Genomic DNA, 144179 nt, shown 5'->3' with positions numbered 1-144179 from the left:
TCTTACAAAAGAAATGTGTAGGATTCACTCAAACTTTGAAAACTTTTTCCGAGACCCAGAGGGCCGAGTTTCATATACCAATCGACTCAGCTCGACAAATTGAGACAATGTCTGTATGTGTGTGTATGTGTGTATGTATGTATGTACAAAATGTCGTGTAATTATCTCAGCTATGGCTGAACCGATCTTAATGAAACTAGTTTCAAATGAAAGGCCCAACATGACCATTTGACACTATTATTTTTGTTTTTCGATATGTTGTTTACTTTCCGAGATATAGGTGATTTTGTCAAAACAAAACGTGTTTTAGGCGAATAACTTTTGAACAAGGTAACCTCATCGCGTAAGATAGAAGTAGAAAGCCTAAGAAAATACCTTTCTAACAAGCTATAGATTGTCAAAATCCGTTCACGAGCGGCGAAGATATTAAACATTTTGTATATTTATTCCTCGCTTACCAATTTTCACTACCGTAAACCGGGGTGACATTGATCACTTTTCGAAGTAATCATTACATATTTTTAGACTCAACGAATTTTTTTCAAGTTTAATATTTTTAAACCATGTACTGATGTATAGAGAACAAGATTGGATGGTTTTACCTAAAATTGTCAGCTTACAGCTATTTTTCCAAAAACTATTTCAAGTTAAAGTCCGTTTTCGTGTTCCGGGGTGACTTTGATAACCTGCATGTTCACCCACATTAAGTTATTGATGTCAATGTTTTTCATTCAAATGTTTGCTTAAACTAATTCTGGAAAGATCATCCATTTTAACACGTTGGATTGTTGCACAATAAAAAACCTCTTTTAATCCACCTAGCGGTGCAATTGTGCCTTTCTCATTTCTCTAAACTATGGCACGGAGGCTTTTTATGTTCAACATAATTGTGGAAATGCACTTTGCACTTATACACAATGGCATGCCAGCCACGAACTTGATGAGCTACGTGTCGACGGTGAAACACTTGAAACAAAAAAATATCATACTCCATTAGCCTAATCAGCATTAGATCAATGTTATCTGCTTGCTAACTCATTTTGTCATGCGGGGGTGGGTATGTGAGGAGGACGAAAGTCCCATGAACGAACGACTCCCCAGCTTAAATTGGTATGCTTTGTGATATAGTGGTGGTTTAAAGATGATGGGGTTGAAAGGGAGGGGTATGAGGGCTGGATGGGGTGGTGGTCTGAGGGGTGATTTAAGGAGATTTTTAAAGGAGGGGAGTGAACAGAAGAGAGGGGGGGGGTGTAACCCCTCTCCGTAAACCATCAACTACGCCCCTGTTAAAATCCAGAAACCTTATGCGAGTCGAAAAAAAAATTAAGTTGACGTTTTTCAGAGTGATTGCATAACCTTTCTATATGAGAAAGGCAAAAATGTGCCAAAATCCAAAAAAGTGAATCGTCGTCAAATTTTTTTTCGAGTTTGCATCAAATCTCGACGTTTTATGCACCTTGAACACATTTACATTCAAAAATAAAAATTCTATTTTTAATTTTTCCTATAGTTTATATGAGAAATTTCTGTGTGGCCGCACTCTGAAACCCGTAATTCCGGAACCAGAATTCCGATCGATCCAAAATTCAATAGCAGCCGATGGGAAAGTTGCACCTTTCATTTGAGACTAAGTTTGGGCAAATCGGTCCAGCCATCTCTGAGAAAAATGAGTGACATTATTTGACACATACGCACATACATACACGCATACATACACACACATACACACACATACACACACATACATACATACACACACATACATACACACATACACACATACACACACACATACAGACTTTTTCCGAATGGGATATATATATATATATATATATATATATATATATGTATATATATATATATATGTATATATATATATGTATATATATATATATATATATATATATATATATATATATATATATATATATATATATATATATATATATATATATATATATATATATATATATATATATATATATATATATATATATATATATATATATATGTATATATATATATATATATATATATATATATATATATATATATATATATATATATATATATATATATATATATATATATATATATATATATATATATATATATATATATATATATATATATATATATATATATATATATATATATATATATATATATATTCATTGAACTATATTGAAAAATAATGGATCACAGTCTAAAAATATCCACGAATTAGCTCCGGGAAAAGAAGTCTCCCAAAGACTCCATTATCGATGGGGGATCCAGGTACAAAATTTCTTCAAATTTATTGTTGTCCATTTTTGCTCTATACTAAGTACAATTCAATTGATGTTTCAATGACAGTCACAGAGTAGCGTTGGATGTACTGTGTACGGAAACGTTTAATCTGACTACATTTTTGTCATACACATTACTGTGTAACAACAAATGAACCCGAAGGTACCCTTTTCATGACCAATGTAACTAGAAACATATTTATTCGCAGAAAATTAAGATTTGTAATGTCAAGTATGTCTATCCATCAAGAGCAGTGTTATGTTTTCATGACCAATGTAACTAGAAACATATTTATTCGCAGAAAATTAAGATTTGTAATGTATGTATCCATCAAGAGCAGTATTATGTCTAGTGACACTTTCATTGGCCTCTTGCATTTTCAAAAAATTAAATACTTAAATCCTGCAAATTAGAACCATTTCTTTTTCATAGTATTGGTTTGTTTAGCACCCACATATCCATATTTCCTGAACGAAAATTCCAAACGAAATAATATACAAGCTATAAGGATAACTGGAAAGAGACTGCATTATAATCAACTGAATGGCTTTTGTGCTATCGACATAGCATAGCTTCACACTATTTACGTCAATGCAAATGAAAACATTGAAATGTCTACCTTTCCCATTCACAAATTCATTTTATCAATTCTATTCGTTTTGTTTATTTGATTCGTTTGTTCTATTTATTCATTTTTTCCATTTCATTCATTTGATTTATTGTATTCACTGGATTCATTAAATTCATTCTATCCAATTGATTCGTTTGATTCATTTGTTTCAATTGGTTCGTTTGATTAATTTGATTCATTCGGAGCATTTGATTCATTTGATTCAATTGATTCATTTGATTAATTTGTTTCATTTTGTTCATTTCTTTAATTTTATTCATTTCATAATCAGTCATTCCACTTATTTATTTCAATCAATTTGTTAGTTCGAGTTAATTTAATTTGTTCAATTAATTTTATAACTATTTTTAAATGTTGCCTAATTTGTCGTTTAATGAGCAAATGTAATTTGATTTATGTATTTTATTAATATGATTTATATTATTCATTGTACTCATTTAATGAATTTGAAAACATTTAGTTTTTTTATTTTTTGCTTTATTTTTTATTTTGTTTGTTTTATTGATTTTCTATATTTTTTCAGTTTATTCGAGGTTTTATGCAGGGCTAGAAACTGCGAACTAATGAACGAGTTCTGCAAACTAATGAATGATCCAACAGTGACAAGTGTAAGAAATGTCTCATCTCACTGGATTAAGTTGGTTTTTGATAACACATACTACATGGGATAGTGGCAGGACTCAGAGAATCGCTCAAATCAGCATAGAACAACATCAGTGCTAGAAATCTCAAACCAAATCAATGGGAAAGCGAAAAAAATGGCCCATAAAATAGACATACAAACGAATTATTGCTCATGCTCTGTTAATAAAATATCTGAATTCCTCAATCAATGCATTGTGGTGCGAAAACTGAATTTTCCTAAAGGGGTTATATATTGTACTGAGCCAAAAAACCGAAATGTTTTTTAATCGATTTGAAGTTTATACTTTACTCAAATTTCCAACGCGACTGAGAACTAAGAAATCAACGCTTTTTCTTGAAAAAAAGCGATACAAGCAGTGACACTATTAAAAGAAAATCAACAGTGAATATTTCCAGACTTGGTTTTATTTCCTATTTAAGAACTATTGTGTTTTTACATTTCTTATAGAAGAAATGTATAGAATTCGCTCAAACTTTCAAGGTTCTTTCCGAGGCCCGGAGGGCCGAGACTTATATACCAATCGACTCAGCTCGACGATTTGGGACAATGTCTGTGTGTGTAACGGACCAACTCTCATTCGTGTTTCTCAGCAATGGCTGAACCGATCTTATCCAAACCAATTTTAAATGAACGACCTATCAAACGGTAAGTATAAGTATAACGCTATTAATTTGTTTTGACATTAAAAATGTCTTACTCCACTATCTGGGGCTAGGTGCCATTCTAAAATCTAAACTATCTCCCATGTAACGAAACTATGTAAGGTTTGCACGCTTATAACTCCGATATTACTAGATGGATTTTAATCATTCATACACCAACCGATTCAGAAACACCTAACTTAAATATTGGTAATAATTTAATATCTCCCCAATAAAAGTAGACTTTTGGAAATTGGTAAAATTAAAAAGTTCACGAAAAACGGGAAAATTACCATTCGTGAGGCAGATTTCTCAGACACAGCCGTCAAGAGAGGGCAGCTTAGTTGCTCAATGAAACACGAAAAGTCATAAATAGAAGCAACGCATGTCCGTTTAAATCAGTTGTTGCTCTTATCTCATACGAGCAACATCGTCTCCGGGCGATGCAATAAGCGCTATTGATTTTCGGTAACGTTGGCATTTGCACACACTCGCACCTAAGTGACTAAACCATATAGGGTGATGAGCCCATTATCGCTATGTTTCTATTATCACGCTACCCATTTGAAGCCGTTGGTTAGAGCAGTGTCTGCCATCTTTGTTTAACGCATTGAGTCAAATGGTAGCGCAACAATAGGGGCACTCGATTCGTGTTTTCATTGCGCTCAAACACGAGAATTTCGCTGTTTTCAGCGCATGTATGTTATTATCTTGGTACTTAACAACGAAGCAAAGCTATTGATGCCAATTTTTACGCATTCCATTGTTTGTAGGCCGAGTAATTAATGAATCAGTGAGGCGCCCTGCTTAGTATGGTGAAAATAGGCACTTTACCCTACGGTTAGTTTATAAATAGAGGTGACGCGTACCCGTTCGAATCAGTTTTTGTTCTTATGTCGAACGGGTAAGATCATGGCTGCAGCGTCTGGGCTCTACAATAAGCGGTAGACGCTATGCATTTTCGGCAGCGGTGGCCGTGTGCGGATTTTTCGGGTACCAGCACGGTGTCACAGAATGATTTGCAAAGTGGGTGGGCGGGGTGGTTTGGATTTAATTCAATACGGTGTGTGCTGCTTAAGAGTGTTGCGTTTGAAAAAAATATATTTATTTTTATGCATGCGTGTGCGTTGTAACAAGTTACGTCCATGTTTACGGCGCTTTGTAGCTACGTAGGGTAAAGAGCCTATTGGTTTTCATGTTTCATATTTCGGTTATATGTTTTTTATCAGTAAGGTATCTGATAACGTGCTTCAGTAGTTATTGCACTGTTCAGCAGCGTAGTATTTTATATATGAGAGTACACTCAGGTTTTTTTACGCGGATTTTGAAATTTACGCGGTTTTCATTAAGGCGTTTTTTTAAATTTACACGGTTTTCATTTACACGGCCTGTGTCCCCTGCGTGAAAAATCTGAGTGTAATTGCATCGGAAACAATCACATTCCCAGCAGAACTTTTTGTTTTCTAATTTCAAACACTTTTGTTTCGTACTGCACACAACGGAAAATTTTAAAACAGAACTAGAGGGTAACAATGAAACACATTTTTTCTACAATTTAATTTTGATGATAATACATGTTATTTGTGTAATCAAAAGTGATACATAGTGCCACTATGTTGTTAACTAATACATATATTTTTTCCAGCTGGTAAAATTCACGGGAAATAACATTTTTTGGATAATAAACAGTTGGTGGTAAAATGTATCAGTGTGCCCCATGGGTAGGAACTATGAAACACGATGTCATCTATAGTGAAATATTCTACTTATAAATTTTATTCTTTTGTTTTGACGAAGAATGATCCTAACGCTTTGAATTAAAGTTATATTGAGGCGAAAATCGTTTGTTTACGAAAGAATCCACTATATCATCGCGTAACATCGAACCACCATATATGCATATTAGCTGCAATCCTGAAATAAGAGACAATTTCTACAAAATTTGGCCAAATTTACTAATTTTGCACTATATGAGTAGTATTTAGTGTGGAAAATCGGAACCCATTGACATTTTGAGATAGACCACAAAAACAAACAAAAATCACTGTTCCCCATACGCCATCGTTTCACAGTTACCCAATGGGTCTATTCATGAAAATTGTGAAATCACACAGAACCATGAGTAGTTACCAAAAAACTTTGTTCGCGGCAAATGTTGAGCATAAAATTTGCTATAAATAGCAATAGACTAAACATTTATTCAATGAATGGTAATTCATAAAAATGGAATAATGTTTATCATTGCAAATTTACTCTGGCTATCACAAAACAAACAAATATCCATTAAAAGAGATAGAGTTAGCAGATCTCTTCCAAAATATAGCAACACGTGTAAAGAATTAGAAATTGTGAAATATGAGGGAATTAGACGATTGCGATCATGCATTGTGATTTTATTGCGAATGTTTCATAGTTCCTGCTGATCCACTGTTACCCTCTCTCCCCTACCGTTCCAGCAGCAGTTTCAGCGGGTGTTCTTTTTCGATTCAAATTCAAGCCATGTCTTAAGCGTTACTGGACTTAAAATTGTTTTCCCAGTTGATCCAGTCAGAATATCTGTCCTACCCTATGTATTTAAAACACAGTTCTAATTGCGTTTTAAAGTATACAACAAATAGAACGGTTGGGTATACCAATTTAAATTTTAAAACGAATCTGTTTTAAATTATGAAACAAACCGCTGTACTGAAGATATAATTATGTCAGTCCTATTACCACATAAAACCCCTATATAACATAAAACGCTGCAGAATTGGTTTAATAATACAATGTTTACACTACAGAGTTATAACACGTTTTAGTAATTTGCAACAAGAAAAATGTCACCAAGATAGCATAAAAACCCGTTTTAACTGGTAGTGCGAACGTTGCATAACAATGTAATTTATCAAATAATTTCATTTTTTCCACCACTAATCGATCAAGAAATACTCAAATTTAAGATTGTTTACTTAAGTTCATTAGTACATTATTGAAAATTTAAATGAAAAATGAAATTTCATATTTCATGGAGAATCTGTATATTTCCGTTGGCGGGCGTGGGCTTCCTCATCACAGCTCTCAATATGGAACTTTTCTTTTGAATATATTTTCTGGACAGACCAGCCTATTTTTACTAGATGGATCAGCCAAATAATGCCAATCACCTAGTGAGATTCTTGATTAATTAATAGATTACCGTTAAAAGACCTTCAATAAATTATGTTTTGATGGGGAGGGTATATAGCAAATTGTAACATATGAAAACAGGCGAGTGAACAAGAACGTGAGTCGATATGTGTGATAGATAAAATTCATTTGCACGCTCTTGAAAAAAGCTACATTTTTAATGTCACCGTGGTCGTGTCCTGTACACAACCCTTTAATTTTTTGATTCTGATGTGTAGTTTCCAAGATATGAATGTTTGAATGTGTAAAAATGGCGTTTTTTGCAGTTTTTTTTAAATTATCTGCCGAAATTGGCAACATATATTAACAATTTATATATCTTTAGGCAGCTTATACGAATACCTTTCGAACAAGCTACAGTTGCAATCGGACTATTATCAAAAGAGATATTTAACATTAAATGCCGAAGAAAGATTTTTATCATTTCCCATAGCCAGAAATATGACCATGTAATCTATTATTAACGCCAAAACGGCTTATTTTAGGTCAATAGTATCTTCGGATAATTTAATGGAGGAAATATGCCCTTTCTTTTGGTATTGTGCTTTTGCTGATTAATCCCCCTATGAGAGAGATATTTTCACAAATTTTCTTGGAAGTGATTATATCGAAATGATGTCTTCAGAAAATTTGTACCTCTTACTTTTGCAAATAACTTTACTGAATACTCCAAATATCTATTTTCAATACTTTAAAAGTTATGGCTTGTTGTTTGTGGATTACTCTTTGTCGCCTATTTATTGTTTGATATAGTAATAATCCATTGAAATAAGCCAAACATTATTTCGATAAAACGAATTTTGAATTTCATTTTTCTATCTACAACCGCCAGAAATACTCACCGAACACTTCCAAGTTGTCTGGAAGGAACTTGATAACTTATCAGTGCAAAAATGTTCATTTGTGCGAACCGTCTGACTGCAATTTTTCTAACTTATAACCATCGGATCGATCTGACACATATCGGAAAATGAAAAGCGAAATAAATAACTTCAAGCAACGGCGTAGCCAAGGGAAGGTTTTGGGGTTTAACACCATACACCATGCCCCCCCCCCCCCACCCAAAAAAAATGTTGGATTCAATTTGAAATTTTATTGATGCAGACTGATTTGATTCAATATTACAATAACAATTATCTGATCCGTAGATTGATCACCTGTTGTTGTAAACATCATGAGGACTTTTGATAAATTGTCTGAATGGGGTCCTGATATGTCACTGATTTATTGGTCCTGATTTCACAGTTGTCTAATAGCATCAATATATAATTCATGTAAGAATCGGCAACACAGGCGAAGAGGTTTAGTGCTTACGAAGACGCCAGAACGATCGGTCAGTGTTCTGTGTGGCCGCGATTAAATACATACTTGCATTGTATCCTACTATTTTGAATAATAAAACCTAATTGAATTTCACATGGGGGCTCAACCGAAATCCCCGCAAGTATTGACGTCGAGAATTAAGTGGTTGAAGTGACAAACAATGCCATTTGGTGTTGGAAATAAAATTAAACAGACGCGTCGCCATTTTATTTCGCGTGATTTTCGAGAGAAGGTTCCACAATCCTGTGAGCGGAGTAAATTCTCCACAACGTGTGTGATCTGAGAGTTGTGATCAGAGAGCGAGACCGGACATGACATGAGAAAAGTCTCCACAATCTTATGAGTTGAGAGCGGAGTAAATTCTCCATAATGTGTGTGATATAAGAGTTGTGTGACCCTAGAGCAAAACTTGAGACAGACATGTGTACACCTACGAGAACCCAATTGGAAAAGTTGTCGATAGACGAGATCCGTAGACTGTGTGCGGCAAAAAACTTGCCAACAAGTGGAAAGAAGCATAACCTGATCGGGCTGCTTCTACGTGAGATATACGAGAGTATTGAAGAAAATTCGTCTGATAATGAAACCATAATCACATCGACGCCGAAAAATAATAAGAAGAAAATGACTTCAAGTGAAGAAGAAAATACGCGAGGTCCGCAGTTCACATTCCGCGTATCGGTGATTCCCTTGACAATTTTTCCGGAGAAAAATAGGATCGTGACGTGTATGAGTGGTTAACCGAATTTGAGATAAACTGTGCGAATTTTGGGTGGAATGATTTGCAAAAGTTCATTTACGAAGAAGATTGCTACGAGGCACAGCTATGCTGTTTGTGTATAGTTCATCTGGCCTTAACGATTGGTCTACATTGAAAGAGGCGCTGAAAAATGAGTTCGAAGATAAACTGACAAGTGCTGAGATACACGAGCAACTGCGCGATCGCAATAAGACGAAAGAAGAATCTTTTTTGCAGTACATCTATCACATGCAAAATATTGCAATGCGTGGCAACATTGAAGAGGAAGCGCTATGTGAGTACGTTGTTCGTGGTGTGAGTGATGAGCCGGTGAACAAAGTTTGCATGTATGGAGCAAAAACCTTACCTGAGCTAAAAGAGCGAGTTAAACAATATGAGAAAATGAAAAGCCAAATGCGCGATAGAGCGGTGAAATACACTAAAGTTGAGAAAGACAAGGACAAAGCGAAAAAGAGCTTTAAATATGAAAGCAAACCAGAAGTTGGAGATACTACCACCGGTGAAGTTCGGTGCTACAACTGTGGTAAACGTGGACATTACGCAAACGATTGTGACATGAAATCGCACGGCCCGAAGTGTTTTGTATGTAGCGAGTTCGGCCACCGAGCCAAAGACTGTAAAAAAGAGAAAGAACCCGAGGTAAACACAATCGAGGAAGAAAAGATGCCTGTAATCGAGGTTGAAGCAAATGGTGTTGTGCTTCGTACATTATTCGACACGGGAAGCCGATACAACTTGATTTGTGAGAGTGTGCTTAGCAAAATTAGAGAGCCACGAGTCAGCAGTGCGCGGATGATTTTTACCGGATTCGAAGCGACGAAAACGCGAGCGCGCGGTACAATCGAGATCGATGTTTGTGTTGGTGACGACGATTATGCGAATGTGTCGTTTTATGTTGTGCCTGTGGGGTGTATGAAATACGATGCGATTTTGGGCATGGACGCGATGAATTATATGGATGCGGAAATAAGCAAATGTGGCGTACGAATAAAGAAGAAGAGTAGTGAAACTAAATCGGATGAAGAAAATGAAATGATGATGATTTTAAGCGAAAGTGCCAATGACGGCGATGTGTTTGATGTTGCACTGGCGTATGCTGCCGAAATCAAAGCGATTGTTTTAAACTATGTACCGAAAAGCAATGTGAAAAGTCGCGTGGAAACGCGTATTATTTTAAATGATGATACTCCAGTGCATATCAATCCACAACAATTCGCACCAAAAGAGAAGGAAATAGTAGAGAAAACCATCGACGAATGGCTAAAAGCTGGGATCATCAAGGAAAGTGCGAGCGAATACACGAGTCCCGTTACTTTAGCGCCGAAGAAAGATGGGTCAATGAGGGTGTGTATGGATTACCGACAACTGAATCGGAAAGTAGTGTGTGATTGTTATCCCATGAAGAATATAGAAGATGAGGTGGACAAGTTGAAAGGAGCGAAAGTATGCACTACATTGGATTTGAAAAATTCATTCTTTCACGTGCCGGTAGAAACAACGAGTCAACGATACACTAGTTTTATAACCCACGCGTTACAGCACGAATTTCTGAAGACCCCATTCGGATTATGCCTCAGTCCGGCGAGTTTCAATCGATTTGTTGCTGATGTGTTTCGCGAGTTGATAAAGAGTGGACGCCTTGTGATCTATGTGGACGATTTGATTATCCCATCGGAAACCGAAGAGGAAAACATTGAAACCCTGAAGGAAGTGTTAAAAGTGGCTGCTGAACATGGAGTGCAATTTAACTGGCAGAAATCTCAATTTCTGAAAAGAGAAGTCGAATATGTCGGATATATGATCAGTGAAGGATGTTATAAGATATCCCCCGCGAAAATCCAGGCTGTGAAAAGTTTCCGTGAGCCGCGTAATGAAAAAGAAGTTCAGCGCTTTATAGGTCTTACGAGCTATTTTCGGAAGTTCATACCAGCTTATGCATTAATTGCAAAACCGTTAACATCACTGCTGAAAAAGGATGTTAAATTCGAGTTTGGAGAGATTCAGAAGCGTAGTTTCGAGCAGCTGAAAGTGTTTGGTGTCGGACCCAGTGTTAAAGATTTATTGTCCTGGTGCCGAAACAGAGTTGCACACTGATGCATCCAAAGAAGGTTACGGCGCTATGCTTCTACAGAAAAATGATGATGAGAAGTTTCATCCTATTTCGTACATGAGTCAACAAACGAGTAGTGCGGAAAAGAACTATAGTGCGTACCATCTGGAAGTATTGGCAATTGCGCGCGTTGTTGTGAAATTTAGAGTTATTTACTTGGCGTGCCATTCAAAATTGTAACGGACTGTGCCTCACTTCAACACACGTTAAAAGGGAAGCAGTTGTGTCCACGAGTATCGAGATGGGCTCTTCTACTGGAAGAATACACTTATACAGTCGAGCACCGCCCAGGCAGCCGGATGCAGCATGTTGACGCGTTGAGTCGAGCGCCTGTAATGTTGGCTGCAAGTGACCCACTTGTGGAAATGATAAAGAATGCGAAAAACCGTGACGAGAAGATACAAGTTCTTTCCGAACTGCTGAAGACGCAATCTTTTGAGGATTATATTGTGAGTGGCGAGGTATTAATGAAGGTGGTTGATGGACGCGAAGTGATTGTCGTGCCAGCAGAGCTGCAGAGCGAAGTTATTAGACGAGCACATGATAATGGATATTTCGGTGTGCGAAAGCTGGAAGAAATGATAAAACATGACTACTACGTACCTCAGTTAACTGCGAAGATTAAAAGACAAATTGAATGCTGTGTGAAGTGTATCTTGGCGGAACGGAAGAGAGGAAAGATCGACGGGTTGCTAACGCCGATTCCGAAAGGTGAAGTTCCGTTTGACACGTATCACGTTGACCATGTTGGGCCAATGGATGCTACCGAGAAGCTATATAAGTATCTGTTCATGGTGGTAAATGCTTTTACAAAATATGTGTGGATTTACCCAACTAAGACGACAAATACTCAGGAGGTTGTTCAGAGGCTGATGCAACAAAGTGAAGTCTACGGGAACCCGAAGCGGATCGTTAGTGACAAAGGAGCTGCATTTATATCGAACGATTTTAAAGAATACTGTACGGAACTGCACATTGAGCACGTGGATATTACGACTGGAGTTCCGAGAGGCAACGGCCAGGTCGAGCGGATAAACCAGGTTATAGTTACAATTTTAACAAAGCTGAGTGTAAACGATACGACAAAATTGTACAAACACGTCGGAAACATCCAACGTTGGATTAACGGAGGCGTGCATCAGAGTACAAGTGTGAGTCCGTTCGTGGCAATGTTTGGGGTGCAAATGCGTCACGAAGGCGATATCCGTCTATGTGAGATGCTAGAAGAAATCAGGCTTGCGCAGTTCGACGAGCAACGGAATGATACACGAAGAAAAGCAAAAGCAGCGATCGAGCAGGCGCAAAAGGAGCAGCAACACTCGTACAATCTACGTGCGAAAGTCACTCTGAGCTGCCGTGAAGGTGATGTAGTTATCAAACAAACGCAGTTTGGTCCTGGAAAAAAGTATGCGGCCGAGTATCTGGGACCGTACAAGGTTAACACCGTGAAGCTGAATAACAGGTATGCAGTTGAGAAGATAAGTGGAGAGGGATCTAAAAAGACGACCAGTGCAGCATCTCACATGAAGCGTTACGGGGTTTGGAGTCCAGAACCCTTGCAGGATTCCCGAGATGTAAGAATCGGCAACACGGGTGAAGAGGTTTAGTGCTTACGAAGACGCCAGAACGTTAGTTTCAAATGAAAGGTACAACCTTCCCATCGGCTGCTATTGAATTTTTTATTGATTGGACTTCCAGTTCCGTAGTTGCGATTTGAAGAGTGCAATCACACAGCAAATTCCCATATAAACTGAAATGAAAATCTTTCAAAATCAAATTTGTATTTTTGATGCCAAATGACTTTAAAATGCATGAAACATTGAGATTTGATGTAAACTCGAAAGAAATAATGTTTGACAAAAATTGACTTGCTTGGACTTTGGTACTTGTTTGCCTTTCTCATATAGAAAGGTTATGCAATCACTCTAAAAATCGTCAATCATACCGGCCCGGAGGGAACATGCAGTGAGGGGTTGCTTCTTTAAAATTAAAGCTAGTTTAAAATTTCTCAACAATTTGAAAATTTTCGGTAGGACCCGGACCTCCCGGATATTTCTCCATGATCCGCCGCTGGTTTAAAGCGATGTTTCAGTATCGACACATAGTATCTCAAGATCGTGGCTGTCGATCCATTGTATGTATGTGTAAATCGTACTGAACATGTAATATTCATTTCCACCATTGTATTGAACATAACCAGCCATGGAATCGTAGTCTGGACAAATGAGAAAAGCACAATTGCACCACTAGGTGGATTAAAACAAGTTTTTATTTTGGGAATGCGTCGAGTTGATACGAAAACGTAATATGATTAATAACGAGGATAACACTTTCCGAATGTAGAGAGAAATTTATGAAAAATGACGATTTCCATCCGACCCTAGAAGGTCCTGATCGATTTTGATAAGCATTTGATTTTGTTGTATGACCAATTATATGTATAGGTCAAATGTTCAAAAACAGTAATTTAAGGTCAAGATAGCATCATTTTGAAACCGCCGATTTCGGAGGTTTAGTATCTTCGATGAGTTTTGCAAACTTTAAACAGCGCATGATTTGAAAAAATAATTTTGACGGTATATCGTCGAACAAGTATTTATGATGAATTTTCTTAGGTTAATATTCATGACTACAATAAAGTCTCAACAAATTCGCTAAAGACATGAACTATGTTACTATTTTCTGAAAAATTAATTCTGCATAATTTTAAACTTCAATAATTACGGTTTCGGAAATATGCCGTTTGGACAGTAAGATCGATTTTCACCAAACCCCCACCGAACCGATTTTCTGGCTACGCCGCTGACATCAAGTAAGTAGAAACAAAGTCGTTCTACACTTGTGCACAAGAAACTTCTTCGAATGCTGAATATCTATTATAATACATTGAAACCCCGATTTAATCAGCCAAATATGAACATATGTTTGATGGGCTCTAGCAGACGAACAAGACTGAATTCGAGTAAATCCTTTCTTGAGCATGTTTTCCTTATCATGAAGATTGAAATATGCAAAAATAAAAAGTTCATCATAATCAGAAATAGTTATCAGACTACATCAAGGGACGGGAAGAGTATTTTAACAGCTTCAGTTTATTATAAAGAAAAACAAAATTACCCGATTTAGTCAACGTTTGTCAGCCTAAAATACACCATGAGACTGATAAAAATGGGTCTTTATTGTATGTATTATTCACTGTGATTCACATTAATAGGTACATTTCATTTTTAGGGATTTTTTGTTGCACCGAACTACAACAATTTATAGGTAGTTTTCAAGGGGTTATTTTATAGACCTCTTCCAAAATTTGGCGAACCTATTCCAATTCGTATACCAATTAATTGGTATACTTAAGGGTTTATATGTTGCAGATAGAGAAAATACTGAAATTTTCAGCTTTTTTCCTACACAATATTACGAAAGCTTATTAAACATTTTTTCCTAATAAGTTTGTGAAAATTATAAACTATTTGAATTTTTTAATAGTTTTATTTTTTATTTAACCGTGATTTTAAAATACCATCACTTCACAACGTAGTCTATTTTTCATGGCGTGCGGTGAGTACGATCTCTCGAATTGCTTAACTGAAAATTATGGAATAGAAATTAATTTTTAGTATTCTTTACAGATTTAACTCGCCGCGCAGATAGCTCTCTTAAACTACAGCAAAAAATACAACGGGCGAAACTGTATTTTTGTTTGTTTATTTGAAGTTTCGCCCTCCATGCTCCATGCAAACAAACAGGGCGATACTTTTTTGCTAACAGTATAGAGGCGAAATTGTTTTTTCGTATTTTTTAGGATTATCAAGCTGATACCATCTGTAAATAGTAACAATGATCGCTATTGAAAAAAACCCGGACGAAATCGGTGGTGTAAAACGGTAGTTATTGTAAAAAAATGTAAGGGCGATACTTCAATGCTGACATGTGGGACCGAAAAAGTAAACAATCGCCAAAGGGGCGATACTATCATTTTGTCAATTTCAATAGCGAAAACAAATTTTTATTTAATAATTTCAAATACTTTATGAAGTTTTGGGTTTCGATCACTGAATCATGCAATCTAGGATGTAAAAACACAATAGTTCTTAAATAGGAAATAAAACCAAGTCTGGAAATATTCACTGTTGTTGTTCTTTGAATGGTATCACTGCTAGTATCGCCCTTTTCAAGAAAAAGTGTTGATTTCTTAGTTCGCAGTCGCGTTGGAAATTTGAGTAAAGTATAAACTTCAAATCGATTAAAAAAATTCAATTTTTTTGGCTCAGTACAATATATAATTTTGGAAAATTCAGTTTTCCCACCACAATGCATTGATTGAGGAATTTAGATATTATATTATTATATTATTATTAACAGAGCATTAGCAATAATTCGTTTGAATGTCTATTTTAAGGGCAATTTTTTCGCTTTCCCATTGATTTGGTTAGAGACTTCTAGCACTGATGTTGTCCTATGCTGATTTGAGCGATTCTCTGAGTCCTGCCACTATCCCATGTAGTATGTGTTATCAAAAGCATCGCGAAGCATCAGATTCTAAATGTTCTCAAACGATATATTATCCGAAGAGAGTGATAAGAGTTATAAGAAATGTCTCATCACACTGTTAGGTGGATTAAAAGCGTTTTTACATCCTAGATTACATGATTCAGTGATCGAAACCCAAAACTTCATAAAGTATTTGAAATTATTAAATTAAAATTTGTTTTTGCTATTGAAATTGACGAAATGATAGTATCGCCCCTTTGGCGATTGTTTACTTTTTCGGTCCCACCTATCAGCATTGCTGTATCGCCCTTACGTTTTTTAAAATAACTACCGTTTTACACCACGGATTTCGTCCAGGTTTTTTTTCAATAGCGATCGTTGTTACTATTTACAGCTGGTATCAGCTTGATAATCCTAAAAAATACGAAAAAAACAGTTTCGCCTCTGCTAGCAAAAAAAGTATCGCCCTGTTTGTTTGCATGGAGCGTGGAGGGCGAAACTTTAAATAAACAAACAAAAATACAGTTTCGCCCGTTGTGTTTTTACTGTAGTTTAAGAAAGCAATATCGTAGAATCTTAATTTTTAGGTTAATTTATTGCGTTTCAAAGCCCTCATTCGCATATATGAAAAAACCTTAACTTTACATTTGTAAGTATCGCCCTTTTCACAAAAAACGCTTAAATGAAATCGCAGCTCCTGATATCACGCTATCTCTGAAGTGCATGCGTGCATGGTTCCAAATTTTACTTTGACATCGACTTTTTCTAAAGGTGACTTCCCAGTAGTATCCTTGATTTGAATTATTATCGCTAATCCTAATGTCAAAGAACAAATAAAAACCTCTCGAAAACGAATCGTTTGGGAAAATCATCATCATTACTGGAATTTTCATTTTCACGAAACTTTTCGATAACCTTCCGTCACTTGCGTTAGTGCACTGGGTGCACAGTGCTCTGAAAATCTAGCGAAATTGTCTTAGGGCACCAGCGGGTCTAATTCAGAGCTATCTGCGCGGCGAGTTAAATCTGTAAAGAATACTAAAAATTAATTTCTATTCCATAATTTTCAGTTCAGCAAATCGAGAGATCGTGTTCACTGCAAGCCATGAAAAATAGACTACGTTGTGAAGTGATGGTATTATAAAATCACGGTTAAATAAAAAATAAAACTATTAAAAATTTCAAAAAGTTTATAATTTTCACAAACTTATTAGGAAAAATTGTTTAATAAGCTTTCGTAATATTGTGTAGGAAAAAGCTGAAAATTTCAGTATTTTCTCTATCTGCAACATATAAACCCTTAATTATACCAATTAATTGGTATACGAATTGGAATAGGTTCGCCAAATTTTGGAAGAAGTCTATAAAATAACCCCTTGAAAACTACCTAAAATTGTTGTAGTTCGATGCAATAAAAAATACCCAAAAATGTACCTATTAATGTGAAACACAGTGAATAATACATACAATAAAGACCCATTTTTATCAGTCTCATGGTGTATTTTAGGCTGACAAAATGGGGACATTGACTAAATCGGGAATTTTTTTTCTTTATAATAAACTGAAGCTGTTAAAATATTCTTCGCGTCCATTGATGTAGTCTGATAACTATTTCTGATTATTTGTTTATTTATTTGTTTATTTGTTGTACCGTCACCAACAGACCCCTTGGCCCCAATGGTGGTTAGTTAAACTAATTACATTTCAGAATACGAATTATTTTAGTTTTTTCGAATTCCTTGTCAGGTTGAAGTCAAACGCCGTCGCCACACTGTTAAACACACGCTGGAGTCCGGTAACAGCGCTCTGGCGCCCATAGTTAGTTCTCCTGAACGGGACTCGCAGAAGAGAGTTATTGCGCAGAGCTCGAACGCGAGCTTGAAGATCGAGGCGTCCGAGGATTGTAGGGCAATCCTCCCTGGCAGACAGTAAGTCCGAGACGAACAGGGCTCGAGAGCAATCCCTCCGGATGCTTAGAGTATCGAGCTGTATTAACTGACAACGGTTTTCGTAGCTCGGCAGCTGAAATCCAAGGAAGATGTCGGAAGATGTCGGAGTGCAAAGCGTATGAACCGGCGTTGGACGGCCTCGATTCTGTCGACACCGTTCTGGTAGTAAGGGTTCCAAACAGCAGAACAATATTCCAGTGTTGAGCGAACCAGCGCACAATAGAGAGATTTTAATCAGTATACGTCCTTAAAGTTTTTCGCTATTCGGAAGATGAACCCAAGCTGTCTTGAAGCCTTATCCACAATGGATGATGTATGTGGTTTGAACGTTAGTGCCGAATCCATGATGATTCCGAGATCCTTACGTTAGAGTGTCTTGGAATACTCGAGTCGAAGAGATGGTAGTTAAACTGAATCAGATGGCGTTTCCGCGTGAACGTAACGATTGAGCATTTGCTCGGGTTGAAAACCATTCTGTTTAGATCACACCACGTACTAAAGCTGTCCAGTTCCCTCTGAAGAAGCTCGGCATCGGTTTTATCCCGTATTTGTTGAAAATTTTTCATATCGTCGGCAAAAGAAAGGCGGGGTCCTTGTAATTTTATGTTGACGTCATTAAAGTAGAGGAGGAATATCACTGGACCGAGATGGTTTCCTTGTGGGATGCCGGATGTAGCGAAGAATGGTGTAGATAGACAGTCCTTAATGCTGATTTGGAGTTGCCGTCCGTCGAGGTAGGAATGAAACCAGCGCAGAAGTTGTCCATGAATACCGACTTTGTCCAGCTTTGCTATTGCGATATCATGATTGATTTTGTTGAAGGCCGCAGATAAATCCATGTAAATAGCATCGGTTTGCAATCCGTCAGCGAATCCATCAAGTACATATGTCGTGAACGAGATGATGAACTTTTTATTTTTGCATATTTCCATCTTCATGATAAGGAAAACATGCTCAAGAAAGGATTTACTCGAATTTAGTCTTGTTCGTCAGCTAGAGCCCATCAAACATATGTTCATATTTGGCTGATTAAATCGGGGTTTCAATGTATTATAATAGATATTCAGCATTCGAAGAAGTTTCTTGTGAACGAGTGTAGAACGACTTTGTTTCTACTTACTTCAAGTCAGCGGCGTAGCCAGCAATTTTGTTTGGTGGGGCTTTGGTGAAAATCGATCTTACTGTCAAAACGGCATAATTCCGAAACCGTAATTTTTGAAGTTTCAAAATTATGCAGAATTTATTTTTCAGAAAATAGTAACAGAGTTCGTGTCTTTAGCGAATTTGTTGAGACTTTATTGTAGTCATGAATATTAACCTGAGAAAATTCATCATAAATACTTCTTGGACGATATACCGTCAAAATTATTTTATCAAATGATGCGCAGATTAACGTTTGTAAACTCATCGATGATACTAAACCTCCGAAATTGGCGGTTTCAAAATGATGTTATCTTGACCTTAAATTACTGTTTTTGAACATTTGACCTATACATATAATTGGTCATACAACAAAAACAAATGCTCATCAAAATCGATCAGGAACTGCTAGAGTCGAATGGAAATCGTCATTTTTCATAAATTTCTCTCTACATTCGGAAAGTGTTATCCTCGTTATTAATCATATTACGTTTTCGTGTCAACACTATGATTCCATGGTTGGTTATGTTCAATACAACGGTGGAAATGAATATTACATGTTCAGTACGATTTGCACATACATACAATAGATCGACAGTCACGATCTTGAGATACTATGTGTCGACACTGAAACATCGTTTGGAACCAGCGGCGGATCAAGGAAGAGGATCCGGGGGTCCGGGTCCTGCCGAAAATTTTCAACTTGTTGAGAAATTTTAAACTAGCTTTAATTTTAAAGAAGCAACCCCTCACTGCATACTCCCTCCGGGCCGGTATGATTGGCGATTTTTAGAGTGATTGCATAAACTTTCTATATGAGAAAGGCAAAAAAATACCAAAGTCCAAAAAAGTCAATTTTTGTCAAACATTACTTTTTTCGAGTTTACATCAAATCTCAATGTTTCATGCATTTTAAAGTCATTTGGCATCAAAAATACAAATTTGATTTTGAAAATTTTTCATTTTAGTTTATATGGGAATTTGCTGTGTGATTGCACTCTTCAACTCGTAACTCCGGAACCGGATGTCCAATCAATAAAAAATTCAATAGCAGCCGATGGGAAGGTTGTACCTTTCATTTGAGACTAACATTGTGCAAATCGGTCCAGCCATCTCTGAGAAACATTTTTTTTCACATGCACACATACATACAAACACAGACATTTTCCGATCTCGACGAACTCAGTAGATTGGCATATGACACTCGGCCTTCCGGGTCAGGATTAGATTGATGAATTTTAGAGTGAATGAGAAAGGCAAAAACGTTTTTAGCAAATGTTGAAAGTTATGCATTTTTTGGTGAGCAGTTCTATATTTCATAGACATTAAATCAATTTTAACTTCGCTTCCTATTAAATAAAGACCCTTATTACAGTACATCTCTACAAAAGCGAGCTCAATTTGAAAAGAAATCTGAGGATTATGATTGATTACAGAACTCTGGAATTTTCTATTGGAATGTTTTCAGGCAGGAATTTGATATTGATGCTATTAGACAACTGTGAAATCAAGATCAATAGATCAGTTACATATCAGGACCCCATTCCGACAATTTATCAAAAGTCCTCATGATGTTTACAACAACAGGTTATCAATGTACGGATCAGATAGTTGTTACTGTAATATTGAATTAAATCAAATGAACATTTATGCACTGATAAGTTATAAAGTTCCTTCCAGACAACTTGGAAGTGTTCGGTGATTATTTCTAGCGGTTTAAGATAGAAAAATGAAATACAAAATTCGTTTTATCGAAATAATGTTTAGCTTATTTCAATGGATTATTACTATATCAAACAATAAATAGGCGACAAAGAGTAATCAGCAAACAACAGGCCATAACTTTTAAAGTATTCAAAATAGATATTTGAAGTCTTCAGTAAAGTTATTCGCAAAAGTAAGAGGTACAAATTTGCTGAAGGCATCATTTCGATATAATCACTTCCAAGAAAATTTGTGAAAATATCTCACTCATAATCAGCAACAGCACAATACCAAAAGAGAGGGCATGTTGCCACCATTAAATTCTCCGAAGATACTATTGACCTAAAATAAGCCGTTTTGGCGTTAATAATAGATTACATGTTTTTGGTCATATTTCTGGCAATGGGAAATGATAAAAACCATTTTTACACATTCAAACATTCATATCTTGAAAACTAAACATCAGAATCAAAAACAAATTAATAGCGTTCTTACTGTTTTATAGTTCTTTCATTTAAAATTGGTTTGGATAAGATCGGTCAAGCCATTGCTGAGAAACACGAATGAGAGTTGGTCCGTTACATACACACACAGACACACACACATATACACACACACACACATTGTCAGAAATCCTCGAGCTGAGTCGATTGGTATATAAGACTCGGCCCTCCGGGCCTCGGAAAAAATCTTGAAATTTTGAGCGAATTCTATACATTTCTTTTATAAGAAATGTAAAAATGTAACCGAAATCTCTCGATACTGGAACTACTCTTCCATTGTGTCCCAGTTGTTATTCTTGAAAAATACGTCGATATGAGCCTTCGAAAATTTTCCCGATCGCGCGATCTTATAGGATGCCGCTAAAATACATCTAGCTCTGGCGAATGTTGTTTCGTGCCTTCTTGAAACTATATTTGTAACAATTTTGTGCTTATAATTTGGATTGGTCAACCTATCGAAGAAACAAGACAAAATTAGTGATCTTATTGTCCAATAGCTTAAACCATTTTACCAAAAGATGATCTAACTGCTTCATAATGCTATGAACCAGCTTGACAGGCACAGGCACCACCTTTGGTAATCGATAACCGTTTATCGGTGGACTGTGTATTGGCGGCTGTTTCTGGGCGGAGTAGTAGTATATTATTCATTGGTGTGGAGGGCGATTTACGTTCAACATAGGAATTTCGGATGCCGAAGGCTTCCTTTATTTTTAAACAAAGTCATCAGCCGACCAACTTCGAAGATATAGGTAAACCATTGTCAGCGGTCTGTAATGGTTTGGTCTGTAATGGACGAAACACTACGCACGTATTCTGTTCTACCAAAACCCGACTGGGAGCCCAACTGGATAAGAAACATTGGTTCCTTTCACTCAATTCTATCGGGTTGTTCGACATTCTTTTAATTTTAATCCCGAAGAGAAATGGCACGGTTCATATGATAGTTTTAAATTTCTAGAAGCATTTAAAAATGATTCAGACACAATCTCCATTTATTGATGAACTTGGCACTTACTTTCTTGGAATCAGTCGCAATAAAATTATAATAATTGTAATTATTACAATTACGCATTTCACAAAATTTTACAAATTTTTTGCTGTTAGCAATGAAAATTGACAGAACGTACGTAAATAGTAGCAACACGAAATCTGCACGAAAGCATTTTATCAATAAAGGTAAAGTCTGAAGAAAATTCCGCTTTTAGTTTACATGCTTGCATCGCAAATGCATGCCATCACATAGCTACGCAAACGCAGCCTAAGTCCGGTCTGACTTTACACCGATCATATAGCAAAATGGTGAAACAGGTAAGAAATCACAAATGTCGGTTGGCCGCATGCTACCGCATGGTTGTTTAAGCAGGGCCACATGTTTCCCCATTGATGATTTCTATAGTCTGACTGTTGATTTGTATATTTCAATTAGAAACTTCTTGCGCTAACTGTTATATATATATATATATATATATATATATATATATATATATATATATATATATATATATATATATATATATATATATATATATATATATATATATATATATATATATATATATATATATATATATATATATATATATATATATATATATATATATATATATATATATATATATATATATATATATATACCTGTAGATGTTACGGACAAGAGAAAAAATAAATAAGTTTATTAATTGAAATACTCCAAAAGAAATTGTTATTAATTAACTAGACAAAGATTACGCCATTGAAATTAATCATTAAATGTACTTTTCTATTGCAATTGGTACTTATTTTGGCTATTTCACATACGTAATAGCAACTTTCTATCGCCTAATTTCATTAAGCTTTCAAGGGGTGGAGACTTCTCCATCCTTGCATCATGCATAAAACAAGCGGTATCGCCACAGGAGAGCTCATTCGTGCATCGGACGGCGTGGCGAACGGATCGCCTAGTAGCAGCAACAGCAGCAGCAGTGGGTCGAGTATTTCTCCCCCTCCCTTGAGCGTGCATTTAAGACGCGGTGTCGTCGCACAGAGGCTCATTCGTGCATCGGACGGCGTGGCGAACGGATCGCCTAGTAGCAGCAACAGCAGCAGCAGTGGGTCGAGTATTTCTCCCCCTCCCTTGAGCGTGCATTTAAGACGCGGTGTCGTCGCACAGAGGCTCATTCGTGCATCGGACGGCGTGGCGAACGGATCGCCTAGTAGCAGCAGCAGCAGTGGGTCGAGTACTTCTCCCCCTCCCTGGAGCGTGGAAGTGTCGTCGCACAGAGGCTCATTCTTCCATCGGACAGTGTGGGAAACGGATCGCCTGGTAGCAGCGGCAGCAGTGGGTCGAGTGTCCCTCCCCAAATTCAAATAATAGAGCATCGCACCACCATGGAGGGCCATCCTAAAACGACGCAATCTACAGCATCGACGACCTCAAATCACGACAATGGCGCAATTGGTAGCAAAACTTCGCTTCCCAAACGGTAAGTATCGGCAAAATACTTCAACTGACATGGAAGGTACTGTAGTCGAGACAGTATTCTTGTAGACATTAAGGAGCTCTAGTAGTCGAGATAGAGTATCCGCAAAAAAAAAAATAAAGTAGAAAGAATTCTACTACATAGTACTCTGATGGTCAAGACAGAGTAACTAAGAATTTCCTTTTCTCGTTTACACAGGAAATCCAAAAACAAGGTTACAAAGAAAATGCTACTAGAAGAGTTAGCAGCCTTGAAAACCGAAATGGCTAGCATGAGATCGGAGAGAGAAACTGGTTCAGAGATCTCTCTCGCGAACAGTTCGGGTATCCTTACACCCAGTGAAGTTTTGGAGTCCGAACAGCCTGCATCTACCGAAAACAAATCCTTATGGACCACGATGAGCAATATGTCCCTTGGCTCACTAAACATTCCAGAATGTAAGCCTTCGGAGGGCGAGAGCGACGTCGACAAAAGGGCTTATGAGCACTGGAAGGAAATTCTCACCGCTTCATTTAATTTGGTACACGCGACTGACGAGCGAGCGAAGATGGACATATTCCGAATCAAAGCAGGTTCGAATTTATTGGAAATAATGCAAGGGACATCCTCCACAGCAGACATGCCAAATGAACAAACGAACCCATTTTCCAATGCTATTGCCCGGCTAGATCTTTACTTCGGATCAAGAACATATATCATCGGACAACGTGGGAAGCTAATAAACACGGTACAGCATGGAGGAGAATCTAACATCTCATTTGTAAGACGTGTGGCAGCAGCAGCCAAGCTTTGCGGCTATAAGTTGGAAGAGGAGATGGAGGCTGTGGTGCGTACCATAATCAAAGGTACAACTGATAGTCGTGTTCGTGTGCTAGCCCACAGGAACTGGGTTAATCAAGGTGATATGAACAGCTTGGTCGCAATGGTGCGTGACCGTGAAATGGAAATGTTTAATGAGGAGGAATACCTAAAATTGAATCGCCAGAATAGCGCGACCATTGCCGCAATAGCACAACCTGCAGACGCACGACCGCAATATCGTCGTGGTACTGGATCAAGATTCAGGAACATTCAACGAGGAAGAGGGTCGTTTCGGCGAGGATTGGCTGGTCACGAAACATCGTTCCAACGAGCTTGCTGGCGATGTGCTAGCATTTATCACGATGCTTCTCTCTGCCCAAATCTGGATAAAGTGTGCCACAATTGCAAACGGCGTGGGCACTTGGCCCGAACCTGTTCGGCTCAGTCTCATATAGGAGTGGGACAGAAACGACCATTAAACGAACTAGGAGATGAGGAGCCGAGACCGAAAATGGCAGCAATTAAACAGAGCGGGGAAGAAGATAACGACAAGGTAGTTGAAAACGTGGAAGTAGAATAAGCTAAGCTTCTTTAATTTTTAAGGTATTTTATCTAACATTGAAGATGTATTTTGGGTTTTGTTAATTGATGGAAATGAAATAAATGAAATATTAAACAAACTACATGATCATTAATGGAAAATATTAGAGAATCATCCATATTGGCGTTCACTCCTATCGTTCGCATTTCGAGTTATTCTTATTAAAAAAGATAGTACTGCTGAAGAGCAGAAAACAATATATTGGAACTATATCGCTACAACCAACCTACTACAATTTGCACTAGTGCACTCAGAACGACAAAACCGCTTTAGGCAGCGTCGGATGATCATATGGTGTCTTCTGCTGGTTAATAGGAAAACATTCCTCAATTACACCACCCAAAATAGTATCGAAGATTCAAAGTTAAAATAGCTGACGACAGGAACGTATGATGATTATTTCCGTAAAACTGTCCAATTTGTTGCAGGTGCTGGAAAAATCACTACCTGAAAACCGTTTCACAAACAATGACTGTGAAAAGATGGTGTGCGCTGTTCCTGCTGTAGATCTTCCAACGGAAGAAGACGCTTATGTTGTCGGGCGTATAGAGGGGACAAAAGTCATATTTTTTATCGACTCGGGTGCGCAAGCAAATACCATAACAAGAAAAACCTTGGATAAAATACTGTCAGAAAAATCCAAAATGAATAAGCTATACGATCTATGCTACAAATCAGACAAAACATTACGTGCATATGCTTCACAAGGAAACATCAACGTGATTGCTACTTTTTCGGCAAAGTTGTATGTATCTAAAGACAGGCCGGTTTGCTTAGAAAAGTTTTACGTGGTGGAAGAGATGATGTCATTACTGGGTTTCAATACGGCAGCTCGGTACAGCCTACTGGATGTAGGATTGAGAGTGCCCGTTGGCGGATACGACAGTATCTGGAAAAGCGAACTGGCTATGGTAAACAAAATTTCAGCCACCGAAGAATTTCCCAAATTCAACATTCCACCAGTATTGCTGCATTACAATAAAGAAATGCCGCCTGCAAGAAATGTTTATACGCATGTACCACCAGGATTCAAGAGATTAGTACAGCAGAAGCTCAGTGAGCTTTTGTCGTCTGGAATCATAGAACCAGTGCTAGAAAGTATGGATCGCACATTCTGTTCCTCATTGTTAGTAGTGCCGAAAGGGAAGGATGACATCCGTTTGGTTGTTGATTTAAGAGGCCCTAACAAATGTATTTACCGCACACCCTTTAAGATGCCCACCTTTGAAGCAATACTATTGGAACTACATGGAGCCAAATGGTTCTCAACCATCGATCTCAAGAATGCATTTTTCCACATCGAACTTGACGAGCGCTGTCGACATTTGACTAATTTCTTTTCTGGAGAAGGACTATATAGATGTAAGCGACTCCCGTTTGGTCTGTGTAACGCACCAGACATATTCCAAGAAATTATGCAGTCTGTTATCCTTTCGGGCTGTAAGGGCACGATCAATTATTTAGATGACATATTAGTTTTTGGAACTACTAAGGAGGAGCATGATGTGTACCTTAAAGAGGTCTTGGAGCGACTAGAAGATCATAACGTCAAAATCAACGGGAGTAAATGTTTGCTAAATCAACAGGAAGTTCCATTCCTAGGCTTTCATTTATCAGCTTCTGGGTGGAGTGTAGAAGATGAGAAAATTCGGGCGATTAAGAACTTTAGAAAGCCTCAAAGTCAAGACGAAGTCAAAAGTTTTCTAGGCTTGATCAATTACATTGATCGATTTATTCCTCATCGAGCTGACAAAACTTGGCAATTAAGAGAGTTAGTACGAGCAGATCATTTTTACTGGTCGGAAGACTTAGATCGTGAATTCGAATACCTTACATCTACAGCCTGGACAAAAATTAAGACTTTAGGCTACTACAACCACACTGATAATACGGAACTCTATGTTGACGCTTCACCGCACGGCCTTGGAGCGGTTCTAGTTCAATTTGACAACGATCAAAAGCCAAGAGTTATTGCATGCGCCTCTAAAGCTTTATCTCCAGCAGAACAGAAATACCCGCACACCCAAAAAGAAGCTCTGGCTCTAGTTTGGGGAGTGGAAAGATTTTCAAGCTATCTGTTAAAAAAAACTTTCAAGATCCGATCGGATGCAAAATCAAATGAGTTCATTTTCGGAGGTAAGCATCGAATCGGCAAAAGAGCCATATCGCGAGCGGAAGCATGGGCACTCAGATTACAGCCCTATGATTTCTCAGTTGAAAGTATCCCAGGAGATTTGAATATAGCAGATGCACTTTCAAGATTAGTGGTCGATACTAAGTCAACCGAATCTTTCGACGACTCATCGGATGGTCACCTATTATTCATATTGGATTCAGGAAACGTTGAGCTGAACTGGAATGAAATTGAAACGGAGGCAGAAACCAACAAGGAACAGATCGAGATTCGAAAATCTTTGATATCAGGGTTATGGAATACAGAACTGCGGGCATACGAATGTCAGTCCAAGTATTTGCGAGTGTTTGGAGATTTAATATTCAAAGAGGATCACGTAATACTCCCCGATAGTTTGCGAGCAAAGGCAATCGGATTAGCACATCAAGGCCACATGGGGGCAGCGTCAATGAAGCGTATCCTGCGAAACCACTTTTGGTGGCCCGGAATGAGTAGTGACGTGCAGAAGCATGTTAATGGTTGCGAGACATGTCTAAGGTTGTCAAAAAAGAATGCACCACTTCCACTCACAAGTAGAGAGCTCCCACAGGGACCGTGGGAAATCCTGCAGATTGATTTTTTTACAGACAATGACTTCGGCTTTGGTGAATTCTTGGTGTTAGTCGATACTTACTCTAGGTATCTACAAGTGATCGAAATGAAAAACATGGACGCAGATACGACCAATGCAGCTCTGGCCAAAATATTTGAAGTATGGGGCTACCCTTTGGCAATCCAGAGTGATAACGGGCCACCATTCCAGAGTAATAAATTCATAAAGACATGGGAAGATAGAGGTGTTAAGATCCGTAAGTCCATCCCGCTAAGCGCTCAATCGAACGGCGCTGTTGAGAGACAGAACAGTGGTATCAAAAAGACCTTGGCAGCGGCTCGATTGGACAATGTAAATTGGAGAAAAGCTCTAGAACAGTACGTCCATACACACAACAAAATTAGACCTCTATCCCGTCTAGGAGTAACCCCCTTTGAATTATTAGTGGGCTGGAAATTCCGTGGTACCTTTCCTGGTCTCTGGAACACCAACTCTCAAGAGACACTAGATCGCACTGACATTCAACAAAAAGACGCAGAATCAAAGCTCCAAAGCAAGAAATATGCCGACGCCCGCCGAGGAGCAAAAGTTTCTGATATTAAAGTGGGAGATACTGTATTGTTGGCACAGCAAAAAAAACAAAAATCAGATCCAACGTTTTCTGCGGAACGTTTCACTATAATCGCAAGGGATGGAGCAAAAGTTATCCTTCAAAGTGAGCGAGGAGTTCAGTATTCTCGCAATGTCCAAGATGTGAAGAAAGTACCGGAATTCCTCGAGGAACCCACAGAGAGAAGTACGCCAGAGAAACATGCAGAGGAGACGTATAACTTAAATCTGGATAACCATGGAAGTTTGTCTGACATCAATCTAAGCAATACTGAAAACATCGACGAAGACACCCATCAACGGCCAAAGAGATTAACAAAAAAACCAAACAGATTTGATGATATGGTACTATACCATATTTTTGAATAGATATAGGTAAGCATTACATATGAGCGAAAAAATCTATTACATAACGAATATTACTGAGTTAAAATTTTCTTAGGCGAAACAATTCAATACGAACGACGACTGCGATATCTATCCTGGGAATTGGCGAGAATGGAAGAAACTAAGAACAAAAACACATATTATACTTTAGGAAAGCTAAACGTTTCGAACTTTCGAGTTAACAAAATAATTCTACGTCGACAGACAAAACTAACTTACAAAATGAAATGATTACACTTAGATTAAAATGCAACATGTGATTAAATAATAGTTATGGATGAAGAGTAGAGGACAAGAGTATTGTAGATGTTACGGACAAGAGAAAAAATAAATAAGTTTATTAATTGAAATACTCCAAAAGAAATTGTTATTAATTAACTAGACAAAGATTACGCCATTGAAATTAATCATTAAATGTACTTTTCTATTGCAATTGGTACTTATTTTGGCTATTTCACATACGTAATAGCAACTTTCTATCGCCTAATTTCATTAAGCTTTCAAGGGGTGGAGACTTCTCCATCCTTGCATCATGCATAAAACAAGCGGTATCGCCACAGGAGAGCTCATTCGTGCATCGGACGGCGTGGCGAACGGATCGCCTAGTAGCAGCAACAGCAGCAGCAGTGGGTCGAGTATTTCTCCCCCTCCCTTGAGCGTGCATTTAAGACGCGGTGTCGTCGCACAGAGGCTCATTCGTGCATCGGACGGCGTGGCGAACGGATCGCCTAGTAGCAGCAACAGCAGCAGCAGTGGGTCGAGTATTTCTCCCCCTCCCTTGAGCGTGCATTTAAGACGCGGTGTCGTCGCACAGAGGCTCATTCGTGCATCGGACGGCGTGGCGAACGGATCGCCTAGTAGCAGCAACAGCAGCAGCAGTGGGTCGAGTATTTCTCCCCCTCCCTTGAGCGTGCATTTAAGACGCGGTGTCGTCGCACAGAGGCTCATTCGTGCATCGGACGGCGTGGCGAACGGATCGCCTAGTAGCAGCAGCAGCAGTGGGTCGAGTACTTCTCCCCCTCCCTGGAGCGTGGAAGTGTCGTCGCACAGAGGCTCATTCTTCCATCGGACAGTGTGGGAAACGGATCGCCTGGTAGCAGCGGCAGCAGTGGGTCGAGTGTCCCTCCCCAAATTCAAATAATAGAGCATCGCACCACCATGGAGGGCCATCCTAAAACGACGCAATCTACAGCATCGACGACCTCAAATCACGACAATACCTTCAGGGATTCCTTAGATAATCTCTAATGTCCTTAATCTTTCTATCTATAAGCTTGATCTCTTCATCGACCGTTGAATCAAGTCGATTGAAATCAATATCGCGGGTAGCATTATTCTTCTCCTTTTAATTTGTTCTCTCAAACGCCGTGCGAGGGTTGCTCGCGTTTCTGCTTCCGTAAACTCTATACCGCGGTTTGCGAGCTCGTGTGCGATTTCATCCCTTTCCAGGTGATGAACGAGCAAACTTTTATACAGCGTATCATTCAAAATCCATTTCCGAAAAACTGTATACTTTCGTGCAGAAGACGAAAATAAACTAGTAAAACAGCGTGCTGTTTTGTACTCCCTCCGTAGGGATTTTGAAAAAAAAACCTAACTGTGGGTTGTTATGTTGGGCGCCAATTTGTAGCCCCTCGACTGGCTCAGTGGGTGGTTGGAGGGGGATTATGCTCACTACTACAAATACACATCCAGGGCTTCACCTATACTCACCCTGGTACTCATTCATTTCAGGAACTATTCAAAAGTGGACCATCGAAAACTGTTAGAATAGGTGAACAACTGCAAGGTGGAGAAATTATTTAAAATGCTCAAAAGCGGGGCCTTGAAATTCCCTTTGTCTGAAACACCCGAAGACGAGGGCTGACGACTCATTTCGAGTCCGGAAGTCGAAAGAAAATCGTGGAATCACTGTACGGACAACTTCTACCTTGTGCAAAGCTACTGTACTACTCTATTTGAACACATACTTATAATTTATTTTCTCCCACCTTCACATTTATCTTAACCTAGGTGACGTCACTTATTCAGATCTACTTGCGCTTTGTACTCTTTGTTGGTGCAGGTCGGTCGATAGCATTACTGAGGAAGATGGCAGCTGGTTCTAAAAACGGTGGCTGCTGCTTTAGATGAAGCTTCCGTGTCCGGTTCTGTGACGGTCGAATGGCAACCGATTCGGGACTGCTTGGGTTTCGTTGCTGGGGTTACGAAAGCGTTATCGTCGTTTTGACTAGACGACACCGTTGATTTCCTACCAATATTCGAACCGTCGGGGCTGATGGACATATTCGCCATCGACTGATTTATTTGGTTGACTATTTCTTGCTGGCCTATCGCCTAGAAAAAAGGAGAATTGCACGACACTAGCGAATCTACATCGGTTAAATCTTCCTCCTCATCAGTATTTTCCGCTACTCGTTTAGCGCGCGCGAAGCAATGTACCAGCCTAGTTTTAACGCTTCGCGTGACCCTTTGTACCTTCTGGGATTCCTTAGATAATCTCTAATGTCCTTATTCTTTCTATCTATACGCTAGATCTATTCATCGACCGTTGAATCAAGTCGATTGAAATCAATATCGCGGATATTACTGTTCCCCTCCGCTTTAATTTGTTCTCTCAAACGCCGTGCGAGGGCTGCTCGCGTTTCTGCTTCCGTAAACTCTATACCGCGGATCGCGAGCTCGTGTGCGATTTCATCCCTTTCCAGGTGATGAACGAGCAAACTTTTATACAGCATATCATTCACCATTCATTTTCCGAAAAACTGTATACTTTCGTTCAGAGAACGAAAATAAACTAGTAAAACAGCGTGCTGTTTTGTACTCCCTCCGTAGGGATTTTGAAAAAAAAACCTAACTGTGGGTTGTTATGTTGGGCGCCAATTTGTAGCCCCTCGACTGGTTCAGTGGGTGGTTGGAGGGGGATTATGCTCACTATTACAAATACACATCCAGGGCTTCACCTATACTCACCCTGGTACTCATTCATTTCAGGAACTATTCAAAAGTGGACCATCGAAAACTGTTAGAACCAAGGTGAACAACTGCAAGGTGGAGAAATTATTTAAAATGCTCAAAAATGCTTCGTCTGAAACACCCGAAGATGATGACTGACGACTCCTTTCGAGTCCGGGAGTCGAATCAAAATCGTGGAATAACTGTACGGACAATGTCTACCTTGTGCAAAGCTACTGTACTACTCTATTTGAAGACATACTTACAGTTTATTTTCTCCCACCCTCACAATTATCTTAACCTAGGTGACGTCACTTATTCAGATCTTCTTGCGCTTTGTACTCTTTGTTGGTGCAGGTCGATCGATAGCATTCCCGACGAAGATGGCAGCTGGTTCTAATAACGGTGGCTGCTGCTATAGATGAAGCTTCCATGTCCGGTTATGTGACGTTCGAATGGCAACCGATTCGAGACTGCTTGGGTTTCGTTGCTGTACCTATACCAAAAATGATGCTGCGTCTGCCTACTGGGCTTGCTGATCGTAGCGAACTGGGACCGCTCTAGGTCAGAACCCGGTTGCAATATAATGGCGGCGAACTGGGGCGGCTCTAAGTAGAGAAACGGTCGAAAACGTAATGGCAACAAACCTTCCGTTGCGTCGAATCCCATATCTCACTAGCTGGATTGTCCTTCGTTCACAGCGTGACTCGTGTTGCGCTTATCACTGCCCTTCCTGCAGCAAAGATTGCATTCGGACGAAGACCGAGGCCAGAAACAAAAAGGCCCGCTGGGGACCTACCCAGCAGAAATTAGTATATACACGTGTTTTAGACCCTGACCTACACCAACTTTTGACCCAATGTTTAATAATTTTACCTTTTTGACTCGTTTTAATCTGTTTTGTTCGTGCTTCTTCGTGGTAAACTTTCTTGTTTGTAACACTGTTTTAAAAATGAATAATTATTTTTTATAACTAGCAAATTTGCAATAGATTTCAAGTTTTAATTCTACTAACCGTACTATTAACATTTTTCATCTACTTGACACACTTTTTACTTTTTATCCTATACAATTTTTACTAATAACCTATGACAAAAACATCATCAATACAATTCTCCACTTGAATAATTTACACAAATTTTGCTACCTTTAAGAGAAAACCGCGCGCACTTCTAGCTTCTTCGAGTGTTGGAGGATGAAAGAAACATCCCGGCGGTCACTGAGCCTAACTTAGCTCGGATGATACCAAAAAACCTCAATTTTTGCGATATCATCCGAACTGACATTTTAACTGTCAAAATCTTGGCAGCCCTTCCGATCGCTGCAACAGCGATGGATGGTATGTTGCGCGACTTAATGCTCACATCGTTGTGAAGAGATACCTTGGGTGAGCGCCGGCAACCCTTCTGCGTGAGTGACCTACACGTCTCAGATGACAACCTGGATTTGGAAGTCCACCACTCACACAGTTTGATGTTGTAAGCAGACTAGGATTTAGGGATTGGGAACGGGAAAGAGAAAGTCTAGTGGCACTTATCATTTTGGCAAAGCCAACTAACAACTGTCGTAACCGGTGGTTACAAAAATCTCTCTCGATTTAGCAAAAGCTTTTACTAGATCGAAAAAACAACTTATGATACATATGCATACTACGCTGAAATATGCTTTCCAAAATATGATCTTGTGTAAAGGTTTTGGAGAAACATTCTTCATTCAAACATAGAATGCAGAGTTTTGCTCCCAAACATTTACGCAAAATCACATTTTAGAAAGAATATTTCAGCAGGTAGTCTTGGAAGAACATATAATGGAGAATCACTAATTTATGTACCTATAATTCTCACAAGCTGACATCGGAAGCCTTATAAATACAAAAATTTGAATTGCGCGTTTATTTCCCCGGCAAGTAGTTTATCGTCCATTTTTTCTTCATTAGTAGAGTTTTGTATTTTGTGATGATGTGTGACGACAGGGGGGTAGGGGGTCTTGTCATGCTACGTATCTTTTTTAAAGGGGAATAACTATCATAGTTTTTTTTATTTTTTTTATTTTGCGGTAACAAGGAGGGGTAGAGTTACAATCAAGCTACGTAATTACCAGGGGGGTATTTAAAAGTTTATGACGAAATGCTACGATGGGGGAGGGGGGTGTTAAAAATCGCTCAAAAAATGCTACGTCCTTTATGGATGGTCCCCAACAAAATTTTCACCTCTCAAGAACTTGCGAGAAGCTACTGACAATGCAGTATCGAAGCTCCACCTCAAAGGCATCCCTTATTTTTGAACGCCCAGGCAGTTTAGTGACGTATAACGTATAAGAAAGAATTTATATAATTCTATCAGTATTTATTTGCATACTCTCCTATATGACTGTGTACAATTTACGACTGGTTATGTTTTTTGCCATATCATAACTGTAACTATATATATATATATATATATATATATATATATATATATATATATATATATATATATATATATATATATATATATATATATATATATATATATATATATATATATATATATATATATATATATATATATATATATATATATATATATATATTTATATATATATATTTATATATATATATATATATATATATATATATATATATATATATATATATATATATATATATATATATATATATATATATATATATATATATATATATATATATATATATATATATATATATATATATATATATATATATATATATATATATATATATATATATATATATATATATATATCATTACAAAAACATCCAATATTCACATTTTACACAAATTACTTACAATGGTAACAGTATTATCTTAGTCAAGTTATTTTGGACATTTAAACAGGAAACACAGAACGAAAATCTACACTGCAAGATCAGAAATTTGATTTGATTTGAATTTCAATTTTAAACGGTAATTCTACGATTTGTTGAAAACTTGACACGGATTGGACGAATAAAATACAGACAAAGAACAATCAATTGGTGAATGCACTATATGATCAAAAAATGATCGATCAAAAAACCAGGTCTCGATTGATAACACATCACGCGACTTGCCCAAAAATTTACGGTCTTCCAAAAATCCATAAACCAGATGTTCCACTAAGAGTCATTTTGTCCTGCATTAATTGCCCAACATATGACCTCTCAAAACTTCTAGTAGGAATTCTCCGACAATCGATTGATTAAAAGAAATATAATGTGCAAAACTCTTACGAGGTTTGTTCATTCATTAACAACACAACGCTGCCTCCTAATTATGTGTTGGTCTCTTTCGACGTCATGAGTTTGTTCACTTGTATTCCCAGAGACTTGTTAATCCAAGCGGTGCGCAATAATTGGGGTGTGATCGAGAAGAACACAACTATAAAAGATGAAAATACCTTCATAAATCTCATCGATTTTAATCTCTCTTCCAGTTATTTCGCATTTCGCGGAGCAGTTTACAGGCAGAAATCGGGAACGGCGATGGGTAATCCATTGTCCCCTGCCCTGGCAGAGCATCTCTTCATAGGCAGCCATCTCTTCATATTAAAAACAAAGTGGTCGTCCTTCCTACCATCGAATAACAACAATGGCCCCAAGAGTAGTTTCCCGAACCGCAACTTTCTACAATAGTCTACAGCCGCAACATCGCAGATTGTACAAGAAATATGCGCAAAGCGTCGAAAAGCTTTGCGCTCAACTTAGCCGGAAAGATTTCCTACGAAGATGCAGAAAATTCGGATTGAATCCAACATAGTTTCCGCTGCATCAATGCGCTTCTCGAAGATGCTAGCCCGTACAGAGGAAGCTTACAAAAAGCCATGGATCGCTTCAAGCGGACGATCCTGAACATTGAGATCAAAGACAGTTTCCACAAGATTAAGCAGTTAGAAGAAACCAGAGTGTCGCTCATTGGTCAGATAAGGGACCATTCATAAATTACGTAACGCTTTTAGGGGGGGGGGGAGGGGGTACGACAAGTTGTGACAAGTTGTGACATAGGGGGGAGGGGGTGTTAACTAGATCGTTACGTAACATGTTTTCATCGAAGAAAAAAATTTTTTTCTTGGAATTTGTTACGTAACAGGGGAGGGGGGGATGTAAAAATTTGTGACACTTTGTTACATAGGGGGAGGGGGGGGGGTCAATTTTGGGCAATTTTTGCGTTACGTAATTTATGAATGGTCCCTAACGCAAGTAACCCCGCCACATACATATAATTCGTTCTTTACCTCGCAAGAATCAGATTTATACAAACAGGGCCGTGTACTTAAAGCCAAATCTGAGAATAAGTTTCAACGCCTACTGGCAAAAGTGGAAGTTGAGTCGCCGCTCAATTTCACCGTAAATGAATCTTGAATACGGAGCACCACGGATGTTACAGTCCCCAAAGAAACGTTGATACTTTTATAGCCGTAAGCACAAAGCCGTACCAACAGTTTTTAAACCGGAATAACTTTTAAACCGGCCTAAAATATTTGGTAAGCTTTAATCGAACGATGCCGTCATTAATATGGCTGCGTTCCGATCTGCTTTACACGTCAATGTTAAAAAACAACAAATTCAAGTTAAAGAGAATGAGTAAATTAGACAATATGGTGAATTGTTTTTCATTCCGATATTTTCTTGCAATAAAATAGCTTTTCTTTGTCAAATGTCTAGTTCCATAACGTTTGAGAACAATTTTGTCAACTTGTAGCCGATATGTTTCCGAACTTAGAATGTTGGATAGTTGAAAGTTGACCGATGATGTACAGCACTTTGTAGTGACATAATATTAATGGCACAAAAGAAAATAAATTGGTGTACATGTTTTTATTCAGTTTGAATAGGCGCTCGTCGAGTTAGAGGTGGCTGAACCATCGGTTTTTGAAAGGAGATTCCGGACAAACCGTTACTGGCTAAACACAGTTCATAGCAGTTAATGGAAGAGAAAACTTTTCTCTTTTGTTTACTGCCAACATCTGTGATTGGCGAGTAACGGTATGTCCGGTATTTCCTTTGGAAGAGAACTTTGACAGTAGGCTTTTAAGCCGTAATCATATGATTGTCAAGATTTCAAACATTGATTAAAAAATTGGTTAAAAGATTTCAATTTGAATTCAAAATGAACTGTGAATGTCAGTCTAATTGAACATGATACCTATCGACGTGGGAGAGAACAGTTATATTCGTTTCAAATGAATTTTTACAAGTTTGGAATAAATATTAGCAGATAGCGAATTAAAATGCGAGGTTTAAATTGAAAGTAAACAAAGATCAAACAGAAAATTGAACTTTGACAGAATGATTATTTTATATTCACAAGTGTTATATTTCATATTTTTGTTCGCACTGTGGAAGACAGAGAATATAGATATATTTCTGTAATGCATCAATGCAAATTGGAACGATTTCATTTGCTAACACAATTTATATGATTTTAGGAATAAAATAATAAGTACATTAAAACAGAAATCAAAGTTTTAAGCATCCTAGCAATATATTTTTGCGAATACCCTGTAACTATTTGTGCCATTTATATGCAATTTTCCTTCAAACAAACGACAACTGACAGAATCTTATACCTGTTTAATTATTTCTAGAGTTAATTAATACTTTAATCTGACGTATTCCAAATTTATGTCGTATTATTTCCTGATTCGCGGCTCAAGCCATATTTTGGAAAAGTAGATAAGGTAGATATATATATGTACCGGTGGTTCAGAACTATTGATGCATATGTCAAAAATCGAAATAAATATATTGATCACCGTTGTGTAGGGTTACCAACCGTCCTTATTTTAAAGGACATGTCCTTAATTTCGATGATTTGGGAAAGTGTCCTTAATTTTTCTTCAAATGTCCTTAGTTTTAATCTCAATCCATGTTATATTTGAAATCAATTAGATTAAATTCACTCAAGCGAATGAAACATTTTACTCGCCATTTTAGTTGTAGGGTTGTGGTACCGGTAATACCGGTACCGAAAATCCCGGGAATACCGACCCATTTTTGGTACCGTAATACCGGTACTGAACAAAAGCCAGTACCGGTATTTTCGGTACTAAACAATTTTTTATGACAAATATGTTAACTCTGTAGGGGGATCTGTTTCAAAATATCGGTCTGCAAGATAACGTTTAATTATATTATGGCGATTTCGCTTGAACCTGAAACTGAGTCAGGTTCTAACCCCAACTGCTGTCAGTTCATACATTTTGACAGCAGTTGGGGTTAGGAACTGACTCAGTTTCGCTTCAAACGAAAACCACATTAGTTTGCCTTCTAGATAAACCGTTGAGATAACACCTTTGTGTGGGAACGAGGTGGGGCCATCATCATAATAATTCTAGGAGTTAAAGTTTTATTAGCGACATTCTGATTGGTTTCCATTATTCACTGGGTGGCGCGTAATAAGAATATGGTCTAAGTCATGTCTGTATTTGGTTTGCTCTTAAACCTTTATCTACACTCAAAAAATAAATCACGTTACTTTCACGTGAAAACATATATGAATCTCATCCACCGCACTTTTCACGTACATTTAATAGGATGGGCCGATAAATCAGTATCTGGGGCAACACATAATAGTTATCTAACACACCAGGTCAAAGTTACGTGTTTTTCACATGCTTGGGAACTGAAATTCACATAAATGTTACCTGGCGTCAAATATGTAAAGCATGATTGTGTTCATGTAGTCATTACGTCAGATAATTTTTACCTGATGAAGCAGATACTTAAATTCGTATAGTAATAAGTAATAACAAGTTTTAATTTTTAACATTTAAAAAATAAACTGCTTGTTTTTATTTCTTCGATTCATTTACAATAGAACTTATACTTTCAACATGTTGCAGAGCACATAACTGGTTGAAAAGTATTTCATAAGCACCATCCCCTACTTGCAAATTTTATCCAGGAGCTTGTTGAACGAAAATTTGGCCATACATCCTTCGATCCCTGAAATTATAGAAAAGGAAAATGAAATTTATCTATCCTCAGAATAAATAAATGGAAAACTTGTGTTGAGAAAACCGAATTATGAAAATAGAACACCAACCAGTAAGTTGTCGGCCATATTCACGGTTGATTTTTTTCGCGCATGAAATTCATGTAAGCTGAATTATAAACTATTGTCGTCATTTAAAGATTATGTGCTATTCACATAACTTCTAGATGACTGCCAAATGTAATTTATAGGAATCACATAATGTATGTTGACAAATGAAAAATATGTGTTTAAATGAATAATCACGTAAAATTAAAGTGAATTATTTTTTGAGTGTATAATAGAACGAACAGCGATTTAGAGCATGTTCAGGAGAGTTTCAGTTTTAGATTTATAATTTTGACAGTTCTATAATATAAAACTGGAAATTTTAAAACTGGAACTTTCTGTCCCCAGCAGCAGTTTTAGCGGGTGTTCTATTCAGTTTAAAATTCATGTCTCGCCATGCTTTCAGCGTTACTGCATTCAAATGTATTTTTCCCCAGTCTATCTGTTTTAAGTGTCTCTGCTGAAAACTTTGCATGTATTAAAAACACAGTTCTAAACCAGAGTGTATGTAAGGAGAGTGAAGACATCTGTCATGATTATCTGTCAGTAATATTCCAAACGAACAAACGACCTCTCAAAATACATGAATTTGATTCGTTTGGAATGACACTGACAAGTAATCATTGTTCCAATTTTGACAGTGTCGTCACTCTTCTTATATGCACTCAGTTCTAAACGTGTTTTAAAATCAGCAACAAATAGAACGGCGTCGTATAACAGTTTTAAATTTTGAAACAAAACTGTTCGAAATAATAAAACAAAACGCTCTGCTGGGGATGTGAAAGTTTCAGTTCCAGTTCTACTTTGAAACTCCTATATAAAATAAAACACTCCTGAACATGCCCTTAGTAGCTAACAGTTTTAGACTTGGTGAACTGCTTCAAATGGGGCGATTTGTAATTATTGGTGATCAGAAAATTCAGCAAAACTCCATAGTTTACAGGAAAGCAAAGAGCCTGGATATGCGTTAGAGAATAGTAGGCAAACGACATAAAGCTCGAAACCAATTTTCAGAAAAGCAAGAGAGGAAATGCGATTAACCTGCCCGGATTTACTGCCATTCTCGCTTTGATTTACTGTTGTTAATAGGGTTTCATACATTTACCATCTGTTCAAGTCGACGAAAGTCGCACCACTTAGCAGTTATTGATTTCAAAGTGGCCTAGATTTCGAAATAAAAGAAGGTGCCCTATACGAAAAATATCTTCTGTAAAATGAGTCTTGCCATTCCGAAGCAATTAAAAACAATAAACATGTTTTTTGATCAGCAAAAATCAATCATCTGAGAATAAGATCATCAGTTTGAGCATTCAATTTCAGTTTGAAGCTTTTTTCGAATTTTTTAAAAAAAATATTCGAGTACCGGTACTTTACCGGTACTACCGGTACTGAGGGCTTCAGTACCGTAGTACCGGTTCTCGCCAAAAAGGGTCGGTACTGCGAACCCTATTTAGTTGTTCACTTCCTTATAGTCTTTTGATTTGTTATGTTCCGATTAATGATCCAAAAACATTGATTAATTTTATTGCTTGAAGAAAAGTTACAAACCAATACTTTTCATGTTTCTCATGTTGTTGAGCGCTGACAGAAAAGGCACGATTTGACCTTTATTTCAAACCATCGAATTTTAAACACTATCACTTTCTAACACAGTCGTGAAATTTCTTAGTTACTTCATGGACGTTAATCAATAAGTTCTATACTTAAGGAAAAACTTTGATTTTTGGAAATGAAAATGCAAAAAACAGGATTTCTCGTACTAATATCCATACAAATTTCAAATGCAACACGGGATGCCACGACCTAATATTCTGCATAGTTTCTTTGGACCCCAGAGAAACAAAAAAGCGCTGTTCTAAAAAAATATTGGAAATCTTTTCTTAACACCACTCAACCAAAAACATTTTAGGCAAAGATAAGTAAAATTTGTTATTCTCGGTCAAAATTCAAGATGTCCTTATTTCGCTTTCAGCCCATTTGGTAACCCTACTTTTGGTCTTAAATCAGATTACACTAGTTTACAAGAAAAATGAAGTTACGAGAAAAAGTGTTATCTAGAATAGTTTTGGGTCGCTGAATACGAAAATAATACTCTATTTCTCTTTCAAAGAAGTTCGAGTTTAAAAAAAACGCTTTTTTGTTTTTGCTCTATTTTTTATTACAGAAAAATATTTTTTTATATTTTCAGAATCTAATGCGACAGATTTTAACAATTTTAAGGTAATCGCGATAAGCTAAGAAGAAAGGTGTTTCCTCAGTCAATTTTGGATCGCTGAATACGAAAACCAAGTCCATTTTTTTCAAAGAAGCATTTTCAAGATTTCTTTGAAAAAGGTGTTTTTGGGCACTATTTTAGTTATTTGTCAATATCTTGTTCAAATAGAATCCGATCGAAACAGTTCGAAAGGTATTGATGTGCCCTTTCCGAAAATGTATAATATGCGTAGATCAAATCTCGACAAACATATGATTACGGCTCAAAAGCCAACTGTCAAAATTCTCTTTGAAATGAAATTTCAGACAAACTGTTACCCGGCAATCACAAATGTTTATAGTAAACAAGAGAAAAAGTTTTCTCTTGCATTACCTGCTATGAACTAACAGTAACGGTTTGTCCGGAATTCCCTTTCAAAGAGAATTTTGACAGTTGGCTTTTAAGCCGTAATCGTATGTTTGTCGAGAGATGTACATTTATTATGATTACAATCAACCAAAGTAACAAAAAGGTCTAATATTCGACATTTTTTTAAAAAAATGCATATTTCTAGTATTTTTTATAATAAATCAAGGACAGAAGAAAATTATTTTAGAATCTAATGAGATAAATAATCTTTTTGCATAAATTTTAATCCAATGGTCACAAAAGTCGGATGAAAAATGTAGATGGTATGAAGCACTGAGTGAAAATTGAAACTTTTTATTTTTCGCACAATCATACTTTCGGCTGAAATAATTTTCTATACTTGATAGTTATTGTTTGTGTTGGGTACTGTCTTCTCGAGCTTGCATCCATCTATCCTGCGGCATTTTAATGGTTTTGGACATTCCATTGTACAACTAAGTTCTCTTTTTAAAATGCGGAAATATCGCTGGAAAAGTTTTGTTTTGTCTGTTGTGAGTACATATTTTACGAATTAAAGGAATTATCGCCTTCTGCTTCAACAGGGTTCACAGTAGATTCTCAGTTCACAGAATATTACGTGGCTAGTGCTACGATCCCACTGAGACTCCTTCTCGATAGGGACTCGAATATTTTACGACTGGTTTATGAGACCCTCTAAACCGCCGCACCAGGGCAGGTCCGCTAAAATCATAAAATTTCCATTTCGCTCAACGTGCCATAGCATCAACATTTTCCATCCGATGTTAGCGATATTAGTCTTAAAATTAACGTAAACATAATATCTTTCATCTCAGATTCTAAAAGGTCCGAAAAAAATTGTTTTTCGGAAAAAAAAAAAAGTCATTTAAAAATGAATAACTTTTAAAAATGTTCAAAAATGCACTTTTTTAAAATTTGGTCGCTTGCAGCACTAAAAATTTTACATATGATCGACACATATTATATGTTTTTGGAAAGGGAATCTCGGCACCTGCATATTGGCTATAATAATTGAATGATTTTGACACGAAATATGGACTAAAAACTACAAAAAGTGCTCAAAAACGAGTTTTTTGAAAAAATCACAAAATCGCTTCTTTGAACAAAAAATGAATATTGTTTTTGTGTTCAGCGACCCAAAATTAGTCTAAAAAATACATTTTCTTGAAGCTTCATTTTTCTTGTAAACTAGTGTTAGTTAAGGAAAGTTTCTTTTATGTTTTTTTTTAGTTCAGAAATAATTCTATTGACAGTATTTTTCATTCTGGCGCGATTTTTATGAATGGGTATTTTTTTCGCATTTTGTTGTAACTGTTCTGCGAAAAATAATTGGTTAAACATACACAGGTTGACGTACAAGATCTGTATTCATTTATGGGTATGAACTCAGTTAATGGGTTATTCCACTTTTATTGAAAATGCGTAGTTTTCTATGCATTAATGGGTACTTAATTTTATCAGTGTAGTTCGACAGTCTTTCGCTTGTCTTTCCTACCTGATAAACTGGCTTATTTATTGCTATCTTTATTGCGAGCAAAGATACCCATATTTATCCAGAAGAAAGCCGAAGAGAGGGTTGAAAATAACGAAATGTATGCAAGAGAAGCATGACAAATTTTTGCATATTTTTGTCTTCTTCCGGTAACATGATGTTGCCATTTGCATTGCTGCGTTCTGATCAGCAATACACGGCAATGTTAAAAAACTGTACAATAAAGTTAATTTAAACTTCACTGTTTATGCCATTTAATCAGCCCCGTGAAAACTGTTTGTTGCCTGAAGCTGCCACCAAGTGCCAGTAGCGCTAGCTACGCTTCAAATGTTCAAGGTCTGTTCACATGAACTGTACGACACTGTTTAAAAGTTGGATTCAAATCAAGTAATTAATAACAATATATGAGAAATCACGCTTTCTCTTTCATCGTTGTTCCTCCACAAAATCCGAATGCTTTTATCACCTCAGTACCAGTTAAGCACATTAAAATGACGTTTGTTTGTATTCGATAAGTGTCATTTCGAGTTAACAACATTGGCTCCTAGTGATGTGAACTTTGCTTAAAGCGCGTTCGCTGTCATTTTTGGCAACTATCCGAGCCAGGAAGCCAGCTTATGTTGGCTTCACTCATTTTTCAAAGAAACGTCAAAACATTCACCCTCTTGCATTTAATAGTCTGATGTATTCATGTTTTTAAAACGATTTTGAAATTCTCGATTTAGCTTAAGCGGTTACACCACTGTAACGCACGAAAAAATAGACTTATTTCGAGAATTTTTTATTTGTCAATAAAAAGATGAATCGACATCTTGTTGAATGGGATTTATAAGTATTGAATCAAACAAAATAATTTTTTCGAGCAATTTCATTACAAGATGGCGGCTTTGTAGCATCTTCACTTCATGCGCGTTTTTACAGCCAAACCTGACTGCTACAAATTAATTCAAATGCTTATAGAAAAAGAATGGAAGCTTACATCTTTTGAAATGTTTGTATCAGCTGCTGTTCTGCAACATATGAAAAATGCCATATAAAATTCTTTTATGTGCTTCAAATAATTATGTGGTGTTTGGAATAGAAATCTGACATTTTACTTTTTTTATTATACCATCCTACCCAACTACTCCATTAACCATGCATACAGAATTTGGCAGACCTAATTTGCTAATTCAAATTATCAGCATGATTACCTAATCAAGCCTGAAATACCAAAAGTTCAGTAATTGAACTGAGAATTTGACAATTTTAAAAGCTGATTTTCAGCGAAGTAAATCTGTCAAATGGGTTAAATCCAAATTGCAGAGCTTTCAACATCCAAATTGCCAAATCGTCCATTTCAACGAAATTTTGCTGGTGTCATGCGAAAATTGAGAAAGCGTCAAATCCCGGTTACAAAATAATAAATTACAATTAATTACTTCCTATAGTCTGCGATCTGTCTGATAATGAATTGACAATTATAACTTTATAAATTGAACCTGACACTGGATGCCAGGGATGCCAAAGGTACCAGTAAACTACATTTTTTTCGGTATATTTACATTTGCACAAGCCGTACAGCCCGCTACAGCGACACATCACTACAGTTCTTGCCAGAACGGTAGCCAAACCGAGTACATTTTCCCGAAGAGCAGTAGAATACATTTTTGTTTTGCTGCTGTACTCCGACTGCTCGGTGAGAGTGTGGCGTATTAATGTTTGTTCTCTCGCTTTGTACATTTTTCTCTGCGTAGTCAAAGGGAGAGGCCCGCACACGAAAGCCTTGATGTCGGTCGTGGCGTAAACGAACAGCATTCATTGACGTCGTTTTTGATTGAAAATATTGATTAGATTAGGAATATTAAAAAGTGTAAAATAAGGAAAGAGAAGCTGTACCGCTCGCGTCTGATGGCTGTACTGGAGGCAGTATTTTTTGTCATGTTACTGCTTTGCTTACAGACTGCCGCACAGCGCTAGGCGTCCTGCAATAGCGAAAGACAGCAGCGTCGAAAGAGAAATGAGAATGTAGGCAGAAAAATTACAGCCGCGGAAAAGGTAGGCATTTTGCATCCTTGCTGGATGCAGACCGTTAATCTTCTTTTTGCCTATAATACCTGTAACCTCCAAGTTCGGTTACCCTGACTGTTTTCATATGTACATGCACAATTTGTATAAAAACTACCTGCAAATAAACTTATTCTAAATATTCCTTATCCTCTATTTATAAGCTAAAAATAAAATCATTTAAATAACATTATTATAATATTAAACTAGCTTAAACTTTAAATACAAATTCCCTATTCCTAAAGGTGACAGAATTTATCCCATTAAATAAAGGCGAATGAATTAAAACAGATGAATTATATTTATCTTTGAGTAATTAAAACTACAGCAATACCCTATTATTAGATTTCGATTTGAATTTGAATTTGCTATAAAATGTTCCCATACCCTTTGACACCATAATCCCTATAATCTCGCACTATCTTGATGGTCTTCCGTCAACTGCCGGTGACAGTTTCCCAGGCAAGACATCAACGGCAATAAAAACAACTGGGAGCAGACGATCGGTCTCTTATTTGGTACTAAAAAGTCATTAATATAAAGTGCTACTATTAATTTCTTTTTCGCACAGTGTTCGGCGTGTGTCGGCTGTCAGTCAGCCATTGTGTTCAGTGAACTAAGCAACCCTGTGGTGAAAATTCATTGCACCGTAATAAGGGTCGCCGACAAAAGTTGGCCCAACTCGATTGTGCGGACTGCGGAACCAATCCACCCGCCATCTCTCCGAGGTTCGTCGTCGTCAAGATATTTGAACGAACCGACTCTGCGCTACCCTGCGTCGGAACCGAACGCGCGCTGCTGTTGTTGTTGGACTGGTTGCTGCTGCCACCAAGCGTCGAAACGGCCGGCCTCGAAATCTTCAAGACAAAGTGATAAAACATAACCCCCTTAAGTTCCGACACGATTTTGGCGATTTTTCCGTATTCAACTTTTTGCGTCACTTTGCCAAGTCATCTGTCCAGTCTCAACTTTCTCAACTCATACCCTGTGCACATTTGTTCTATCACTAAGAATTAAACGACAATTTGTTCTACAGTGGAAATGCCAATCGTCCAAGATTTGATGGGAAATTATAAATAGTAAAACAATATAAGCAAGCTTCTATATCATTTAAATAACTATCAAAATGAGAATATTATTAGCAGAAGTCAAGGCTTTATTTACCAGCTTTTATTTAATCTTAGTTTGGATTCTTTCGAAAGCAGTAAAAATATAAGAAAACTTCCACTTGCTTATTGTGTTCTTTGTGAGAAGATATAACTAGAAAAGGGTACAAATTGTGATTATATATTCTTTTCTTTTCCTCTTATTAAATTAACTAAAAATGGTGGGTAAATTAAACAGCTTTACTCATTTTGATAGCCATAAGTAAACTAACAAACAAAAACAATTTTTATTTACTGCAGCTCTGTATCCAATTATAAAACTTCGTTCTACGGTTTGTTTCAAAATTATTCGACTTCTGCTAACCTGCAATATAACTCTTCGAAATGGCATTTTCAAATGAGCGTACAGCACCTTATGGATAGGTCGATAAAGAATATCAAAAAAATGACATTTAAAACTCGATCATACCTGTTTTTCGTACGGGATAAAACTTGCTTACTTGCCCTCATATTTGTGTGCAACATGGTCCATAATATTGTACATAAAGGTCGAAAAGTTGATTCAAATTATTGAGATGTATGCAAGAGGAACATGGCGCCTCTTTACACTGTTTTCATTTGGCTTCAGGATGCAGCCATTTCTGCGATGACAGGTACTAACGTCTTAGACCGGACTAGACTCAGACCTAAAATCAAAGATAGTACCGTGCGGCGGTACCAACTAGCTTCAAGCTTACCGCTATTAGGGTATGGTCCGAAGTTTGCTTTTCCCTTCGAGGATAATCAAGAAATTCCCTATTTCAAGATTATAGCAGACCTAGAATCTATCCTTAAACTTGAGACAGACGATACTGTACAAGCGGCAAGTCGCAACCAGTTCACTAATATAATTCAAAACTATGTGAACAAAAGAAAAAACGGTTGCTTCAAAGCTTCTGCCGATCCCGTGAATCGTTTTTTGACCGAAGCATATCACTCAAGTAAAAAGTTCATCCGTGACAATCCTGAATTATGTATTGTAGTCGCCGATAAGGGAAACAAAACTGTAATTATGAAAAAAGAATAATACGAATCAAAAATGAAAGCCCTTATTGGCGATATTACATATGAACGCATTGACACGAATTGGACGAATAAAATACAGACAAAGAACAATCAATTGGTGAATGCACTATATGATCAAAAAATGATCGATCAAAAAACCAGGTCTCGATTGATAACACATCACGCGACTTGCCCAAAAATTTACGGTCTTCCAAAAATCCATAAACCAGATGTTCCACTGAGAGTCATTTTGTCCTGCATTAATTGCCCAACATATGACCTCTCAAAACTTCTAGTAGGAATTCTCCGACAATCGATTGATCAAAAGAAATATAATGTGCAAAACTCTTACGAGTTTTGTTCATTCATTAACAACACAACGCTGCCTCCTAATTATGTGTTGGTCTCTTTCGACGTCGTGAGTTTGTTCACTTGTATTCCCAGAGACTTGGTAATCCAAGGGGTGCGCAATAATTGGGGTGTGATCGAGAAGAACACAACTATAAAAGATGAAGATACCTTCATAAATCTCATCGATTTTAATCTCTCTTCCAGTTATTTCGCATTTCGCGGAGCAGTTTACAGGCAGAAATCGGGAACGGCGATGGGTAATCCATTGTCCCCTGCCCTGGCAGATCTAGTAATGGAAACGCTACTAGATAATGTGTTAGAGACAATCGATATCCCCATCCCCTTTCTAAAGAAGTATGTCGACGATTTGGTTACCGCTCTCCCAGCTGATGAAATTAAAAACGTGAACAATGCGCTGAACGCCTACAATCCACACATTCAGTTTACATGTGAGATTAAGAACAACAACCGCCTGCCTTATTTGGACATGGTACTAATAAGAACAGACGAGTAGAAAATTCTGACCGACTGGTACAAAAAACCGGTGGCCTCGGGACAAATTTTAAACTTTCTCTCTCTCCATCCGCTCACGCAAAAACTAAATACCGCTATGGGATTCGGATTCATCACGAGAGTGTTCCGACTGTCAACATTCAAAACGAAAAACGAAAAGAAGCGAACTGTCCGAGAATATTTACTGAATAACAATTATCCTGATACTTTGATAAACCGATTGATAAACCGTGTCGTCAACCAGGCATAGAGCGACGAAAATGATGCCTCTCCCGAATGCGAGAAATAGACATACCAATTCCTGCACCATGTAGATGCTCTCACACCCGCTCTTGCCAGAATCATTCGAAGGAATCAGAAGAATGTAAGTTTGAGTTTCAAATGTATGAAAACTAATGCATCCCTGTTTTCCAATTTGAAAGATCCGACTCCACCGCTTCAAAAACGTAATGTGATTTATCGCATCCCCTGTGCTATGTGCGATAGTTCATATATAGGCTTAACAACACAACAACTTAAACAACGGTTGTCTGGACATCGATCGCTCATAAAACGGTATAACGATTTCAAATCGGCAAGCAGCGAGCCAGAGGCGAGTTCCGTTGATGAGTTTAAAAAGACAGCGCTAATGGTTCATTTGATAGAAAATGATCATAGTTTCGATATATCAAAAACCAAAATACTCGAGCATGATAACAGAATCCAAGCACTTCAGATTCTGGAAATGTGCCACATTTTTTGCGACGGCTCAACAATTAATTTCAGAACCGACACAAATAACTTGAATGCAGCATATTCTGGTGTACTGCACTCGCTCTCACATCAAACATAGCCATCACTCAATGTCTCACTGTTGGTGGTTTCGCATCTGCCAAAGCTTATTCGTTTCTACTTCCATCTGTTCCGTATTGAGATAATGTATACAACACACACTTTTGGCCTTTTGAGACGGCGCCGGTGGTTGAGTGGTAAATGTGACCGCCACTCATTCCAATTGGCCTGGGTTCAATTCCAGCCGAGGTCGTTGAGATTTTTCTGAGGTGAAAAAATCTGTGGTCACGTCTTCCTTCGGAAGGGAAGTAAAGCCGTTGGTCCCCGGTCTATGAAATTGGTGGATCGATATCTAGTCCAGATAGTGGAATCACCTCTCTGCCGTCGGTAAAGAAGAAGTATATCCAACAAAAATATCCTCCTCCCGTGATACTTGTGGAGTGCGCAGTAGTATATACGGCCTCTAGCAAAAGCAAGTATCGGACTAACAATTCCTTCCCTTTCCTTCCGCGATCTACGTTCGGGCCTGGCCGGCACCGGTATTGATCAGAAACACTTTAGGATTACCAGGAAGTTGCACATTGAAAGATGTTTCGCTAATCCCAAGCATAATTATCTACTGATTCCCTGTGTAACTTCAGCTAGTCCCGATCGATAACGGAGTAGCAGCCAGGGGTGGTCGCACAAGCTCAAGCTCAACACACACTTTTGGCCTTTGGAAAATTTCATTACTCAGTCTGCTTGGGATGTGCGCGGGGTTCTTCTGTATAAGTTTTCAGCAAATCGTAGAAAATTACCGTTTAAAATTGAAATTCAAATCAAATCATAATTTCTGATCTTGCAGTGTAGATTTGCGTTCTGTGTTTCCTGTTTAAATGTCCAAAATAACTTGACTAAGATAATACTGTTACCGTTGTAAGAAATTTGTGTAAAATGTGAATATTGGATGTTTTTGTAATGATTGTCAAATATTGTAGTTTTACCCTGAAGATGAAGACGTAGACCATCGAAACGTTGGTATTAGACGAAATATAGATATTGTCGTATGAAAACCGTGACCCCGTGACCAAAAAGCCATCTATCCATATTATATATATATATATATATATATATATATATATATATATATATATATATATATATATATATATATATATATATATATATATATATATATATATATATATATATATATATATATATATATATATATATATATATATATATATATAAATAGTTACAGTTATGATATGGCAAAAGCATAACCAGTCGTAAATTGTACACAGTCATATAGGAGAGTATGTAAATAAATACTGATAGAATTATATAAATTCTTTTTTTTACGTTATTATAGTCACTAAACTGCCTGGGCGTTCAATAATAAGGGATGCCTTTGAGGTGGAGCTTCGATACTGCATTGTCAGTAGCTTCTCGCAAGTTCTTGAGAGGTGAAAATTTTGTTAGGGACCATCCATGAAGGACGTAGCATTTTTTGAGCGATTTTAACACCCCCTCCCCCATCGTAGCATTTCGTCATAAACTTTTAAATACCCCCCTGGTAATTACGTAGCTTGATTGTAACTCTACCCCTCCTTGTCACCGCAAATTAAAAAAAAATAAAAAGCGATGATAGTTATTCCCCTTTAAAAAAGCTACGTAGCATGACAAGACCCCCTACCCCCCTGTCGTCACACATCATCACAAAATACAAAACTCTACTAATAATGAAAAAATGTACGATAAACTACTTGCCGGGGAAATAAACGCGCAATTCAAATTTTTGTATTTATAAGGCTTCCGATGTCAGCTTGTGAGAATTATAGGTAGGGTGTTGAGCCCATTTTCGCCATGTTTCTATTATCACCCTACCCATTTGAAGCCGTTGGTTAGAGCAGTGTCTGCTATCTTTGTTCAACGCATTGAGTCAAATGGTAGCGCAACAATAGGGGCACTCGATTCGAGTTTTCATTGCGCTCAAACACGAGAATTTCACTGTTTTCAGCGCATTTGTGTTATTATATTGGTTCTTAACAACGAAGCAAAGCTGTTGATGTCAATTTTTTCGCATTCCATTGATTCTAGGCCGAAAAGTTAAAGAATTAGTGAGGCACCCTGCTTAGTATGGTGAAAATAGGTACTTTACCCTACATAAATTAGTGATTCTCCATTATATGTTCTTCCAAGAATACCTGCTGAAATATGCTTTCTAAAATGTGATTTTGCGTAAATGTTTGGGAGCAAAACTCTGCATTCTATGTTTGAATGAAAAAAGTTTCTCCAAAACCTTTACACAAGATCATATTTTGGAAAGCATATTTCAGCATATGTATCATAAGTTGTTTTTTCGATCTAGTAAAAGCTTTTGCTAAATCGAGAGAGATTTTTGTAACCACCGGTTACGACAGTTGTTAGTTGGCTTTGCCAAAACGATAAGTGCCACTAGACTTTCTCGTTCCCGTTCCCAATCCCTAAATCCTAGTCTGCTTACAACATCAAACTGTGTGAGTGGTGGACTTTCAAATCCAGGTTGTCATCTGAGACGTGTGGGTCACTCACGCAGAAGGGTTGCCGGCGCTCACCCAAGTTCACAACGATGTGAGCATTAAGTCGCGCAACATACCATCCATCGCTGTTGCATTGATCGGAATGGCTGCCAAGATTTTGACAGTTAAAATGTCAGTTCGGATGATATCGCAAAAATTGAGGTTTTTTGGTATCATCCGAGCTAAGTTAGGCTCAGTGACCGCCGGGATCTTTCTTTCATCCTTCAACACTCGAAGAAGTTAGAAGTGCGCGCGGTTTTCTCTTAAAGGTAGCAAAATTTGTGTAAATTATTCAAGGGGAGAATTGTATTGATGATGTTTTTGTCATAGGTTATTAGTAAAAATTGTATAGGATAAAAAGTAAAAAGTGTGTCAAGTAGATAAAAAATGTTAATAGTACGGTTAGTAGAATTAAAACTTGAAATCTATTGCATTAGGGCTAGTTATAGAAAATAATTATTCATTTTTAAAACAGTGTTACAAACAAGAAAGTTTACCACGAAGAAGCACGAACAAAGCAGATTAAAACGAGTCAAAAACGTAAAATTATTAAACATTGGGTCAAAAGTTGGTGTAGGTCAGGGTCTCAAACACATGTATATAATAATTTCTGCTGGGTAGGTCCCCAGCGGGCCTTTTTGTTTCTGGCCTCGGTCTTCGTCCGAATCCAATCTTTGCTGCAGGAAGGGCAGTGATAAGCGCAACACGAGTCACGCTGTGAACGAAGGACAATCCAGCTAGTGAGATACGGGATTCGACGCAACGGAAGGTTCGTTGCCATTACGTTTTCGATCGTTTCTCTACTTAGGGCCGCCCCAGTTCGCCGCCATTATATTGCAACCGGGTTCTGACCTAGAGCGGTCCCAGTTCGCTACGATCAGCAAGCCCAGTAGGCAGACGCAGCATCATTTTTGGTACAGGTACATCAGCGAAACCCAAGCAGTCCCGAATCGGTTGCCATTCGACCGTCACATAACCGGACACAGAAGCTTCATCTAAAGCAGCAGCCACCGTTATTAGAACCAGCTGCCATCTTCGTCAGGAATGCTATCGACCGACCTGCACCAACAAAGAGTACAAAGGGCAAGTAGATCTGAATAAGTGACGTCACCTAGGTTAAGATAATTGTGAGGGTGGGAGAAAATAAATTATAAGTATGTGTTCAAATGGAGTAGTACAGTAGCTTTTCACAAGGTAGACATTATCCGTACAGTTATTCCACGATTTTGATTCGACTTCCGGACTCGAAAGGAGTCGTCAGCCCTCGTCTTCGGGTGTTTCAGACAAAGGAAATTTCAAGGCCCCGCTTTTGAGCATTTTAAATAATTTCTCCATCTTGCAGTTGTACAGCTTGATTCTAACAGTTTTCGATGGTCCACTTTTGAATAATTCCTGAAATGAATGAGTACCAGGGTGAGTATAGGTGAAGCCCTGGATGTGTATTTGTAATAGTGAGCATAATCCCCCTCCAACCACCCACTGAACCAGTCGAGGGGCTACAAATTGGCGCCCAACATAACAACCCACAGCTAGGTTTTTTCCAAAATCCCTACGGAAGAAGTACAAAACAGCACGCTGTTTTACTAGTTTATTTTCGTCCTCTGAACGAAAGTATACAGTTTTTCGGAAAATGAATGGTGAATGATATGCTGTATAAAAGTTTGCTCGTTCATCACCTGGAAAGGGATGAAATCGCACACGAGCTCGCGATCCGCGGTATAGAGTTTACGGAAGCAGAAACGCGAGCAACCCTCGCACGGCGTTTGAGAGAACAAATTAAAAGGAGAAGAATAATGCTATCCGCGATATTGATTTCAATCGACTTGATTCAACGGTCGATGAATAGATCAAGCTTATAGATAGAAAGATTAAGGACATTAGAGATTATCTAAGGAATCCCAGAAGGTACGAAGGGTTACGCGAAGCGTTAAAAACTAGGCTGGTACATTGCTTCGCGCGCGCTAAACGAGTAGCGGAAAATACGGATGAAGAGGATGATTTAACCGATGTAGATTCGCTAGTATCGTACATTCGCGGTGCGTTTAATATGCATTTCTCCTTTTTTCTCGGCGATAGGTCAGCAAGAAATAGCCAACCAAATAAATCAGTCGATGGCGAATATGTCCATCAACCCCGACGGTTCGAATATTAGTAGGAAATCAACGGCGTCGTCTAGTCAAAACGACTATAACGCTTTCGTAACCCCGGTAGAACATTTGAAACGAAACCTTAAATCAGTAGACAATTTTTCGACTATTTGGAATATTCCAATGAACAATTGATGATGCAAACTGGTGCATACCAATGGATGTTTGGACCCCCACAAATGCAAACGCGGCCTGCTCAGAAAGTGCTTCAATTTAGTGCAGCAGATATTGCGTCCAAACAAGTAGACCCGGTGATTGATTCTAAGGACAAGAATAGGAAAAATTTTCATCAAAAGTAAAAATAGGAGTTCGTCGCCCAAGTCGTCGCGAAAAAGTAAACCGGTTTCAGAGACGTCGTCTGAAACCGAATCCGATTGTTCGACGGATAGAACGCAATATAACTCGCGGATATCGAATCGAAATGTCAGGGTTAATAATAATCGTTGGGAGTATAGATCAGGACCGAGATCAGAGAAGTGTAGGTCAGTGTCAGACTGGAGAATAAAATACGACGGGTCCGATGACGGTCAGTTGTTGATGAATTTTTACGGGAAGTTGAGTACTACTCGAAGTCGGAAAATATGTCCATATGTTGTTCTGTTCAGCAATTCATCTGTTTAGTGGATCGGCGAATTCGTGGTATATGACGGGTTTCGAGAATGATGATTTCTCATTTTGGGAAGGGCTTATGGAAGAACTCAAGAGGGAATTTTTGAGTCCGGATAACGACCACACGAGTGAAATACGCGCGATCGCAAGAAAGCAGGGTCCCGCGAAAATTTTCAGGATTATTTTCTGGACATACAGCAAATTTTCAACTCTTTAACCAAGCCTATGACGGAACGAAAGAAGTTTGAAATCGTGTTTCGGAATATGCGCGCGGAATACAAGGCCATGCGGTGTCATCGGAAATCGACAACTTGGCCGATCTCAAAAAATTTGGCAGACGGTTAGATGTCACCTATTGGTATAAATACCAACCCCTAGCGAACGAGAACAATCCCCAGTGGAAGCAGGTTAACGAAATCGAAACCGGCGCGAAACGGAAACAGAAAGATAAGCTCGACAAAGAACAGTACAAATCGCGAGTCTTTAAAGCCCCTTTTACCGTAAAGCCTTTTAACGCAAGATTGCACCAAACAATTGCAAGACCTTGGTTTCGACCAAGTTTGTTCCTCCAATTATGTGCATTCTTACAGTTACGAGATTGATGAGTCGATTAAACACACTAAAAATGACAAGAGACCGTTTATTAAGATATTCGTCCTAGGTATACTTATGGTAGGACTACTGGACAGCGGCGCTCATTTAAGTATCCTTGGTGTTGGTTCCAAAAAGATTATTAAAAAGTATAATTCGAAATTACTCCCTTCAGATGTAAACCTTCAAACTGCAAATGGGGAGCAGCTGGAAGTTAGTGGAGTGGCCTTCCTGTTACTTTGAATAATGCAACGAAAATTGTAGAAACCCTAGTAGTTCCCTCCCAAAAGAGACGAATTCTGCTTGGGATGAATTTTTGGAAATCGTTCGATATTCGACCAACCATAGGTCAAGCAAAGGTGGAAGAATTAGAACGTGACGATGAATCAAAATTATGGGCGAACGAGTCCGGTACAGATACGGACTACGATGAATTAGAATTAACGAAGGATCAGAAACATAGATTAGAATATGTAAAAACGTTATTCAAAGTAGCAGGAGAAGGAACCCTTGACACTACACACTTAATTAACCATCGAATCGAGCTAACAGAAGAAGCGAAAAAACTTCCGCCCGCTCGAATTAACCCGCTCCCAACTTCGCCGAAGAAGCAGGAACAAATCAATGAAGAATTAAACAAAATGCTTCAAAGCAAAGTGATTGAGAGAAGTCTTAAAGTGATTGGGCCTTACGTCTTGTCCCGGTAGACAAAACAGATGGCTCTATACGTTTATGCCTTGACGCCCATAAACTCAACGACCGCACTCTCAGGGATTGCTATCCTCTCCCACATGCGGACCGTATATTAAGCAGACTTGGGGCAGTGGAATATATTACACCCTATTAGACCTTTCTAAAGCCTTTATACAAGTTCCGTTGCACCCTTGTTTGTGAAAATATACGGCATTCTCCGTACTGGGACGAGGGTTGTTCCAGTTCACCCGAATGCCTTTCGGTATTGTCAATAGCCCGGCAACGCTGTCGAGACTGATGGATTGAGTCTTAGGTGGAGGTGAACTGGAATCAAACGTATTTGTATACCTGGACGACATAATTGTGGTTTCAAATACGTTTGAGCAACACCTGACCCTGCTATAAGAGGTTGCGAAGCGCTTGAACACGGCCATTCTCTCAATTAATTTAAGCAAATCTCGTTTTTGTGTGGCAGAAGTTCCATACCTGGGATACATCTTGGGTCAAGGAGGCCTAAGGCCCAACCCTGACCGAATATCCGCCATTGTCAACTACGAAAGACCTACCTCGCTAAGGGCTCTAGGGAGATTCTTAGGAATCTGGAACTATTATAGACGGTTCATAGCCGACTATAGTGAGGTTACACAACCCCTAACAGAGCTCCTTAGAAATAAACCCAGAGCCGTAATCTGGAATGATAAAGCAGAAATATCATTTGGCAAAATCCAGGGACTCTTAATTAGTGCCCCAATTCTTACAAATCCAAACTTCAACTTACCTTTCGCGATCCACAGCGACGCAAGCGATACGGCGATTGCCGGTGTCCTTACACAAACGCATGATGGAACAGAAAAGCCATCTGCCTTTTTCTCGCAGAAGCTAAGTACAATCCAACAACGATACTTCACCACAGAAAAGGAAGGATTGGTGGATAAATTCATCGTTTACACCGACGCGTCAGCATTAACATACATTATGCGAAGCAGTTGGCGTACGTCATCTCGCATATGTCGCTGGAGTATGGACCTGCAGCGCCATGATATGACCATTCTGCACAGGAAAGGGTCCGAGAGTTACGTTCCGGACTTGCCCAGGACTGTTGCAGAAGTTATGTCCACTGATGAAACCGGGTGGTATCCGGAAATGGTTCGAAAAGTACAAGAAAACCCAGAAAAATATGAAGATTTTAAATATGAGCGGAGAATCTTAATAAAATTTGTTTCCGTTCAGGGAGATTCGTTAGATTACCGTTTTTCTTGGAAGTCTTGTGTACCAGCTTCTGCGAGAGAAAGGATCCTCGTCGAAGAGCATGACGACAAAATGCATCTAGGGACGGAGAAGACTTTAGCTTTTGTTAGGAAGAAGTACTTCTGGTCCAAAATGGCCAAAGATGTCCAGAAATACATTCGACACCGCTCACTATGCAATTAAAATAAGCCCGCGAATCGTTCACAAACCCCTGAACCCGGTAAACAACGCCTAACAACGGAACCCTTCCAAATCATCGCGCTAGATTTCATCCAGTCCCTTCCCCATAGTAAAAACGGTAACGCACATCTACTAGTTGTGATGGACTTGTTTTCCAAATGGTCGATCTTAGCTCCGATGAAACGAATCTCCGCGCCCCAGGTAACCAAAGTTCTCGAAGAATGTTGGTTCCGTAAGTACTCGGTTCGGGCATATTTAATATCGGATAACGCGACCACCTTTTTGTCAACCGAATTTAAAAACCTCTTATTCAAATACGGCATTCAACACTGGGCCAATTCGAGGCACCACAGTCAATCGAACCCGGTGGAACGGCTGAATCGAACAATAAACGCCTAGCAATATCAAAATATATGTGACACCCGGGTGTTCGAGATTGAGTTTTGTCTCAATTATACACCCCATACGGCGACAGGTTATTCTCCCTATCGGATTTTTTTCGGACATGATATAGTTGAAAGAGCAGGAGAGCACAGAATGGATAGGGACGAAAGGGATATATCTGAGGAGGAAAGAATGGAACAGAGAGGAGAGGTGAACAGGAAAATTTTCTCCATAGTATACAAAAATTTAAGAAAAGCCCATGACTTACATGTCATGAGCTACAATCTGCGGCCGATGACGGCTGCTCCTGTCTACTCTGTAGGGCAGAGGGTGTACAGGAGGAACTTCAAACAGTCACCCGCAGCTGATGCCTACAACGCCAAACTGGATGTACGCGGTACATCCCGTGCGTAGTTCTTGCACGAATTGGCACCAGCTCGTATGAGCTCGTCAATGAATCAGGTAAACCGATTGGGGGTTTTTCCGTGGCTGATTTGAAACCCGAAGCCTGAAATGGAAAAAACGGAATAAGATTTCAAGCAAGTTGTTTTCAATCAATTTGGAGGCATCATTGAGCGGTCCGGACCTCATTGAGTAGCAACTGTATATTGCGATCTGAAATGGGAATTATATAGTCAATAATAGATGTCGATTAGCTTGTTTATATTATCTACTTACGTGAAAAAATCTTCAATGGAAAATTGTCTCCTTGCCGTGAAACCTTCCTCCAGCAAATTTCCGACGAAACCGACGAATGTCATCAAAAATGACCAGAGCTTACTGGAAATTTTTCCGATTTTGGTGCACCGTGAAAGCTTCATGGCAAAGACGCGTTTTTCGTGCACAACCTACCTGTAAAATAGTTAAATAGCACTTCAAAAATATAATTAAAATATATAATACATTTTTCACTCACGCACACTTACTGTTATAGTAAACAACAATCGTGATCGACGGCTGACAGTTTTCAACACACACACACACACATGTGTTGGTGAAATGAGTTCTTTGTCCACTTCGTTGAGTGAAGTGGATGTATAGAACACTTTTTGATAAGGGCATATGAAGGCGTACATGGAATTAATTTTACAAACGGAAAAATTATTTTTCGTCAGGGAACTTCAGGATGTGGAATAATACCAATTGTTTGTTTAATTTAATCCAATACTTCATTAATTGGGAGGGGACGATGGAGTATTGTAACCACCGGTTACGACAGTTGTTAGTTGGCTCTGCCAAAATGATAAGTTCCGCTAGACTTTCTCTTTCCCATTCCTAATCCCTAAATCCTAGTCTGCTTACAACATCAAACTGTGTGAGTGATGGCCTTCCAAGTCCAGATTGTCATCTGAGACGGGTGGGTCACTCACGCAGAAGGGTTGCCGGCGCTCACCAAAGGTATCTCTTCACAACGATGTGAGTATTAAGTCGTGCAACATACCATCCATCGCTGTTGCAGCCATCGGAAGGGCTGCCAAGATTTTGACAATTAAAATGTCACTTCGGATGATATCGCAAAAATTGAGGTTTTTTGGAATCATCCGAGCTGAGTTAGACTCAGTGACCGCCGGGATCTTTCTTTCATCCTTCAACGCCCGAAGAAGTTAGAAGTGCGCGCGGTTTTCTCTTAAAGATAGCAAAATTTGAGTAAATTTTTCAAATGGAGAATTGTATTGATGATGTTGTTTGTCATAAGTTATTAGTAAAAATTGTATAGGATAAAAAATGAAAAGTGTGTCAAGTAGATAAAAAGTGTTAATAGTACGGTTAGTAGAATTAAAACTTAAAATCTATTGCATTAGCAGGGTGTCGACTCATTTCTGAAATTGAAATTCCCTGATTTTCCAGGTTTTTCCAGACCTTTTCATAAGTTTTACAGAGTGCTCAAACAAATCAAATTAAATTAACATTTTTCAATGTCTATCGTTTGAGCTTACACCATTTTTCTCATTTTTAGTTAGTTTTAAACCTTTTGTATCTTCCATTTCAATTAAACCACTTTTGGTCTTTTAACTGTCATGTAATTTAAATATTTCAAAATCTGAAAAAATGTTACCAGGCTCGAGGGATGACCGACAAGCAAATGAGTCTATGGGACAGTGTATGAAAGGAAGAGCTAATGTTCTGGAAAAATAAGCGGATTGATATTTTGGGGATGAATTTCCTCATAGTGTTATGTATTTTAGTCTGTGTTGAAATGGTGATGAGTCTGGGATCTTCCGTTAATCTTCCGGCAGTCGCGCTGGTGCACTGAGTGCACGCTGCTCTGAAAAGCTAGCGAACTGTCTTTGGGCTACTGCTCACTCAGTGTCATGCGCGACTTCCGGAGGGTTAAGTAGGCACCGTTTTAACATACTCTATCATATTCCAAACACCCTTGAAGGTGGTCGTAACCCATTCAATTTGCAATGTAAAGTTTGTTCGCGACAAAATATGGAAACCTAAAAATACATAGATCTCGATATATTCAACCAAAAATGAAATTTTTTACAAATATGGACGTATGTCTTTTTTATCCAAAAATAAATATTTCGTTGACATGTTAAATGCCTTTTCAAAAATGGGTCGAAAGAAATGCGTATTAGAAATAATATGTGCGGTCCAAACGGAAATCAAAAGATATTTCAATGGAATAGTTCTAAAAAGCTTGGCTAATCGGCAAGCTCTGTTCACACCGTTTCCAAAACGTCTAATACTCGATTGCCATCGGCTACATATAAAAGAAATGCAAAATACAATCTTAAGAAACGACGAAATGGATTCGATACTGAGACAAACATTCTGCTCATACACTAATAAAATAATAATAAAATAAAAACGTCAAATGTGTTTGTGTATAATTCGAAGCATCATTAAGGAACGAAGTCATTGAAGGTATTGATTATTCCGAATTATAGTGATAGGCAGAATATGAGGGCTAAACACTTCTTCGAAAATTGTAGCGCGGATATTCTACCAATTTTTCCTGTGTGGCAATGGATTACAAAACTTGGACGTAGAAGACTTCAACCATGCTTCGTGGTATGTAACGAAATGAAGTATTAAAGTAATTCTGAACGATAGAGAAGTCTAAATTTCTCAAGAAATATTTGGTTAAGCAGGTCTTCTGCAACAGTGGGTGAACTAGTAAAAACTTCATACCTACAGGAAGGTATCCCAGAATGTGTACTAAGAAGATTGTTTACAGAAGCGGTTTTTTACCACTTCTGTGCAGTAATAATCCGCTTTTTATGTTCTTGTTAGATTTGGATTCTTCTTTTTAACCTTCTGGAAGTCACGCTAGTGCACTGAGTGCACGCTGCTCTGAAAATCTAACAAAATAGTCTGAGCGCACCAGCGGTTGCTTGTTCAGTGGCCCACTTGCGTGACTTCCGGAAGGTTTATAATGATTGTGTTGTTGATACAAAATCATCCAGCACTTTTTCACAACTTTAAAGTAGGGGCATAATTCAAGAAAATGTCGAATAATCACAAGAAAAACAGACAGGTCTGCGAACAAATTATAGAAACCGGTTTTTGGTAAGTTTACTTGTGATTTGAGACAAACAGTTTTTTAGTCTCTCATTTGCCTGCTTATGATTTTTCCGACCAATTTGTCATTTCATAAATTAAGTACCCTCTAAACTGCCGTCAAGATCGTATTCGTCCCATGTTCTATGAGATTCCCTCAATACATAAGACAATTATGCGTTGAACGGCAGTGAAAAGGTCAGTTGGAAATTCCATCTTGGAATATAATAAACACAAACAAATAAATAAATAAAGCGATTTTTAATGCAATATGGCAATAAATAAAAAGGACACTAGTGTATATTCTATCTCTGCTCAAGCTAGTGCTATAAGTTAAGCAATCGTAACAGTCGCCACGATCTATGGTGAGTGATAATAGACTGCCGATTTTTTTTTGCGATGATCGTTTGTCTGTTTGTTGTGAGATGAGTGAAGCTTCGCAGCAAAGGGAGGCAAACTTCAGTTAAATACACTATTTGTTGATTTTAAATATTGTCGTATCCGCCCGTCTGTTAGCGGAAGATGATATTGAAACTGAAGCTTGCGAAAGTCATCTTCATACAGTTCTATTATACACGGAAACCCATATTGAAAACGTTGAATTGTTAAGCAGAGTTGAGTGTTTAACCGTTAGGTAACGACATAGTACGCGAGTACCTTTCCAGATTTCAATTAAAACTTCCATAACTAGAACCTGAAACTTGGTGACATCATAGTACATCACTAGGCATCAATTTTAGTGAGATAAAATTGAAGATGTAGACCTGAGCGAACGTTTTGGTTGTTTCTTCCGCATAGCAGACTGACAGGGTAATGGTCATTAGTATTATAATTTTAAACTTATTCAAATATTTGTAGGTGGTTGGGAATCAGGAAGTCATCTACTTTTTTACACCTGCTATAAGGAATCGTATGAGATCTTGTTTCCGGACTCCTGGAGGTGTGTCCCAGCTGTGAAATACTATTTGTAAATTTCAAAGAATCCTAGCAATATGGATGTCAAAATTCTTGGGTTTGCCACAGAGATTGTTAACAATCGTCATGGGACTATCTAATAATTTGACCCCGGAGCGGTCGTCACAACTTTAGTTTCTAAATAATTCTGTTCTGTGGGGCAGCCAACGTGCGCGAATAAGAAGTATGAAAGCTGTGCGTTACCTAATGCCGCTATGGACTAGCTCTGAACACGAGTGGAATTGAGTAGCGCTTAGAATTAACTCGATGGCTAGTACATGAAAGAACTTGAATAAAACAAGTTTACGCCGTTGAGAATTAGTTGATTACAAACCCCAAAATTGGTCATATAAGCAAAAAATAAGCCGCCGCAAAACAAGAGATCAGCTACAATGCGATATACTGTTATACGGTCATGAAGATTTATTTCAAGAATCGGCAATTTTTTGACGTAGGACTACGCCTTTGTTTTCGATATGGGGGTGCACTTTGCAAATTCTACAAAAATGGTATGTAACGAAAAGTGGTCCAATTTTGAACGCAAATAATTCAGCCATCTCACGATAAATTTTCAAATTTTTTGCGCGAATCCCCCCAAATACTTTTAAGAATGGATTCCAATAGATTAACCCAAAGATCTTTGATATCATGGCATTAAAAATTTAAATAATATACAACCTTGTCAAAATATCGCGCAATTACACAAAGAAGATAGCGCTTCCCAAGCCCGGTACGACAGATTTGTGTACCTAGCGCGCTACGCTTCTATGAATAACGTTATTATCGACTATTTAAAGAACGAATTTGGCCGGACTAGCTCAGTTGCTTGTTGAGCGGCAGGCGGAGCAGATCACTGCGCTGTGTGTTTTCACAGCCAGTGTAGCTGAGTGAGAAGTCCGTTACACTGCTTGTGAAGGTACGCTATCTAGTGCTATGCTTTCTTTTGTGTTGTGCTCGTTTCCAGCACACTTTTATGTACAATCTCGAATACAGTTATTCCTACACAAAATCGCTTGTACATTCGAGTTCCATTTGCAAACACGGTTAACATAGTGTCGTGATACTAGTTGTATCTTTCGCTCTACCCATCATCATCAGCGTTGACTCATTTTGCTTTGTTCGCTTGGGTTCAATGTTTGAGGCGAATGTAGGTATATCAAATTTGTTGGCAGGGTTACTATATTTACAGATTTTTCTGTAATGTCAGAGATTTTTTTCATAATTTTTGATCACAGATTCCTTTTCAGAAATGATTTTTGGAATTTTGATGAAAATTTGATATTTTCGGAATTATTGTGATTTTTCACAGATTTTTCGGAAATTTATCACAGATATTTTCCTGTTTCAGTCAAGAAGTCCGGGTTTTTTTTACCCAACACAATTGAAAAGTTTTTACAATTTTTAAAAGCTGATCTTGTGCTATAAAGATTTAGTTTCAGGTGTTAGTTCGGTCACGATTTTCTGTCTTCTTTTTTCAGATCTTCTCAAATAAGTTTAATTGGATTCGATCGCCTGCTACCAATGAAATAATTTGATAACCAAGGTTTGGTTCAATATGTAACATTCGATGTTGATTGGTTGTGCTTAAACTATTCGTAAGAAATATATTTGATTTATTATTACTCAAAATGTACTAAGAAAACAAATATTTTACATTAAGTAGTATAGTCCTACGTTTACAGTTCGTGCAACCCCTTAGGGCTGCCCCTAGTAGTTTTTAAAGAATTTATTGATTTATTATTTTGGAAATGCAACTAGATTATCAACAATATGTTCGATTTAATGGGCATAAATACTCTACCACTCTGTATCTCTAACATTATTGACCCATCTTTTTCGTCTACAATTTGTATACATAAAAAATACCCACGGTTCGGCCAAGCTAATGCATTGAGCCGTGTCAAAGTAAACGGCCTGTGCACACCAAGCGTACTTATATGTATTTACCTTACAGAGTTAGAAGAATCACAACAAGGCCGTCGAAAAATCAATTTGGCATCCGTACAAAATATTATATATGAGTAATTCCACGTCAGATTTACAACCAAATCTTTTTGCAATCTTTAGCTGAAAATTATTCACACGTCCTCAGCCAGAGTGATGCAGATGGGAATCATCCCGGCAATTACGCATACCGCCTCTGACGATATCGTTCTGTACGCACTTGCGACACGAACAGACATTAGGCGAAAAGTGCTTGTCAACTTCGTCCGGTTCCGCTTTGAGTTCAGCGCAGCAGCCCAGGCCGGTACGCCATATCTCAGGATTGAGGATGAGACATTCGCCAGGAGACGTCTCGTGCTGCCTCTTGCCCCTCCGTGATTCGGCATGATCCTTGCCACTGCGCTAGTTGCTCTCGCAGCCTTTTCACATACATAGCCGACATGGCAGTTGTAATTCAACTGATCGTCAACCATCACACCCAGGTGCTTCAGCGCGCGCATCGATGGAATGGATTGTCCCCCGACGCTGATCTCGAGATGCTGGATTTGCTTACGATTGCTAACCAGCACTACCTCAGTCTTGTGGTGAGCCAGCTGCAACCTGACGTGAACCATCCAGGTTTCCACGATGGCTATTGTCTCTGCCGTCAACATTTCCACCTCCTCAAGGGTCTCGCCCGTTATCGTCAGGACAACATCATCTGCAAAGCCGACGATCTCCACTCCCCTGGGCAGTTCCAGTGTTAACACTCCGTTGTACATAATATTCCAGAGCGTTGGGCCGAGTACGGAGCCCTGAGGTACTCCCGCCGTTACCCTAATCGACCTCTGCCCCGTGTTCGTTTCGTAGACCAGTACTCGGTTCTGAAAGTAACTTTTCAGAACCTTGCACAGATAGTCCGGAACCCGCATTCTATGCAGCGCTACGGCGATGGCTCCCCAGCTAGCACTGTTGAACGCGTTCTTCACGTCTATCGTTACCACGGCGCAGTAGCGATTACCCCTTCTCTTTTGCTTCAATGCTTTCTCCGCGTTCGCGATGACGATGCGGATGGCGTCCACCGTCGATATTTCTTTCCGGAACCCGAACTGTCTCTGCGATAGTCCGTTCTCACTTTCAGCATTGGTCGTCAGCCTGTTGAGGATGACTCTTTCCAGGAGTTTACCAAGAGTATCCAGCAGGCATATAGGCCGATACAATGCTGGATCTCCTGGGGGTTTCCCTGGTTTTAGCAGTAACACCAGCTTCTGAATCTTCCATCTATCCGGAAAGTAGCCATCGTCCAGGCATTTCTGTAGGACTATCCTGAACATGTCCGGAAACGCCAGGATCCCAGTCTTCAGTGCCACGTTGGGGATACCATCCGGTCCGGGAGCTTTCTTCGCTTTCAGCCCTTTTGCCACTCTAAGGAGCTCGTCGTTGGAAACCCGATTGTCACCTGCATTTCCACCATCTGCATCAGCGTACGGTGTAGGCGGCCATGCGGTTGGGTCGTGCTTCGGGAAAAGGTTTTCAGCTTGTCGCCGCACATTTCGACTGGCGTCATTGGACCCTTGATCCTGGCCATAACGACACGGTAAGCATTGCCCAAGGGGTTAGCGTCTACTTCTCTGCACAGCTCCTTGTAGCAGGTGGACTTGCTTAGCACTATCTCACGTTTAAAAGCGGCCCTGGCCGCCCGGAATGTTACCTTACACTCTTCTCTGACTGCCTCAGATCTTGCTCTCTGCGTCTTCTGGCTTTTGATAGCCTGGAGGATGCTTAGCCTTTCGTTCCACCAGTACGCCGGACGCCGGTAGTTCTTCGGCATTGTTATATCGCATGCCCTAGCTATTGTTTCCGACAGCTCATCAGCACTCGGAATTGGAGTGGCGCTGTCATCACGAAGTGCTTCCACAAAAAGTTCCTTGTCGAATTCTTTTATTTTCCACTTCCGCTCGCCAGTCCTCACTCTCTGCGTCACCGTACGATTTCGCCGACCAATGGTGTAGTGGATGGCTTGGTGATCACTATGTGTGTACTGCTCACTAACTCGCCAATTCATGTCATCCATCAGCGACGCGCTGCAGAATGTTACGTCGATGATGGATTCCCGACCGTCTTTACGGAATGTGCTAGCGGAACCTTCATTGCACAGCTTTACGTCCAGCTTCGACAGTGCTTCCAATAGGCTGTAACCTCGTGCGTTGGTCAGCCTGCTACCCCACTCCACGGCCCAAGTGTTGAAATCTCCTCCTATAACAACCGGCATTCGCCCGACTAACGAGTCGGTTAATGCATCCAGCATCCGGTTGTATTGCTCTAGTGTCCACCGTGGAGGAGCATAACAGCTACACACGAATACGCCGTTTATCCTGGCGATCACGAAACCTTCGTGTGTGCTATCCACCACCTCTTAAACAGGGAAACCGCCCATCACTTGGATTGCCGCCATCCCTGCACTATCCACCACCCAGTTACCGTTATCGGGAGAGACACGATACGGCTCTGCAATCATTGCAACGTCGCACTTCATTTCTGTTGTTGACTGCCACAACAGTTGCTGTGCAATGTCACAATGATTGAGATTGAGCTGGGTAACCTCATTATTGGCCTGCCTTTGCCTTTTTGTACTCTGGGCATTTTCCGACCTCATTTGTGCAGAGAAAGCACTTCAGTTGCTTTGTGCAGTCTCTAGCAATGTGTCCCTTCTCCCCACATTTTCTGCACAGATCAGATCTGTCGGGGCCTCTACAGTTTCTTGCCTGATGACCAAAACCCAGGCATCTGAAACACCTCTCCATTTGTTTAGTGGCTCTAGGGATCAATCGCAACGAGCACACCGACCACCCAATTTTGATCTTACCGGTCGACATAAGCTTGTTGGCTGCGGTTGGCGATAAGCGTATCACTGCTGTCTTTGTGCCACTGTACGCCTTCCTCAATCTTATTGATATCTGCTCCCTCTCCAGGATTCCTTGCTCTATTAGCGCGCTTCTCACTTCGTCTTCCGTTGTGATGTGGTCCAGGCCCGTAGCTAGGATTTTGTTTCGGGAGGGGCTTAAAATTATTGCATAAATGTATTAATTCTGATGACTTGAGATATTTACTGGAAACTGAATGTAATTATGAAAAGTTCTTAGCGAAAAAAATTCCAAGTTAGAAATTTCTCTAGTTACAAAAATGAATATTCAAGAGTTCAAAGTATTTAGGGCTGCTTGAAAATACTACGCATTCTAGACTACACGTTTACAAGATGTAGAAGACGCTAAATTGGAATGAGTACAAAAATATCCAAAAGCCCGTCTCACGAAACTTTACACGCATTTGCTAATCAGGAGAACGAAACCAACCTCAAGGTTCTCTCGATGGATAGGAATATATCAGTGTGACATCCAAGTTTACCGTTGCAAAGAATGTCCGAACAAAGTGAATGTCGAAATTTGCTTCAAATCTTCTGATAAGGCAAGGGATTTGTAGATGCGGAAAATAGGTTCAACTCCTATTTTCATGATCAGGCATCTTGCTACTATTACTAGTTCTGTGACTTCATCCGAAGTTTGCGTTAGCTCAACTTTATGAAATTTTCAATTTAAATGATACTGAACATGTCGAAATCATAACAATCCTTAGAAAAACACATGTTCTTTCATTTGACTCTCGTGGGGAATGGGTTAAAGACTATCTTCGGCTATATTATCAGGCAACTGAGAATAACTATCTATTTATCTATTTAAGTAGATTCTTTTAAGGCACTTTTTATATAATTGGACTTACGAATTAAAAATATTGTAGACTGATTTTCCTAGATCCCTGAAACTATAGTAAAAGTCAAAATGTGAAGTGAGTGCAAAAAACTACTGATTTCACTACAAAGCAGCTAGCTCTATTGACTTTCAGCAATCTTGCAAAACCGTTGGAACTTGAGAAGACTACCTAGATTAAGTAAATATTATATTTGAACAATTGATGGTTTTATTTCGGAATTCATGGGATTTTGGACAATGTAAAATATATATTTCAATGATTTAATCTACTAATGGAAACTACCCAGAATTTAATCTACTGAGCGAAACTGCTCAGAACTTGTTCAATAATCGAAAGAAAATTGCTCAGCACTGATTAGTGAATGCTACTAATTTACGTAAAATATGGTAAATATAACATTGATGACACGACCAAAATAACTAGAAACTATAAACATAGGTGAGCTTAATAATTTCAGCATCACTTGCTTCCGACACATGGAAGAGAACACATCGCACTTACCGAATTTGGTTTTTTTGGAGTTATCTGTTTTTAAATTACAGCAAATTATCCGTTTCCTGTGAAAAAAAATGCAAAACTTCTTGTCAATTCTTTAAATAAATATGTGGACACAAATCTGCTCAATAATAAAACTATTTGGGTAAAAGTTTCAATTAAAATTGTTGCACCTAACGCATCAAAGTTGTACGGATAACGAAGACGAAATGAGAAGATCAGAGCGCAATTCCGAAAGCACTCGTGTTGAGTGAATAGAAAAGATCGAAGAGTGATCTTGAATCGATTTCGATTGTTTGATTTTTTTCCTCTCTTTTCTCTCTTATTTAAGATTATCTTTCTCATTTTATTCCATGACGAGCAAAAACAGAACGCAAGACTGTCACATACTGAAGACATGAAATCGAAACACTTATCCCAATTTATTGGCTTATAGATTCAATCAGTCCCAACATTTTAGTCGCTCTTCGTGATTGCTTATTGATTTACCACTGATAACAGTTTATTAGTACGGAACGAATTCCTCGTAATAGTGAAAGGAAGCGTCAATAAAAATAAGCACATATGTAATTTTTTACATTCATGAAAAAAATCAGGGAAAAAGTTATTAGTAAACAAATGCGGAAAGTAAAATCGGCCAATCAAGCCCATGGCTGGGGTAGGTTGGCCGAGTTTGGTAAAATAAGTTAAACACGTCAAATGTATCAGTGGAAAACTTTTAATTAAAAAAAACATCGTTTTTTTTCGTATAAATAAAATCTACTCTTTACTTTTTAACCTTTTTGAACGTAGTTTTGGCAGCTTTAGGGAACTTTTTACCAGCTATCGCTGATTATTTCCTCCATCAGCGTGCGGTTACGTTTGATTTCATTTTTCTGCTCCTCCAATAAAGCTTTTATTGGGGAATCGGTTAAAATTTGAGTCAATCGGCGTTTACGACCTTGCCACTTCTTCGAATCAGATCATGCACTCGCCTTGGGAAGAGGTCTGACGTCTTTAGAGAGGCTTACATCTGCAGCAGATTCTATGCTAATTTCAGGATTGTAGCGCCCCACGCCAGATTCTGAAAGCAGCTTGGCATTTAATTCATAAAATATCGGAATCAACTTATATAAACTTTATAAACAATTTCCGAATTTTAGTGATTCTAATCTCTTTGTTCTATTTGGTAATCATTTTAAATTATTTTTATTACTTTTTCTCGTGTATATTTTTTCTTATAATCATCAATATTAGCATAATATCAAAATTTGCTTTGAAAAAGGTTGGCATTTCACAAATATCAAAGTGCACATTACTATACACTAAATTTACAACTCGGCCAACCAGCCCCGCACAGAACTCGGCCAACCTACCACAATGTATATTTTTGAGAATAATCACGATTTACACAAACAAATATAAGGTTACACTGGTAACCGTTATACCATTTTGTTGGGTTTTGAATACCCTTTCCAGCAGAAATTCAAAATTTGTGCAATTCAAAAACTTATCATTTAAAAATAACAAGTGGGGTCGTGGGTCTTTTATAAATTTCCTTATGTAAACAATAGAAATAATATAACGAGTTTAAATGGTTGTCCGGCAGATCTCGCGCAAGCGGTTAGCCATTGCACGTGGAAACCTGTTTACGAGGCGAGTAAATATTTTTTTTCCTCACCAACTATGTTTTGGGAGGGGGGGATGTTCACTTCTATCTCGCTATTGAACATTTGCGTGTCATCATCGTAGTTGCTGCCTTTATGTTCGCGAATATCTGAGTTCTTCTTTGCTTCTCGCCCTCAATAATTGCCCTTCCGAATGGATTCCATTTCTCCCAAAAGTGACATTAATCTGCGAGTATGCGGTATCCGATCTTGTAGCGGAATATTGATTTTATCATCGTCTGTATATGGCAGGATCATATTTATAGCATTGTCACACACAACCATGTGTTTTAAGTTGTTCGAAATGAACGGTTTCATCTGGGCTTATTTGTTGAGCGGTAAATGGTAGAACTCGATAAAGGCGGCTTCCGGAAGTCTAACCTCCATTTACACCTTCAGGAAATGTTCCACATTATGAATGTTCTATCCTATGCGAATCGTCAATAATTTTATAATCATCGTATTTGGCTGGAACACCACTTGTTGCTGCTGCTACTCACTGATCTCGGCAGATTACTACAGCAACAATTATAGTAACAGTTTCTTTTATTCTTCAGACAAGGTACACCATATAAAAGGTACTATTTTTGTCGTTCGCTTCGCACTGGCTCGAGCAAAAGCATAAAGCACACTGAATTTCATGACCATTGCCTTTGGTTGTTTCGAAAAAGCCTTCTTCAACTTTTTCTCAATAATTTGTTCATGCCAAATGAGCAACAAATTTTGTTAAAAGTCGCCGGTTTTTAAAATTCATTTTTGAAAAAATTCGGGAGGGGCTTTAGCCCCTAGCCCCCCCTCTGGCTACGTGCCTGATGTGGTCCAGATTCCTGCACTCGACCACTGCTTCCTGAACTAATGCTCTCACATTCGCTTCTTCTCCCACCGCTTCTGCCACAAGTTACCGGTAGGCCGAGCTCTTGATCAATGGATCTTTCTTCAGCTCGAACAGCATTTCGCCTTTCTGAGTACGCCTGGTTCTTATAACGTTCTCCCCCAGCTCCTTCAACTTGGGGTCCTCTCGCACCCTTTTGAGGATCGCAGCATACGTCACGCCTTCGTTTACTTTGACGACTAGAGCGTCTCCCCTCTGCTTCTGCTGGCGTGCCGGAGGTCTTCTTTCTTCATTTTCTTCTTTTCCTCCTTTTATTTCTGTTTTTCCTCCTCTCTTCTGCGGTTTCTACGGTACGCCATTCACTCTGCGATTGTCGGCTTTTTTGCTGTCCTTCACCGACCTTCCTGGACTTCTTCGGTTCCTCCTCCTCTCCTGGCGTTTCCCTTATTCTTTTCACAGAACGAGAATCCCGGCCGCCCTTCGGTGTCTCATAGGCTTCTGCTTCTTCTATCGCTGTGGACTTCAGCGCATTTTCGGCATTTTCAGCTCGCTCTAGTAACGCCATATGTTCGCATTCAGCTGCTGCTACGGCAGATTTGATGGTAATCACTAGATCCTTGATATGTCCGTGCACGTTGCCCTTGCTTTTCACGAATGCGTAGAGTTCTTCATTTTTTTGTCTCAACTTCGTCACTTTAGGTAACCCAGACTGCTGGTCTTCTTGGGTAACGCTTGGTTTCGGTGTGCACACCTGAAATCCTAGCTTTCCTTGGCGTTCAGTTGGTTTGTTGCCGCTCGTGCTTCGTATGGACTCGCTAGGCTGTTCTCGCTGCTGCTGCTGTTGTGGTTGCACTTGCTGTTGCACTTGTTCGTTATGCTGGGTCGGTGACCTCGCTAGCCCACCTTTGGCCAACGGGTTCACCACAGTTGCTCCGTTAGAATTTTTCTTGTTTTTGTTGATTTTGTCTTCTTGCATGCTTTTTGGGTCCCAACTCTATGTGTGTGTATGTATGTGTGTGTATGTGTGTATGTGGAAAAAAAATGTCACCTCTGTTTCTTAGAGATGGCTGGACCGACTTGCACAAACCTGGTCTCAAATGAAATGTACAACCTTTCCATCGGCTCTTTCTTCTGCTTTATCTCAGAGCCTCGCTTGGTTCATGGAGTGGCTCGACCTATGAGCTTTGATTTAACTCTCGACTCATCTCTTGCTTCTTGTCTTCATCTATCTACGTCGCCGTTTAGCTCTCATCCCTGTGAGCGGTTTAGGTGCTGATTCATTGAGACATTTAGCTCGTGTTTCCGTGAGTCATTCAGCTCCGACCTTATCACGATCTACTTGGATAGTCCCCAACGATGAACTCACACTCCTCTGACCGATAGTTCCTCGACGGAGGAATTTCGCTCGAAACCGATACCCGCTTCCTTGAACCATTTAGCTCCCAGCTTTATCGAGATGAACTCGGATATAATCCTACTCCGACTGAGAGTTCTCCGGCAACGGAATTTCTCTCTGTACCGGTGTTTGTCTCGTGAGCCAATCAGTGTTGCTAAAAGAGCGAGAAGCCAACACATCCTCCTCGTTCACCTGCGATCGCGAGACTCACACTGTATGCACCCTACTGCTGTACACACGTTTTCGAAGAACTCTCAAATATGTGACAGTCAGCACGAGCGACAATTACGTTTGATTCATGTGAGTTATCTGCCTTAACTATAAGCTCGTGTGTCACTCGCACTCTTGTCGGCTCGCTAGATATCAGCTCAAACGACGAGTGGGTTCCCATGACGGGACTCCTCAGCTGCGAGTTTTTGCTGCATGCCACCCACTCCCGTGTGCTAAGCAGTCCTTACAGCTCTGAAGATGTTTATTAGAACAGCACGTATACACTCTTTTAGCAACTGGGAGCGCTCGTAAAGGAGCGAAGGGATCAGGTACGGCATTCTGATGAAATCCTAAAACATCGCAAGCAAAAACTAACTAAACTAAAAGTGCGCGCGTTCGCATTAAATTGTCATTGCATACATACGTTATATGTCTATACAAATTTATGCCGGTCGTATTTAAAAAACAAATTAAATATATTGTTTTTCATATTTTTTTTAAAAATATGTAATCAAATTATAAGTGCGGTGTCTTAAATAAAGCTTGTCTTTTAAGGGGCGTCTACTATAATGTGCTCAAACTGAAAGAAAATTTGTTATACGATTTTGATGGCAAGTGACAATGGACCTCTCGTTAAGGTTTATGTATACATTCAATATGTATGAAAAATTTTCAGTCAGGCAAAGCCACACATACGAGCTTTGGAAGAGTAGATGTTGAACCCTTTCCATGTCGAGGAGTGCCGCGGCGGACATGATAACTCTTGATACATTTGTCTGAAATAGGAAATTCAATAAAAAAAAATTTAAAACATAGACTTGTAGTTACTAGATGAACCAAAAAAATATAGAACAGTTGGAATTTCGGGAAATGGCATAAGATAAACCGAAAAATAAAATTCGTTCACTTTTCTTCAAAATAACGAAGAAGATTTTGAGGGATTCCATGAGAAACCGGCCGACCGCAAAATTTGACCATCTCCGATTCGAACGAAACTTTGCAGGTGTGTTCGCTGTATGAATCTCCATGATATTCTCTGGCAATTGGAATATTTTGATACAAGAGTAATTTTTCAAAAGGGCGTAAACGTTTCTACTTGTATGAATTTCAAAATTTTTTTGTTCGATTGCTGTATTTTATACAGCAAAACTATCTGAGAACAGGGAATGAATACTTCTGTCCGAACAAAATATACACTGAAAAAAATGTGTCATTTTTCAAAAAAACAAAAATTTATGATCAAAATTTAAATTGCGGAAAAACCCATTTTTTTAAATTTTTTATATTTTGTTACCAAAAACCTAAAGAGAAAAGAAACATTTTGATTGTGATTGCATGATGGAGAAAAAATCGGTAAAAAAGTTTTTCTAACAATAACTTCGTACATGTTTTTAAATTTCATACTAATTGACATACAAAATTGTAATTTTATTACAGAATATAATTCTAAGCACCATTTAAAATCAAAATGCATTTAACAAAAATCTTCCAAAATGCACTAGTTTTCGAGATATTTGAAATTTTGCAGCTTCAAAAACAATTAATTCGTGTAATTATGCTCTTTTTAAAAGTTATTCGCATTACCCCATCAAAAATGTCAAAAATTTAATGTTTATCGTTTTAAAGACGTAAAAGCAACCTTTTTAGTGTATTTGTATCCTGGAGAAGCTTTCAATAAAAAAGTTTTCCTAACAACAAATTTTGTAATTTTTTTATAATTCTTACTATTTGCAGTCAAAAATATAATTTTCTTTTTGAATATGATTCTAAATGCCATTTTAAATCGAAATGCTCTTAACAAAATTTTTCTAAAATGTAGTAGTTCCCGAGATATTTTAACTTTTGTTCTAACAACACAATTATTTTGTTTTATTACATCCTTTTCATAAGTTAGTCGTGTTTCTCCATCAACAATAATAGGTTTTTCAAAAGGCCCGTAAACTTTCGTGCAACTTTCTCTTTGACATCAAGGCGATATTATAAACCATTTGAAAGTTACATGAAAGCAACCAAAATATATTTCAACCATAGGATCTGTTGATTAAACTATATAGCTGAATCATATGTTGGTTGTTTTCATGTAACTTTAGTAAGAATTATAAAAAAATGTCAAAAGTTGTTGTTAGGAAAACTTTTTTATTGAAAGCTTCTCCAGGATACAAATACACTAAAAAAGTTGCTTTTACGTATTTAAAACAATAAACATTAAATTTTTGATATTTTTTGATGGGGTAACGCGAATAACTTTTAAAAAGAGCATAATTACACGAATTAATTGTTTTTGAAGGAGCAAAATTTCAAATATCTCGAAAACTATCGCATTTTGGAACATTTTTGTTAAATGCATTTTGATTTTAAATGGTGCTTAAAATTATATTCTGTAATAGAATTACAATTTTGTATGTCTATTAGTATGAAATTTAAAAACATGTACGAAGTTATTGTTAGGAAAACTTTTTTACCGATTTCTTCTCCATCATGCAATCACACTCAAAATGTTTCTTTTCTCTTTAGGTTTTTGGTACCAAATTAAATTTTTTTTTAAAAAATGGGTTTTTTTCGCAATTTAAATTTTTATCATAAATTTTTGTTTTTTTGAAAAATGACACAACATTTTTTTCAGGGTATATTTTTTTTTTCAGACAGAAGTATTCATTCCCTGTAACTCGTTTTCAGATAGTTTTGCTGTATAAAATACAGTAATCGAGCAAAAAAATTTTGAAATTCATACACGTAGAAACGTTTACGCCCTTTTAAAAAGTTGCTCTTAAGTCAAAATAATCTTATTACCTGTGGAAAATATTTAGTCTTGCATGACGGTGAAACGTGTAAAGTTTCATTGGAATCTAAGATGGTCGGTCACGATTTTAAAGATTTTCGGACGGATCTTCGTGGAATTCCTCTTTTTGTATTCCATTTTCCCTTAGTTCTTCGACTGACTACACATATTATGCATTCTCATAAAAACTGTTGTTTGCGTCAAGAAGAATCAGTATTACCGAAAACAATGTTGTTCCGTCATGTTCAAATCTCAATTAGTATAAATTTATAAAACTTTTTCTATATATTTGTTAAAATGATCTAAATCCAAGATTATGTGTATGAATAAGAGAAGCAAGTGAATCACGATAGTAGGAATTAGTTCAGAGATATTTCGTTTCTTTAGTCATTTTGATTTTCATTTAAATTCAGTATCTTCAAAATTTTCATTTTCAGAATTCCACCAAGACGCTCAAAGAGAAACTATTTTCATTTAAAGTTTGATTTTATTAATTACCTTAAATATTCTTTACAATTTGACTATTGATTCGATAATTTATCATCCCACATCCATGCTTTTCGTCAAATTTAAATATTGAATCATCCATTATACTATTCAATTACCATTGAAAATAACTTTTTTTATACTCATTCGTTATCGAGCACTCAGTCGAGATAGAAGTCTTTTGTCATCGGTCCGTACACTCTATAGCGACAAATAGTGTTAATCCGCGTTCAAGGTTATTTGCACACTCTACGCCTAGTTGAGGTTTCAGTATTTTTTCCCTTCTTTTGTGTTTCTGTTTCTGAGTACCGTTAGCCGGTCAGTGAAGTGAAGCAGTGTTCTTCTAGTAAGCCGTCTGGATACCGTTACCTACACAAGCTAAGTATTAATTTTCGTTTCCCCTTCTTGGTTGTCTTAATAACGTGCACTGGGCAATAGGCCCGTGCAAAAATGACTTCCCCTGACGGCGGTTCATCTCAAGGTGAGATGGACGTCGAAATAAAATCGGCTCCCCGGCTCAAGGTATATCCGAGCTCGGCCACCGGGCCATTTGTGATCTTCTTTCGGACCAAAGAAAAAAAGTGTTTGAATCTGTTGCAGATTTCTCGAGTTCTGACGGATCGGTATTCGGCCGTGACAGAAATATCGAAAATTCGCCCTGATAAGCTTCGAGTGGTGGTTAACAGTTCAACTCAGGCAAACGATATTGCTGGCTACGAGCCCTTTACGAAGGAGTACAGGGTGTATATTCCAGCTAGCAGGGTTGAAGTCAGTGGGGTCGTTTCCGATTCGAGTCTGAATTGCGAGGACCTGCTAAAATATGGGACTGGCTGTTTCAAAGACCCCATGCTTAAGCCAGTGAAGATACTGGAATGCAAACGTTTGCATTCAGCATCAGTCGCAGCTGACGGCAAGAAAATATACGTCAACTCAGACTCTTATCGGGTGACCTTCGCCAGCTCTGCCCTGCCCAATTACCTCCTCTTTGACAAGGTTCGTCTACCTGTTCGCCTCTATGTGCCGCGGGTCATGAACTGTACTAATTGCAAACAATTGGGACACACAGCCTCCCATTGTAGCAATAAAGCTCGCTGTGGGAAATGCGGTGGGAATCATGCGGATGATTCCTGTGGTAGAGATGTCGAAAAGTGTCTCTACTGTGGGGGAAACCCACATGATCTCCCTTCATGTCCCGCGTACAAACAGTGCGAGGAAAATCTTAAGCGTTCCCTTCAGGCACGCTCTAAGCGATCTTTTGCAGAAATGCTTAAGATAGCTACGCCACCCGTCTCTGCGAACATCTTTACCAACTTGTCTACTGACGAAGGCGACTGTGATGAACCCCAGGAGGGAACATCTTCTGCTGTGCCTAGAAGTAGTAGAAAAAGGAAGAACATTTCCTCTTCCAAGCTTCGTCGTAAAGGCCAGAAGGTGTCTCTTCATGGTCCCCCTAAAATAACTACTCAAGGAAGTACTGGTGCAAAACCGAATCTCCATGATATTCTCTGGCAATTGGAATATTTTGATACAAGAGTAATTTTTCAAAAGGGCGTAAACGTTTCTACTTGTATGAATTTCAAAATTTTTTTGTTCGATTGCTGTATTTTATACAGCAAAACTATCTGAGAACAGGGAATGAATACTTCTGTCCGAACAAAATATACACTGAAAAAAATGTGTCATTTTTCAAAAAAACAAAAATTTATGATCAAAATTTAAATTGCGGAAAAACCCATTTTTTTAAATTTTTTATATTTTGTTACCAAAAACCTAAAGAGAAAAGAAACATTTTGATTGTGATTGCATGATGGAGAAAAAATCGGTAAAAAAGTTTTTCTAACAATAACTTCGTACATGTTTTTAAATTTCATACTAATTGACATACAAAATTGTAATTTTTTTACAGAATATAATTCTAAGCACCATTTAAAATCAAAATGCATTTAACAAAAATCTTCCAAAATGCACTAGTTTTCGAGATATTTGAAATTTTGCAGCTTCAAAAACAATTAATTCGTGTAATTATGCTCTTTTTAAAAGTTATTCGCATTACCCCATCAAAAATGTCAAAAATTTAATGTTTATCGTTTTAAAGACGTAAAAGCAACCTTTTTAGTGTATTTGTATCCTGGAGAAGCTTTCAATAAAAAAGTTTTCCTAACAACAAATTTTGTAATTTTTTTATAATTCTTACTATTTGCAGTCAAAAATATAATTTTCTTTTTGAATATGATTCTAAATGCCATTTTAAATCGAAATGCTCTTAACAAAATTTTTCTAAAATGTGGTAGTTCCCGAGATATTTTAACTTTTGTTCTAACAACACAATTATTTTGTTTTATTACATCCTTTTCATAAGTTAGTCGTGTTTCTCCATCAACAATAATAGGTTTTTCAAAAGGCCCGTAAACTTTCGTGCAACTTTCTCTTTGACATCAAGGCGATATTATAAACCATTTGAAAGTTACATGAAAGCAACCAAAATATATTTCAACCATAGGATCTGTTGATTAAACTATATAGCTGAATCATATGTTGGTTGTTTTCATGTAACTTTAGTAAGAATTATAAAAAAATGTCAAAAGTTGTTGTTAGGAAAACTTTTTTATTGAAAGCTTCTCCAGGATACAAATACACTAAAAAAGTTGCTTTTACGTATTTAAAACAATAAACATTAAATTTTTGATATTTTTTGATGGGGTAACGCGAATAACTTTTAAAAAGAGCATAATTACACGAATTAATTGTTTTTGAAGGAGCAAAATTTCAAATATCTCGAAAACTATCGCATTTTGGAACATTTTTGTTAAATGCATTTTGATTTTAAATGGTGCTTAAAATTATATTCTGTAATAGAATTACAATTTTGTATGTCTATTAGTATGAAATTTAAAAACATGTACGAAGTTATTGTTAGGAAAACTTTTTTACCGATTTCTTCTCCATCATGCAATCACACTCAAAATGTTTCTTTTCTCTTTAGGTTTTTGGTACCAAATTAAATTTTTTTTTAAAAAATGGGTTTTTTTCGCAATTTAAATTTTTATCATAAATTTTTGTTCTTTTGAAAAATGACACAACATTTTTTTCAGGGTATATTTTTTTTTTTCAGACAGAAGTATTCATTCCCTGTAACTCGTTTTCAGATAGTTTTGCTGTATAAAATACAGTAATCGAGCAAAAAAATTTTGAAATTCATACACGTAGAAACGTTTACGCCCTTTTAAAAAGTTGCTCTTAAGTCAAAATAATCTTATTACCTGTGGAAAATATTTAGTCTTGCATGACGGTGAAACGTGTAAAGTTTCATTGGAATCTAAGATGGTCGGTCACGATTTTAAAGATTTTCGGACGGATCTTCGTGGAATTCCTCTTTTTGTATTCCATTTTCCCTTAGTTCTTCGACTGACTACACATATTATGCATTCTCATAAAAACTGTTGTTTGCGTCAAGAAGAATCAGTATTACCGAAAACAATGTTGTTCCGTCATGTTCAAATCTCAATTAGTATAAATTTATAAAACTTTTTCTATATATTTGTTAAAATGATCTAAATCCAAGATTATGTGTATGAATAAGAGAAGCAAGTGAATCACGATAGTAGGAATTAGTTCAGAGATATTTCGTTTCTTTAGTCATTTTGATTTTCATTTAAATTCAGTATCTTCAAAATTTTCATTTTCAGAATTCCACCAAGACGCTCAAAGAGAAACTATTTTCATTTAAAGTTTGATTTTATTAATTACCTTAAATATTCTTTACAATTTGACTATTGATTCGATAATTTATCATCCCACATCCATGCTTTTCGTCAAATTTAAATATTGAATCATCCATTATACTATTCAATTACCATTGAAAATAACTTTTTTTATACTCATTCGTTATCGAGCACTCAGTCGAGATAGAAGTCTTTTGTCATCGGTCCGTACACTCTATAGCGACAAATAGTGTTAATCCGCGTTCAAGGTTATTTGCACACTCTACGCCTAGTTGAGGTTTCAGTATTTTTTCCCTTCTTTTGTGTTTCTGTTTCTGAGTACCGTTAGCCGGTCAGTGAAGTGAAGCAGTGTTCTTCTAGTAAGCCGTCTGGATACCGTTACCTACACAAGCTAAGTATTAATTTTCGTTTCCCCTTCTTGGTTGTCTTAATAACGTGCACTGGGCAATAGGCCCGTGCAAAAATGACTTCCCCTGACGGCGGTTCATCTCAAGGTGAGATGGACGTCGAAATAAAATCGGCTCCCCGGCTCAAGGTATATCCGAGCTCGGCCACCGGGCCATTTGTGATCTTCTTTCGGACCAAAGAAAAAAAGTGTTTGAATCTGTTGCAGATTTCTCGAGTTCTGACGGATCGGTATTCGGCCGTGACAGAAATATCGAAAATTCGCCCTGATAAGCTTCGAGTGGTGGTTAACAGTTCAACTCAGGCAAACGATATTGCTGGCTACGAGCCCTTTACGAAGGAGTACAGGGTGTATATTCCAGCTAGCAGGGTTGAAGTCAGTGGGGTCGTTTCCGATTCGAGTCTGAATTGCGAGGACCTGCTAAAATATGGGACTGGCTGTTTCAAAGACCCCATGCTTAAGCCAGTGAAGATACTGGAATGCAAACGTTTGCATTCAGCATCAGTCGCAGCTGACGGCAAGAAAATATACGTCAACTCAGACTCTTATCGGGTGACCTTCGCCAGCTCTGCCCTGCCCAATTACCTCCTCTTTGACAAGGTTCGTCTACCTGTTCGCCTCTATGTGCCGCGGGTCATGAACTGTACTAATTGCAAACAATTGGGACACACAGCCTCCCATTGTAGCAATAAAGCTCGCTGTGGGAAATGCGGTGGGAATCATGCGGATGATTCCTGTGGTAGAGATGTCGAAAAGTGTCTCTACTGTGGGGGAAACCCACATGATCTCCCTTCATGTCCCGCGTACAAACAGCGCGAGGAAAATCTTAAGCGTTCCCTTCAGGCACGCTCTAAGCGATCTTTTGCAGAAATGCTTAAGATAGCTACGCCACCCGTCTCTGCGAACATCTTTACCAACTTGTCTACTGACGAAGGCGACTGTGATGAACCCCAGGAGGGAACATCTTCTGCTGTGCCTAGAAGTAGTAGAAAAAGGAAGAACATTTCCTCTTCCAAGCTTCGTCGTAAAGGCCAGAAGGTGTCTCTTCATGGTCCCCCTAAAATAACTACTCAAGGAAGTACTGGTGCAAAACCGAATCTCCATGATATTCTCTGGCAATTGGAATATTTTGATACAAGAGTAATTTTTCAAAAGGGCGTAAACGTTTCTACTTGTATGAATTTCAAAATTTTTTTGTTCGATTGCTGTATTTTATACAGCAAAACTATCTGAGAACAGGGAATGAATACTTCTGTCCGAACAAAATATACACTGAAAAAAATGTGTCATTTTTCAAAAAAACAAAAATTTATGATCAAAATTTAAATTGCGGAAAAACCCATTTTTTTAAATTTTTTATATTTTGTTACCAAAAACCTAAAGAGAAAAGAAACATTTTGATTGTGATTGCATGATGGAGAAAAAATCGGTAAAAAAGTTTTTCTAACAATAACTTCGTACATGTTTTTAAATTTCATACTAATTGACATACAAAATTGTAATTTTTTTACAGAATATAATTCTAAGCACCATTTAAAATCAAAATGCATTTAACAAAAATCTTCCAAAATGCACTAGTTTTCGAGATATTTGAAATTTTGCAGCTTCAAAAACAATTAATTCGTGTAATTATGCTCTTTTTAAAAGTTATTCGCATTACCCCATCAAAAATGTCAAAAATTTAATGTTTATCGTTTTAAAGACGTAAAAGCAACCTTTTTAGTGTATTTGTATCCTGGAGAAGCTTTCAATAAAAAAGTTTTCCTAACAACAAATTTTGTAATTTTTTTATAATTCTTACTATTTGCAGTCAAAAATATAATTTTCTTTTTGAATATGATTCTAAATGCCATTTTAAATCGAAATGCTCTTAACAAAATTTTTCTAAAATGTAGTAGTTCCCGAGATATTTTAACTTTTGTTCTAACAACACAATTATTTTGTTTTATTACATCCTTTTCATAAGTTAGTCGTGTTTCTCCATCAACAATAATAGGTTTTTCAAAAGGCCCGTAAACTTTCGTGCAACTTTCTCTTTGACATCAAGGCGATATTATAAACCATTTGAAAGTTACATGAAAGCAACCAAAATATATTTCAACCATAGGATCTGTTGATTAAACTATATAGCTGAATCATATGTTGGTTGTTTTCATGTAACTTTAGTAAGAATTATAAAAAAATGTCAAAAGTTGTTGTTAGGAAAACTTTTTTATTGAAAGCTTCTCCAGGATACAAATACACTAAAAAAGTTGCTTTTACGTATTTAAAACAATAAACATTAAATTTTTGATATTTTTTGATGGGGTAACGCGAATAACTTTTAAAAAGAGCATAATTACACGAATTAATTGTTTTTGAAGGAGCAAAATTTCAAATATCTCGCAAACTATCGCATTTTGGAACATTTTTGTTAAATGCATTTTGATTTTAAATGGTGCTTAAAATTATATTCTGTAATAGAATTACAATTTTGTATGTCTATTAGTATGAAATTTAAAAACATGTACGAAGTTATTGTTAGGAAAACTTTTTTACCGATTTCTTCTCCATCATGCAATCACACTCAAAATGTTTCTTTTCTCTTTAGGTTTTTGGTACCAAATTAAATTTTTTTTTAAAAAATGGGTTTTTTTCGCAATTTAAATTTTTATCATAAATTTTTGTTCTTTTGAAAAATGACACAACATTTTTTTCAGGGTATATTTTTTTTCAGACAGAAGTATTCATTCCCTGTAACTCGTTTTCAGATAGTTTTGCTGTATAAAATACAGTAATCGAGCAAAAAAATTTTGAAATTCATACACGTAGAAACGTTTACGCCCTTTTAAAAAGTTGCTCTTAAGTCAAAATAATCTTATTACCTGTGGAAAATATTTAGTCTTGCATGACGGTGAAACGTGTAAAGTTTCATTGGAATCTAAGATGGTCGGTCACGATTTTAAAGATTTTCGGACGGATCTTCGTGGAATTCCTCTTTTTGTATTCCATTTTCCCTTAGTTCTTCGACTGACTACACATATTATGCATTCTCATAAAAACTGTTGTTTGCGTCAAGAAGAATCAGTATTACCGAAAACAATGTTGTTCCGTCATGTTCAAATCTCAATTAGTATAAATTTATAAAACTTTTTCTATATATTTGTTAAAATGATCTAAATCCAAGATTATGTGTATGAATAAGAGAAGCAAGTGAATCACGATAGTAGGAATTAGTTCAGAGATATTTCGTTTCTTTAGTCATTTTGATTTTCATTTAAATTCAGTATCTTCAAAATTTTCATTTTCAGAATTCCACCAAGACGCTCAAAGAGAAACTATTTTCATTTAAAGTTTGATTTTATTAATTACCTTAAATATTCTTTACAATTTGACTATTGATTCGATAATTTATCATCCCACATCCATGCTTTTCGTCAAATTTAAATATTGAATCATCCATTATACTATTCAATTACCATTGAAAATAACTTTTTTTATACTCATTCGTTATCGAGCACTCAGTCGAGATAGAAGTCTTTTGTCATCGGTCCGTACACTCTATAGCGACAAATAGTGTTAATCCGCGTTCAAGGTTATTTGCACACTCTACGCCTAGTTGAGGTTTCAGTATTTTTTCCCTTCTTTTGTGTTTCTGTTTCTGAGTACCGTTAGCCGGTCAGTGAAGTGAAGCAGTGTTCTTCTAGTAAGCCGTCTGGATACCGTTACCTACACAAGCTAAGTATTAATTTTCGTTTCCCCTTCTTGGTTGTCTTAATAACGTGCACTGGGCAATAGGCCCGTGCAAAAATGACTTCCCCTGACGGCGGTTCATCTCAAGGTGAGATGGACGTCGAAATAAAATCGGCTCCCCGGCTCAAGGTATATCCGAGCTCGGCCACCGGGCCATTTGTGATCTTCTTTCGGACCAAAGAAAAAAAGTGTTTGAATCTGTTGCAGATTTCTCGAGTTCTGACGGATCGGTATTCGGCCGTGACAGAAATATCGAAAATTCGCCCTGATAAGCTTCGAGTGGTGGTTAACAGTTCAACTCAGGCAAACGATATTGCTGGCTACGAGCCCTTTACGAAGGAGTACAGGGTGTATATTCCAGCTAGCAGGGTTGAAGTCAGTGGGGTCGTTTCCGATTCGAGTCTGAATTGCGAGGACCTGCTAAAATATGGGACTGGCTGTTTCAAAGACCCCATGCTTAAGCCAGTGAAGATACTGGAATGCAAACGTTTGCATTCAGCATCAGTCGCAGCTGACGGCAAGAAAATATACGTCAACTCAGACTCTTATCGGGTGACCTTCGCCAGCTCTGCCCTGCCCAATTACCTCCTCTTTGACAAGGTTCGTCTACCTGTTCGCCTCTATGTGCCGCGGGTCATGAACTGTACTAATTGCAAACAATTGGGACACACAGCCTCCCATTGTAGCAATAAAGCTCGCTGTGGGAAATGCGGTGGGAATCATGCGGATGATTCCTGTGGTAGAGATGTCGAAAAGTGTCTCTACTGTGGGGGAAACCCACATGATCTCCCTTCATGTCCCGCGTACAAACAGCGCGAGGAAAATCTTAAGCGTTCCCTTCAGGCACGCTCTAAGCGATCTTTTGCAGAAATGCTTAAGATAGCTACGCCACCCGTCTCTGCGAACATCTTTACCAACTTGTCTACTGACGAAGGCGACTGTGATGAACCCCAGGAGGGAACATCTTCTGCTGTGCCTAGAAGTAGTAGAAAAAGGAAGAACATTTCCTCTTCCAAGCTTCGTCGTAAAGGCCAGAAGGTGTCTCTTCATGGTCCCCCTAAAATAACTACTCAAGGAAGTACTGGTGCAAAACCGAAGCAAGTCGCTCCCGGTCTCAGTAACCTGAGCTCAGAAAAGGAGTTCCCAGCACTTCCAGGAACATCAAAAACCCCAAGTGTTCCCATATCTCAGCCAGAGAAAGAAAACAGTGCTGGCTTAATAAATTTCTCTGACATTGTGGACCGTATTCTTACAGCGTTAAACATTTCTGACCCCCTTAAAAGTATCTTGATAAGCTTTCTCCCCGCAGTAAAAACATTTTTGATGCAGTTCACTGCGAAATGGCCCCTTCTTTCAGCGATTGTATCCTTCGATGGCTAATTCATCGAACGAGGTCAAGGATTTAATCACTGTTCTACAGTGGAATTGCAGAAGCATTATCCCGAAAATCGATTCGTTTAAAATCTTACTAAATAATTTGAAATGCGATGCATTTGCCCTATGCGAGACATGGCTAACTTCAGAAATAACCCTACACTTCCACGATTTTAATATTATTCGCTTGGGTCGAGAAGACTCTTACGGAGGAGTACTTTTGGGGATCAAAAAGTGCTATTCTTTCAATTGGATCGACCTCCCCTCGACACCAGGCATTGAAGTTGTCGCTTGCCAAACCAGAATTAAAGGCAAAGACCTTTGCATTGCTTCCACCTACATCCCCCCTAGAGCCTCAGTCAGCCACCGACGGCTTTGCGATATTGCGGAACTCCTCCCCGCACCGAGGCTAGTTTTAGGTGACTTCAACTTCCACGGCACGGCATGGGGTTGCCTTCATGACGATAATCGATCTACCCTACTCCATGAGCTTTGCGACAACTTCAATATGACTATTTTGAATACGGGTGAAATGACACGGATTCCTGCCCCTCCAGCGCGACCGAGCGCCTTAGATCTGTCCCTCTGCTCGACATCGCTGCGGTTAGATTGCATGTGGAAGGTAGTCTCTGATCCCCACGGCAGCGACCATCTGCCAATCGTAATTAGTATTGCTAACGGTTCAAGGCCACTGAATACAATCAATGTTTCGTATGACCTCATACGAAATATTGATTGGAAGAGCTACGCGATATCCGACAAAATCGAGTGCACTCAAGAGCTTCCTTCGGAGGAAGAGTACGGGTTCCTGGCTGGCTTGATTCTCGATACCGCGATTCAAGCTCAGACTAAACGCGTACCAGACGCGAACTCACGCGGGCGTCCTCCCAATCCATGGTGGGACAAAGAGTGCTCAGACGTGTACGCGGAGAAGGCCGCTGCGTATAAGACCTTCCGGGACGACGGGCTGCCAGCTAGCTACCGACAGTACGCGATGGCGGAAACGCGCATGAAGAGTTTGATAAAAGCCAAAAAACGTAGCTACTAGCGCCGGTTCGTCGACGGACTAACGAGAGAAACATCGATGAGCACTCTTTGGAGTACTGCCCGGCGCTTACGAAACCGAAACTGTACTAATGAGAGCGTGGAATATTCAAACCGTTGCATATTCGATTTTGCCAAGAAGGTTTGTCCGGATTCCGCCCCGGCACAGACGATCTACCGCGCCACGTCCCCTCACAATAACGTGAACGAAACACCGTTTTCGATGGTGGAGTTCTCACTTGCTCTCTTATCATGTAACAATAAAGCCTCAGGGCCAGACAGAATCAAATTTAACTTGTTAAAGAATCTGCCAGACTCTGCCAAGAGACGCTTGTTGAATTTATTTAATAAGTTTTTTGAGGATAATATTGTCCCTCATGACTGGAGGCAAGCGAAGGTCATCGCCATTCAAAACCAGGAAAACCAGCCTCCGACCACAACTCGTATCGACCGATTGCGATGCTGTCCTGTATCCGAAAGTTATTCGAGAAAATGATCTTGTTTCGCCTCGATAATTGGGTTGAAGCAAATGGCTTACTGTCAGATACACAATTTGGTTTCCGCAAAGGGACGAACGATTGTCATGCGTTGCTCTCAACAGAAATTCAAATGGCTTATACTAGCAAAGAGCAGATGGCATCAGTTTTCCTAGATATAAAGGGGGCTTTTGATTCAGTTTCTATCAAAATTCTTTCTGAGAAGCTGCACCAGCATGGTCTTTCAACGACTCTAAACAACTTTTTGCTAAACTTGCTGTCTGAAAAACATATGCATTTTTCGCAAGGTGATTTATCGACATCACGAATTAGCTACATGGGTCTTCCCCAGGGCTCATGTCTAAGCCCCCTTCTCTATAACTTTTAAGTGAATGACATTGACGAATGTCTTGTCAATTCCTGCACGCTAAGGCAGCTTGCAGATGATGGTGTGGTCTCTATTACAGGTCCCAAAGCCGTCGATTTGCAAGGACCATTGCAAGATACCTTGGACAATTTGTCTGCTTGGGCCCTCCAGCTAGGTATCGAGTTCTCCACGGAGAAAACTGAGCTAGTCGTATTTTCAAGGAAGCGTGAACCAGCGCAACTACAGCTTCTATTAATGGGTCAAACTATTGCTCAGGTTTCAACTTTCAAATATCTCGGGGTCTGGTTTGACTCTAAAGGTACCTGGGGATGTCACATTAGGTATCTGAAACAGAAGTGCCAACAAAGGATCAACTTTCTCCGTACAATAACCGGAACATGGTGGGGTGCCCACCCAGGAGACCTGATCAGGCTGTACCAAACAACAATATTGTCGGTGATGGAGTACGGGAGTTTCTGTTTCCGCTCCGCTGCGAACATACATTTCATCAAACTAGAGCGAATCCAATATTGTTGTTTGCGTATTGCTTAGGGTTGCATGCACTCGACACATACGATGAGTTTAGAAGTGCTGGCGGGCGTCCTTCCGCTGAAAAATCGATTTTGGGACCTCTCATATCGATTGCTCATCCGATGCGATATCTTGAACCCGTTAGTAATTGCAAATTTCGAAAGGCTTGTCGAGCTCAATTCTCAAACCCGATTTATGTCCTTGTACTTCGATTACATGGCACAAAATATCAATCTTTCTTCATACTATCCCAACCGCGTCAATCTCTTTCATGCTTCTGATTCAACTGTATTCTTCGACACATCCATGAAAGACGAGATTCGTGGAATCCCGGATCACATACGTCCGCAAGTAATCCCAAGCATCTTTCATAGTAAATTTCGAGAAGTCGACTGCAACAAGATGTTTTACACCGACGGGTCAAGCCTCGACGGCTCCACTGGCTTCGGTATATTCAATCAAAACCTCACCGCCTCATTCAAACTCAATGATCCTGCTTCAGTTTACGTCGCAGAACTTGCTGCTATTCAGTATACCCTTGGGATCATTGATACTTTGCCCACCGATCATTACTTTATTGTCTCGGATAGCCTCAGCTCAATCGAGGCTCTCCGGTCAATGAAACCTAGAAAGCACATTCCATATTTTCTGCGGAAAATCTGGGAGCGTCTGCGTGCTTTGTCTGTAAGATCGTACAAGATTACCTTAGTTTGGGTTCCCTCGCATTGCTCCATTCCAGGTAAGCAGACTCTTTAGCTAAGGCGGGCGCTTTACAAGGTGACATATATGAAAGACCAATTAGCTTCAGCGAATTTTTCAGTATTACTTATCACAGAACCCTCCAAAGTTGGCAAACTTCATGGAGCAATGGTGAACTGGGAAGGTGGCTACATTCGATAATCCCTAAGGTATCGACGAAACCTTGGTTCAGTGGGATGGATGTGGGTCGGGATTTCATTCGCGTGATGTCTCGGCTCATGTCCAATCACTACACGCTGGACGCACATCTCCGGCGTATTGGGCTCGTGGATAGCGGTATCTGCGCTTGTGGCAACGGTTATCACGAAATCGAACATGTTGTCTGGGCATGCGCCGAGTACTGTTCTGCCAGATCTCAACTATTCGATTCCCTTCGGGCCCGAGGAAGATCACCCAATGTCCCGGTTCGAGATGTACTAGCAAGCCGCGATATTCTCTACATGTCCCTTATATACACGTTCCTCAAAACCATCAATATCTAAATTTAAATGCCCCTATCTTTTCTCTTATCATTCCCAGAAGTGCCCTCTTCCGCCTACCGTACCCCAACGATGATTTGATACGACTCCAAGACGAGACAAAACATCTGTCGAATGAACCAACAACACGAGATCTACAGTACAACATCACACGCGCAGCGCGGTGTGTTTCCGATCCGTATCTGAGCCGTACTACGAAATCGTCTGGAGAAACCCCTGCCGGCTCGAGGAAAACCGCCCGGCGTCCCAATACTTGATACATCCGTTCGAATCTGTAATCCTGGCCGTTGATTCCTGATGCCGGAAACTGAAAGTTTATATCCCCCCCCGTTCAGCCTTGTCCACCCTCTCTCCCATGTCTCTGATACACAGATGTATGACTTCACCCCTTGAATATCTTCCCAAAACTTATGTGCCCCCCTATCTGCTAATTTTAGTTGATCAATCCGTTCGACCCCCCCCCCCTTCAGCCTTGTCCACCCTCCCTCCCATGTCTCTGATACACAGATGTATGACTTCACCCCCTTCTCCCCTTGAATATCTTCCCAAAACTTATGTGCCCCCCTATCTTCTAGTTTTAGTTGATCAATATTTAATCTCGTTAAGAAATGCACAACAGTACCACTACTTTAAAATAGCCCTAATTAATTCCCCCTAACCTTGAACCACTCTCTCTAGTTATTTCTATTAATAAGCTTGTAAAATGTTCCGCTTAGTTAATAATTAATTTCTCCTACAATCTCCCTTATAAAAATCATAAAATGAGTTACTATAAAAAGAACACACAAAATGATCCGTCCCCCAAATCTTACGAATATTATATTATACCCTCTTTTATATGTATAAGTTAGCTGTAAAGTTTTTTTTAGTTTCATTATATAAAACAAAATAATATTGAAATGTGTAACCCCCTAGTTTTAAGAAAATCAAAATGTAAAACAATGAAAAAATGGCACCTTTAAGCTAACGCATACGTGCCTTATCAAATAAACAAATTGAAAAAAAAACTTTTTTTATACTTAATTCGGCAAAACAACCCATTCGGGAAAATACCAGTCGGCAAAACAAACCCGGACCCTAGTTAATTCGTTATCTGGGAAAAGCCAGCGTGAGAAGTTGACGAGCAAGTAAAAATTACTATTTCAATACTAGTATTGCTTGTGGCACAAAAACTCGATTCGAGCCGTATTACGCACTTAACATTCTACTAATAAATTTATCTCATAGACTGGTTAGTTCGGCTGACCTGTCTATGAGAGTATCATCTCTATAACTTCAAATACATGTGTTTTGGCAGCTCGCAGTTTTCAGTAGCAGCTTTATTACTCACACTTTTAAAGTGCAGCGTTCAGCTTAGTGGAAAGTGCGCAAAATCATTCACTGGAGATTTCTTCTAGCATAGTCTGCTGGCTGTATCAATTTAGGACTGTGAACGAATGCTTTAGAGTATATAACGCACGCTGTACTTTTCTTACAGCTGATAGATTTGCTCTGAGTCCGTCGTAATTTGGAGGACAGATAGCGTATGTTGGAATTGGTCACGAAATTTTCAACAAATTAAGTGCTTATGTTTAGAAATTCACTTTATGACGAATTTTTGTAGTGAACCGCATTAAATGCGTTTATCTCGAAACCATGTATTTAATCCGAATATCAAACACAGGTCTTGATCCGATTCATTTAATGCAAAATGTACCAGGAATGGTCATAGATGTATACTACTCATGATTGCATATTTGTTCAGTTTTCTATGGGATTTCCTATCTTTATGGGACTGACTTGCGATCATAGGCAGTATAAGTCATAAAGAATTTTATAAATCTTGTGAAATGAAACAGGCCGCGGATTTGAAGTTCAAAGATGATGTCGTGCAGTGGTCGACGCGAGCCACCATTTTGAATTTTGGAATGATGAAAAATCAACCAATTCAGAAATTATACACTGAAAATATAAATTCGTAAATGGAAAAAATGATCGTGCAATACACGATTTCATTCGTCATTTTCTGCATCGAAGTATTTTGGTGCATTGTAAATAGTAGATTTCGGTAATTTCATTCACAAATTTTAATTTTTTTTTGCATTTTGCATATTAAGTGTACATTGTACGATATCGAAATTATTTTTCGTGAATGAAACGAAATGGTGTTATTTAAAAAAAAGGTTTGTGTGTATTACTAACAATTTCGTTGTTTGCACGAATTTATTTTCGTTCATCTTAGAAAAGTTATCGTGTTTAATTATAAATAATTTCTTTTTATTCGATCTTTTAAGATCGATATTTGTATACCATTTTTTTTTAATTAAAGGGATCGATCTGGCAAAATGAATTTTATTTCAAACAGCTCACCACTAAAATTTTCAAGTTTTTTTATGAAAATTAGTTTCACTCTTGTAGCAGCTATTCAATTCGATATTTTACGAAAACTATCTGCACAAAACAAATTCTTAGCGATTTATGCATATATTCTTTCAGTGACATAACGTGAAGGCACATAATTCCGCGCACCTAAGGCATAAGTAAAGCTAAATTCGTTATGAAAAATCAATCCAAATTGTTAGAGTTATGCAATAAGTCCCACTGGCTAGCAATTTTTTTACGTTACTATGGAAAATTATAACAACAGGAGAATTTAAACAGAATTACACAAAATTACAAAAATGAAAGATGTGTTGTTGCACCAAATTCCGCGCATCATATATTGCACTGATTTAAATTCCGCGCACAGGTGCTTCAAAGTTCGCGCAGAACATTATTTAGTAGGATTCCAACAAAAGTGGAACCTCATCTAAATATATAGGATTTTTTATTAACGTATTGTAGAATACGAAAAACTACCTGAATAGAATTGTTACTCAATTTTAGGGTATCATTTGAATAAGGTTTACTTAGGTAACTGCGGTGAATATAAATTCCATTGAACCACGGTAAAAAATCTATCCTTTTTCTTGTTTCTTTTTGCCATGTGTTCGAAATGTGGATTAATTCATTACATTTACATCATTAGTTTTAGATTGGATTTGTTTTTTACACTGCAGTTCCCTTTCTTTCTGTTCTTCGTCAAAAGTTTTTTTACTTGCTCGTTTTTATCTGTTCTGTAGCTTTTTATTCAATCTCACTTCTCTTTTTTCTTTGTAAATTTATTTCAACATTTTTTTCTTCCTTGTAACCTCATCGAAATATTGCTGATAGACTATTCGCAACAAACGATAATTATCCTTTCATAGTGTATTGGAATTTACATTTGCTGGTTTGTGACAAGTTTTATCAAAGGATTTTGCGATGTTACCGGTTCAGCAGGTTCTGTAATCAAATTTCTTCCAGTAACCGTTGGAAGCAGAAGGTTTAGTTCGAATCTTTCATAACAACGGCTCAATGTTTGAAGACAGGTTTGATACTCTTCCAGATATGTTTGAATGTCGCTGAATGAAACCTTTTATCCATTACCTTCCCGGAGTTTTCGCAGCTCTTTAGATGAAATGGTCGGTGTTAAGCCAGACTGGACTATGTGACAAAATATTGATTTAGAGAAAAACGAGTTTAAATTTTGAATACGTTATACTTTATTTTTTGCCATGATTCTTGTTTATGGTTACATATTTAAAATTTGGCAAAAGTTGAATGTAGCTGAAGAAATTCTTTATCCAGTATTTTCATTATCTCATTTTTTGAAGGTTTGCGACCTAGTCCGGTCTGACTTAACAACGACCAAATGTCCTTGCTGGACCATAAGCAATGGTTTTTGACGTTTTCTAGAGTGTATTATATGTTTTTCTTGTTGGTTGAAACTACAATTTTTATGAGCGGAATTGGGTTCGCCTAAATTTAGTGCACCTTTTTCCGCGCACTGTAATTTCACTGATAATACCCTAGATAATACCTATTTATAAATGTGCTGGCCATTTTGGTCTTATGAATTGTAATTCAACACACTCTTTTTATTTTGATGTTTACAAGTTTGAAAATGAAAATCAATCGTTTCGCTTCAAATTAGTTATACTGTCTACATTATGGTCTTAACGCAATCGATTAGGAAATATGCAAACATGGCGGCCACAAGGACGAGCGATCTATTTTATTATTTTGCAGGTATATGAGCCACCAGAAAAAAATTTTTTTTTCTCAGTCGGTATGGATAAACATAAGCAGCATATGTGTATGCCATGTTCAATTATTTTAACAAGCCGCAATTTGACAAATAGCTCAGAGTGCGCGGAATTCTAAACTGCGCGGAATTATGTGCCTTCGTGGTATTTGACAATAAAAACTGGATGTTCCTGTCTTTTCATTATTCCACAAAAAATCTCAAACTTCAACATAGGTATTTTTGCGTTTTAATGCGACCGCATTTCATTCGGATGCGTTTATGACTTCATTGTACAACAAGTGAACCGATGAATCGAAAATTTCCCGCGCCATTTCCTTTTCCGCTATACCAGTGTCATACCAACCTCAATCCATTCGATACATCAGCTTCCATCAACGTAAATGTCCGTCAGTGCCACGTCATCGTTCCATCAAGTTAAGTTAAATGCGTCTCTCGTTCACTCTTTCCGTACGTCAAAGCATCCCATGCTGTAGATATTGTATGCGAATACCTCCGTTTAACTGCTTATAACTAATTTTGACGTTCCCTGACGTGCTGTACCGGTGACGAAAGCCAGACGTATTGTGCAATTCGATCTTCAAACAGCCGCGGCTTGGACTTTGTACATAAAATATCCGAATAAATTCATTTGCAGCATTCTTGGTCTACCAACGAAGAACGAAATGCGAGACGGAACGAGAGCGCTGGCGACTGCAAGAGTGCGAGTGAAGGCGAATGCCTTTAAGAGTGCGTGTGGATACGAGTGGGTTAAAGAGCGCGAGTGGCTACGAGTGGGAGTACGGACGAGTGGGAGCATGGGCGAGTGGGAGCTTAGGCGAGTGAGAGCATGGACGAGTGGTAGCAGCAGTAGGAGTGAGCGCCAGTGGGTGGGTGCGAACGAAAGAGTGGGTTTCAATATGTGCAATTTGAGTGACTTTTGGCCGACTGGAACTCGCAGAAATTCTACCCGGCTGGGGAGCGAACGAAAGAAAAGCATGTATGGAGAACACTCGGATACGAGTGTTGGGCGCAATGAGAACACGCGAATGAGAAATATAAGAGTTATTTTTACGAGTTCAGCAACACTGGAGCCAATTAGCTTCCCTTTTCGTTACGATTCTGTCGGGTAGTCCACGGCGGCGAATCTACCCTACCGTGAATTCCCCGGCGGTAGATTGCTCCCGACCCGATGTACCTTTCTGTGAGCCATTTAGCTCCCCGCTTCGTCGACTCGGTCTAGTCCCCGGCGGTGGAGCTAGCCTACTCAACAGGCCAGCCAGTAGGTGCTGAGGTCCATCCAGCGATTCCGGGTAGAGCGTAGCTTCCGGTTCACTGGCGCCCCAACGACCCACTGATAGCTATTTGACACGGTCTACTCAGTCTAATCACCGACGGTGGATCTAGTCTACTCACGAACTACCCAGTAGGGTGTCGAGGTCGGTCCGGCGATTCCGGTGAAGCCTGACGTCGTTCACTGGCGCCCCGTCGACCCTAACCTAGTGCTATATCGCATACTACTCAACTGGTCCCCGGCGATAGACCTAGTCTACACCGTCGGAGAGTTCCTCGGCGCCGGAATTTCTCTCGAAACCCAGTTTGTGGTTTCCCGGCGGCGTTCTAGCCAGTGGAGCTACTTTGTTGGTTCCTTCGTCACTTCCTCTGCAGCTCGGAGAATATACTCGTAACCACTATGTTGACAGCGTGCCAGATACGCTCGTCGCGGCACATCTCTTCGGAGATATTGTCCATTGTCACACCAGGCATACCCCTTCGAACATCCTCGAATCTAGGGCATTCGAAAACTACATGTTCCGGCGTCTCTTGCACGTCACACACTCCGGGGAAAGGGGTGACGAAGCTTGTTCAAACCGATGCAGGTACTTCCGGAAGCATCCGTGCCCTGACAAAAACTGCGTCAAATGAAAGTTTACCTCTCCATGTTTTCTATGTATGAGAATGAGTCGATGGGTCCACCTTCCTTTCTCCGCGTTGTCCAGCTCTTGCTACCACTTTGCCAACGAGTCCACTCGGACCAGTCTCCTTGCATTACGTTCATTTCTCCGCTGGTAGCATTCCACGTCCTCAGCCAGAGTGATGCAGATGGGAATCATCCCGGCAATTACACCTACCGCCTCCGACGACATCGTTCTATACGCACTCGCGACATGAACAGCCATTAGGCGAAACGTGCTTGTCAACTTCGTCCTGTTCCGCTTTGAGTTCAGCGCAGCAGCCCAGGTCGGTACTCCATACCTCAGTATTGAGGATGAGACACCCGCCAGGAGACGTCTAATGCTGCCTCATGCTCCTCCGTGATTCGGCATCATCCTTGCCAATGCGTTAGTTGTCCTCGCAGCGACGCGCTGCAGAATGTTACGTCTACCTTCGTTGCACAGCCTTACATCCAGCTTTGCCAGTGCTTCCAATAGGCTGTAACCTCTTGCGTTGGTCAGCCTGCTACCCCACTTCACGGCCCAAGCGTTAAAGTCTGCTCCTATAACAATCGGTGTTCGTCCGACTAACGAGTCAGTTAGTGCGTCCAGCATCCGATTGTACTGCTCTGATGTCCACCTTAGGGGAGCGTAGCAGCTACAGATCAATACGCCGTTGATCCTGGCGATCACGAAACCTTCGTGTGTGTTATCCACCACCTCTTAAACAGGGAAACCGCCCATCACTTGTACTGCAGCCATCCCTGCACTATCCACAACCCAGTTACCATTATCGTGGGGAACACAATACTGCTCTGCAATAATTGCAACATCGCACTTCGTTTCTGTTGTCGACTGCCACAACAGTTGCTGTGCAATGTCGCAATGATTGAGATTAAGCTGGGTTATCTCCATTATCATCATCGTTGGCCTGCCTTCGCCTTTAAGTATACAGGGTATTTGAAGCATCCCGTCATGTGGTCGTTTCCATCTTCCGGTTTGCAGATCAAGCACCTTGGTTGCTTCGTGCAGTCTCTAGCAACGTGCCCCTTTTCTCCGCATTCTCTGCACAATGCAGACCTGTTCTGGCCCTTGCAGTTCCTCGCCAGGTGTACGAGGTCAAAGCATCTGAAGCATCGCTCTATCTGCTTGGAAACTCGCGGAGTGGCTCTCAGCGAACATACCGACCATCCTACTTTTATTTTGCCGGTCTCCGCCAGATTGATGGCAGCGGGCACCGGTAGTCCGTATTATCGCTGGTACATCCAGTTTGCATTGCTTGATCAGTGTATGGTTCAGTTCTTCGATGGTCGTTATCTCATCTAGACCCTTGCACTCGACTACGGCTTCCTGCGACAGGGCTCTCACGTTCGCTTCGCATCCCAAGGATTTAGCAACGAGCTCGCGGTAGGTCGAGCTCTTGACGGAATGATCCTTCTTCAGCTCGAAGATCATCTCGCCCTTCTGTGTGCGCCTCGTTCTAACGACGTTCTCTCCCAACTCCTTCAGCTCTGGGTCCTCTCTCACTTTCTTGAGAAGAGCAGCTTAGGACTTCGTATCGTTCGCTTCGACGATCAGTACATCTCCTTTTGGCGCCTTCTAACGGGCCGAAGGTTTTCCTTCTTCTGCTCCCTTTTTTGATCTTCCTTCTTCCTCTGTTGTTTCCCGTGCTTCTCCTACCGCCCTACAACGGTACTCCAGCTGTCTCCCTGTTGGGTGTCGTCTTTTTCTTCGGCAACAGCCACAGCATCCTCGAGCGTCTCCTTTTTGGGCCCGCCTGGTCTTCCGTCTCCTGGCGAGGATCTTGTCCTCTTTGGAGTCACAGAACCTGGCGTGTTATCCACACCAATCTGCTTCTCCTTGCCCTGCTTCGGAGGGGCTAGGACGATAGTAGTCTTAGCCGACGCCAATGCTCGCTCGGCTACATCAACCCTCCGCGTTGCCGTGTCGTACTCATTTACCGCAGACAGTAGCACCTTTCGGATTCTGATCACCATTTCTTTAATGTCCTTATGGACATTGTTTCTTGCATCCACAAACTTGTGGAGCTCCTCCACCAGCGAAGGCTGCCACTACTTTTGGCTTCTGTGGGGTGTTGTTCATCCCGCTCTGCTCTGGCTGTTGTTGCAGCTGCTGCTGTTGCTGCTGCTTCTCCACCTTCTGCTCCTGCTGAGTGAGTTCAGTTGCTGCTGGTGGTGACCTCACTAACCCGCATCTCGATTTTATTGAGTCCCAACTCCGGACCGCTATCTCCACTCGCTGCACATAGTCGCCTCTCGTGATCCCATGATTATCTATACTGCCAAAAGGCAGCAGGGAGGTCATGCAAGGGTCGACACTCTCCTTCATGGGGAGTAGTGTTCCGAATGGGATCGGCGTAAATCGGGAATTCTTCAACCGAACCTAGTACCACCAACCAAATGATGGCAAGTTTCGAACGTACTCGGAGACCTGCCAGGGTTTTATTGGGACGGAGGCAGCAATGCTGTGCAATCGCCATTTCAGGTCGGTGTCATCCTTCCTTACTCAGGGAGTAGAACAGCGCGCCCGTCAGCCCAAAGTCGCCGTCCTATTCGAAATCCGTGTCCTGTCCGTTGTCGTTCGCCATGGCCAGTATGCCATAATCAGGATGTTACTGGCGTCGATCTTGACGTGCCGGTTTGCACTCCGGTTGGACTAGGGTGCCTTTATTGCTAAGATCATCGATTATTGGAATCTTTGGATTTTAGCAGAAGCGGCACAGTCTCGCTTCGTCGGAGCTGCTTTCGGTATTATGGCTTTTTTTAGAGGTTCAGCAGAGCCCAATCCAAACCCCACCATATCCTAGCAAAACTCCGCAACTCGCAGCAGGGCCGGGAGGGGGGGGGGGTTCGTTAAGCTCCTAGACTAGACTCCTATCCTTCCTGTCCCTGCTGCCCCCATGTGTGTATGTGTGTATGTGGAAAAAAATGTCACCTCTGTTTCTCAGAGCTGCCTGGACCGATTTGCACAATCCTGGTCTCAAATGAAAGGTACAACCTTCCCATCGGCTGCTATTAATTTTTTTGTTGATTGGACTTATGGTTTCGGAATTACTGGTTGAAGAGTGCAACCACACATCAAATTCCCATGTAAACTGAAAAGGAAAATTCTCAAAGGGGGGAGTAGGGGAAAATTTCCAAATCGAATTTGTATTTTTGATGGCAAATATCTTCAAAATGCATGAAACATCGAGATTTGATGTAAGCTGGATTTTTTTTTTGGCGGAAATTGACTTTTTTTGGACTTTAGCACCTTTTTGCCTTTCTCATATAGAAAGGTTATGCAATCACTCTAAAAATCGCCCGGAGGGCCGGGAGTCTTATACCACTCGACTCAGCTCGTCAAGATCGGAAAATGTCTGTGTGTATGTATGTGTGTGTATGTGTGTATGTGGAAAAAAATGTGTGTATGTGGAAAAAAATGTGAAAATTCTCAGAGATGGCTGGACCGATTTGCACAATCTTGGTCTCAAAAGCAAATTCCCATATAAACTGAAAAGAAAAATTCTCAAAGGGAGTAGTGGAAAATTTCCAAATCGAATTTGTATTTCTGATGCCAAATGTCTTTAAAATGCATGAAACGTCGAGATTTGATGTAAGCTTGAAAAACAAATTTTGGCGAAAATTGACTTTTTTGGACTTTGGTACCTTTTTGCACGGGAACAAATCCGTTCCTCGAAATGAGAAAACTGACTCATGATTTTTGGAATATAGTGTTTTTTATGCTATGAAAATACACCATGATTTCTGTGCATCATATCATGAACTATTTGTCCGTAACGCAGCACAGTTAACTCTCTCTATGTTGATATTGAAGGGACCATCGACATAGGGAGAGATCGACATATAGAACATAATGATTTTCTTTGAGACAACTTTTCCTTCAGGACATCGTAATGCATGCCGGGAAATAAAGATAGATGTTCGTATTGGGGGGAGTAGGGTAGTAGACGACGAGGTAAAGTGTACTCGCACTGCAAAACATCAAGTTTGCTGTTTGAGAAGGAATCCCTTATTTGCAGTTTATCATTCTGCCCCACATGTAGAGGAACATGGGGAGACTTGACCAGATTTTCAGCTAAATCTGCATAAATCTCTAAAAAAGTTTTCAATCCTTCCAAAGTCATTGAGATATAATGTAAAATAATAATTCGTGTTCAAATTTTTTGCGGAATTTTTACTTCACTTTTTCAAAAGTTATAAAAGTTTGTCTGAGATCGCTTTTTTTGGTAAAGTCTCCCCAATGCGGAGAGACTTGACCAAGGCCTGGGGAGACGACCAAGAGAATTTTGAAAAATCAGAACAAAAAATAATGATATAAATAAGGCCATTACAAATATTTTTTAAAAATTATGTCACCCCCCCCCCTGCAAAATCGCTGAAAAAATCAGGGGGCAAATAATTTTTTTTAAAATAACCAAAATTCAAAAAATTGTCACGTTTTATAGAATAAAAATAGCTTCCATAGAGTTTTGCTTTTCGTAACTGAAAACTATTATGGTAGTTTTAGAAATTACCATCCCATGATAATTTTTATTTTGACCATTCTCGGGTAAATGTGAAGTTTAAATGAGATCATCGATCCAGTCCAACATCAAATGAAACGTTTGCTGGGCGCGGAAGGAAGGACCCATCTGTGTATTATCAAACAAACATCTCATGGAAAGGCTAATACAGACCGACTTCTGAATCGATTCCAAATTAAACTCAACAGTCGATCGAGACATAATCGATCGTTGCATTCGAAAATAATTTCGATAAGGAAACAATCTGAATTCAAATCAGACTCCTGGAGATTTATATGTGGTTCAATATTCTATATACATGAGCTTTACCGAAAGGTTTTTGACATTTAAAGATTTCATATGGGATCGTAGTATTCATACCGTATTTCCGCAGCCATATGTGCGATTCTTATGAACTTGATCAGATCAAAATCTGCTACCAAACCTTCCATTTAAGGCTAAGCTTGTGAAAATCGAATAAGCCGTTTTGCGAGAAGCCGAAGAGACATTAATTCTGAAATATTCCAAGAACCAGAAACATGCGAAATTTTCGAGATAGACGCTGGAATCAAAAGAACTTTGTCTGGCCATCAGCGATCAAGAATGCTCTAGCAAAGCTAAATATAGATCTTACAAATAATGGTATCATCGGCACTTACCGCAGGAAGAACCGGGAATCCATTATCGATGTTAATTTTTGTATCCTTGGAGTAACCGTAAAGATGGACTGAAAAGCGTGCGAGGATATATCCACAGCGACCACCAAGCGATTTGGCACAGCATTGATAACAGGACTATGAACTACACATGAATATGAATATGTAGGAGATATATAAACGAGTGAAGATGGAAAACAGCGATTTTTCACAGGAACGTGTCCGTCGAAGAACTTGAATTTGAGGGTATCCTCTTCAACCTAAATGCGAACGAGTTCACGGCACTACTAACAAAGGCGTGTAATGCGACCATACCAAGGGATGGGAAACTGAGAAACGGTCGCCGGGTGCAATACGACGATTATCGATCTACGTATAAGTTGCCTCCGAGCTTGGAGAAGAAGTCGGAGATCACTTCGGTTTCTCATCTCGCTCAGTTCAGAAGCTAGAAATCGCTCCGCTGCAATAGCAGGGCAAGTAATCAAATTTACCCGCGCGACGCTTGGCAAAAATTGATTCCTTCTGCCTAGTGTGTGATACGTGAACAAACAATGAGTGACAATGCCAAGCAAAAGTATATCACGATGCGGGCAAACTGTGTTGCTGTCAGAGCTGCAAATTTTCACCAAGTTGTTTTGAACTTGAAGGAAGAACAAATCTCAAATCATGCCCTACTATGTTCAATTCGCAGTTATTCGTTTACATCATTCATTCAAACAGTCGAGCTGCTCAATCATTTTCCTTTCATTTTCGATTTCATTTACCTTGTGAATATCTCTGTACTGGGATATTGACTAAGTTTTTCAAGCAAAACTACTCTGAACATACTTCTTGCTGTTCATGTAAGCTTGAAAACATTTAAGCTAAACCTGTCAACATTTAACCTAAACTGGCCTCTACAGAGCAGATGACAACTTTGGTTGGTGAATGAAAAAGCATCAATTTGAAATGAAGACGTACGCTTCGGTTATGAAAATCCCGCCAACTTTAAAGTGAATGATTAAGGGAGGCTTTGAATTTGAATCATGGTTGGGTTTGATTGAGCTGAAAGTTGGCATTTGAAAATGAAAATTTGCACCACTGGTTGCTGTTGACTAAACGAAATATCCGGTAATACCATCAATTCATGAAGGGGAGCAAATGTTGAAGGAGAACTTGAAGTTCAACGTAGCTTGCGGTACTTTATGCGGTGCAATTCCACCATTTACGTCATGCGGTACTGAACATGTTAAAAAATATTTTTCAAGCAGAATCATTCGCTTCCCAGAACAACACGAAACACGTCATCGAATGTAATGACATTTTATACAGTATTCCAACGTATATAGATGTTGACAGTATCGAAAAAAAGATACATGACCTGGCACCACGTACTAGTTCCTTCGCTATCAATCCTGTCAAAATACGGAGAGGTGAATAGTGTTAAGGAAGATAGTTGGAGGAACTTCTTCCCAAGACTCCACAACGAAGTTCGTGTGGTGAGAATGCGTCCGACAAAACCTATTCCCTCTTACTTGACTTTCACATGCTAATCACCTAATGATGTTGAATATTCTCAACGAACACTAGTCACGCACCCAGGACAGATTCCTACCTGTCAATATTGTGATCATCCGCTACACCACAGGAAACCTTGCGCAGAGACTGCTAAAGAAATTCCACCTGATACGAGCAAAGCCGGTATACAATCATCGTATGTTAAACCACAACCAGTTGGTAAACCAACGACTGCAGACCGGACATTCACAAACACCAGCTCAACAACGATCGGCCCCAGTACCACTAAACCATCTGCCATTACCAACATCGAAGTAACAACGATTACAGCAAATGTTTCCAAACCAACAACCAACACCACCAATAAGGAATCTAATACCGATGAAGAAGGATTTACAATAGCGACCCGTAAGCACAAACAACAAATAAGAACATCCGACGATGAGCAAGATGAATGCAGTACCGATGATGACATGGACGTAAACGAAAACGCGAGAGAAGACGGACCAAATGACCCACAATGTGCGCTCCACGGCTCAGTTGTGCTAACGCATTGAGCTGTGTAAAATATATTTAAAATTAAAAAGAAGTCAGAAAGCTCGAGGGAAGCGAGCTGCAAGAACCGCTCTCAACAAAGCAGTCAAGCTGTACAAGAAAGCCTTGCCACAAACCCAACGCGAATTTCCTTAGGAAAGACCTACAAAGTTGGCACAACAAAAATAAAAGGCTCAGCTGCACCACCTGAAAGGTGCCCGGAAAAGATGGAGGTCACCATCGAAAGGTTTTCCCCACAACATGAATCTATTCTCGCCGTACAGTGAGGAGGATGATCACAAAGATGAAGATCGATTTACCAACAAACAGATTATCGAGATGGCGAAAGCCATAAAAGTGAAGCGATACATGAGAGCCCGGATAGTTTCAAAACGATCCGATAATTGGAAGCGACAAAAGCTGATGTTGCTTCCGATGCCGGGACAACATGGAAATCTTTCAGCGTAGTCAATATATCCCTTGGTAATGTTAGAGAGAAGGAGTAATCCTGAACAAGCTAACGAAGTACGCGGACCGTGAGAACGGCATCTCATATAATTCGGCTTCGTTATAGGCAGGTCTACAGTGAAATCCACCCGAACGGTTGTGGGAGTTGTGGAGACAGCAGAGATAAGGATATCGTTTTTGCGTGGTGGTTCCCTTAGGCGTGAAGAATGCTTCAATAGTACTAGCTGGGAAGCAATCGCCCACACGCTGTACAGCACGAGTAACTCTGCAGGATATTATAGAGCTACTTTTAGTACCGAACACTGATCTACGAGACAGACAAGGGGGAATCACAACTACAACTGACGTTCCTCGACTCGACGCTGTGGAACGCAGTGTACGATGGAGTATTGAAGCTGAAGCTTCCCAGAGATATAACGATTTTCGGCTTCACGGATGATGTGGTGTTCCAAGTAATCGGACAATCGCTAGAAGAGGAGACACTCGACACGGAGACGATTGCCCATCATAAAACAGAGTTGGTGATGACTAGCAGCCGAAAGACAGCGCGGTCGGAAAATATATCATCGACTTGAACTTTTAAAGTCACGACGATTATGTTAAGGGGAAGGCTGTGAGAGTAACCACAGCTTTGCTTGAGGCGCCAGTGTACTGGGCACCACGGACCAGCGGAAATCGCTGGACCGAAGCATGTGAACAGACTAGTTTCACCGTCAGGGACAAGATCGAGTAGGTCGAGTGAAGCACTAGCGGTGGGTCGTCGAGTTTTCAACGAACTGGAAGCAGCGAACTAGAAGCTACGCTCCATCCAGTATCGCCGAACCGCCCTCGCCAAGTACTGGTTGGCCCTTTGAGTAGGATTTATATACTATGCGAGTAGATTGCGACAAAACTGGGAGCTAAATGACTCGCGCAAAAGCCATCGGTATCAGGAGAACTTCCGACGAGGAATTGAGATGGCTCGCGAAAACAGGAACTAAATGGTTCACAGAAACCAGAGCCAAATGGCTAACGGAAGTTCACCACTGCGATTAGCCGGATATGTGTTCGGAGCTAAACCGCTCTAATGTATCATTTTGTCTTAAGACTGAATCAGCCTCCCCACGATATAACGCTTCGATGCAGTCGACATTTTCAGATATCGACGAACTGAATCTAGTGGTATATGACACTCGACACTCCGGGTGTAGCTTAAAAAGTCGAGTTTCAGAGTGATTGCACAGTCTTCCTTATATGAAAAAGGCAAAAAATGAACTGATGATTGCTATACATTTCATAAATCCGTAAATGAATTTCTCTGATATGGCTACCTACTGCGCAACAAGATGGAGAAAAATGCAAAGATTTCGAAGATGTACACGGAACCGAGCCGAATTACTATCATGTACCAAACAAACAAATCTACAAGTCTTCAAGCACAAGCGATAAACCAAAGCTGATGTTTCCACTAGAGTTCGAAAAAGTATAGTATGCACAGGATGTACGTTCGCCAGGCTACTGTATATGAAATACGCAATAGAAAAAATATCAGAGAAAACCATATCTGAGATAAATAATTCCATTGACGCACACTTTACCTTTGGATTCATTTCAGAATGTTTTCCAAAAGTCCATAAGTGAAATGTTGCAATCCTGTTTCTGTACATTGTTATCAAGCAGGTTCACCTTTGACCGATTTCCATGCCTTGTGTGTACAGTCGGTCCATGTGCCGCCATAACGGAACGAAAACTATTCAAGCAACCAAAAGTTAATACCTTAATGTACTCTTAAATGTTTTTTAAGTTCTTAGAGAACTTTCAAGCTCTTATTGGGAATTTAGAAATTGCACTGTTCGGAAAATTATTTAAAACGAAAACTTTAGCATCCCTTTCCTATGTGAACTTTTGATTGATTCAGTAATGTTTGCTTGAATTTTTCTAGTAAAACAAATAGCTCAACCCCGCTATACGAAATCACCCTGCGGAAATGTCCATGAGAACAATCGAAAGAAAATGCAAAAAGAAAAAAAAAATTGTTTTTATTAAAATAAATATTTATTTTTTGTTTGCCCCCCCCCTTCAGAAAAAAAATTGTACTTGGACATAATTTTTAAAAAAGATTTGTAATGGCCTAATACTGTAATCCTTTTTTCCATATTGTCGAGGTCATTAGGTAGCAGTAAAAAATATAAAAAGGTTGAATTTCATAAATTTCGACTGTATTTAATGTATTTCCTTTTAAGGATTAACTGTACTGCTTACATTGCATATTAACACGTCACGAAATCAGCCATATTACTACTAACTTTCTTTACTAGTACAAAAATATATAGACTGATGTTTGATGTGGGATTTTTGTGACGTGATAAACACTAACAGCAGGTACGACAGCATAGTAAATATCAGAATTTTTTTATCTTTCTTCGGCTTATTGCCACTTGGTCATGTCTCCCCATAAAATCTTGGTCAAGTCTCCCCAACATTAGTTATTGCGTTCAATCCCGTGCAAATTTTAGTAATAACTATTTCAATGTTCCGATTTATGTAAAATCATTTCACTAGTTCATAAAGTATAAAATAATGTATGAGTACTTTAGAAGTAATTATTAGACGAGATATGTCCATACAATGTTTGATACAAAATTACATCATTTAACGCAAATTTATTGAATACGGAATCTTTTCTACAAGGAAAACCTTTTTTTCATTCAAAACTTTAAAAATTACCTTTACGTATCGAAACTAGTACAAAAATATTTTTGAAAATTTTTTAAGGTTCTAGTAGAACACGTCATAGCCAATAATAGAATTCTGTGCTTGGTCAAGTCTCTCCATGTTCCCCTAATTGAAATTGTTTTGACCACGAAAGAATGATTTCCGTGCTACAGATGGCTGCATTTTAAATATTTTTATAGCACGTTAAAGTTAAAATTTTGAACCTAAAAATGCATAATTTCTAGACAACCTCAATATATGCAGATTGAGATGAAAGTCTCGTAGGAAAACATGTTGAATATCTCCTTTACTTCAAATCATGTCTTTGCTGCCTCTACATGCAGAATAGGACTTAGCGCCCTGATCGCCAATTTGTATTTCATTATGTATACACTTTGTGATGTCCCGAGAGAAAAAAACACATCGACATAGAGAGAATAATGCAGGCAAATATAAAGCTAGGTACATCGAGATAGGGAGATATCGAGATAGAGAAAATATCGACATAGAGGAGTTTTTATACGTGCGATCTGAAGGGACTTACGAAATAATCGAGATAGAGAAAAATATCGACATAGAGAATATCGACATAGAGAGAGTTAACTGTATATTGAACAATAAATAGGCGACAAAGAGTAATCCACAAACAACAAGCCATAACTTTTAAAGTATTCAAAATAGATATTTGAAGTCTTCAGTAAAGTTATTCGCAAAAATAAGAGCTACAAATTTGCTGAAGGCATTATTTCAATATAATCACTTCCAAGAAAATTTGTGAAAATATCTCACTCATAGGGGGATTAATCAGCAAAAGCACAATACCAAAAGAAAGATCATATTGCCTCCATTAAATTCTCCGAAGATACTATTGACCTAAAATAAGCTGTTTTGGCGTTAATAATAGATTACATGTTTTTGGTCATATTTCTGGCAATGGGAAATGCATTTAATGTTAAATATCTCTTTTGATAATGGTCCGATTTCAACAATCTATAGCCTGTTCGAAAGGTATTCGTTAAAGCTGTCTAAAAACATATAAATTGTTAATCTATATTGTCAATTTCGGCAGATGATTAAAAAAACTGCAAGAAACGCCATTTTTACGCTTTCAAACATTCAGATCTTAGAAACTAAACATCAGAATCAAAAGCAAATTAATAGCGTTCTTACTGTTTTTTAGTTCTTTCATTTAAAATTGGTTTGGATAAGATCGGTTCAGCCATTGCTGAGAAACGCGAATGAGAATTTGTCCGTTACATACACACACACACAGACAATGTCCCAAATCGTCGAGCTGAGTCGAGTGGTATATAAGACTCGGCCCTCCGGGCCTCGGAAAAAATCTTGAAAGTTTGAGCGAATTCTATACATTTCTTTTATAAGAAATGTAAAACACGGACGAAATCGGTGGTGTAGAACGGTAGTTATTGTAAAAAAACGTAAGGGCGATACTTCAATGCTGATAGGTGGGACCGAAAAAGTAAACAATCGCCAAAGGGGCGATACTATCATTTTGTCAATTTCAATAGCAAAAACAAATTTTAATTTAATAATTTCGAATACTTTATGAAGTTTTGGGTTTCGATCACTGAATCATGCAATCTAGGATGTAAAAACACAATAGTTCTTAAATGTGAAATAAAACCAAGTCTGGAAATATTCACTGTTGATTTTCTTTGAATGGTATCATTGCTAGTATCGCCCTTTTCAAGAAAAAGCGTTAATTTCTTAGTTCTCAGTCGCTTTGGAAATTTGAGTAAATTATAAACTTCAAATCGATTCAAAAAAAATTTCGATTTTTTTTTGGCTCAGTACAATATATAACCCCTTTAGGACAATACAGTTTTCCCACCATAATTTAGATATTTTATTAACAGAGCATTAACAATAATTCGTTGGTATGTCTATTTTATGGGCCATTTTTTCGCTTTCCCATTGATTTGGTTTGAGATTTCTAGCACTGTGCTGATTTGAGCGATTCTCTGAGTCCTGCCACTATCCCATGTATCAAACACATCGCGAAGCATCAAGTTCTAAATGTTCTCAAACGATATAATATCCGAAGAGAGTGATAAGCGTTATAAGAAATGTCTCATCACACTGTTAGGTGGATTGAAAGCGTTTTTTATTCTCTAATGGTTTATTTGACACGGCTCAACGCGTTAGTGCAAATGAGCCGTGGATCTTTTAAGTTTTTACAATAAGTAAACATAAAAATGTTCTAAGATTGTTTGTTTATCAGATCTTGTTGACGCAGCTAGCTTCTGCGTGTTGAAATTCTTTTCCTTGGCGGTGAAGCAGCTTGAGGGTCATTCAGTCTGCCTTTTCTCGCGTTATCGTTCACGTCCATGTCATCATCGGTACTACTTTCCTGCTGTCGCGATCGTTATACTTGTATTATTAATTAATTGGATCGTTGTTTTTGGTTTATCTGTAAGTGTTGGTTACTGCTTGTTAGAGTTGGCTGTAGTAGATGAGTTTTGACTAGTTGCTTCGGCGCATGTTTTTCCGTAGTTGGCTGTATGGTTACAGAATTGGCATGTTGGGGTCTGCCCGGGATATGTGATTAGCGTTGATTGCCTATAGGTTACGCCTTCCCTCGGTGTCGAGAGTCGTGTAAGAAAGTATTGGTTTAGTCACTCGCATCCTCACAATACGAACACCGTTGGAAATGCCTGTGAAAAAAATTTCTCCGTATTCGTAATAGATTCTACTTCTCCATATTGCGACATGATTCGTTTGATTTACTCTTCCTTAGTGCGCAAGGGCAAATCAAGGATTCGCACCACATCGTTTTCCATATGCACGGGGATCTTGATTCTGGTGTTATTAAATTCGACCTTGTGTTGCATGTTGTTCTTTGCAATGGAATTTTCTGCCTTAGCCAATCTTCTAAACGTGATCAAAACACAGTGTTGACGTGGTGCAGCTGAATGTACGTAACTTCAGCGAGATTAAGCTCCATTTTAACTTTAACTAAATGTTCCACTTCCTGAACTGTGGGTCTAACACGAGTTTTATTAAAGTCGATCGAAATCGTATTATCCCGTAGCAAGGGCACTTTTGTTTCATTGGGCAGACTCATTTCACTTCGCAGCCAGGGGCAACGATGCAATAATGTTTGTGCACTGATATAGAGCAAAACGCTGGCTTGCTTCACTGGTGCCTATATCCTGCTATAGCGTAGCAATTTTTTGCTTCTGCTTTGCGCGAGGTCAGAAGATATACTAAATACTCTTCATGAAACGAACTGATTTTTAGTTATTGACAATTGGTAAGTGATAACTGAATTGCTTTGTTTGAAAGTTATATGCTTAAACTAAGCTGACCAACTCTGTCGAAAAAATCCGTGCACTATGCGAACCATCTAGCTGAGAGTGGTGAACGATTACGCTGCGTTGCTGAAAGGTGTCCGGATTTTTTCGTCAGAGTTGGTCAGCTTAGCTTAAACCATATCGTTTTTTAACAAAATCACCCATATCTCAGAAAGCAAACAACATAGCCAAAAACAAAAATAATAGCATGCAATGGCCACATTAGGCCTTTCATTTAAAACTTGTTAAGATCGGTTCAGCCATTGCTACATGACATTAGTGTGCATACATACACACACATGATGGTAATTGAGATAACCCAGATAAATCTGAACCACTGTGACGCCGCACAGCAACTGCTCTGGAAGTATATGACAGAAACTATGTGTGATGTCACTTTGATTGCAGATCCGTACCAAGTTCTCCCTGATAACGGAAGCTAAGTGGCGATTAGATCGAGAACGGCTGTGATAAAAGTTATGGGCAGATTCCCCATTCAAGAAGTGGTAGAACGCTCATATGAAGGCTTCGTGATCGCCAACGGCGTCTTCGGGTGTAGCTATTACGCTCCTCCAAGGTGGATAGTAAAGCAGTTCAGCCTAATGCTGGAGCAGTTAACCGAGTAATTGATCGGTCGGAAGCCGGTAGTCATTGGTGGTTACTTCAACGCCTGGGACGTGGAGAGTAACCAACATAAGAGGGGGTATCTGTAGTCCTTCATTGACGGCGAACATGGATTTGATAGTATGCAAAATATATACGCATAGCGGTCACCAGGCGATTCGCTGCCGTATTGATCAACGGAAGTCTGCTGTAGCATGGTGAGCGAAAGCGGAAGACGAATGGCTTAAACAAAGACCTCTTCGTTGAGGCATTTCGGTCGAAAGGTTGGACCGAGCACGTGGGTACGGCAAATCTTACAAGAAGGATTGTGGCGGCTTGTAACGCCACAATGCCGCGAAAACTGGAACCATATAATAGACGAGATCCCGCTTATTGGTAGAACGAGACGTTTAGTACGCTACGCGCTGCTTGCTTCAGAGCCAGAATGCGAGCTCAGAGAGCATTATCGGAGTCAGATAAAGCAGAGCGCAAGGCAGCGTTTAGGGAAGCTAGGGCCGCTTTAAAATGGGAGACCAGACTTAAAAAATCAGATTGAAAAATGAAACGTTTCACACAGCAATAGAATTCTTTATGTTTGTGCACAAGACATAATTCCAGTTCCCTTTTAAAGAATCAAGAGAACATTGAATGTGCAGTGGAGATCTTTTATAATATTTTATAGCAAATAATACAGGAGGAAGTTCCACTCATGAAAAAACGACGAAATCATGCATCCAAAAATCCAGTTTGGTTCAACAAGGAAATTATTAATTTAAAAAATCGGAAGCAAAAAGCTCACAAAATTTACAGGAAACACAATAATCAGGATAATTTGGAAAAAATACCTCAGCATTCGTGACCAACTAACTTTGGCTATTCCTTCGGCACTAACTGCATATAATGCAAAAACTGAAAAATGAGATCAAGTCATGCCCAAAAAACTGTTTTTAATTACATCAAAACTAAGTTGAATTCATGCAACTTCCCATCAAATATGTCTTTAGATGGGAAAGAGGGTGAAACTTCAAAAGATATTTGTAATCTCTTCGCAACATTTTTTCAAGAAAATTATTCTAACTATTCAGACAATGATCGTGACTTTGAATATTTTTCTCATTTTCCTGATCATTCAAGGGATGTTGGTGTCAGTCACATTAATGTTCTTGTCTGGTCTCAATGATCTAGATGCCACCAAAGGCTCTGGGCCTGATGGAATTCCACCTGCTTTCATAAAGAATTTAGCAACTGAGCTCACGTCACCTTTATTCTGGCTGTTCAATACGTCAGTAGAATCTGGTATTTTCCCAAAAACTTGGAAAAAAATTGTTTATTACCTATTTTTAAATCGGATAAAAAGCTGATATTCGCAATTATCGTGGAATTGCCATTCTGTCTTGCTTTCCCAAACTTTTCGAATCCATCATAAATAAAAACATTTTCAACCAAGTCAAACATAAAATAACAAATTCACAACAGGGGTTTATTAAGGGCCGCTCAACTAGTACAAACCTTTTAGAATTTTTTGATTTTTCGTTAAATGCCATGGATAAAGGAAATCATATAGAAGCTCTTTACACTGACTTCAGTAAAGCTTTCGATAAACTGGACATTCCCATGTTAATTTTCAAACTTGAAAAATTGGGAATCGAGAAGAGACTCCTCAATTGGATTAAGTCGTATTCAACAGATCGCCAGCAAATAGTAAAATTCTATGAGATGAAATCTGATATAATTAAAGTTACTTCGGGGGTTCCTCAAGGTTCACACTTAGGGCCTCTTCTTTTCATTTTATATGCCAACGACATCTCTCTTATTTAAAAAAAACATTAAAATTCTCATATATGCGGATGATATGAAGCTATTTTTAGAAATTAGAAATAATAATGACTATAATGTTGTTCACAATGAAACACAAATCTTTTGTACATGGTGCTGTAAATGTTTACTGGAATTAAATTTTTTAAAAATGTAATCTCATGACTTTTAGCAGAAAACAAATCCCGGCCTCCATATCAATTACATTAGGCAATCAAACCGTTCAGAAATGCGGTAAAATAAGAGATTTAGGAGTTATCATAGAAAAAAAAAAAGATTTTTGGAACATTACAACACAATTGTTCTGAGAGCTAGTAATACGCTTAATTTTATAAAACGCTTCGGATATCACTTTCAAGATTCTTACACAGAATATTGTAGTATTGTTTGGTCACCATTCATAAAAAACACGAAGTGAGAATTGAGTCAATCCAAAAGCAGTTTCTATTATATGCACTACGCAAGTTAAGATGGACAGCATTCCCTCTTCCATCTTATGAAGCATGTTGTATGTTGATAGATATTCAAACATTGAAAGAATGTCGGGACTATGCTATGATCTCGTTTCTAAACGATATCGTCATGCAGCCTATTGACTCATCTTATATATTGTCAAAATTAAATTTATATGCTCCTACTCGTCAATTACGCAATAGAAATTTGTTCGCGATAGGTGATCACCGTACAGATTATGCTAAATTCGGACCACTAAACCAGATAATGGCTGTGTATAACGAGCATTGTAAAAGTATTGACCTTACCATGCCCCAAACAAGTTTAAAACAGTTTTTCAACTCTCTGCGGCATCATAGTGGCAGCCCTAAGTTTGCGCCGCTAAAACAACAAAAATGATCCATAAAAAATTGAAAAACGATCCATAAAAAAGTGGTCCATGTTCCATAAAACAAAAGTGAAAATCCATAAAACAGTGTGAATGATCCATAAAAAAGGGTGATTTGATCCATAGATTATGTAAAATTGAACCATAAAATGGTCGCAAAAGAGCACTAAAATAGTAATAAAAAGCCATTGAATTCAACCAATGCCCCATAAAAATATTGGAAATGTCCCATAAAATATTAACAATGTACATTAAAACACGTCGATATGTTCCATAATATCGACAAAATTGTACCACGGTATCACAAAATGGGGCAATAAAATGTTAGAAAAAGTTCCATAAATTTGATGAAAATGTTTGCTAAATAATTTTTCTGGTCCATAGAAGATGTAAAAATGAAGATTAGAAATGATTCATGTATCGAACGTTAAATTATGGTTCATGGATATTTACAAAACGATCCATAAAAAAGAAAATGAAAATCGATCTATGAATATGTGCTTATGCACCAGAAAAATTGAATGTAATGAATTCATGCGAAATTTTTGCTATTCGAACTAATAAAAAAGTTTATTATATTTGGTTGTAATGTCAAACTACAACAAACAAAGCATAGATTATAGTTAAACTTCAGCTTCCGTATCCCACTAGTCAGGTAACTGACCTTAGCTAACCTGAAATCATTATGGCAACTCTTTAAACAGCAGGGTATCTATGATATTAGCGCGCTGAGAGTGGTCCATGTTCCATAAAACAAAAGTGAAAATCCATAAAACAGTGTGAATGATCCATAAAAAAGGGTGATTTGATCCATAGATTATGTAAAATTGAACCATAAAATGGTCGCAAAAGAGCACTAAAATAGTAATAAAAAGCCATTGAATTCAACCAATGCCCCATAAAAATATTGGAAATGTCCCATAAAATATTAACAATGTACATTAAAACACGTCGATATGTTCCATAATATCGACAAAATTGTACCACGGTATCACAAAATGGGGCAATAAAATGTTAGAAAAAGTTCCATAAATTTGATGAAAATGTTTGCTAAATAATTTTTCTGGTCCATAGAAGATGTAAAAATGAAGATTAGAAATGATTCATGTATCGAACGTTAAATTATGGTTCATGGATATTTACAAAACGATCCATAAAAAAGAAAATGAAAATCGATCTATGAATATGTGCTTATGCACCAGAAAAATTGAATGTAATGAATTCATGCGAAATTTTTGCTATTCGAACTAATAAAAAAGTTTATTATATTTGGTTGTAATGTCAAACTACAACAAACAAAGCATAGATTATAGTTAAACTTCAGCTTCCGTATCCCACTAGTCAGGTAACTGACCTTAGCTAACCTGAAATCATTATGGCAACTCTTTAAACAGCAGGGTATCTATGATATTAGCGCGCTGAGAGTTATTAGACCACTGACACAGGCTGGCATGAGTCGCGAATACCAACTATCTGAATAAATAGTGATGATACATATAATTGAGGATAATTATGTTGTCTATTTTTTGAAGTAGGCAATTCTATTTTATATTCTTCTTAATGTAAATTAACAATGAAACGTTTACCTGTTCAATAATGAAAAAAATAATTAGAATCGGTCAACAAACCATTGAGATATGGCCTTTTGAAGTAAACATTCCAACTTTCATTCATTTTTTTTAGTTTTCACTTTATATTTAACGTTTGGTAGACAACCCTATTTTCATATTTTTTCAGTGCACCATATAAATATCAACTTTTGTACATTATATTTATGTAATTAAATGGTAAGGTTTTCCTTTAAAAACCGCGACACGTATAAACGATCTAAATAGTCAATGGACAAACATGGATTCACGCGTGAAGTCTGGTAGAAAACCCATCTATGACAGCATACCACATCCAAACCGTTATAAATTTCGATTCCGTCAATGAAATATTTTCAAACTTGCAGGAGATATACTTGATTACTATATCTTTCGAATGCCATGTACTAAATAAGAAAACAAAAAAAATGTTTGTAGAGGTAGGACCAAACCCGTTGGTGTTTGCTGGTAGCCTTATGAAACGTGTCATAAAACTTCAAATTGCAATTTCTCTCGAATCCCTCGATGGATCATTTTGAAATTCACTGAGAAGATGCTTGGATACTGTATCTTTCGAATGCCGTAAGACAAATTTATGGTAATTTTTTTGTTAATAACGGTTTTAGGAACACCGTGATACAGTGTAGTATATAAGCAATTAATATTTGTATAATGTAGTTTACAATTGATTGACGAATAAATAAATAAAAGAAGGCATTTAAACAGAAGTGAAGAGTATATCGATACTGGGCTGTGGTCACAACAGATGTTAAGAATGCATTTAACAGCGCCAACTGGACAGCCATTGCTGCAGCGCTGCACAGAATGAGGGTTCCCAACTATCTATGCCAGATAGTGAAGAGCTACTTCTAGAGCAGAGTGCTACTGTGCGAGACGAGCGAAGGGCAGAAGGCAATGCCAGTCACAGCGTGCATTTCTCAAGGCTCCATTCTTGGTCCTACTCTTTGGAACGTGATGTACGATGGGTTCATAACTCTGCAGCTGCCCAGGAAAGTGAAAATCGTGCACACAAAAAATAATTAAATTTAAACGACATGTAAATCAATACGAATGTAAACATACAAAGATTGAGCATGAGCATGATGAACGTACAATTCGTAGTTGCTACTCCGTGATTGACAAGAACAAGCGAAATTGCACAGAGAATCAACGAATGGGGCCTGGGAGTAACTATCCATTCTCAATGTGTACGTTTCGAACATTCTATACTATGAAATGCCAACTCCGCTAGCGAATGACGGATCTCAATAGTGGCATGTCTGTAATAATACACGTACATGGAACTATTGAGAACCAGAGCTACAGGTCCAAAGCCCTGGTAAAGGAGGATGGTTGTGATGATCTGGGTCGAGGTCACCACGTAAAGCAAGGTAGGTCATAACCCCAATTCCAAGGCGTGAAGCGACCCGTGCCGAGGGATGAGTGATCGAGGGGGTGAAAAAGATGCTCGATCGTTAACGGAGCCTGTGGGGTACCTCGGCAACCCCCACAGTAAGCGTCCCTTACCACGTTAATGCGGAGCTCTGGCGTGGCAGACATCTATTCTCGCGCTACTCGTGGGATTTAACATCAGGAATCAGAATATATTGGCTCAAATGGCACGTTCCCCGGACATAGTCGGGGATTTGTGCCTTTTAACATGGAGTTAACAAAAAATAAAAATAAACAGTCGGAGGTGCCAAACCCCTTCGCTAGAGGTGGTTTGGCGAGGTCTACCCCTCGTGGGGAGAGTAGTGGAGCGATGAGTGCTGCATCTGAAAGCACCAGTGACCTCCCAGCAGCGGTAGGAAATAGCCCTACCAACGCACCGGACGGGCCATTATCGGCGATGCGCAAAGTGGTGGAGCAGCTCGATGCAATAATCGAGTACACTAGCGCAAAGCAAAACATAAGCAATGAGTTAAAACAGAGTCTCCTGGAACTCCGAAAAACTGTTCGTGTCGCAAGACAGAAACAGCAGGCTTATGCCAAGAGGGTGGAATGTCGGGAGAAGTCCGACAGAGAAACCCAGACAGTGGCCTCCAAGAAGGAGGGAAAAGAGAAGGTCGATACGGGCACTCAGACAGTGCCCTTCACCTTCTATGGAGCAGCCACGTCGCTTGAAGCGGCGGCCGAGTTCCCCTCGAAGCGACACCACACGGCGTGCAACCGTTAAGGTCAAACGCCGTTTGGGCGAGGTAAGCGAGGGCGAGAGTGACCTCGCTGAGCAGAGCGTTGGTACCAGCAACCCGGCGCGACCGGGGCAGGGGGGGCCAAACCCCTGGACGCTGGTCACCAGGAAGAAGCCGGCACCGACACCGGAGGTACCGCGGCCCGCGAAGAAGGCCAAGGACAGAGGCGAGGCCTTGTGGTTGAAAACCGACAAGGACAAATATGCCGATGTCCTAACGTCGATGAAGGCGGCCGAAAGCCTTTCGGCCCTTGGGCAAGATGTGCGTAGCGTGAGACGCACCAACACGGGAGAAATGCTTCTGGTGCTGAAGCGAGGCGCACAATCTAGTGCGGTATACAAGGCCTTGGCCCAAGAGGTCCTTGGTGAGGGTGCCCAAGTCAGGTCGCTAGGGGCGGAAATGACTCTCCAGTGCAAGCATCTGGACGAGTTCACGACCGCAGAAGATGTCGTCGCAGCCGTTAAGGAACAATGCGGCGTCACAATCGAGCGGGCCTCTGTGCGATTGAGAGATGGACCCTCTGGCACCCAAGTAGCCTACCTCAGGCTACTGAAGGCGGATGCCAAAAAGGTAACCGAGAAAGGGAAGCTAAAGATCGGCTGGTCGGTATGCCCTATTAGTATACCCCAGCCGCCTTCAGTGGATAGGTGCTATCGGTGCCTTGAGTCCGGCCACAAAGCATACGAGTGCAAAGTCATAGATAGGAGCAAACTATGTCGTCGCTGTGGCGAGGAGGGACATAAAGAGCGGGGGTGCACTAAGGCACACAAGTGCCTTATCTGCACCGCTAAGAAGCAAGCCCATAAACATGCTATGGGCGGACATTCGTGTCCCTTCGGTGAGTTAAATAAGAAGAAGCCGTGAACGTCACACAGCTAAATCTTAACCTTTGTGCAGCAGCCCAACAGCTGCTGTGGCAGTCGGTCTCGGAGTCGAGGACAGATGTCGCCCTCTTATCAGACCCGTACCGCATCCCTGCCGGCAACGGCAATTGGGTGTCGGACGGGTCTGGAATGGTGGCAATCTGTACAACGGGACGGTTCCCGGTTCAAGAGGTAATACACCCCTCCGCCGAGGGTGTGGCGATTGCCAAGATCAATGGTGTGTTCTATTGCAGCTGCTACGCCCCACCAAGGTGGCCAATAGAACAGTTCAACCAGATGATCGACAGGCTCTCGTCGGACCTAGTGGTCCGGAAACCGGTAGTCATAGCGGGAGACTTTAACGCTTGGGCAGTGGAGTGGGGCAGCCGCTGTACCAATAGCAGGGGTCAAGCGCTAATGGAGGCGCTTGCGAAACTCGATACTGTGCTAGCTAATAATGGCTCCGCTAGTACATTCCGTAGAAACGGAGTGGAGGCGTGGATTGACGTAACATTTGCCAGCCCGAGTCTGGCTCCAGGCATGGAATGGAGGGTAGACGAAGGCTACACCCATAGCGATCAGTTAGCAATCCGCTTTAAGATTAACTATGGTGTGCAGCATCCGAGGGCGGGAGATCCCTGTCAGGTACGCGGGTGGAAGTCCAATCACTTCGACAGCGAAGCTTTCACCGCGGCCCTGGGACTGGAGGCCAACACCGACAGTCTAAGCGGGGATGCGCTGGTAGCTGTTCTATCACGCGCGTGCGACGCCACTATGCCGAGAAAAACACTGCCAAGAAACGGTAGATGCCCGGTATACTGGTGGAGTGCCGAGATTGCAGCTCTACGGTCAGCCTGCCTCAGAGCTAGACGTAGGATGCAAAGAGCTCGCACCGAGGATGCAAGAGAGAACCGCCGTGAAGTGTTTCGAGCCGCGAAATTGGCCCTCAACAAGGCCATTAAAAGCAGCAAGAGAGCGTGTTTCGACAACCTATGTGAGAGTGCCAACGCGAATCCGTGGGGTGACGCCTACAGGATTGTGATGGCCAAGACCAAAGGGGGCTCCTCACCCCTAGAACGGTCTCCGGTCCGGTTGGCAACGATTATCGAAGTACTCTTCCCGTCTCGAGCCACAAGCCCCTGGCCACCTGCACTACGAGACAGTGCGGGCACGGTCGAAATGGTGGCTCCAGTGACGAATGAAGAACTACTCGCAGTGGCTAAATCCCTAGCAATGAACAAAGCTCCAAGGCCGGATGGAGTTCCAAACAACGCACTCAAGGCAGCGATCATAGCGAGCCCGAACATGTTCAGGCTAGCTATGCAGAGATGCCTTGACGAGTGCAGTTTCCCCGATAGATGGAAAAGGCAGAAATTGGTGCTGTTGCCGAAGCCCGGGAAGCCGCCAGTCGACCCATCGGCGTGCAGACCAATCTGTCTGATCGACACGACTGGCAAACTGCTTGAGAGGATCATCCTCAACAGGCTAACCCCGTACGCGGAAGGTACGGACGGTCTGTCAAGCAACCAGTTTGGCTTTCGGAAGGGTAAGTCCACAGTGAACGCTCTCAACTCAGTAATAAATACTGCCGAGATAGCGATCCAACGAAAGGCGAGGCATTCGATACTGTGCGTTAGTGACACTCGACGTGAAGAACGCATTCAACAGCGCAAGCTAGGATGCCATCGCGCTCTCGTTACACCGGCTTAGCCTACCGGTGGGTCTGAACCGGATCTTGGAAAGTTACTTCCAGAACCGCGTACTGCTATACGAGACCGATGCCGGTCAGAAAAGGGTTCCGATTACCGCCGGAGTCCCGCAGGGCTCGATCCTAGGCCCGGTGCTATGGAACCTCATGTATGACGGGGTTCTGAGACTGAAGTTCCCTCCTGGAGTCAAGATCGTCGGCTTTGCTGACGACGTAACCTTGGAGGTCTACGGGGAGTCAATTCCTGAGCTAGAACTAACCGCAGAACACGCGATCAGCACGGTGGAGGAATGGATGAGCGCGAGAGGCCTGGAGCTCGCTCATCATAAGACGGAGGTAGTTATCGTCAACAACCGCAAGTCGGCACAACATGCAGTTATCCATGTGGGAGAAGTCGCGATCACTTCACAGCGAAGTCTGAAGTCTCTCGGAGTCATTATAGACGACAAGCTGACCTTCGGCAGCCATGTCGACTATACATGCAAGAGAGCGTCGACTGCTGTTGCGGCTCTATCGAGAATGATGTCCAACAGCTCAAAGGTGTGCGCCAGTAGACGTAGGTTACTGGCAGGCGTTGCCGTATCTATCCTCAGGTACGGCGGCCCGTCATGGTCAAGAGCACTGAGGGTAACCAGTTACCTACAGAAACTGGAGAGCACCTACCGCGTGATGTGCCTCAGAGTGATACCTGCCTACCGCACGGTATCACACGATGCATCCTGCGTGATAGCGAGCATGATGCCAGTCGGGCTGGTCATTCGGGAAGATGAGGAGTGCTTTGAGCTACGTGGAAATAGGGGAGCCCGCGAGCGCACCAGGGTGACCTCGGTCGCCAGATGGCAGCGTCAGTGGGACAACTCCACGGAAGGTAGGTGGACCCACCGGCTGATACCTAGCATATCGAGCTGGGTGGGAAGACCCCATGGGGAAGTTCACTTCCACCTGACACAATTCCTTTCAGGCCATGGCTGTTTCCGACAGTACCTCCACAGGTTCGGGCACGCGGAGGTCCCAGTATGCCCGGACTGCCCAGGTGTATACGAAACTGCCGAACACATACTGTTCGTATGTCATCGGTTCGACGTCGAACGAAGAGCAATGCTTGACGTCTGTGGCTGGGACACAACCCCTGACACCCTTATTCAGCGGATGTGTCAATCGGTGGAGAAGTGGAACGCAGTCTCGGCTGCTACCATCCAGATTGCCAGTAGGCTACAGGTAATCTGGCGAACCGAGCAACAGACGACGGGCACGGCTAACTAGTGATTGATTAGCTGGAGCGAAAAAGGCCAAGCGCAAAAAAAGGGAGTGAATGGTCTGTTCATGCCGAGGCAGGTTTGGCGCAGCGAATGGCAACCGCGTAAGGGGTAAACCCAGCCACCCCGAAGCAATACAGAAGAGTGAGTGTATAGGCGTATAAGTGGACTGCCTCATGCCAAGACGGGAGGGTCGTAGCGTAGTACGTTGGGACTTAGCTATCGATACCTCATGGCGTGGCAGAGGAGTGAAAGGGTGAGCATCCAAGTCAGTCTCACGCGACATGTTAAGGGTGAGCACAAAAGTCAGCCTCACATGGTATGGTAGAGGCTAGCACAAAAGTCAGCCTAGCAAGGAATGAAAAAGGTGGGCACACAAGTCAGCCTCGCATGGTATGTCAGAAGTGGGGCCTAAGAAAAATGTCCCACATGGGTTGCCAGGGGGAGTGACAAAGGTACAATAGAGTGGCACGATTGAGAGTGAATCAGGTGATAGGGTGAGCACCCAAGTCAGCCTCACACGGTATGGGTGGGGCGAGCACAAAAGTAAGCCTAACAAGGAATGAGTAAGGTAAGCACACAAGTCAGCCTCGCAAGGAACGAAAAAGGTGAGCACAAAAGTCAGCCTCATGTGGGAGTGTTTGAGAGTGAATCAAAGTGCGATTGAGAGAGCATTCAAGTAAGCCTCATACGGGACGTATGAACGCGTGAGTGAGAGTGAATGAGTACATTTAGTACAGCCATCCCCCCAGAAGTAATACTGAGAGGTAGTTCCTGGGAGGAATGATGGCGGAGCCCAATGGAGTTTAGTCGGTATTAATGGCTGGTCACCATTCGAGCCCGACACGCCCCCAGTGCACCCCGTGTGGTAGATTGGACCCTACCAATAGCACGTGTACTGGGCTAGGACGTAAAGATCTTCTCCATTGTAAAAAAAATATACTATGAAATACCAATAACGGCGCCGGCCACGTCCTTACAGTCATTGGGGAAGGAAAGGAATGTTAGTGTAACAAAAGTTGATATGGAGACCGTGTATACCTCTGCATCTCCACATTTGTCACGGGAAGGAGTTTTTTTAGTAGGATGGCGTAAATAGTTACATAACTCTGAATTCACCTTGATAAGTGATACGATCTATGCAACTCTCAGAGGTTATCATGTGTTCTTTGCTCTGGGCAGCCGGCTGCCGAGAATTTATGATAGATTGATCGTTTGTTGAATTAATTTCGAAATTCCCGGTTTGTGAAACAAGCAACTTCAGCTGCGCATTGCCGACAGTCGGGAGTGTTGCTTATGTTTAATTGTATCAAACGGTATGGGACCGATTTTATTATTCCTTGTTTCTTTATTCCGGCGAAAGACGACATTTCAAAAACAATACAATATCATGAAAAGCGATTACCTTTAGCGTTTCGAGACATTTGTTGAAATAGATATCGCAATACCTATGTAATTGAAGATTTCGTAATATCGGTATTATTTATCGTTCTAAAGCACATAAAATGACAATTATGCATTGGTTTCTTTCTCCGCGGACAATTGAATAAGGGGCCGATTGTTTTGTTATTCACGCGCGTTTTTAAGCTAACTAAAGCGTATTTTAAACGGCATAAAATAAGCACTACCGAAATACCTGAAACGTATGTGCTTTGTATGTCGAATATACTACCCAAGACGTTAATTTTTATACTAATTACTAGTACTAGTAGCTGGCTTCTGTTACTTCTCGCGAACTGTCAATACTCAACCCTCATACATGATTCAATGGTCATCACTTCACTCAGATCATGCGTATTCCCCACGCACATTAAATGCCCAGTGCATTAGTTTCCTACACATCAAAAAATAATGATATTTAAACGACATGTAAATCAATACGAATGTAGACATACAAAGATAAAATCAAAAGTTTTATTTAACATTGCGTTTAAATGAATGCGCTCAATTGGAGCATCAAAAAGCATACAATTTTACACGTTCATTCGTGTAATATTACATGTCATTCATCTTACAGCAATATTCGATTAAAATACATTGAAGTGCATTCGTTTTCCGTTGAAAGAAACTATAATTTTCAATCCACGTGTAAAGTTACAATAAAATTCGTTGAAGGAAGCACGACAAGTCGTGTGTATTTGTGGTGGAACTTAATTTTACATTTACATTCACGCTAAATATGTGCATGAAAATAAACTTAAAATTAAAAAAAAAAAATTTCTGTGTAGTTGGTCAAATGAATACTAAACAAACTAAACAAACAAAGAAATTAGTTTGATCAGTCCAAAGGAATGTCAGCTCGATTAGCATCGACCGGCGGATACGTGTTCCTTTACAATGCCATCAAATTAAAGAATATTTAAAATTACATACGACAAAACATGTGCAATTCAGAATAAAACGAAATGAAAACTAAACTGATTATTTGCAATTAAATAGGATCGGAAAAATTAGTTGCTTAACCAAGGATCATTCTCAAAGATAGCACTGTTGATCAATCACCTTATAAAATAGTGAATAAGGGACGAGGACGAAAATAGCTGACCACCGACAACGAATGTAAACATACAAAGATTGGATCAAAACTTTGATTGAAAATTACGTTAAAATCAATGTACTCAGTTGAAGCATCAAAAAGCATACAATTTTACACTTTTTTTACACATGTTATTCATTTTACAGCAATAAGCGTGTAAAAATACATTGAAGTGCATTGGTTTTCCGTTTGAAGAAACTGTAATTTTCAATCCACGTGTAGAATTATAATAAAATTCGTTGTAGAAAGCACGACAAGTCGTGTGAATTTGTGGTGGAACTTAATTTTACATTTATATTCATGCTTCAAATATGTGCATGAAAATAAACTTCAAATTACAAAATATTTGTAACGATGTGTAACTAACGGTTATGGGTGAGACACTTGAAGAAGTGGAGTTTTTGGTGACGAAGACAATAGACGCGATCGAGAGCTGGATGAACGGAGTCAAGCTGCAAATAACTCACCACAAATTGTTGGTCAGCAACGTCAAAGCGGTTCAGCGGATTCAGATCGACGTTGGAGGGCACGTGATTGCATCGAACCGTGCACTGTAGCAATTTTGAGTGAAAACCGACAACCGGTTGAGTGCATAGGAAACATGGAGAGGTGAATTTCAATTTGATGTAGATTTTGTGTGGGCACGGATGCTTACGGAATTATTTGCATTGGTTTGGATATGCTTCGTGGTCTAGGTTCGAAGAAGTTTTCGTGGGGTGTGATAGTTGACAGTATCGTCGAAGAGATGAGCCACGACGAGCATACCTGGGAGTGGCTACGAGTATACTCTGCAGAGATGCAGAGGAAGTGACGAATGGACCAACAAAGTAGCGCCCTTGACTAGAAAGTCGCCTTGAAACCACAAATTGGGATTCGAGAGATATTCCGCCGCCGGGGAACTCTCCGTCGGTGTAGATTAGGTCCACCGCTGGGGACTAGTTGAGTAGTACGCGACGTAGAACCGGGTTCGAGTCATCTGGGCACCAGTGAACCGGACATCAGGCTTAATCGGAATCGCCGGATCGACCTCAACACCCTACCGGATAGCTCGTGAGTAGGGTAGATGCACAACCGGGGATCAGACCGAGTATACCGCGTCGAATAGCTATCAGTGGGTCATTGGGGCGCCATTGAACCGGAAGCTACGCTCCACTCCACTTAAGGGACTTTAGCACCTACTGACTGGCCCGTAGAGTAGGCTAGGTCTAGTAGATCGGAACTAAGCAGGAAGCTAATTGGCTCACGGAAACGAACATCGGTATCGGGAGAAATCTACCGCTCGGTATTGGAAGAACCTCTCTCACCTAGGAATTCTCCTTCGGAGTTGGGCAGTTCCAACGTTGGGGACTGGACCGAGTAGTTTACGAACAAGTCGGGAGCTGAACGAGTAAGTGGTGATGAATGGTACGAGAAGAATGTTTCGGTGCTAAATGGCACAAGGGAGCCGAAGGGCTAGGTAAATTAGACATTCTGAAGTTTGCCGCACAGATTGTCTTCGTAGGGGAAGAGCACCAAGTTTCGACCCACAGCTAGCTTTCCGACTGTTATGCAGAAATTGCCAGTCTGTGTGGATGGTGGAGAACACACCACCGCACAGTGGCACCTCTCCATACAAAGTTGTGGCAAAGTTATATGGCCAAAAATTGGGGTTTTAACTAATTTTGGGTCGCTGAATCCATTTCTGCTCTCGGTTTTGAAATTCCAAACTTCTTTTTTCTACTATTTTTATGTTAACCAATTTGAAGGCGTTGGTTGTTAAAGGGTCAATATACACGTTTATAATAGTAGCTATTCACATCGGATAGCAGAAATGGTTGGTAAAACTAGAAAATATCACTATTTTTTAAGTAATATGATGTTGTTTGGGCAATTAATTTGTAAGAATATTTATGAGCTACTCGGCGCCTCCATATGGGTATTTTCAAAAACATAGATATGAACACTTCTGCGCAAAAATGCGCAAGATGAGTCCTATATATCTTGAAACTACACTAAATTTTGAGCCAGATTCATGATAAGTGACCCATGGGAGACCATCTCAAAAATTGTAAGACGTATAAAGATAAATTACTGACATGACATTCTATTTCTCAATTGCTTTTTCTTGATTCAGAGCAAACGTTTTTGATTTCTGCACAAAAGCCTTGCATCTATAGTTTAGTTCATTCATCTTTCCAAAAACTCAAAACTACCTCAATCGACCAAGTAGTTTTTTAGATATCGCCATTTGAAGTTCGAAGGTACAAACAATCCGAATGAATTGAATTGAACAGAAATCCTCGACATCACTTGCTTTAGCGACATGTTAAATTTCATTTTTTGTCCGATTATCTTGAAATTTTGAGATATTTTTATTTAAACCAAGAGAAAAATAAAATAAATATTTGTAAAAGAATTCCAAGACATTGATTTTTGGGGTTTTGTCACTCGTCGTGCCACTGTGCACCGTCGAGGAGTAGTGCTGTAACCCTACTGATAAGTAGTGGAATTAGAGTGGGTGTAATGCACATATAAACCCCCTCCCGAAGTAATGCCGTAAGGTAGTGCTGGGGAGGACTCAGGTTTTTGGGCAAAGGTGGCAGCAGTGGTTTTTGACGAGTCGGGTGGCAACACATACCAGCTCCCTGAGACGTAAGAGTTTAATATTTTTTTTCCTGCAGCTTCAGGGCTTTTCTGGAAGTTTTTGCTGTACTCAAAAACAAAAACAAAAAAACACACACACATTCAGACATTGTACTAATTCGTTAAGCTGAGTCGATTGGTATATGAGACACGGCCAAATCACAAATCTGATTTTTTTTGTCTTTATTTAGGACCCTTTAACTGTTGTTATTCGGGTCCAAAACTTGAATTGAAAATAAGAAAATTTTCTTAACTATACATGAAGATATAATAGCTTATTGAGTTAAAACTATTAGGCTCAGCAATAGCCTAGAAATGTCTCACTCAACATACTAATTTCATAACAAATCCGGTGAAGATAAATTTTCTGTATCTTCAAAATAGAAGATATTTTTGTTCCTTCCATGAGAAACTATCAACGGTTTTTTGCCCACATACAAATAATTTAAGGTTATATCATTTATCATTTTTGTAGCACTTGCTTTTAGTCGTAGAAAATTCAACTTTGGTCGAATATAAATGCAGTAGTAATAATACAATAGTCTAGATAGCAAAAAAATAGTAGATTGTAATATTTTCTAAACTGTTAGGATATGACGAGATAGAAATTCCGCTTTCGAGGCCTGATTATTAGAGTGTTAAAATGATGACTGACATGATCCTATATCACACCTCTTGGTTTAGAACGGAGCATATGAGCATAAGGTGTAATTTTTCTTCCTTCGAACCTCTTGCTCTCGTGTACATATTATGTCTTTGACGCATTTATTACCGCCTTTATTCCAAAAGATATTAAACAGTAGATAAGAGGCCCCATTACTTTGCCGCAGTCCTTTCTGAGTTTCAAAAGAACTTGATAGTGTCCCCGATACTCGGACGTATCACATCACTCGATCCACAGTCGATTTGATCAAATATGTCGGTTTAGCTAGAAACCCATATTCGTGTATTAGATCCCATAGGTGATCTCAATCGATTGTATCATGTGCGGCTTTGAAATCTATAAACAGGTGGCACGTTGTAATCGCAACATTTTTGAAAGACTAGTCGAATCGAGAATATTTCGTTTGTTGTGATGCATGCCCCAGTGAAACCTGCTCTGTATATTCCATTTTTTCTATAAGCGGCGGTGAGCACTTTGGTATTCAGCAATGTGATTGACCAGTTCTTGCAACAATCCATCTCCCTCATTATTTTATACAAAGAGTAAACTGAACGAATTTCTATTCGAAATGTTCAAGCCAGCAATAAGAACTATAACGAATTCATCACCCAAAAAGATAAATAAGCTGTAGGGAAACATATATCTGCAAAAACAAACACGCATGTTTAAAAACTACATCCATTTTCAAAATCTTTCTCGATTTAGCAAAAGCTTTTACTAGACCGGACAAACGACTAATGCTACATATGCATACAATGCTGAAAAATGCTGTCCAAAATGTGATTTTTTGGGAGAAAAATTCTTCATTCAAACATAGAGTGAAGAATTTTTCTCCCAAACATTTACACAAAATCACATTTTAGAAAGCATGTTTCAGCAGGCAGTCTTGGAAGAACATATAATGGAGAATCACTAATTACACTAGTTTACAAGAAAAATGAAGCTTCAAGAAAAAGTATTTTTTAGACTAATTTTGGGTCGCTGAACACGAAAGCAATATTTATTTTTTTGTTCAAAGAAGCGATTTTGTGATTTTCTCAAAAAACTCGTTTTTGAGCACTTTTTGTAGTTTTTAGTCAATATTTCGTGTCAAAATCATTCAATGAATTTAGTCAATATGCAGGTTGAAAGGTGCCGAGATGCCCTTTCCAAAAACATATAATATGTGTTGATCATATGTAAATTTTTTAGTGCTGCAAGATACCCAAGTTTTAAAAAAGTGCATTTTTGATCATTTTTAAAAGTTACTCATTTTTAAATGACTTTTTTACCAAGAAACAATTTTTTTTCGGACCATTTAGAATCTAAGATAACAAATAATATGTTTACGTTAATTTTAAGCCTGATATCACTAACATCGGATGGAAAATATTGATGCTATGGCACATTGAGCGAAATGGAAATTTTATGATTTTAGCGGACCTGCCCTGGTGCGGCGGTTTAAAGGGTGTAGCACAGGTCTCATAAGCCTGTCGTCAAATATTCGAGTCCCTATCGAGAAGGTGTCTCAGTGGGATCGTAGCACTAGCCACGTAATATTCTGTGAGCTGAGAATCTGCTGTGAAGCCTGTTGAAGCAGAAGGCGAAAATTCCTTTAATTCGTAAAATATGTACTCACAACAGACAAAACAAAAGGATATTTCCACATTTTAAAAAGAGCACTTAGTTGTACAATGAAATATCCAAAACCATTAAAATGCCGCATGATGGATGGATGCAAGCTCGAGAAGGCAGTACCCAACACAAACAATAATTATCAAGTATAGAAGATTATTTCAGCCGAAAGTATGATTGTGCGAAAAATAAAAAGTTACAATTTTCACTCAGTGCTTCATACCATCTACATTTTTCATTCGACTTTTGTGACCATTGGATTAAAATTTATGCAAAAAGATTATTTATCTCATTAGGTTCTAAACGAATTTTCTTCTGTCCTTGATTTATTATAAAAAAATTTGCTAGAAATATGCATTTTTTTAAAAAAGGTCGAACCTTAGACTTTTTTTTACTTTGGTCGATTGTAATCATAATAAATGTACATCTCTCGACAAACATGCGATTACGGTTTAAAAGCCAACTGTCAAAATTCTCTTTGAAAGGAAATTCCGGACAAACCGTTACTGGCTAAACGTAGTTCATAGCAGTTCATGCAAGAGGAAACTTTTTTCTTTTGTTTACTATAAACATCTGTGATTGGCGGGTAACAGTTTGTCTGAAATTTCCTTTCAAAGAGAATTTTGACAGTTGGCTTTTAAGCCGTAATCATATGTTTGTCGAGATTTGATCTACGCATATTATACATTTTCGGAAAGGGCACATCAATACCTTTCGAACTGTTTCGATCGGATCCGATTTGAACAAGATATTGACAAATAACTAAAATAGTGCCCAAAAACACCTTTTTCAAAGAAATCTTGAGAATGCTTCTTAGAAAAAAATGGACTTAGTTTTCCTATTCAGCGATCCAAAATTAACTGAGGAAACACCTTTCTTCTTAGCTTATCGCGATTACCTTAAAATTGTTAAAATCTGTCAGATTAGATTCTGAAAATATGAAAAAATTATTTATCTGTAATAAAACACTTTTAATCCACCTAACAGTGTGATGAGACATTTCTTATAGCTCTTATCACTCTCTTCGGATATTATATCGTTTGAGAACATTTAGAACTTGATGCTTCGCGATGTTTTTGATAACACATACTACATGGGATAGTGGCAGGACTCAGAGAATCGCTCAAATCAGCATAGGACAAGATCAGTGCTAGAAATCTCAAACCAAATCAATGGGGAAGCGAAAAAATGGCCCATAAAATAGACACACCAACGAATTTTTTTTATCTTAAATACGTTTATTTAGGCCCAAATGCTTTAGCTTAACGAGGCCGATAATTCATTTTTTTTAATTACATGTCACATGTTAGTGGGGGAAAGGAAAGCCGTATTTAGGGGCGGCTTGCTCCCCTCTTATGTAAGTAAAGGAAAAAGGTAGGAAGTGGGATACATATTGTGTAATTGACATCGTCGTTTGCTGATTGATCATTGTGGCGGATATGCACACTTTGTTGTAGTGTTGTAGTTTCCAGCCTGTAATCGCAGGGGCGAGGAGAGGGTCGATATTTCGGATAATTATTGGCACTCTGATACTGTCATGATGTTCTCTATATCATCTGCATGTGAGGTATGTCATGATGTTCTGGGTAGACGGTTATCAAGAAGGGTATGCACCGAAGACTCGTGAAGCAATGCCATATTGTAGATACAGGGATAGGTTGGTGAGATTCTACTGTGAATGAGAGAGGGGAAAATGTATTAAACTTGGACATCAATGGTTTTCAAAAAGATATAGATAAGAAAAATATAGGGGTGGTCACGGCTTGCCAGGACGTCCCGGACTGGCACATAGGGTGATCTACCTCGGGCCCGAAGGGAATCTATTAGTTGGGACCTGGCAACACAGTACTCTGCGCACAGCCAAACAACATGCTCGATGTCGTGGTAGCCGTTCTCACAAACACAATGATTACTTTCAGCAAACCCTATACGACGGAGATGCGCGTCAAACGAGTAATGGTTGGACATGATCCTTGACATCGTACGAATAAAGTCCTGGTTCACATCGAACCCCTTAAACCAAGCATTCGTTGATACCTTCGGGATAATGGAATGTAGCCACCGTCCCAGATGCCCATTGAGCATGAGGTTTGCCAACTATCGAGCGTCCTCTGACGAGAGATACTGAAAAATTCGTTGAAGCAAATTGGTCTTTCGTAAGTGTCGCCTTCTAATGCGCCCACCTTGGCTAAAGAGTCCGCCTTCTCATTGCCCGCAATAGAACAATGTGACGGGACCCAAACCAAGGTAATCTGGTAAGATTTTTCAGATAAAGCACTCAGATATTCCCGTATTTTCCCCAGGAAATACGGTGAGTGCTTTCCAGGCTTCGCCGCACGGATGGCCTCAATGGAGCTGAGACTATCCGAAACGATGAAGTAATGGTCTGAGGGCAGGGTGTCAATGATCCCGAGAGTATACTGAATGGCAGCTAATTCTGCGACGTAAATTGAAGCAGGATCATTGAGTTTGAATGAGGCAGCAAGATTTTCGTTGAAGATATCGAAGCCTCTGGACCCGTTGAGAATTGATCCGTCAGTGTAGAACATTTTGGCGCAGTCGACTTGATGGTATTTGTTATAGAAAATATTTGGGACCACTTGTGGGCGAATATGATTCGGAATTCCACAAATCTCTTCCTTCATGGATGTATCGAAAAATACAGTGTGATCAGAAGTATCTAAGAGATGAGCACGGTTGACGTTATACGTAGATGAATTGATGTTCTGTGCCATGTAATCGAAGTACAAGGACATGAATCGGGTCTGAGAATTAAGCTCGACAAGCCTTTCGCAATTTGCAATCACCAATGGGTTCAGAATATCGCATCGAATGAGTAATCGATATGAGAGGTCCCAAAATCGATTTTTCAAAGAAGAACGCCCGCCAGCACTTCGAGACTCATCGTATGGGTCGAGTGCATGCAACCCAAGGCAATACGCAAGCAACGATACTGGATTCGCTCCAGTTTGACGAAATGTATGTTCGCAGCGGAGCGAAAGCAGAAACATCCGTACTCCAACACTGATAATATCGTTGTTTGGTACAGCCTGATTAGGTCTCCTGGATGGACACCCCACCATGTTCCAGTTATTGTACGGAAAAAGTTGATCCTTTGTTGGCACTTCTGTTTCAGATACCTAATGTGACATCCCCAGGTACCTTTAGAGTCGAACCATACCCCGAGATATTTGAATGTTGAAGCCTGAGCAATAGTTTGATCCATTAATTGAAGCTGTAGTTGCGCTGGTTCACGCTTTCTAGAAAATACGACTAGCTCAGTTTTCTCCGTGGAGAACTCGATACCCAGCTGGAGAGCCCAAGCAGACAAATTGTCCAAGGTATCTTGCAGTGGTCCTTGCAAGTCGACGGCTTTAGGACCTGTAATAGAGACCACACCGTCATCTGCAAGCTGCCTTAGCGTGCAGGAATTGACAAGACATTCGTCAATGTCATTCACGTAAAAATTGTAGAGGAGAGGGCTTAGACATGAGCCCTGGGGAAGGCCCATGTAGCTAAATCGTGATGTCGATAAATCGCCATGCGAGAAATGCATTTGTTTTTCAGACAACAGGTTTAGCAAAAAGTTATTTAAAATTGGCGAAAGACCATGCTGGTGCAACTTCTCATAAAGAATGTTGATCGAAACTGAATCGAAAGCCCCCTTAATATCCAAGAATACTGATGCCATCTGCTCTTTGTTAGCATATGCCATTTGAATTTCTGTTGAGAGCAACGCAAGGCAATCGTTCGTCCCTTTGCCTTTGCGGAAGCCAAATTGTGTATCTGACAGTAAGCCATTTGTTTCGACCCAATTATCGAGGCGAAACAAGATCATTTTTTCGAATAACTTCCCGATACAGGACAGCATTGCAATCGGACGATACGAATTGTGGTCGGAGGCTGGTTTTCCTGGTTTTTGGATGGCGATGACCCTCACCTGTCTCCAGTCATGTGGGACAATGTTACCCCCAAGAAACCTATTAAATAAATTCAACAAGCGTCTTTTGGCAGAGTTTGGCAGATTCTTCAGCAAGTTGAATTTGATTCTATCTGGCCCCGGGGCTTTATTGTTACATGATAAGAGAGCAAGTGAGAACTCCACCATCGTAAACGGTGTTTCGTTCGCGGTATTGTAAGGCGACGCGGCGCGGTAGATTTTCTGTGCCGGGGCGGAATCCGGACAAACTTTCTTGGCGAAATCGAATATCCAACGGTTTGAATATTCCACGCTCTCGTTAGTACTGTTTCGGTTTCGCATACGTCGGGCCGTGCCCCAAAGAGTGCTCATCGATGTTTCTCTTGTTAACCCGTCGACAAACCGGCGCCAGTAACTGCGTTTCTTAGCTTTCATTAAATTTTTCATTCGCTTTTCTAATATCGCGTACACTCGATAACTAGCAACTAACCCGTCGTTCCGGAAGGTTTTATACGCGACAGCTTTCTCCGCGTACACGTTTGAGCACTCTTTGTCCCACCACGGGTTGGGAGAACGTTTTTGGGTGTTCACGTCGGGTACTCGTTTCGTCTGAGTTTGAATCGCGCTATCGAGAATCGAGTTGGACAAAAACTTATATTCTTCCTCCGGGGGAAGTACCTGTGTTGAATCGATAGTTTTGGATATCGCAGCAGCGTAGCTCTTCCAATCAATGTTTCGTGTGAGGTCATAGGGAACATTGATTGGTGCCGATGGTCTTGAACCAGTGGTGATTGCAATTACAATTGGTAAGTGGTCACTACCGTGGGAATCAGATATTACCTTCCACTTGCAATCTAACCGTGGTGATGTCGAGCATAAAGATATGTCCAGTGCACTTGCTTGCGCAGGTGGTCTAGGGATCCGTGTCATTTCCCCTGTGTTCAGAATTGTCATATTGAAGTTGTCACAAAGGTCTTGAATTGTCGAAGATCGATTATCGTCGTATAGACAGCCCCACCCCGTACCGTGAGAGTTAAAGTCTCCAAGAAGCAGGAGGGGCGAGGGAAGGTGTTCAATCACGTTGGAGAATCTTCGATATCCCATCATGGCCCTAGGAGGAATGTAAATAGAAGCAATGCAAAGATCTTTGCCTTTGATTGTTGTTTGACAAGCGACAACTTCAATGCCTGGCGTCGAAGGGAGGTTGATTCGATTGAGGGAGTAGCACTTTTTGATCCCTAAAAGTACCCCCCCCATATGAGTCTTCTCGATCCAAGCGGATAATGTTAAAATCGTGGAAGTTGAGGTTTATATTAGAAGTTAGCCATGTTTCACATAGGGAAAATGCATCACAATGATTGTAATTTAGCAAGTGTTTTAATGAATCGATTTTGGGGATAATACTTCTGCAGTTCCACTGTAAAACAGTGATCAGATCCCTGATTCCGTCTAATAAGTTAGCCATCGAAGGATACGATCGCTGTAAGGAGGGGCCATTGTTCAGTCAACTGTTTTAAAAATGTTCTTACTGTTGGTAGAATAGCAACCAGCAAGCTTTTCATAGGATCGGTAATGTTGAAAGCTGTGAATATCCAGTCCACAATGTCAGAAAATTTAAGGAATCCCGTTTTAGGGTGAGTTTCTGACTGTAAAATTGGAGCACTTGGGATTTTTGGTGCCCCGGGGAGTGCTGGGAACTCCTGGTTGTATCTCAATTTCCCAAAACCAGGAGGTATTATCTTCGGATTTGTACCAGCACTTCCAGTTGATGAATTATTTTTATTTTGTACCTTTGTTTGGGACAACCTAGGACCCTTACGAGGAAGTTCAGGTGAGTTTTGATTAGGTCTTTTCCTAGAGTTTCCAAGCGGAGCCAAAGAATGCCCCTCGCAAGGGTCGTTAGAGGCGTTATCGTCAGTTGGCAAGAGAGCGAATGGGTTTTCGGAGATAAGTGGAACAGCTCTTTTAAGCATTTCTGCGTAAGAGCGTCTGGAGCGATCTTTGGCGGATCGCTTCAGTTTATCCGCGCGAAGTTTGTACGTTGGGCATGTCAAAAGTGCATGCGGATTCTCCCCACAGTAAACACACTTCTCAGCGGGCCTACTACAAGTATCATCCGCATGGCGTTCCCCACATTTACCGCACCGTTGCTTGTTGCTACAGTAGGTGGCCGTGTGACCTAGCTGCTTGCAATTGGAACAATTCATGACCCGCGGTACAAACAGGCGTACAGGTAGACGAGCTCCTCCTACTTCAACGTAGCTCGGAAGTGCAGATCCGGCGAAGGTTACGCGAAACGAGTCTGATGGATAGTAATTACCATCTTCTATGGACTTTGTGTGCAATTGCTTGCACTCCAAAATCTTAACTGATTGAAGGTTAGGGTCCTTAAAGCGGCCAGCCCCATCATTCATCAGATCATCGACAGTTAGACCCGCATCACTTACCACACCCTCGATCTCCACATCACGAGAAGGGATGTAGACGCGATACTCCAGCGTAAAGAGGCTATTGCTAACGATATCATTGGCCTGTTTCAAGTCAGTAACGACTACGCGCAGTTTATCTGACTGAACCTTTTTAATCTCGGTTACGGCCGAGTAACGTTTTGTCAGCTCCCGTGCAACAGTTATGCTGTTTAACGGTTTAGCCGAAAGTATACCATCCAAGGACCAACGGATCCATCCTGGTAAACCTTGACTCGGTGGGGGGGGGGCTGTGAGACATTGGGGGGAAGTGGATCGACCTTAACATTATCTGTCTCAGTATCAGATGTATGTTCTTCTTCCCCATAATATTCGTCTTCGGAGGGTGATCCTTCTGTTTGTTCCATTTTGTTGCGGGAGCAACACGCTCGACCGCACTGTTTAACTTAAATCAAAATAAAAAATCAAAAGCAATAAAAAGAAAAGAAAAATCGATAAGAAAAGTAAAAAACAAAACACTTCACCAGTTGGTTCCTGACGAGCTGGTAGGTGAATTGATCCTTCGTTTGTTTTATCCGTCACCCGCGTGACCTTCACACAATAGAGCTGATATAGCTCGTCTAAACAAAGCCGTCTTTCAGGCAAGAAAACTGTTTAGTAACTTCACTGCACCGATATCGCAGGTAATAATTATCACTCGCGGGGCTGTTTATTACTAATGCTTTACTGCAGCCTCTGCCACAGCAAGCACCTTCGTACTATCGAAAAAACTAAACCACACCGGAGAGAACAAAAAGCACTTGTTTCCCGGTACAAAGTTGGGTTACGAATGACACCAACGAATTATTGTTAATGCTCTGTTAATAAAAGTCAGTTGTGCGTATTCCCTCCGACCGGTTGTTTGTCAGCTGAGCTGCTTTCGCTTTTTCGTGGAAAATAGTCGCGCGATCGATTTCCATATCGTATTTTGCTGCCATTCGCTTTTATCAGTTATAGTGCACTGTTTTCGGATCGTACATTTTACATCGCTGGTGATATTATAGATAAAAAGCCGATTTTTCACCCGATTAAACGAACTATCCGTTTGTTCTATCTTTCGGTGCTACCGCTTCTATACAGTGGAAAACAAAAGAACGTTATTCTTCATCATACCAGCTGTATCGAACAAGAGAAAGTCGTGCTGATTGAAGATGTTTTGCTGCGAATGTGCCTTGCCTATCATGCCTGGAGGGGTAACCATTTCTTGTGATGGATTTTGTCAGGATAATTATCATGCAGAATGTGCTGTGCTGTCTACTGCAGAGGTCACCTGCTGCAACAGGTACAAGAATATCTGGTGGATGTGTACCCCGTGTACGACGATCATGGACGGCGTTCGCAAGATGCAGGCTTTTCGAGATAAACGCGAGGCGATCACCGATGCTACTTCATTTACCCCTGCTCATGCGGCTACTGTTGCTGTCGATGTGAATACTGAGTGAATCAATTACCGAAATGGCTGTATCTCGTTTTTCTTTGGCGGAAACAAGTTCATCTCTAGCTCAATCAATCCCGCAAATATCGTCCACTCGATTGAAACAAGGGTGTAGGGTTGCTGGTTCTTTGGAGTCAAGTAATTCTACAAATCTTTGTTGGCTATTCTTTACGCGTGTCAAGAACACAGTGAGTGAGAAAGATATTGCTACTCTGGTCGCAGAATCACTCGGAACTAATGCTGCAATTGTGAAGAAGCTCGTACCTGAATGGAAGGACGAGTCATTAATGCCGTTCATTTCATTCAAAGTAGGAATTGACGCAAGGCTAAGAAAAATAGCACTATCTCCATCAACATGGCCATTAGGACTCTGTTTCCGACAATTTCACGAAAAGTTTGACATTTGGGAGCCCCCACAGCGTTGAATTTGTAATTAAATTTTGTTTGGAATACTGTATTGTTACCTTTGCTTGTTGCTCGATAGTCTGTGTTGTTATATATTGTTACTGTACATGTTAAATAATTTTAAGTAACAGTCTGTATGGCAGAATTAGCCAAAGACGAAGGAATAAATAAATAATATATCTAAATTGTGGTGGGAAAACTGAATTTTCCTAAAGGGGTTATATATTGTACTGAGCCAAAAAAATCGAATTTTTTTTTTTTTTGAATCGATTTGAAGTTTATACTTTACTCAAATTTCCAACGCGGCTGAGAACTAAGAAATCAACGCTTTTTCTTGAAAAGGGCGATACTAGTAGTGACACCATTCAAATAAAATCAACAGTGAATATTTCCAGTCTTGGTTTTATTTCCCATTTAAGAACTATTGTGTTTTTCACAACTTAGATTGCATGATGCAGTGATCGAAATCCAAAACTTCATGAAGCATTTGAAATTATTAAAATAAAATTTGTGTTTGCTATTGAAATTGACAAAATGATAGTATCGCCCCTTTGGCGATTGTTTACTTTTTCGGTCCCACCTATCAGCATTAAAGTATCGCCCTTACGTTTTTTTACAATACCAATTTTACAATTGGTGGGGGTTTGGTAAAAATCGATCTTACTGCCCAAACGGCATAATTCCGAAACCGTAATTTTTGAAGTTTTAAAATTATGCAGAATTAATTTTTCAGAAAATAGTAACAGAGTTCGTGTCTTTAGCGAATTTGTTGAGACTTTATTGTAGTCATGAATATTAACCTGAGAAAATTCACCATAAATACTTCTTGGACGATATACCGTCAAAATTATTTTGTCAAATGATGCGCTGTTTAACGTTTGTAAAACTCATTGAAGATACTAAACCTCCGAAATTGGCGGTTTCAAAATGATGCTATCTTGACCTTAAATTACTGTTTTTAAACATTTGACTTATACATATAATTGGTCATACAACAAAAATCAAATGCTCATCAAAATCGATCAGAACCTTTTTCATAAATTTCTCTCTACATTTGGAAGGTGTTATCCTCGTTATTAATCATATTACGTTTTCGTCTCAACTCGACGCATTCCCAAAATAAAACCCTGTTTTAATCCACCTAGTGGTGCACATACATACAATGGATCGACAGCCACGATCTTGAGATACTATGTGATACTGAAACATCGCTTGAAACCAGCGGCGGATCATGGAGAAAGATCCGGGAGGTCCAGGTCCTGCCGAAAAATTTTCAACTAAGAAATTTTAAACTAGTTTTAATTTTAAAGTAGCAACCCCTCACTGCATACTCCCTCCGGGCCGGTATGATTGACGATTTTTAGAGTGATTGCATAACCTTTCTATATGAGAAAGGCAAAAATGTACCAAAGTCCAAAAAAGTCAATTTTTGTCAAACATCTCAATGTTTCATGCATTTTAAAGTCATTTGGCATCAAAAATACAAATTTGATTTTGAAAATTTTTCATTTCAGTTTATATGGGAATTTGCTGTGTGATTGCACTCTTCAACTCGTAGCTCCGGAACCGGAAGTCCAATCAATAAAAAATTCAATAGCAGCCGATGGAAAGGTTGTACCTTTCATTTGAGATTAACTTTGTGCAAATCGGTCCAGCCATCTCTGAGAAACAGAGGTCACATTTTTTCCACATTCACACATACACACACATACATACACACAGACATTTTCCGATCTCGACGAACTCAGTCGATTGGCATATGACACTCGGCCCTCCGGGTCGGGATTAGATTGACGAATTTTAGAGTGAATGAGAAAGGCAAAAACATTTTTAGCCAATGTTGAAAGTTATGCATTTTTTTGGTGAGCAGTTCTATGTTTCATAGATATTAAATCAATTTTAACTTCATTTCCTTTTAAATAAAGACCCTTATTACAGTACATCTCTACAAAAACGAGATCAATTTGAAAATAAATCTGAGGATTATGATTGATTACAGAACTCTGGAATTTTCTATTGGAATGTTTTCAGGCAGGAATTTGATATTGATGCAATTAGACAGCTGTGAAATCAAGACCAATAGATCAGTTACATATCAGGAACCATTCCGACAATTTATCAAAAGTCCTCATGATCTGCATCAATAAATTTTCAACTTCAATCATTTTTTTTTTTGGGTGTGGTGTTGGGGGGTGTGGGGGGGGGGGGGGGGGTTGTATTGTGTTAAACCCCAAAACCTTCTCTTGGCTACGCCGTTGCTCGGAATTATTTATTTCGCTTTTCATTTTTCGATATGTTTCAGATCGAATTGCAGTCAGAAGGTTCGCACAAATGAACATTTTTGTACTGATAAGTTAACAAGTTCCGTCCAGACAACTTGGAAGTGTTCGGTGATTATTTCTAGCGGTTGTAGATAGTAAAATGAAATACAAAATTCGTTTTATCGAAATAATGTTTAGCTTATTTCAATGGATTATTACTATATTGAACAATAAATAGGCGACAAAGAGTAATCAACAAATAACAAGCCATAACTTTTAAAGTATTCAAAATAGATATTTAAAGTCTTTAGTAAAGTTATTCGCAAAAGTAAGAGCTACAAATTTGCTGAAGGCATCATTTCGATATAATCACATCCGAAAAAATTTGGGAAAATATCTCACTCATTGGGGGATTAATCAGCAAAAGCACAATACCAAAAGAAAGGGCATATTACCTCCATTAAATTCTCTAAAGATACTATTGACCTAAAATAAGCCGTTTTGGCGTTAATAATAGATTACATGTTTTTGGTCATATTTCTGGCAATGGGAAATGATAAAAATCTTTCGTCCGCATTTAATGTTAAATATCTCTTATGATAATAGTCCGATTTCAATAATCTATAGCTTGTTCGAAAGGTATTCGTTAAAGCTGTCTAAAAACATATAAATTGTTAATCTTGTAGCCAGCCCTGGTCGATCCCTAGCAAGCGTGCAGTTTATGCGCCACTTCCCGTAGGAAGACTGCACGCCAAGATTTGTTTGCCCGGATGAGACTCTTCTTAGGGCGAGTCCCTGAAGAAAATTCACCTAAAGAAATTATTCAGGATCGAACCAGACAGGCTTATCAAAAGTTAGCCTCCAAAAGACGGGTAGACGACCCTATTATCAGCAGCAGTAATCATCAGAAAACCTAATCACCCTCAAATAATTCGCGGTAAGAAACTCCCCATACCTAACTTATCATCACTGGAACTGCAGCCACTCATCAACAGGTGGCACAACACGTTGAAAGCGAAGCTTTCACCACTCATCAAATTCCGCCAAGCGGAAGACAGTGAAACGAAACGAAAACTACACCGAACGAAGTGACGTAACCATACTGGAACGGGACTAAATCCTGCGGGAGTACTACAAACATTTGATTACTTTACACTAAACAACATTTATTCTACGGTAATGAACGGAGGATTTATATTTCAATTTCATGTTTGTATTTGCTAGCTTTTAACTTTCTAGGCCTATCTTCTGACTGTGTGCGTGTACTCTCTCCCTACTAGTGCTCATTGACCATACGTGTGCTTTTCTCCTTCAAATTTTGTGACGTCACCTCACGGCTCCAGCGTATCAACGGCAAGCTTTGCACCCGGGTGGCTAATTAATCAAAAGGGTTGTGTGTGGCGTTCTTAAATGGCGAAACTAGGCCGACACACAACCTACTTCATGGACGCGTCCCTAACTATCGCCGTCCATGGACGACTTCTAAAGCGTTTTGCGCTCTGGCGGCTTAAATCACTGTGGCGTCCTCCCCGGACGCCACCCTTCACAGTTAATTAGCAAGAACGATACGACTCACCAGTTCTGCTGCTGTTGGTTTCTGCTGCTGTCGATCGTTCTGCTGCGATGACGGGCGATGATGGGCGATCACATCGATCGGCCGCGCTGGTTTCTGACCAGCGGTTGTTGTTGCTGCTGATGCTTTAATCGGCCGGAAAAGTTGCGATGGTTTTCCGGTGGCTGAAGGAAACGGTTTGTCGATGGACCGTTCTTCCTTCCGGCGGCGTATCGGTGTCGGGTTCAACTTCGTCCTGCGCTTGGACCTGCGCGCGTGTGATTTTGTCCTCTCTCCTTCCTCTCGTTCGTAGAATCTGTGCGAAATGAAAAGTGCCGTGTGGCTATTGCACATCGGGGTCATTAGCACATGTGGGGGTCAATGGCACGAAACTTTGAGCACATTTACCTTTCTGCTATTTCTTCTGCACACACTTTCCTACGCACGCAATATCTACTCAATTGCAACTTGACCTGAGCTATTTGGACGGGAGAGCAAAGAATTAGACAAATTCACAGTACTATCACGTCACATTAATTACTTTGGACAAACTAAAACCGGACAAATCACGCGAGCTTCCAAAACGTTTGGCGGACTGGGACGAAATGGACTAGCAGCGTTAATCCTCAGATTAGGGAAGGTAATTTCGTACGTACTTACAGGAAGCGCGTATTTTCCCGCAAATTTCTTCGGACAAGTTCGGAAATCAACGACCCTACTAGCTGTTTTATTCTGTCAGCTAACCTTTGGCTCTATCTGTCCCTTTCCATCATGCATTCCAAGCGAAGGATCGTCATGGTTTTCGTCTTCAGGAGAATCTCAACAGGCAATTTAATTTCTTCCCCTCGCGGAGAGGAGTATTTGCTAGGGTGTTGCGCAAGAGTCGATCAACGGTAGGTTGTCTAACTCTTGGCGCAAACAAATCAGACTGGTTCTACAAAATTTGAAAAATATTGCTGAATATGACATGACCGCTACATAACACCAGGCTTGTTTTACGAAAATTTGGTATTAGGATTAATACCAAATTTTCGTAAGGGACAATTTTACGAAAATAACTAAGACTAACAATAGAAAAACTACAACTACTATTTACAAAATGTTATGTACAACTAATCCTAGGTTCGCCTTGAATACAGAAATTTATGGATTTGACATTTCCCCTGCTGCGCTCCGGTAGTTCAGATATATAACACTCAAATACTGCAACAAGTCCCAAAATACTGGCCTTGATACCAAAATATTGAAATTTTAGATCAAGCCGAAACCCCAACACTACAACATACATTGAGTTTCTTACGACTCTCAATGCAACATAATTCCCAATATAACTTCATGAATACTACAAGAAACAGGCTTATTGAGTTCCAGAACTACTCCAATCCTTACGTTGGAAATGTATCCCTTCACTCAATTTACCGCACTGTTTTGTCTTTTGAAAGCACCTCAGAGCTCTTCCCTGAATAAACACTTTCTACTAGACAAAACGCAGAACTGAACTTCTTAATTTCCTTTGCAGTGACTCGAACGCCGAAATAGTTCAGCTAGTGAGAAATCTGTACATAATTCTCCCGAAAATCTCCCCCGAAATATCTCCCTAAACAATCATTTTGGTTATGTATTAACGCAGGATGTATTCCAACAATACGAACACATACCCTAAATGACCACATACCCCATAAATCCATCTTACGTTACATTTCCTATGTCGAAAAAAACTTTCGACAAAACCGAAATGCAACGAAAATGAAAAAGTTCCCAACCCTATTAAAGCTCCCATCAACTCACGCATACACTGAACTACCAACCCGCAACGAAGAGAAACGTCAACTAAAAAAAGTGATGTGTTGTGTGTTGTGTACATTGGAAACTATACAGGTAATTTATCAAATATTCACATTAAATGGCTCAAAAATGTACCGAAAAAGCATTTCCGAAAGACGGATCATGTACTAGAAGGTGAGTTAACTAATTTTGTGTTGTTTTTCATGTTTTTTTCAGGTGAAACGGACTACCAAACCAACATAAACAAATCCACTCAGATGGAGGCAGGGATGTGTCCGCGCGGCACAGGACGGTTCTGGACGGACGGATTTGGACTCTTGAAGCGGACGACAAATTGATGGTGGTGAGTTTAAATGATTTTCTTTAATATTTGCCAGACCGACTGACAAAGGTTTGATAGATTTTAGAATTGAAGGATGTTGCATGCAGCTAAACTAGGAGTGGATACGGACCACGGCACCAGGCCGGAACTACTTTTGGCGAGCACACGCCGGACGGACTGCTGCCAGCAAACAGGAATTGCCTCAAACGGCCTATTTGAAGACAGCTATAACGGATGCCGAGAAGGGAAGTTGACTTCCAGTTAAAGGTAAGTGTGTGAACAAATTTTAATGTTTTCTTTTTCATTTTAGGAACAATCGGATGGCAAAACCCAAGATGCGAAATCCACCCCCAAGGAAGACTTCAATAAGAACCTACATTTAACATAAACTCCCACATTAAACATTAACCCACTAAATCCCAAAATTTTTGCTAAATATTGTGATAAATAAATAAACACTTAAATAAATAACAAAGAAAATAAATAACAATTAACAAATAACATGAATATAAAGAAAATATACAATAATTTTAAGTACTAACATAGATATAAGGGAACATTGTGAACTACAAACTAACATTACTTATATCCGAAAAAGAGTATTTACAAAAATTTTATACATTGGGTGATCGTGCAAAGGCACAATCCCCTTTCTTCTTCCACCCACAAGTCTTGTATAGGTTGTTAACAAGGTATGTGTATCCCGATGCAATACAACCTGTGTTTTTTCAAACATGGTTAAATTTCCAGGAACACTGCCGATTTCTTTAAATTGCAACGCTATTCAGCTAAAGCAATTTGTTACTGACAGCTCGATTAACTCGGGTTTGCTCAACATCGTCTGTAGGACTTCTGAGTCTTATTTTACGATCAACGTTTAAGATTCCCCCGTCTTAAACTCACGCTTTGTTGCTTCTGGCGGAATTTTCGCGGTACTCCTCATCAACGCACTAGTGGCTCCGAGTCTTGGTTTTATAGGTCATCATCCTGATGAAATCAAGGACTCGCTCTGTCTTCAGGTCGAGGGGAACTTGTTCGTTCAGTAACAAATGTTTTATACCCAAGAGTGCTGCAACTCAAGGAGATCTAAAATGACCATAATCCAACACGTTCGCAAAGTTCTTCTTGAGCTAGAATGAAGATCTTAGCAACAAGGTTGCCCCCAGTAAATGAAAGTTGTTGTGGGGGTGCACTGTCTGAAGGACAGTGCTAGCTTTACGAACTGCGGTACAGTATTTTCTGCAACCAGAGCAAAAGCATCATGGTGCGTCGTCTCAATCAGTAAATACTGAGAGGTACATAGCTTGACTTCTATCCGATCAACCAGTGATCGATGTTAAAGCTGAACTTGAGTGGGTAAGTTTCTTGAGAAACTTGCAGTTGAAAATTCCCAATCTCTTCCCCTTCAAGTCCTCAAAGTCATAACAGTGAGTTCCTACTACCCTTTTTACTACGGCTGGCACATACTTGGGGGCCAGCTTTGCAGAAAATCCCTTGCCTTTGTCCGATTGTTCCATGTTTTTCTTCACCCACAGTGTAAGTTGGACAATTGGCATTGGAGCGAAGATTACAGTAGGACGATTGAGCACCTTTCGTCTGTCCGCGACGACCGTTGTTCACCTTGCAAGTAGTGAAATCTATAAGATGATCTAGCCTGCTGTTAGCACTGTTTTCGCGCTGCGCTATTCGTGTTCTCTCTGTTGTCAACGCGAACACCGTTTCGGCTACGCCTATGCTTTCCGATTGCTAATTTGTGTTGCAAACTTGTTCGTAACCATTCGTTCCGCCTATCATCGGTTCAATTCCGAACAATTGCCAAAAGTTGTAACCCAGTATCAGGTTTCTACAAATTTGTGGCACTACAAGTGTGGGTACCACCTTTGTTACTCCTCGGAATGTAATCGGTAGTTGAACATACCCTAAGCATCGGTGCACTGTGCTATCTGCTGTAATTATCTTAAGCGGACTTCGCTCTATCCTCAGGCCGTTTCTCTGCATCACGTCGGTCATATTCGTTATACTGATACTTGTGCCTGAGTCCAGCAATGCTTCGTATTTTGTTTGGAATATACTAACTGCAACATGTGGGCAACTTCCGTCACGAATACGCACCTCACATACCTCCTTGTACTCTTTTTTTCTGGGAACATTTTTAGTCACAGGAGTGCCGTCGTTCCCTCTTCTGCACCCCTGATTTAGTTTCCCGATAGATTAGCTGTTTTCGAGTGATCAAATCGTGAATGATTCTCGCATGTTACTGTTGTTTTACCGGGCGTTCCGCAAATGTAGCAAAACAACTGCTTCTCCTGTCTGCAGTTTCGCCAGACATGTCCCGTTCTGCGGCAGTTCCAGCAAAGGGGACCATTTTGCTGTTCGACCGTTGATGCGGCACTGGTGGTTTGCTGAGTTCGCGATAACGATTTGAACTCCTTTGCCCGCCGATCATCATTGAATCTCTTTCCTAGCACGTTCACTTCCTCTGCTTCGGAGTAGGATCCCGTCGACTCTTCGGCCTCGATGTTGTGTAGGCCCGTCGCATTGCGTGTTGGCCCTTCTCGAAAGTGCCTAAGCGCAGGATCATTCACATCGATGCGGTACGCATAGTACTCGAGCTTTCGCAAATCACGTACCGTTCTACATGCTAGTTTGGAACGGTAGTGTGGGCGCATGTTGTCCCAGATGACCTCGAAAATCCTCTCCTGATCCAGTGACGTCGACAATAGCTTGTTCAAGCGTTCTATTTCCGTCTTGAACGTCAAAAACGGCTCGTTCCGAAGTTGTTTCCGCTCGTAGATTTTCTGACGGTTTCCTTGGTCCTTATTCGGGTTACCGTACATGTAACGGATTTTCTCCTCGAAGTCCTGCCAATCTAGGAACTCGTCAGCGTAGCACAAGTACCAATCATAGGCATCTCCCCGCAATATGGTATGCACCCGCTGCAACAGGATGTCGTCTGCGATCCGATCCATTCGCGCTAGCCTACGAATTTTGTGGAGAAAATCTTCCAACGATTGATGGCGGGGATCGCCACTAAAAGTTAAATGCCATTTCTCCATACGCCGGTCTGCGTCCTGAATCTCGCGATCACCGATTCGTCGATTCACACGACGTGTTGGGCGAAACTCCTCAGCATCACACCCATTTTCGTCCTCGCTACTCTGCGGGATTACTTCACTCTGCCTTCGATGCAGGCCACCGGTGGGATAACCTCGACTGCTCAACTGAGAAAGATGCCGTCTGTCGTTCCACCGCCTATCAGCTGGATCTTCCCGTTCAGCTATTCTCGTCTCGTCTTGACTCAAGAGATAACGTGTCCTACCACACATTCTGCTCGACCACTGCTCTTGCCGCTGATTGCCTCGTTCATCGTAATACGAACGCTCGCTTATCGTCTCTATTCGTCGTTCGGATGATCCCCATCGACATGCTTGTCCTCTATCAGACTCATCTTGTAACGTCTGTGGAATTCCACTACATCGTCGCTGTGGTACCTCTTCTCTCCTCCTGTGCCCGGGTTCGTGATGGTTGACTTGGATGTACGGTGTAGGTTGCGCTTCTCTGTTGAATTCCATTCTCCCCATCTCAGGAACTTGAAACCTTCCATTTGAAGTGTTGACGAACCTCGTTGGATCCGGCATCTGAGCTCCCAGTCGAAATTCCGCCAATTCTCGCCTCAACTCAGCCACTTCCATTCTCAGCATTCTGTTTTCGTCGTTAAGCTGGTTTTCCCTCCGTAGTTGTTCCTCACTCGCTGTTTTAGGAATTGCTCCAAGGGATCGCTTTGAATTCTCATCAGACGACCTGTCTTCGCGTTCTTGTCCGTCGTCTCGATGCTCATCGTCTTTCCTATCATCATTCCCTGACTCCAATGACTTTTGCTG

At 39.7% G+C, this 144179-nt stretch overlaps 3 protein-coding genes across 3 annotated transcripts; 2 read left to right on the top strand and 1 right to left on the bottom strand.

The window, feature by feature from the left end:
- Positions 1–27759: 27759 nt before the first annotated feature.
- Positions 27760–29102, top strand: LOC131678794 (uncharacterized protein K02A2.6-like). The gene is made up of 2 exons (XM_058959152.1): positions 27760–28929; positions 28997–29102. Exon 1 carries the CDS (start codon positions 27787–27789, stop codon positions 28921–28923), a length of 1137 nt encoding a protein of 378 aa, XP_058815135.1. The 5' UTR covers positions 27760–27786; the 3' UTR covers positions 28924–28929; positions 28997–29102.
- Positions 29103–29473: 371 nt separating this feature from the next.
- LOC131675809 (uncharacterized) lies at positions 29474–30082 on the top strand. Its single transcript, XM_058954955.1, has one exon. It carries the CDS (start codon positions 29474–29476, stop codon positions 30080–30082), a length of 609 nt encoding a protein of 202 aa, XP_058810938.1.
- A 938-nt stretch (positions 30083–31020) lies between these two features.
- On the bottom strand, positions 31021–138554 carry LOC131675808 (uncharacterized). Its single transcript, XM_058954953.1, has 5 exons — positions 138216–138554; positions 96207–96332; positions 95855–96142; positions 70788–71225; positions 31021–31278 (listed from the first exon to the last, which is right to left on the bottom strand). Exons 1-5 carry the CDS (start codon positions 138552–138554, stop codon positions 31021–31023), a joined length of 1449 nt encoding a protein of 482 aa, XP_058810936.1.
- Positions 138555–144179: the final 5625 nt, after the last annotated feature.

This window comes from Topomyia yanbarensis, chromosome 1, assembly GCF_030247195.1.
Source record: "Topomyia yanbarensis strain Yona2022 chromosome 1, ASM3024719v1, whole genome shotgun sequence".
NCBI lineage: Eukaryota > Metazoa > Arthropoda > Insecta > Diptera > Culicidae > Topomyia > Topomyia yanbarensis.
This window is presented reverse-complemented; position numbering and strand designations above follow the sequence as displayed.

Coding starts and splice junctions, on each gene's coding strand:
- LOC131678794 (XM_058959152.1), top strand. CDS start 27,787: ATGGGGGCAGCGTCAATGAAGCGTATCCTGCGAAACCACTTTTGGTGG.
- LOC131675809 (XM_058954955.1), top strand. CDS start 29,474: ATGCATAAAACAAGCGGTATCGCCACAGGAGAGCTCATTCGTGCATCG.
- LOC131675808 (XM_058954953.1), bottom strand. CDS start 138,554: ATGACCCCGATGTGCAATAGCCACACGGCACTTTTCATTTCGCACAGA. Junction 96,333..138,215: donor AACCAACAGCAGCAGAACTG/GTGAGTCGTATC, acceptor CTCACTCAGCAG/GAGCAGAAGGTGGAGAAGCA. Junction 71,226..95,854: donor GAGACAGCTGGAGTACCGTT/GTAGGGCGGTAG, acceptor CAACCACAACAG/CAGCAGCAGCGAGAACAGCC.